The 144,179-nt window shown below is 38.1% G+C and overlaps 8 protein-coding genes and 1 long non-coding RNA gene across 16 annotated transcripts in view; 1 reads left to right on the top strand and 8 right to left on the bottom strand.

The window, feature by feature from the left end:
- The window catches only part of atp8b2 (ATPase phospholipid transporting 8B2), a 54,774-nt gene extending 42,020 nt beyond the window's left edge, over positions 1-12,754 (bottom strand). The window contains exons 1-3 of one of the 4 annotated variants that reach the window (XR_008357910.1): positions 12,555-12,754; positions 9,453-9,520; positions 3,520-3,665 (exon numbers count right to left, since the gene is read on the bottom strand). Coding sequence is in view for 2 of the 4 variants with exons in the window: in XM_053494147.1 (XP_053350122.1) it covers positions 3,520-3,604 (85 nt within the window). In the remaining 2 variants the exon portion in view is untranslated. Of the gene's footprint in view, positions 1-3,519; positions 4,817-9,452; positions 9,521-12,554 lie in introns of those variants that run through there. The other 3 variants (XR_008357911.1, XM_053494147.1, XM_053494149.1) reach the window with 3 other exon arrangements.
- Positions 12,755-14,861: 2,107 nt separating this feature from the next.
- Positions 14,862-21,423, bottom strand: aqp10a (aquaporin 10a). Its single transcript, XM_053494156.1, has 6 exons — positions 21,227-21,423; positions 17,566-17,692; positions 17,268-17,405; positions 16,982-17,100; positions 15,821-16,038; positions 14,862-15,729 (listed from the first exon to the last, which is right to left on the bottom strand). The coding sequence occupies exons 1-6, from the start codon at positions 21,335-21,337 to the stop codon at positions 15,558-15,560; spliced, it is 885 nt and encodes a 294-aa protein (XP_053350131.1). The 5' UTR covers positions 21,338-21,423; the 3' UTR covers positions 14,862-15,557.
- A 2,275-nt stretch (positions 21,424-23,698) lies between these two features.
- si:dkey-92i15.4 (uncharacterized) lies at positions 23,699-38,471 on the bottom strand. Of its 5 annotated transcripts, none has more exons than XM_053494151.1 (8): positions 38,407-38,471; positions 38,153-38,232; positions 28,968-32,200; positions 28,638-28,842; positions 27,208-27,306; positions 26,771-27,005; positions 25,340-25,456; positions 23,699-24,700 (listed from the first exon to the last, which is right to left on the bottom strand). In XM_053494151.1, the coding sequence occupies exons 3-8, from the start codon at positions 31,577-31,579 to the stop codon at positions 24,555-24,557; spliced, it is 3,414 nt and encodes a 1,137-aa protein (XP_053350126.1). In that variant the 5' UTR covers positions 31,580-32,200; positions 38,153-38,232; positions 38,407-38,471; the 3' UTR covers positions 23,699-24,554. The 5 variants fall into 5 exon arrangements, with proteins under 5 accessions (XP_053350126.1, XP_053350127.1, XP_053350129.1 ...); XM_053494152.1 differs by adding an exon at positions 37,956-38,000 and having other exon boundaries at positions 38,153-38,415; XM_053494154.1 differs by lacking the exons at positions 38,153-38,232; positions 38,407-38,471 and adding exons at positions 33,261-33,313; positions 33,447-33,836.
- Positions 38,472-39,900: 1,429 nt separating this feature from the next.
- On the top strand, positions 39,901-47,447 carry c4h1orf43 (chromosome 4 C1orf43 homolog). Its single transcript, XM_053494157.1, has 7 exons — positions 39,901-40,136; positions 40,326-40,427; positions 40,518-40,626; positions 42,287-42,340; positions 43,618-43,784; positions 45,410-45,468; positions 46,568-47,447. The coding sequence occupies exons 1-7, from the start codon at positions 40,074-40,076 to the stop codon at positions 46,773-46,775; spliced, it is 762 nt and encodes a 253-aa protein (XP_053350132.1). The 5' UTR covers positions 39,901-40,073; the 3' UTR covers positions 46,776-47,447.
- Positions 47,448-51,886: 4,439 nt separating this feature from the next.
- Positions 51,887-64,532, bottom strand: tuft1a (tuftelin 1a). Its single transcript, XM_053494155.1, has 12 exons — positions 64,349-64,532; positions 58,665-58,730; positions 57,006-57,104; positions 56,734-56,820; positions 56,563-56,631; positions 56,389-56,469; positions 55,146-55,256; positions 54,441-54,664; positions 53,970-54,075; positions 53,487-53,570; positions 53,284-53,378; positions 51,887-53,197 (listed from the first exon to the last, which is right to left on the bottom strand). The coding sequence occupies exons 1-12, from the start codon at positions 64,403-64,405 to the stop codon at positions 53,125-53,127; spliced, it is 1,152 nt and encodes a 383-aa protein (XP_053350130.1). The 5' UTR covers positions 64,406-64,532; the 3' UTR covers positions 51,887-53,124.
- Positions 64,533-74,727: 10,195 nt separating this feature from the next.
- LOC128520107 (cingulin) lies at positions 74,728-112,791 on the bottom strand. The gene is made up of 21 exons (XM_053494146.1): positions 112,662-112,791; positions 98,997-99,245; positions 98,151-98,751; positions 96,594-96,697; positions 96,284-96,353; positions 94,112-94,227; positions 93,852-93,984; positions 92,966-93,178; positions 92,277-92,425; positions 91,293-91,413; positions 90,917-91,129; positions 90,610-90,831; positions 90,248-90,496; positions 89,770-89,940; positions 79,920-80,081; positions 79,493-79,582; positions 79,314-79,397; positions 79,076-79,194; positions 76,821-76,929; positions 76,519-76,682; positions 74,728-75,422 (listed from the first exon to the last, which is right to left on the bottom strand). The coding sequence occupies exons 2-21, from the start codon at positions 99,242-99,244 to the stop codon at positions 75,284-75,286; spliced, it is 3,477 nt and encodes a 1,158-aa protein (XP_053350121.1). The 5' UTR covers position 99,245; positions 112,662-112,791; the 3' UTR covers positions 74,728-75,283.
- A 10,058-nt stretch (positions 112,792-122,849) lies between these two features.
- On the bottom strand, positions 122,850-130,486 carry she (Src homology 2 domain containing E). The gene is made up of 6 exons (XM_053495457.1): positions 129,523-130,486; positions 127,907-128,033; positions 126,679-126,897; positions 125,408-125,597; positions 124,427-124,546; positions 122,850-124,129 (listed from the first exon to the last, which is right to left on the bottom strand). Exons 1-6 carry the CDS (start codon positions 130,027-130,029, stop codon positions 123,946-123,948), a joined length of 1,347 nt encoding a protein of 448 aa, XP_053351432.1. The 5' UTR covers positions 130,030-130,486; the 3' UTR covers positions 122,850-123,945.
- An 8,130-nt stretch (positions 130,487-138,616) lies between these two features.
- On the bottom strand, positions 138,617-139,964 carry LOC128520843 (cAMP-responsive element modulator-like). The gene is made up of 2 exons (XM_053495261.1): positions 139,814-139,964; positions 138,617-138,972 (listed from the first exon to the last, which is right to left on the bottom strand). The coding sequence occupies exons 1-2, from the start codon at positions 139,900-139,902 to the stop codon at positions 138,825-138,827; spliced, it is 237 nt and encodes a 78-aa protein (XP_053351236.1). The 5' UTR covers positions 139,903-139,964; the 3' UTR covers positions 138,617-138,824.
- A 1,077-nt stretch (positions 139,965-141,041) lies between these two features.
- LOC128520896 (uncharacterized) lies at positions 141,042-143,242 on the bottom strand. The gene is made up of 3 exons (XR_008357965.1): positions 143,138-143,242; positions 141,760-141,853; positions 141,042-141,113 (listed from the first exon to the last, which is right to left on the bottom strand). It is a non-coding gene; the product is annotated as an uncharacterized LOC128520896 (long non-coding RNA).
- Between the last annotated feature and the right edge of the window lie 937 nt (positions 143,243-144,179).

Genomic DNA, 144,179 nt, shown 5'->3' with positions numbered 1-144,179 from the left:
TAATAACAAAGTCATAAACTTAACATGTATAAAAAAGTTTGTACAAAAAAAGCACAGGATGACTAAAACTTTTGCACAGTGTGCAATTCTTATTTAATAACAAATTATCTGAAATAGTGTTGCCAAAGGATTTAAACACACAATAGTTCAACACAATAATTCATTTAACAACAATGAACAATCGTTTAATTTCAATGGGCTTATTTGGACTTTACAATAGTTTTCCAGCGAGCTCAACACAGGCTCAGTAATGGCTGGGTATCTCTGGACCGTTATTTCTGACACACATTGGCACACAGTGCCTGTCCAATTACCTTTGATATGCTGTTTGTATGAAAAATATACCCATGTATGAAACAACTGGAAATGTGTAAACAGGCTTGGTGATTATGTTTCTTTTAAACATAACAGAAATAAGGCACAGGTGGCCAAAAAAAAAAAAAAAAAAAACTCAACGTGTTTGGTGCATGCACCAGTGAGTGGGCGTGTAGTATGTCATGTCTTGAACTGAATCACCTACTAGACTTAAATCACTACTAACAGATGTCTTGTGGCTACGCATATACAGGACACATTTACAGTTACAGCTACTGATTCTGCTGAAATAGAAACTCCAGCTTTCCTCAATGGACCAGGTGCACTATGTGGTCAATTTTACATGTGGTTGGTTATACGTAACTGCTTTATGCACCATTGAACGGGAAATTGTTTAGAGTGGATTATAGAGGATGAATATTATTTAACAGTAGTATGGTAAAGTGACTTCTGTATAGAGAACAGAATCTGGCAGCTACACACCACCTGTTAATTTCACTTCTTTTAATGTGAGAACTTTCAGATTCTCTTTCCTGTTTTTTTTTTTTTTTTTTGCTAAATAAAAACTACCTCACTGTTATACAATCCACACTCATACAAACCTACTTGTGCAATATCTAGCCCTTACATATCCATTTTAGGATTCAAGTTTAAAATTCCAGTAGCGTTTTAACAGTGACACTATCAGGTTGATTTACATTTCCAAGTAGCATGTACAGTGCTTGTGCTCTGTGATGAGTTGGCAACCCATCCAGGGTCTACCCTGCCTTGTGCCCTACGATCGCTAAGATTGGCTTCAGGCACCCTTTTACCCTACAAAAGATATGCATTATAATAATTTAAAAAATAAATTTTAGTATACCAGGATCAACAGGTCAGCAAACAAACAAGATTAAACTTAAACCATGGCTTAAGGCCAAAAATAAACATGCTATTGTGTGGAGGTGTATTTAAACAACTGACCAAATGTTACACCAGATGAATGCATCAAAAAAGACCAAATGCATGCATGCACAAACGTTAGCTGCCTCCGCTTTCCTCACACATCGACTGGTCCTGCACTCTCTACATTACTCACACCCTTTGTGGTTTCCTGTTTAAAGGCCATTCTGTGCTGTGATCTCTGTTACGCTGACAAAACACTCACATAGTGCTACAGTCCGTCAGCGCTCTTTTTAATTTTCTTTGCATGCAACATTTGTTTGGCACAAAATAGTGACTAAAAAGAACTATAAATTAATTCTCACAAAAGAGAAAAAAAAGAATTTACCAGGTATCTATTGGCTGTAGATGACAAATGGCAGGATTCAAAGTTAAGCTCATTCAGTGAGGAATTTAAACCAAAATTATGCACATTGGCACTCAGACTACAGATTTACCATGATACATATATATATATAATAAGTGGTTACTGAAAACCTTGACCTTGACCTTGCATGATACTAGCTTGAGTAAAAAGCAGCATTATATTCAGTTTCATTGTTTCAGAGTTTGATGTAATTATGATATGTCATGCTAAAATGTATGTTTTGGGGTGTAAATTTTCTAATCCATTCACAACTAATATTAAATACACAAATATGACACCACCGCTTAATTAACTGAAAATCAGTCAAGACTAGAAAGTTGGTCTATCTATGTAGGAAAATAACATAAAGCCATGTACAGTATGATTGCATATTATAATAAACGTAGTTAAAATTCAGACAGACACAGTCCTGGGATAAGTGCTTGCTTTTGTCACATTTTGCATCTCGTTCTGCTGCTTATGTGTTCGTGGGTCATTGTCCAGACTTATCTCTTCCTGTTCATCCACTTGCAGTCGATGCCGGACTTGGTGTCCTCTTCCACAGGCATCCTTCTCTCCTTCTCCGATATTTAACTATCAGTTGCAATGACTTGTACAAATCACAAAAGGAATTTTGCTCAGGACTGCATTATGGGTCTTATTCAGGGCAATAACAGATAACAGAAGTAGTTATGCTATTCAATATGAAAGTAACTACATTAGTAAGCCTTGGGTTTTTTTATACTGTGGAACTGTCAATATGAATAGCTAGCACTAAAGCCTAGCTTATGTAAACTTACGAAGAGAAGCAGTTTTGAGGTGAACAGTACAGTATGTACATGTATGCCCTAATCTGTAATTTAAAATAAAAAGAATTTCTGATGCATGAACCCCATAAAAAAAAACTTACATGACACAAGTACTTTATATTTAAGGTAATGATAATTTGTGCAAACTTTTTTATGACTTCATTATATTAAGTCAGTTCAAAAACACTTCTGATTTCCACACATTATTATTGAAGCGGGGAAAATATATATCTTACGTTAACATATCTGTAGGCCAGCAAGAAAGCAGCATATTATGTAAAAGAAAAAAAAAAAACTAAATGAGTATTGCTTTTTATAGGTTTTTTTAATGTAGAAACCTTTTTTTTTTCTCTCTATAGCATATGTTATTGCACAGTACTGTATATCTAAACGAAAAAAATCCTTTTTTAGGAAGGTTTCAATTAAACTAATGCCTAAACTATAACATACTGTTTACATAGCCCTGCAATCCACACTGAATCACTTGTTAGTCATGCCAAAGAAATATGTGACTTTGGACATGACGTGGTCACTTTTACTAACCCAGTTACTTTTAATAGTCTCAGTTAATATGAAACAGACATACTGGTATTTGTATCTTACTGAGTCAGCAATGTTCATTTATCTGTGATTTATCCAGAGAGACACAAGCTTACAGCGGTCAGTGAACGCATGGATAATTCGTAAGAAAAAGTGAAGTAATCAAAGTGTTGGTGGTGTGACATTATGACTCCACAGTTAAAGAGACTGGTTAATACTGACAAAAATCAATGAACTGATGATGTAATGCTGTAAGAAGCGAGTCACATACTGTAATAGGCATCATGTACAAGGTCAGGGGTAACGCAAAACGCAAAAGTGAGATGGCGAGAGTGATGAAAAGTGAGTGCGAGAGAGACAGAGCGAGAGAGGAAGAGCGTGATTTTTTTTCTATAATGAAAATAATTATATAAAATATATATAAATATTATAATATAAATATATATAAAGCACAATCATTTTACAAACATTGTATAGAGACAGAAATAAAAAGATTTTAAAAACCAGACAAAATAATTAAAAAATGCATAAAGAATACAAACAACAACTTCATTAAGTTTATTTTACCTGTCTGTCTTATCTTTGCTGATGTCCATGTCAGTGGAGATATGTTCGGAAACAACTTTCCTGGGAAGTCTTTAGGAATAGTCATTTTGAGCTTCCTTTAAAGATTTCTCCACGGTTTTATTACATTATTGTCATAAATCAGTCACCTGATGAGATGATGTTGAGAGGTTGATATATGCAGAATAAACCAGAGTAAGCACTCAAAAGCAGAGCAGGAACAGCAACCCTGTCTGAGTGACAGTATCAAGGTCTTCACTGCTGTTTTTGCCGCATTAGCGAAGGTCACTCGGCTTGACGATACTGTCTCGGTTAACAGCAAATAAGGTTAATGCAGTCGATTTAACATTAACTGTGACTTTCCCAAATCAAATGATCTGTCTTAGGAACCATTTGATCTCCCATATAAAAAAGGTACTAACTCTCCCTTTACAAAGCACTTATTGATTTATACAGAAGAAAAACAACCTGATTTTAAGTCGACTGGCGGCTCAAATGACACTCACGCTTGCCTTTCTCAAGTAACAGAACAGCACCCCCGGACTGTTTATAATGCACCATACTGTTTATATATGACATAATCAGTTCACGTTCTGATTCGCTGTGGGACAAACCAATAGGAAATAGCTGATGAGGTTGCCAGGGCAACTAGCAGTGTAAACGTGGGAAGGCTTTACTTGTTTCAGAGGCAGTGCAGTATGCACACGAAGCTTTTGGATTCACAGCTATGATAGAGGATGCAGGATATTTACCTTGTTGTGTAGAAAAACGCGCTTGTGTGTGTGTTTGTGTGTGTGTGTGCTTGCTAAATACAATAAACTGATTCAACTCCCTCACACAGACGAACATGGTAGGCATGTTTTTCATCTTTCACCTATACAAGAAGCAACTTAAGGTCAAGTTTCACCTCATGCACATGCATTTAAGGTAGGATTGTGCAAAAGTAAAAAGAACAATAAATAGAGTGACTGCATGTCAATTCAAACAGTGGCATGGTTTTTTTTCACTACTCTGTCTCAGACTTTGCTTTTTTTCTATTATAGCCCTTCTTGGAACCACTTCATTGCACCACCATTTCATAACAGCTCACAAAGTATACAGGGTATGAAGTTAAAACTTATAAATAAATGTATATTTAGTTCAGAATTTTGGACTTGTCAATGAAAGCAGACATACACACATGTATTAATTTCAATGGTAAACAGTTTTAATAAAGCCTAAACTTGCTTAGACCTCTACTTTTGTACACCTGTATTAAGCTAAAAGATTATGACATTAGCTTCATTTCACACATAAGTGAAAACTGGGCATGTGTTATGACCCATCACAAGACAATAGCCCAAACTATAATAATAATAATCATAATAATAATAATAATAATAATAATAAAAATAATAATAATAATAATAATAATAACAACAATGATAATAAAAGTGATTTAAAAAATCAACTCAAAAATTTATGATTAGACAGCTTGGTGGCTTAGTGATTAGCACTGCCACCTTGCACTTACAGAGGTTCAAATCCCGCACAGTCCAAAGGCGTGGTGTAGCAGGGATTCAGACAAACATGCATATTAAAGAGCCAAAATGTAACCCTTTTCATAACATAACCAGGTGAACTCATATAGCCACGCTGATTTAAACTGTAGCTATGAGTACACAAAAACTTAGGTGTGTTTGCTAGCATTATCTGCTAATGATGACAGACTACTGACTGGGTCCTGTAATGACTGGGAGATGATTGTACTTAAAAAATTTCACTGGTCGACTTAGACTTTTTATTGATTACATCTAAAGTAGAGGATGCAGGGTTAGGACAGACAGGGAGTGGAAACAATGTTTAATCAGCTAAGCAATGTCATGCCCCTTCACTTGTTTTGTAATTCACATCACCAACTGCTTGTCAGCGCATGCATCTAACTACATTCACTGTGGCCAGAGCATAAGTGTACAGCAAAAGCGCATGTGAGAGTACAGAAGGACTGCGTTCAATAACAAGAGCCTTCTGCAAAATGTATATGTATATATAAATCAATATAATATATATAATATAACATATAAATCAACAAATGCTTTTTGTACCTTTTGCCAAATGACGGTGTACAAAGTACAGTTAATAGGTTAAAAGGAACGGATAATACATGATAATACATGAACTGACAGTTCACTTTCCAGATATGGTACAACCAGTAATAGGAGTAAAACATTACAAAAGTTACTGTAATATATTACTTTTTTAGTAACTAGTAATATAACTTGTTAATTTTAAATAGAGTAACTCATTAATAATGATATTACTTTTTTAGTTAATAGTAGCACAAATGTGAAACTGGAGGCTAACTAATGGCTAAAATTTCTTGCTCCTAACAGAAAATTGTTGTAGAAAATTGAACTTTAGAATAAAGTTGTTGTTTTTTTTTAAAAAAAAAAGGTTCCTAACTCTCAGAATATAAAGCTGTTAAAGAGAAGGAAGGAGAGTCAAGTTAATCAAAATGGGACCAGAACTGTGCCAGAATAGAGACACTGTCCACTGTGCTAATATGTCGTTGAATCAAACTTTCAAGTATCTTAGATTTATAATCACCCATTTTTTTGCTTTATAAGACACTGTGTGTGGTTGTTATTAAAAGTCATTAGACTTACTTTGGTGTCTATGCTCAAGTAGGTTTAAGTGATTTAGTTATCATCTGTTAATATAAATATAGTTGTGTTCAATGGCAGCTCTAGTGTGTATGGCACAGTGGGTAAACTCTCCTTCAGCACGCTGCCTAAAAAAGGAAGAAGGAAAAGATTCTTCTGCTCCAACTTTTCTTTAAAAAGTTGAAAAAAATGCAACATGTCTGTGACATTATGCAATATATATTTACACTATTATGAATGAACTGTGGATTTTACTTATTGCAATGCTCTATAAAGCTGGAGGTGCACTTTTTCCTTGCTCAAACGCACAGTCAGCTATCCAGTGGGAAGATCTGAGGTGATATCCACATGACTACACCACTCCGCATCTCATACTCATCTCATTTTAAATGGGAAATCTTCCAAAGCATTAGGCTGTCTTGCTCACAAATTAAAATCAGGGCACCAACAATGTTAACTGACTCATATGCTGAAGTGAAAAATGTGATGTGTGAACTACTGCAAACCGATTGCTCAAATGTTATCATTCTATTTTTATCTGGAATTTATTTTCCGCCCTGGGTGGCTGCCCATGTTACCCATACCTAAATCTGTCTATGGTTGTGTTTTCTGGCTTAGTCAGGAAAACCTTATCATTGTATCTCAAAAGAGAAACTCTTTTGTTTTGGTAGCCTCCTATAACTGTTCCTGCATCACCATTTAAAATTTGTTATTTTTTGTAGTGCAACATAACACACAATTTTCATTAATGTGTAAGAAGCCAAGATCAAAAATTTTGGCATTTTAAGTTTCAATACTGCACAGTCAACTGCAAAAAGTGCAGGTTGTACCTAATAAGAAGATTATTCTCCAAAACTGAAGAAAGCTGCAGAAATACTGTGATCATCTTTCATATTCTTCATATACAATATGTCTGGCCTAAGGGGTAGGATGGCTAACGTAAGCCCTTGCTCACAAAAAAAATAAAGCTGACCAAGTACCATGTAGCAAATATCATGTAATAAAATGTGTTATGTTTACAGTTGACCAAAGTGAAACTGTTTACAGTTCTACACAGTATACACAGAAGTAAAAATGTAACCTTTCAGACCTCACAGTGAACAAAGAAAAGTCAGCATGATAAAATAGTAACCTTGCACTTGATGGCACAAAGAGGACAAGTACACCAATCAGTGCAGAACATTATGCTCAGTATTGTAAGTTCCCCTTGTGCCACCTGGGCAGCTCTGGTCTCTCAAGGAATGAGTCCACAAGACCTCTGGGGGGTAAGTGGTGTTTGGCACCAGGAACATGGTAGCGGATGCTATGGGGTCCTGTGGTTTGCAGGGTGGGGCTTCTTTGGATCAGACTTTTGTTTGGTGCATCCCTTGGGTGATCAATTGCAAATGGATCCGGGGAGTTTAAAGGCCTTAGTTTAGTGGCCTTGGGCTCTTTGCCTGCTTTACCTCGATGCATGGCAGCAGTGTACTGAGTGTCCTGGTGCCTTTCTATCATGGGCAGCACTTTAAAGCACTTTCTTTTTCAATTTGTGTTGCATTGGCTTTTCTGTTAAAATGGAGCGAATGGGCTGGACTTTGGTCCCCACGGGCATGGGTGAGCTTTGGGAGCCAGTTGGTATACAGTTCGCTAGCGTACGTACCATTGTTGACAAGATTTCAGAAATAGTTAAAAGGTTAACTAATTAGCTTTAATGTAATCAGTGATATTATTATTTTAGGTTAAGGCTCACGTCCATGCCTGACATACTGTATATACTGCCAGAACATTTTGAGCCTGGTTTCGGGTCTTCCAATGTATGAAATGTTAAGATATCACTGAAAGGGTGAGTTCTGACCAATGTAAAGACAGAACCTTTAGTTTATTTATATAGATAATCAGTGTTAATGTTTTGTGGTGTTTATGTTATTCGTCAATCAGAAAACAGATGATTAGGGTTAATGGGACAGTAAGTTCTACATAAAACAGGATTTGTTTAAGGCTTTACCATGGGGTCAGTATGGGCTTAGATTTAGCTCTGTGAAGATACACATGAATTTATTCGTTGATAACAGATAACACATTGTTAATTAGAGGGGTCTGAAGAAAATAGCCGGATTAATTTGAGCTGCCAGAAATTCAAATAATCACTTTTTTTTTTACAACAATTGTGCACAGAAAAGCATTGCAGCATTGTAATATTAAACAAGAAAATGTAAAAACGTATGTTCCTCATGAGAGCAAAGGCCGGAGTAAGATAAAAGGTGAGATTTGCTCAGATGCAGTGTCGCTTCTGGTACAAAATAGACTAAATCTGAGGTATAACCTGGCTGTGTGTCAACTATAAGGTGAGTGGCTAAACAGGGAAGTTTATCTACTAGTGTTCAGGTTGAGAAAACATTAATCGACCCAAAACAGAACCAGAGCAAAGCAAAACAGAGCTATTCGAGAATCATTTGGCAGAAGAATTATTATCACTTACACTACTTGTCTGCAACATAACAAACAAATCAAAAATTTAATGCTGCAGCAGCAATGGGAATACCTCCACCACCAGCTATGCCATCTTGCTACTAAGACAACTATTAAAATACACTTTAATCATAAAACTAAAACTAATTAAATAAAAACTATTTTAGATATGTGACATTTAGCCCTTTTTAAAATTAATTGAAAAAAATACTTTATCTACTTGTTACAAGGAGAATTCTATATAACTTAAAATACTTCCATCACTTGTTCTTGATATAGTACAAATAGAAATCTTGGAAAGATGCACAAACACACCGACGGATGGAAAGACAGATGAAACAATGGCAAAAGTGATCAATATCTGTCTTGGGTTCATAATGTTCAAAGTTACAGTAATATCTTTGTAAGACAAGTAGAAAATAAGCTATTAAGTAAACTATTTTAAACTGCTGGTTGGAATGATATTTCTGCTTAACATAAATTCCACAATTATTTACCCTTTTTTTTCTTGAAATAAAAAAGGAAAAATAAGGAAATCTTAAGTCTGATAACGCAATGCCTCCGCTATTCAACTGCAGAGGCATAAATAGTAATGTAAATTCTGAAAGAGGTATTTTTATTATATAAGTGTATAGAAAACAATGCAAGACTGCTACTATTACTGTTTCTTTTTTTGTCACAATTGATTTTTAAGTAAATAATGTTATCACAGCCAATATTTAACCAAGTGAACCACAAAGGATTCGCTCATTTTTTAATATATCTGTACCCTTCCCCCTATATCAATCACACTGCAGTGAAACATGAATATATTGCATTAAAGGATGCTATTATAGATATAATTACCTGGGGGAGGCCTCTTTCTGAACACTGCCATGCCTCTGATGTTCCGCCTCGCCGTCCCATGGGAAAATCTAAACACACACACATACACACACACACACACACAGAAAACAAAACACACTGTCAACAGGATCTCAAGGATAAAACAGCGGACAAATGGCTGCTCACTAAGGGAATATAGTGATATTTAATCCCCAGAACTACAGCAGAGTTCGGTCAGCGAAGTCTCAGTCTCAGCCACTGCTTATGGGCTGACTGCCATTTCTTCACACCCTAATGGTATATGAGAAAAAAAATGGCCTTATATGCAGTAAAAAGGGAAATTAGTTTTTAAAAAGTGTAACTTGACTTATTTGTCTCATATTGCATTCATTGTGGTGACAGTTTAATCATCAATTAAAGCTTTTCTTGTGCTTTTAAAATCATACCACAAAAATGTCTTGTGATCAGATTAATAAAAATAACGTGAATAAATTACATTGGGCCATGTTCACAATTTTACAGCAGACACTTCTGTTTTTAAAAGCAAACACAAAAAGTAAATTATATATCACTGCTGTCTTTTAGGTCAGTTGAGCATCGTGTTTCCACTTGTCTGTTGGTTGTCCTCTGAAGATGACCCTGGGAACCTGTATCCATTTTTATCAAAAGATTTACAAAAGGTGCTGAACTGCTTTCAGCCCACACTACAGCAAGAGAACATACTGTAATATAAAATAAAAAAATACTGTAAATAAAAAACAAATTTACCTTACCTGTTCTGGAAAAAAACAAAAACACTAAATCTACATCAGTCCATAATCCTTCTCTTAATATGCCTGACTCTTTCACTCACTCTCTCTTTTATTTGCTTTGTTTACACTCGTAAAAACTGTCTCTCTCTTTTGATTGGACTGGACTTCCTTTGCATCTGAACAATTTTTGAGCAATTACATGATGAATTAATGCAAATTTCTAAAAAATTCAATTCCAGCACCACTGCTAGAGCCCTGTCTGTAAATGACAATTTTGATTGGAAGGGAGGTGTAAGTGTTTAAGTAGGCCAATATAAAGGGCACAGAATTTAAACCCAAGTAGAACCCATTATGGCAGGCACCACTTAATGGTGGACCGCTGGCTGCATCTGGACCAAGTGACAGTACTATCCAGACCATGATGCTTTCGTAATAAATAAGAATAATTAATATACAATAATAAATTATAATAAATACAGAATAAAGCGGTATAGATGATGAGTAAGTTAATTCAAATACGAGACAATTTAAGACCCAAAAAAAAACAGGGTCAATATTTTGGAACAGCCCAATAGAGGATAGGCCCAATAGAACAGATCCAGTGGAACACTGAAAAATCTGCTACAGGAAAGTTTATATACCGTATAAAAAAAGCAATAAACAGCATCAACTTTGTAGTCTATCACAGTAAAAAAAAAATCCCATACACTATAAAAGAAATTGTATTCAGCTTTTAACTGTATTTTTCCAACCGCTTGCATCAGTACAAGGGTGCAAGGAAAACTGAAATGTGATCACATCACAGACAAGGACGAACTCGTGTTTTTTAAGGCAATGCGCAAATGGCTATGTGATCAGCATTTCAAAAAGCTCATCTCTAACAGAGGCATTACTGGCTTTACTGAAATCAACATGATGGTCAGGAAATTCCTAACTAGCAAACATCTGACAGTTGCAGCACATCATAAAAATCAGAGAGATTATATGAGACCTAACAGCACATAAACATTAACTGAATTTAAAAAGTAGACTATAATGTATAAAGCTAAATATAGATTAGTGGTAAATTTGAGGTGTTTAGGCCCACGCTACTTGCAATGTTTTATTTTAGACAGTAACAGTGGTTTAGTTGTGTCATAGACTGTATGTATGTTTCTCTTTCTCAATGATGGACATTGACATCATGGTCAATGTGATTACCGTAAATATTAGGGAAATATTTTTGTTTAAACGATGCTGTAGGTAGTTACTTGCATCACTTGTTGCCTACAGTATCTGTCTATTTATCTATCATTCTAGCCGGTTAATCTCTCTCTCTCTCTTTCTCTATCTCTCTCTCTTAAAAAAGGTCAAAACCAGCTGCCATCAACAGACCAGAAGCCTTATAATGACATTTGCTACAGGAAATTAACCGAAGCTCTTCTCTCCCCTTGTCTTTTTTTTTCCTGCTTATCGTTTCATATGGCCAATTGTTTCCTGCATTACAGACTTGCTTGTTCTCTAAGCAACGCTTAACAAAGCACATTTTCTTGGCTGAAAATCAAATTTCTTTCACTCTTAAAGTAATGTCAAAGCTAAAGCTAAAGTCAAACGTTTAATTACCTTGACAAACGACTTTTAAATACTTAAAAACTGCTGCAGTTTTAAGGACACCTACACAAACTGGCCACTTTAATAGGAACACATGTGCATCCATTTGTTCATGCAGTCAGAGATTTTGACTGTTGTGTGGTTGCTGGTGCCCGATATGAGTGATGATTTCATGAAGGCCTGATCTCTTATCTTTTCTTTTTTTTAATGGGAACGGTCTGAGAGAACTGGTTTAGGCTGATGTCATCACCTGATTTTTTATACGAAGATGTTTAATCTTTTCAAGATGCTATAATACACTGAGCGGATGAGGCTGTTTGGATGACTGAGCAGGGGTGCAGGTGTTCCTCATAAAGTGGTCTTACAAAGATTTCAGCAGGGGTGTAAAACTATAATTCTGCAGATTTCAGCAGATTCATCACTCACTTGAATTAAACCCTAAAACCTTCATGGTGTGCTGGGGCATAAAATATTGACTCCCACATTTCTCCTGCTGTTCAGGCGTCTTGGGTGCGCATTAGAGAAACCCTAGCAAGTTGAATAAGCATTTGAGCCGCTTAATAAGATTAGTAAAGCAGCGCGAAGGAGTAAACAAACCAACTATAATGACTTCATTTTAACTAATAAATACTAACTCATATTACCGCAGATATTCAGTAACTAACTGACTATCTATCACTTTGAACCATTCTTGGCACAACACCGCAGGATGCTCTGTCAGCTTCTCAAATGTTTAACACTATTATTTATTGTTTGGAAAAGTATTGGACGAATTATTTACCTGGTCAGGTCCTCTCTCTCTCTCTCTCTCTCTCTCTCTGTCTGTCTCTCTCTTCTTCTCTTTCTCTCTCTGTTTTCGTTTTCTACTCCCTTCGGTCAGAGCTTTATTCCGTTATTTTTAACGGCTTTTCCGGGGTTTTGAGGCGCCCTGCATCGCGCGCGCCGCAGGTGAGAGACAGTCCACGGTGACGTTTAACCTGAAGCAGACACGCGCACAGTGAATGGAGGCTGCGACGAAGGGCGTGGCTTTGGCATCTAAGGCCCCGCCTCCCAAGTGGCACACGCGCCATAATGTCTATAAATAAATAAAATAAAAAAAAATATTACAACTTTCTGCGGTAAGTTACATGAAACTAAGGTTTGCATCCTGATTACAGCAACCTTTTACACATTTTATTTAAAATATAGAAACTTTTCAGAAGTACAGTAAGCATATTATCAATTTGTTGTTGTTGGTTGTCTTTTGGCTTTTCCATGAATGTATGTGTGTGTGTGATCTGCAATGGATTGGCACTACACCTAGAGTGAACCCGATAGGCTCCAGGCCTCCGTGACCCTGTATACAGGATTAAGTGATACTGTATAGAAGATGAGTTAGTGATTTAGTAAATCCTGTATTATTTGGTGACTAGTTTATGTTCGCCCTCTATTGGACAAAATCTGACATACACCAACTAAGCCTACTTTTGTGCATGCTTATTAAGTTAACCCTCATGTTGTGTTCGTTTTGTGGCTCACACTTATAATGTACCCGGTCACTTTTGACCGAATCATATTATTTCATTATCAATCCACAATAATACATATATCATCACCTAATGTTGTATTAGATCTTTTTATCAATTGCAGCTCTTGTAAACATTACAAGTTTTACCTAAGCTCATACCACTATTTTTTATTAACAAATAAATTATTAATAAAAAAATTTACATATACATTATATATTATTTTGACTATAATAAATAGTAAGATGAAATCTATTGTACCAAAGTATTTATCACAGAGAACTTCAATGAAATGTTTATCAAACTTACTTTTTTGAAACAAGTAAAAAAAAAAAAAATTAAAACTGTGGCACAAAATAACAACTTTTGTGTTCCCCGTCAAAACCGACCAGTATGATATATGGAAAACAAAAGCCCAAATGTACACAGGGAAAAACTATATTATAAATATAATGTTTGACCAATACACTGGATGACCATATTTACAATTTTAAAGTAGCCCTACTGTCATTTTTAAGACCCCACTTGAACTCTGTTTTTTTACACTAATTGTAGTCTTACCCATTCATTTCCAATGGCCGATCATTTTTGACCGGGAACACTGAGTGTATAAAAGTTCCATTAAACACACATTTTTATACAAATATTTCTAATTCATTTTGTGTGTTTAAATGCCATGTGTAAACAAAGTCAATGAACCTCTCAAGAAATAAATCAAATTTACTGGACTTTTTTTAGAGAGGAAACATGTAAATCAGTCAGATTCGACCGGAACAGAGCATGAGGGTTATGTAAAAAAAATTCTGATTTAAAAAAAAAAGAAGTTAAATCATAAAAGTTTATTCCCATCAAACTTTCGAAGAGCATAAACTTATCTTTAAGAAGGGCCGGGTTATCCAGGGCATGACTCTATCGATATTTTATCCTGTTTTTTAAATTAAACTATCTTTCTGTTAATAAAGGGTATTTCAAGATTCCTTTGTTGCTGGGGCCTTCCAGCCTCAGAATGAACAAAAGTTCGCCTCTTTGAAAATATGATATATATATTTTTTTTCACATGTAGCCATGCTTAAATACGGAAAGAAGTAAACAAGATCATAATAAAGTCATAATAAATAATGGCAACAAACATTTGTGCATACATTTTATCATGAAACAAATTCTTTAATATTAATTAATTTATTCATAATACAACTCAACTCTTACTCCATCCCTCATGTTTTAAGCAATGTTTTTTTTAGTTTGTGTTTATTTGAAAACATCTTGTGCAGCCATCATAAGCAATTGTATCCCAATCAGCTATTTTAACCGGTAACCAAATTTTTATATATTATAACAAACAGCACAAACACAAAAATATCTCTAACCTTAATGAGCAAAAAGAGAATGACACAGAGAAGCAGAGGTGCAGTAGCATAGCAGGTTGCATTTCTAGCTTCTTCCTATCTCCCAAAGACATGCTGGTAGTTGTATTATCCCTGTGTGTTGTGTGCCCCTAAGTGTGCATGTTAATGTTTTTATGCAGCTTTTCTGCAGTAGACAGGTATCGCCACCTCATGTCCAGGATTAGCAAAATATTTACCTTAAATCAATTATTAAAATTTTATAAAAATGAATGAAGCATACCTCTTCAGTAATAAAAATGCAAAGTTCAGTTGGCTCTGTAGTGAATCTCTTTAATAAAGCATAGGTTGAAGGAAAAGTTAGTTTCTTATTCTGCTTCTACAAAGTGCTGCATTTATTAGCTTAGAAGACATGATAAAATATATTTCAAAAAGATAAATAAAGGTATAATTTACAGTAGGTTGTGTAGAAAAGCAAAGTTGAGACTAAAAAGGGACAAAGGGGGTTTCAATAAAATTGTGGAACTTCAGTAACTTAAGTTGCTTCCAGTATACTAACCGCAGCTAAAGTTGTATTGTGGCCAAACAGTTCCACATATTACATATAAAATATCATACAACATCTTATTCAGTGCAGCTTGAAATAGCTTCACTCATTACATGTCCTGTAATTTATCACCTAATCAATGTAATAATTTTGATAAATATGCAGATGTTTATGGATCCAATTCCATAAACCAATTCCATATTCCAATTTAGTGCTATACTGTATATGAATAAATGTTGCCATGCTTGTGAATAAATGTGGGTGTTTGTGCATGTGGGATGCCCTGCATTGGACCACTCCATAAACATCTGTTTCATAATCCTGAAAGATAACCAAAAACTGGAAGCTAAATGGAAAAAAAATATGTTATGATTTGTTTTGTTTTTTAATTACAAGGCAACCGCTTTTAAATTAATTTCTGTGTTCTGAGATTGGCAGTCAGCTGTTTCTGTATCAGGGTCAGGGAGATGCCACTGAATGAAGACTTGGTAGAAAAAGCAGCCCAGCAAAGCCCCCAACAGAGGAGCCAGCAGCGGCACCCAGAAGAAGTAATCATAGCACCTAAGTGAGTTACAGAGACAAAAATGTTTATCAGTAATGGGGTACTATCAAATCGAGATCAGAATCTAAGGTACAACAATCTCGGACTTACGTGAAGACTTCAGTGCCCCAGCCTGCCGTGAGAGTGAAGAGCCGTGGCCCAAGATCCCTTGCGGGATTTATGGCTCCACCACAGTTAGACGACATGGACATGGCTATTCCCAAAACAACAGCTGCTACAATGGGTGGGAGCAAAGCATCAGGTGCAGGTCTGTTCCTTTTATCACTTAGAGGCAGGATACACAACAGAAGTGTAGCAGTACCAACCACCTGCCCATAACATCATAAAAACAGACGAAAATTTTTGTTATTTTTGGACAATATCAAGGCTTTTGTCATATCCTGCAGCCAAAAGTACTGCAGCCTTTAGCCTTTAGCATCGAGCATTTACAGTAGGTAACTGATCAACAAGATAGAGATGTTTAAATCAAAAGTAAAAGATGATGTAAAGGACAAGCAGGGTAAAAAATAATGCAGATTATTTAACTGACAACTACTGTAATTATCTAGCAGTTCATGAAGAGTGTAAAAGAATATGTTTCTGAGATATACAATAAAATGAGCTTAGCAAGGCAAAAATACAAGAGGCGTTCAAATCAAACCGGGACTTTTGATTGCGCAGAATAACAGAACACAGTTTCAAGAGTAAATCTATCCCGCGCTGCACTAATGCACTTATCCCAGTATTTCACTAGTGCTTGGATGCCATTAAATTAAAAAGTTTATCAATATACTTAAGTCATCAGACTGCCTGTTATATGTCTGAAAAACTGGCCTCCCAGGAACTCCTTTAACAGCCCAAACATTTAAAAATGGTGTGGGTTGAGTTTAGGAGTGTATGGGAATGTGGCATTAACTCCCAGACGAGTTTCTGTAATGTGCAAGCAATATTTTAGTGAAAGATTATGTGTTAAAGACCCACAGGAAGATGTGTCTCGCCACATGTTATTCACTTTTCAATAAAGTCTTCTATAAATTTTAGTCAATTTTATGCCTTCATTCACAAATTTCCAGTTTGACTTGAATATCTTCTCTATTTTGGGTGGCCTCCCAAAATAAATTTTATTATTAACTTATGTGATGTAATCACTTTCATTATACAGTATGTGACTATATTGTTGACTTTATATGTGAACAATTCTGCTATTTTGTTTCATAGTATTTGATTGCCTCCCAGAATATAACTTAACATAATTCAGGCTTTTGCACTTACCTGGTCAAAGATGTTTGTCGTCAGGGAAGTCCCCGGTGTGGGGTAGGTGGCAAAGATTGATGCAGTTTCATTCGGACCGTAAGCAGTCAGAACTCCACCACTGTATTTCATTATAGCATCTAGAGCAAAGAATACAATATAAATTCCTAACTCTCTAAAAATTTTTATGAAGAAACAAAAGTGTTACCTATATCGTATTTGCCAATCAAGAATTTGGAGAGTAATTTTTTTAATGACAATTTGATTAAAAAAGCCATGGTTGCTTTCGAGGTGAATGTGACCTCACCATAGTACATGATGTAAACAACTGCAGAGGCAAGATAGGCACCAAACACCTGACACAGGGAGTAGGGCAGAAGGCAGTGCCAGGGAAGATCACCCAACACACAAAAGCTCAGAGATACTGCAGGGTTCAAGTGAGCACCTAAATGAGGAAGGATGGGGAAAGAGGAGAGGGTATAAAGATAAGGTGATAACCAGTATTCTAGAACTTTTAGAAGTTTCATAACCGGGAAATAATAATAATAATTATTATTATTATTATTATTATTATCATTATTATTATTATTATTATTATGTCTCACCTGACACCCCCATGGAGAGGTACATGGCAGACATTACCCCCACAGCAAAGCTCAGGTTAGCCGACAGATACTGCCCCTTCATCTCATTGCCGGTCTTCACCTGAGCTGCTCCAGAACAGCCGAACAGCTTGAGAGAATATCAAAATATTGAAGAATAAAGAGAAGCTACCGCATTTAAACCACTAAAGGTTAATGAGTGTGTTGTAATTAAACAGCAACATACTGTAAGTATGCTCATATAACTTATAATAAATGCATATTTGTTTTAAAAAGAAAGAAGAACAAAACATTATGTCATATTGATCATTTAAACGCTTGGCATATTTGCTTGGCAAACTGTAAAGACACACTACTGTGCTTGTCTGTGTGACACAGACATCAAAAAATGAGCTTGTAAGAGTTATTAGAAACAGAATTGTTAATAAACATGTAAATGTAATAAATATGTTGTTTTGGAGATGCACATATAGTGTTGAAATAAAACAATAAAAACATATAAAAACTTCAGAAAATGAATTTATTTATTTATTTATTTATTTATTTATTTATTATATCTACAAGGGCCACTAATGTCTTTGTCTTTAATAAATGTAACTCGTGTGATTTCTTTAGGGTTTTTTATTTACTTTTTTATTATTTTCATAGTTTTCCATAACAGGTTCTATTTTGTTTTATACCACAGGACTGTTCAATTTTAAAATTGAATTGATTTGAATGTTTTTGGAGTAATAGATCAGAATTGTTTCAATTTATTTCAATTCAATTCATTATTGTCACAATGCAGCTTTAAAGAAGAAAAAAAGGAAAATTCATATAAAATGTTTGCGGAAATGTATATAAATCAAAATGATCAGATTGTCTTTGCAAAATGATAGCATATACTGTATACTGTATAATCAACATTTTGTATCAGTGAGAATTGAAGCTGTAGTATTCAAGATTTAGGAGCAAGCCATACTTTCTTTTCTTATTTACTTTGTGAGAAAATGTCACTAGTGTCAATAACTATTGTAAAAAATAATTGATAATAATTGTTCCAAAAATTGTTCCAAAACATTTAAAGCAACTATATAGTTGTTTTCAGTAAATGAAAACACTATGAATGTTGACAAATTGCTGTAGAATATGATATATAATTTCAGGTGGAAATGGCCTTTGTAATTTATTTTTTTCTCCCAATATCTCAAAAATATTTTACATCCAGTACCAAATTATAAAATGTAAATCCCAACAGAAATAGGTTAGGTAGGTTTATTTGTTGTGCAGCTGTTTTTTTGTTTGTTTGTTTGTTTGTTTGTTTGTTTGTTTAAACTACAGTACACACAATTTATTTACTTACTACTTACCCCCACAAATAAAATATGCAAATTAACAATACAGTACATTGATTAACATAGAGATGCAAGCCGTGCAGTTAGACTTTCAATTGGCTTTTAACCAAAGATGAATTTACTTTCTATTTAAACATAGTTCGGCCTAACCTTAAAATAACCAACTGTCAAAGCCTGACTCGAAAAACTTTAGAGTTAATATGTATGTAAAGTCTTGAAAGCTATTACACATTTAGGGAAAAAAAATACCTAAATCCAGGAACCTTAATAATAACTTGCTTGTAACTCTATGAGAAGATCTAATGGCATAACTGTCAACATGATATGAATGCAGATCTTTATCTTTCACCAGTATGCAATCACTTGCACAGTGTGCACAAATTACATGCTATGGTTAAACTTCATGAGATTACAGCATTGTGGATAACAGCTTTTGCATAAGTGAGCAGGGGGGGGGGGGGGGGGGTGTTCACGGTGCCTGGCAACAGGAATAAAGGTTGTTGAAGTTGTTCTTTAACACTGAGCTGCTCAACAATGTGGATTTATATGCACATGCAGCAAAGGTTAACTAGGACAACTTATCAGTGAAATAAACAAACCCAGGCTCATAGACTGCATTGAAATGTTAAACAGAATATGTACAGTATAGCATATACAGTATACAGTAATATACTACAGTATATTTTAACAATATCGCACAAGAGGGAGTGCTGTGTAGGGTGTAAGTTAGCGTCTCTTGTTCCACACACTAAGTAGTGTGAGTAGTAGTAAGTATTTACTGATTTGGAATTTAGCTTTGTGTTAGAAGCTAGTTCACGTTGTACTTTACATTAACTGAAGGCTTTTAGGACTCATTTTAAATATGGAATTTTTCAGGCAGCCGCAGGTATCTTTTTCCTTACTGCAGACCTTACTTACTTACTTTTACACATGCTGGCAACCAACATTTAATTAACGATTGTTATATTAAGTGATACATATAGTTAAATGTCCCAGTGCTGTTATGCTCTATTATCGCCACTCGTGAGATGCCTCTTTTTTAATCTGACTCCTCTGTCAGAACCAACTATATATTTACTCACACACACACTCACTCATCATTTACAGTATACCGCTTTATCCTGTATTCAGGGTCATGCGGGGGCCTTGTGCCTATCCTAGAAGGATTAAGGCACAAGGCAGGGTACACCCTCTACAGGGTGCCAATCTATCGCAGGGCACACACATACACAATCATTCACACACTATGGGCAATTAGGGAACACAAATTAGCCTAATCTGCAGGCCCTTGGACTGTGGGAGGAAACTGGAGTACCCGGAGGAAACCCACCAAGCACGGGGAGGAACATGCAAACTCAGAGAGATGGGAATCAAGCCTGGCCGGGAATCGAACACGAACCCTGGAGGTGCAAGGCGACAGTGCTGACCAGTACACCACAATGCCGCCTACTGTATATTTATACACTTTTTATTTATGGAAAGCTTTACTCATTACTACTACACTACTAAATGTTTTACTGTTTACAGCTCATATTATGTGCATTTATTTTACTTTGAATTTATTGGTCTGGCCTGTGTATTCTTATATCTTACATAGTCGGGGCCTTACAGTTAATATTCTTGACTGGATCTGACTACCTGAAGTTTTTATTATATATTTCTGTAGTTATAGATTTTGAATATTCTGATATGGAGAAGGTAATATCTAACCAGCATGGTATCTTACACACACTGGCGCACAACTGTTATAATTTTTTTGAAGCAAAAGGTATGTTTTAATTGAAATTGGCTTCTTCATGGAGGGCTCCTCTGTCCTTTTCTTTGGTGATATACGGTCTTAATATGAGGAGACCTTGGCATGTTGCCCTCTTTATCTATTGGAAAAACTGTTACGTTTTTATAATGATCCATAATGGGAGGTTAATGATTTTATGTACTCAGTGATTATTATACCTGCCATATCTTAATATGTGGGTAATCAATAACAAGAATGCATTACTGCCACAAATCAACTAATTGTGGAAACATAAGCTGCAGAAATATTTGGTATTCTAAAAAAGGTGTCATTATTTTAGTATGAATTGATAAAGCTAACATTGCTAGAAAGTAGTTTTGGGGGTTATTTTAGTGTAATTTTGTTGCTGCATTACTAAAAGCATTAACAAGTTTTAAATTTTAAAAGTTTGTACACTGCACATTTTTTGGACATTTATTCTCTGCCCTTAAGGTTAGAAATAATTTTTTTCAAATCAACAACAAAATCTGTGCAATTTTACATATTGTGTTGCATGATTCAAAATAGGATTGTTTGAAGTGGAGCTCAAACTCACCAATAGAACAAAGGTGCCAATGATCTCTCCCAGACACTGTCTGACTAAGGTGTTGTGTATCTTCATCCTCATCATCATTTTCTTCACACGGCTCACTGGGCTCATCTGCATGTCTCCAGCTGTCCCTGATGCCTCTCTGCTGTTCTCAGATGTTGTAAGGTGAACAGATTTTTTTTGACTTGCTCTTCTTCATGTGATCCAGTACACTTTGTCCTCCATTGCTTTGATAAATGTAACGTCATTAATAACTTGGCATACTGAGTTCAGAAGATAAGATAATGTGTGCTTCCCCTGAATTTCATCGAGGTAAAGTAGAGAGGGATCATTCAGTCATATGGGGATATATATATATATATATATATATATATATATATATATACATATATATATACATATATATATATATATATATATATATATATTTAATCTATATGCTATGATAAACTTTTTACAACAGTTTTTAAAATTCCAAATAAGAGAACTAAACCATACACACATTAATTTATAATACACTACTGTACTGTATATGGCCACCTGATTGTCTGTCACCTGATCATCGCACCTGAATTTACTTGTTTATAATCACATTTCAGATTTAAAGTCTTTTTGAAAGACCTACTTTAATAGCAAACCATACTTTACACTATTTCAAATTGGTTGTTTATGTAACAACCTCAGCAGCAACCTCATTTCCCCTCTCGTCTCTTCCAGCCACTCAGCGTTCAGCATCACCAGCAGTATACTAATCACTGGCCTGATTATCTGTCATCATCTGCACCTGTTTCTCACTGGTTCATGCCTTAAGTAAGATGATATTTAATGCTATAATGATAAAGATGCCTCTGTGTGGTGCTTAACAAACAAAAAACATTCCTCTGAAACTGGTCAGACTGGTCTGGACTAGACTGGAAATGAGAGCCAAAAACGTACCAAAAAAAAGAGCCTGGAGAGCTATTTCCTAAGACTACATGAAAAAAATACAAGAACACCATTTTTTTGGAAGCAAAATATTAAGAAATGAGAGGTGACTATACTTCATAAAGTAGTAGTCTTAAAACAACATTTAACATTTAATTAAACAGCATATATATATATATATATATATATATATATATATATATATATATATATATATATATATATAAATTAGAGAAAACATAGGCCTTGTATATAATTGTACTTTTATGACTTTTAAATTCAAAACATAAGTGACTGTGTAGTGTATAAGTAAAAATCTCTTTGTCCACACACCAAGAAGTGCCATTAATCAGGGATTTGAGGTTCAGCCTAGTATCAGAATATAGTTAGTATATATATATATAAACTAGTCTTGCGTTAGCCATAAATAAAACAACACGGACGGTTCAGGGGCAATTCACAATCACTTTACTGAGCAGTAACTGGGAGAAATAGTGTTGTTTAAGATAATATAATGTTATCAGATGTGTTTCCTTGCTGAAAGCGCTTCCATGACTGGTTTTGAATGTGGGATTTGACAGCCACCTGCTCTCCCATCTTTTTCCGTAGACTGTACTGACTTACATTCACCCAAGCTGGCAACTGACAGTTAATCATCAATTGTTAGATTAAGTGATATGCTCTATTGTCACTACTTGTGGAATGCATCTCATCTAATCTTATTACTCTGTCGGAACTAACTGTATATTTAAACACTTTCTGTTTATGGAAAGCTATACTGGTTACACTAGTACTGCATAAAATATTCAGATCCATCAATTAAACCGATTCATTATACATTGAATTCATACCTGTGGTAGTCTAACAAACCTGGGCTTATCAGTTTATAGTCTGTGATACTATGGATACAAACATAATTTATTACTGAAATATTTTCAAGTAATTGGAAACTAACCGCAGTGGAATCATGGTAAGATTTATAGATCTATGATGGTCGCTTTACAATTTGAAGTCTACAGAACTGATATATGAACTTTACACAAACACACTACATGCATTGTATTTGACAGTAGAGAAATAAATATTTGGCTAATGAGAGAGATCAGATAGAATGTCCAAACTGGTTTGAGCTGAAAGGAAGTTTACCGTAACTCTAATGAAGCACATAATAGCTTCAGACTTCTATTCTTAGCAGATAGGAGTGGAATCTGATTTGTTCTCTTGCTGTTGTATCTCATCCACCTCAAGGTTCAATGCTTTGTTCATGCTTTGGTTCCCTTGGGGATAATGTGGAGACAAATTATTCTTGACTCTAATATGATTATTGCACACTTTACAACACTGCTGATAGCTAATGAGTTACAGTACATATAATAAACATTATTAACAATTAGCTGTGGGAATGTGCTTGAAGGAACATTGCAGTGCAATAAAGTTATTTATTCATTCACTACCTGAAGGCAAAATGATCTGTCATAAAATACGCACACACACACACACACACACACACACACACACACAAATATATATATATATGATAGTAATTACATAAATAACCATTTTATTTTAATGTTTAATAAGAACAGTATAAATATAGGCATTGCATAAACATGACATAAGTCATAGGCCACATTGTAAACTGTAGAACTTATCTATTTATATTTTATACATCCTGTATATATTTCTTAGTGACATGTAAACATGTTTAGACAAAATGTATTAACAAATATTTGATAAAACAAATGATCTCTTAATTGTTTTATAGACTTCAATCGCTGGTGTAATCTTCTGGAAAATTGTATTATATACAGAAATATAGTTATGATTTAATTTATTTCATGACTACATACTCTTAGGAGTAGTGATACATAAAACATATAAGAGCGAATAATCTGCCAGAAACCAATGTATAATTGTGTAACAAGATTATTACAAATTTGGTATAAAGGTAACATATGTTCTTCTCTTGGGACTTTATGGAGAGACAGAACCTCAAAAGCAACGTGGATATTTACATGGAAAGTATATTCACATGACTGTTATGCACGTGTTTAATTTTTTAAGCTGACCCTTCTGACTGTTGAAACTGCCTGCAGTTCAGCATCTTTTTCTGTACATTTACATACTGTAAGCTCAAAATCATTGTCAGAAATATAGCAGTTGTAACAGACGTCAGACTATGGTGCAGGTCAACACAGAAATCTCTACTATATATCTTACACAAAAACAAAACAAAAAAATCACATAAGGTCAGGATCATTAACAACTCAGACATTACTTACCCGTTGCAGCTTAGGCTGAAGTCTGTGTGAATACTAGTGTGTGCAGTTTTGAGAATAACTCAAATCTAAATACAGCATTTAAGTCCATATTTTAAGTTGTTACAAAGGAGATGTTGCCATTAACACTACTAAGGACGTTGCAGTAAGACCTCCACAGGGCCAGGGGGCAATCTCTTGATCAGATTCCAGACCTCAAGTCGCCTCAAACCCTGCAAACTCTGACCTTCAACCTCCAACAGTTCATCTCCTGGGAAAACCTTCCCAACTGGTCCACCTGAGTAATAGCAGAAGATATTATATAGAAGTAATCGAAGAAGTAGTTCATTAATTTGTATAAATATTTTATCATAACATATTCTTACATCATGAAACCCTTCAAGACAATTTATTTATAAATATGAATGTCATGGTATAATGAAAATAATAATAAGCAGTGACGTTACATTAAGCAGATTTTTTATTAATCGATGAATAAAAAATATTTTTTTATCAGTCTCATTGGCGCACAGGCCTTAAAGGGATTAGAGTTCAGATTTTTGTGTTAAAGCAAAATTGAGGTGAATATAAGTACTTTATAATAAGTTTTGGTTATTATATATTTTCCTGCTCTGCACACAAACTGTAAATCTATCACCAGAAACACAAGTACAATAGACATGCAGCAATTTAAGGGAAATAAAAAATTTTTAATGGTATTAATACACCATAACATACAAAGATGCCAAGTAATTTAACGAAACAGTTTGATTTATAAATAATGTATACATTATAAGGCTGATATATAAATAATATTACCCTTTAAAGTGTTGTTGTGGGGAATAGTTGCTGTTTTTATTGAACTTAATTTAAGTGCAAAACATTCTGATCAGGACTTTTACAGTATGTTCTGAAAGTCATAAAAGTGGGGTCTTACCCTGAAAGAGCCGCTGTACAGTGAGGGGTTTGTCCCCTAAACTGGAGCCCACTCCTCCTTCCAGGCTGAATCCCAGGTCAGAGCTGGACTTATTCAAAGTCACTTGCATTATTCGACCTATTAAAAACACACACACACACACACACATATCTCTTATTCACACAAACACACACTCTTTATACAACTAGTTTTTTCTTTTATAACAGAGTAACTAACAATTCATTAAGTAATCTATTTAACAGCTACAGTATATCATTATCCATCCAATAGTTACTATATACACCCAGCTTTGTTAGAAAGCTTGGGGTCAGAGTGCAGGGTCGGACGTGAATCGGGAACCCAGCAGCAGAAAGGGTTATGGGCATTGCTTAAGCCTTAACCCCCTGAGCTACTACCGCCACACCTTATTTAACCTGCAACTTGCCAATATTTGCACCAATGTATATTCTGTACAGTACTATTTGCACTTCTGGTACTGTATATGCAAGATGAAATGCATTTCATTACCAGATAGAACTATCTATCTATCTTTCTATCTATCTATCTATCTATCTTGAGAAGCTCTATATATGAGCCACACAAGGTCACTTACTCACAGCTCAAAATCATTTTACATCGATCTTCAAATATGATTATATTCATCTGTGCTTTTACAAGGTTACAAGGTTTTATCTCTCCGTTTACAAGTGTACTGTAATAAGCGACTATGGTTTATCCAAATACAAAAATATAGGATATTTTGTTCTGTATACAGTATATTTTGGCAGCGAATAATTATATTTATCAATTTACTTTAGTGTATCAATTAACTGCCTAACAACTGCCATTACAAAAATGTGCTGCAGTTTTGGAGAGCAATGTACCTTTAATTAATTTTAATATAAAATGATAATAGTACTACTGTATGTTAATACTAATATTGCTATTAGTACATTGCCAACACTGCTAGGACAGTGTTGGCACAATCGGTTAAGGCTGTGGGTTACTGGTTTACTAATCGGAAGGTCGGGGGTTCAAACCACAGCACCAAATTCGCCACTGTGGGGCCCTTAACACTATCTGCTCCAGAGATGTTGTAAGCTGGCTGACCCTTACACACAAATATAATAAAACCAAATAAATAATTATATAATATTATTTTTTTATTAATTAATTAAAATTATTTGTAAAATAAAATTGAAAGCATAAGCGTAATCTTTTATTATCTAAAATATATTATCAGAGCTTGGTTAAACATTTGCAGTAATCTAACCAAAACTATTAATCCCAAATAAAAAAATAATTTATATAAATAATTTATGTGACATGAAGTGTTTATTTTTTCATTGCTGTCTGTTTACAAAGAGAAATTTCCTATGATAAATACATTACAGTATAAATAGCTAAATATATACAATAGATACAGTATATACTGTAAGTATTGCAACACACCTGGGGTCCCAGCTTCTTTCTGTGGACTGTCTTTTAAGCTGTAGCTTGTTTCAGTGACGTCACCTCGTCGGATAACCACCACTGCCATTGCCCGCCCCCTTGCTTTCTTCATAGTGTTGAACACTTCCTTGTGGGTGGAGTTCTGTAGAGCATTGCCATTAATGGAAAGCACCTGGTCACCTAAATGGATGGTGCCTTCCTGGGCTGCTATACCATTACGGAGGATCTTGTGAACCTTAGAGAGAAGAGGTAGTGCTTACTTGTTAACAGCCATAGAGCAAGAAAAAAAAGGGGTTTTTTTTGTGTTTTTTTTGGTCCAGTTTAACTATAAGAGGGATCTCTGGCAGGAGTATTTTGTTATTTTGTTCTGGCATTTTCTTTAAGTACAAAAATCATTTTGTGTGTATTTTGTGACTAATTTACTAATTAACACTTACCGTCACAGGTTTATTCTGATCCACTCCTCCAGCCACAGTGAAGCCCAGGCTATTTCCTGCTTCCTTATGCAGGACAACCACATGCACATCCTCATAATTCTACAACAAATAAGAAATATATAAATATATTATAAACGCATATTCCACATAGATATAGAGTACTGTGCATAACTCCTGAGCAACTCCTTATTTCCCCAAGTTTACCTACTTATTTACTTATTCATTCATCTTCTATACTGTGTTATTCTGGGTATAGGGTGGCAAGGGCCAGAAGCCTATCTCAGGAGATTTAGGGTATGAGGCAGGGTACACCCTGGATGGGTGTATATCTAAATCCAGCACTCAGCATTCAGCATCACCAATATACTGTACTAATCACCAGCCTGATCACCTGCAGCTGTTTTTCACTGGTTCATGCCTTATGTAAAAACATTGTTTCATGTTTTAATGATCCATAGGTTCCTGTGTATTTTAACAAACAGAAACATCCCTCTAAAACTGGTCAGGTACAAGGACTAGACAGAAAAAGAGCCTAAACTGGCCATAAATGAGTGCCAAAAAATCCTTCAGTAGAGAACTATTCCTTTAATTAAACCACATTAAAATGCAAGACGGGTTGGCTCTTTGGAATCAACTATGAAGAAACTAAGAAGAAATTATTGGAGGCTCAAGACTTCTGCACATTACTATACTATTTCCTGCAGCCATTTTACGTATAAGAAAAGCTTTATGCCTTTTACATTAGCTTTAACAACTCAGAACATATCACTCCCAATTATACAGCAAGTATACAGGAGCATATTCTTATTAAAGTTATACATAGCAAATACAAATACATGACAAATTAAACAATGGCTCTTATGTTTCAACTAATAGCTGTCTCTACAATAAATTTATAGATATAAAATAAATTTTCTATATTTATGAGTGTCGCTTCCAGGATATTCATGTCCTTATACACTGGGCATAAGGATCCACTAAATGGTATCATAAATAAGAAAATATTGTAAATCATATGAAAAAATAACATCAATCATGATTTTCAATGATTTTTCCAATCACCAGATCTCAGCACAATTAAACACATGTTGAGTAATGTATTAGACAGCTTATCTACCACCATAAAACTGCAAGTGAATGAATGTCTTTTGAAAAAATGGTGTTCATTCGTACATTAAAATTGTAAAATCCATTCCAAAGCCTTTTTCAATATGTTCTGGAAAGCCAACACCGTACTATTTTATCTATTTCATATCTTGTCCCCTAGCTATATGTTTTGTCAGGTAGGAGCAGGTTTAATCAGGATTCTGCAGCAGGATTATGATGGTACTGTACATTGCCGTTCCTACATACTTCCACTGCATACTTCTGCTAGACCCCATCTCCATTTACCATATTGGTCTTTTGGACTTTTAAAGAATTCCAAGTACCTCTAAGGTATCATCTTCCAAACCCTTGACATCATTTAATAAGCATTCCAGCTCGTCCATGCCCAGCAGCGTCACAGAGGACAAAGCAGAAACGTCTGAGCTCATGGAAACTGTACGCTTGGACATCCAGTTCTCATCATCCATTGACCCACTTCCATCCGAGGGTGGTATATCCAGCCCTCCAAGACTGCATAGTTCTACAAGACTGTTTAAGTGAGAAAACAGTAGAGTAGAGAAAAGCAGATGAAATTCATTATAACCACAATTTCACACAAAAATGTAGTAATTGATTATAAATAACAATTTGACGTCGAATTTTATTTGCCATACCTCATAGAAAAACTCCGACTGCTCACATTGCTTGTGATGGTTACTGATGACTCCCCTGAATCAGAGTCATATCCTTGCTCTGTTCCCTCATCCTCATCATCATCATAATCATTCTCATCATCAACCCCTTTGTCCATAATCCACCTAAGAACTTTTTCAGCTACTTTTTCATCTTTTATTGTGTTGTAGTTATTGATGAAATCACCTGAAGTTGAAGAAAAACCTTGGATGGAAGGGATTACCTCTGAGTCACTAAGGAGATTGGATGGTGACTTAGAATGAGTGCTGTTGCCTGTTAACAGTTTTGATTTTGTTGTGGTGGATGGATCTACATGTGGTGACCCATGAGTGCTTTCTTTTAGAGACGGTTTATCTTTTGTAGATGTTGCAAATTTTGTTTCTGATTTAAGAGAGAGGTCTGACTGAGATACATTAGTGATCCCACTGGATTTTTGAGACTTATCAAACATTGTTGGACTGAGATAATTTTTTACTTTTTCTTCGGTTAAATCTACATTATTAAGCTTTTGGTAAGATTTGGGATTACTACCTTTGGAGAAATCTGGCTCGTCTGCGTACTTATTCATCTTAGTAAATTTACCCTCAGTCTTCTGATCAGATGGAACTGCATCCAGACGTTTCCAAGTCTGCTCAACTTTTAGACTTATACTTCGTCTGATTTGGCTTTGCACTGGTGATGCTTCTATATCTTGTTTTGTGATCTTGCCAGGTCCAGTTTGATCATGTCCACTCCCTGCCTCATTGCTGACTTCGCTCTTACTAAAAGGATTCTCTCTATTCCACTCACCCAACCTTACACCCAATGACCTGTCTGAATATGTTTTATTCACACTAGCCATCGCTTTTGTCTGTTCTGGAACTGACATAGCTCTTCTGGGATGCTGAGTCCATGATGGACTTTGGCCTTTAAGAGCAAGAGCCTCAAATTTGTGAATTTTGTTTCGCACTGAATTTCCGGATGGTTTTGGGCCTTTCTCTAACAGGACCTCGGCCTTCTTGTTTAGATTTCCTAAAGAGCCAAATTCCAAACCAGATCCATGTTCTTGAAGATGTTTTACGCCATCTACTGCCATACTTTGTGGTGATTGGGGTTTGTTCTGAGGAATTACCACTTCCTGTAAGCTATGTGGTTGTTTTCCTGGAATATTCTCCATGTCCTTCGTCTGGTTTGAATTGCTAGTTGTTATTTCTACTTCCCTCTCTATTTCTTTTTTACAGATTTTTTGTAAACTATTACTGTTGCTCGGACCATGGGCTGAATATGAAACCGGAGCTGTAAAATGTCTGTTTCTTGTTCTACCTAGGGATTGAGTTCCTAGTCCTATAAAGTTCCCATTCAGTCTTTTTTCATCATGTGTACTACTGTTAGTCACCACAGATGTCGAGTCTTGGCTAATAGGCTTCTCAGTAGACCTTTTAGAGATTGTGGTCAAGTTATCATTTCCGTCAGGTAAAACAGAGGAAGTATCTGCCAAGGCAGTAAAATTCATTTCTTCTTTTTTAAATTGTGCTTTTGGGAAGGCACTGAACTTTTCTGGTTTATATGAAACTGGCTTTACTTTGCTTAAAGATGAAAAAGATGAGCCTCCCTCCAATAAGCTGTTTGTGGGCTTATGGCAGTTGGAATTTAAATCAGCGCCATGGGAACTGATAAAAGGGGCGGGACTGATGATTCCAAGCGAGGCTCCAGAATTTGGTTCAGTGTTATTTTTGAACACATTATGACTACTACTGCTTGTTACAGTGTGGTTACCAGTGATCTCACTGCCCTTTGTGGGATGGTGCTCTGCCTGATCTGGCTTAGTACCACTATTTCCAGAATGCCAGGGATTTTTTATTTCCCCTGTCTTCTCCTGGGGTTTATATGATTTTATTCTGGATGGGACAAATGGGGCAAGAGCTACCGTTCTCACAGGTGAAGATACAGATAATGCTGTGGATCCTTTAAATGGTTGGATTTGTAATGATACTTTTTTCAATGGGCGAATCAGTTCGTTGGAGTTGGCTGTATCCTTTCTTTCCAAACTCTCAGAACGCCGTGTTGATCTCTCCTCAGGCTCCTTAGAATTCCTAAAAACATCCGTCTGGACATTAGATCCTCTCCAGTCCAAGCTCTTACTTCTGTTGGACAGATATGATTGTTTAGAATCTGTTCTTCCCCTCGCTTTGGTAGTGGGACTCTCTACACTGTCTGGCTTCTTTTGAGTGCTACTGCTCGCCTCAGAGCTGATGGATAATCCTGACTTCTTTGTCACGCTGAGCTGACTCAGAGCTCTTGGTTTTGGTTTGTCGATAACATTAGTATCTGGTGATGGAGGTGAAATCTTTTGGTCTCCGGGAATCTCTTTATTGTTCTCTCTGATGCCTCTGGTGTTTTTTTCAAACGCCTCAAACTTGAAACTACTGGCTTTGGTGAGCGCCTGCTCTCTTTCTTTAGCAGAGCGGACTTTGAACCTAACAGCTGGCTGTGGATGCCGTTGGTTCTGTTCTTCAGGATATTGTGAAGATTCTCCATTTCCAGCTCTCAATACTGCTTCTGATTGACAGACAGAGTGTTCAGGCACATGTGTAGATCCAGCAGAGATATTCATTTCTAATGGCGTGGAACAGTGTGGGCATTACAGCATGATTGTGAGGAAACAATGTAAGTTCTTTTCAGTACTTCTTCACGTGCTCATATTCCAGAGTTTTGTCACATAAATAGTTTTGGATGTCCATACGGATTGTGGGTAGTTTGTCAGCTATGTAATTCAATCTGAACAATGTGGTCAAGGGTGTCCAAGTGTCGACGTGGCATTCTTTCTAAGTAATCCGTTAAATAAATAATGGGAAAAAAATGTCAAAAGAGTTCGTCACAGTGCAGGTGTTGCTTTTTTAGCAGGGCCAAAATGTTAAGGTAAAGTTAGTAAAATGTCCAGCAAGTAGAAAGGATACACAAATAATACAGACCACCAAAAAAATCCGCTCTCTTACAGTATGTCCTTAGTACCCAGAATTGTTTATATCTGCATGTGTTGGAAGTTGGCTATCTATTTCTCGGAACATTTGTTCTTGCTTATGTTTCTATTTTCCCAGGAAATTTGGTTAGCTTTAGCCTTTGCTTCTTTCACTTCAACAAAATGTTGTGCTGTGTTTGGCAGGTTTCCTTGTCTGATCCTGTGTCTCTCCGTCTCTTTCTGGCTTTGTCAGATAGTCCTACGTTGTTCAAAGCCCTACAAAAAAAGGAAAAAAATGATATAATTATCTTACATAAATGATTAAGTAAACAATTATTTATGATAACCTAAAAAAAATTAAGATTTGATAAAGAATGGCAGTTTTAAAGCAAATGTTATCTAGAATCTGTAGTGGTAAGTGGAGGTAAAGGACACAAGAAAAGGCAAAAGGTTCTTAACGTCAGCGAACAAATTGCGCAATTTGTGGAAGTGCCATAACAAATCACAAAACCTCACCATCTCCTAGAGCCAAACCAAATCTCCATGGTACCCTGAAGTTGATCACATGACTGTATCAGTTTATGTTTACACAACCAGCATGCTATTAGCTCTTCGTCACTCTCTTGAACTTAAACCAAACCTGATCAGCAAGCAGATAACAGGTCAAACACACCAGACCGCAATCCGGACAGATACTGTAGCAGGTTCAAAAATACACTACAGGACGTACAAATACAGTTGACGTAGATTGCAAATTAAAAATGGAGCTCTTTTTCTCCGTCTATTGAAACGGCAGAATTGTTGTACAAAGAATAATAATTATAACAAACCAAGAAACGTACCAAACAACGATGTCACACTTTTAATAGTTCACTGCAGATAAAACCTTTGAATGTGACAAAATCAGACAGCCTTGCAAAACACGGCAGCTAATTTACATACATACTGCCGGAAGCCAATCCATCCCTGAGTGAGGCAGATAAAGAACTCGCCCGATAAACACAACTTACATCACACATCCTAATTTCATCCTTTCAGAAACACTGTAATGTGGTCTCAAAGTAAATACCTACGAACAGCTGAGAAAACACAGGTCCAGAGAAGTACAGTACGTATTGTTGAAACAGAGACTTAGAAGGCGCAGACAGGAAGGGAAGCAAGAATATAAAGCAAGGTGTGTTTTAGTGCAACCATTCAAAAGAGCCAACACCCCAGCAGGTAAAGATGACATAAACATTGATTGGCTAAAAAATAAATCAAGCTGTGAAAAAAAAAGCAGGTGCTGATTAGGAAAGGGGTCGATGGGAAGAGTGAAGAAAAAGAGTGGTGAGATTACCTGTGTGACTTTAAGCAATGAGTGAAAAGGCACAGGGTGGATTACAGGATCAACTGGGGCATGGAAGCACACATACATACATACACACACACAACACACACATACCGTACATTGGACACATGAATGATACACCAAGCACCCAAGCACTTTAGTTAAACCTGAAATTAATTTTAACAGCAGACATACCTTTAAGGGCAATCACAGCAGGTGTTCAGTACACTTCCTTTCCTACTGTCTTGCACTCATTCTTTTTATATTTTACTATTATTCATCTGCAATGTCAACCCGCCTGACAGGTTTTTCCTTTTCACCCTCACCCACCCCCTCTCATTGTTACACCTTCTCTTCCTTACCTCATTCTCTCTCTCTCTCGCTGCCAGTTTCTCTCTGTCTATCTCACACTCTCACCGGTCTAGCTCTTAAAGTCTCTTTTTGTCTTTCTTTCTCTCTGTCTGTCTCTGTCTTTCTTTTTGTATGTCTGAATCTGTCTTCATGACTCTGCTTGTCTTTGTCTATTTATCCCTCTCATTCCCTCTGCCGCCTCTCTCCGTGTATGCCTGTCTCTCACTCTGTCACTCTCTGTGTCTCCACCCTTTCTCTGCCACTTTCCTCCCTTCTTCAGTTTATTTTCATACAGTATAAGAAAAGTAACCACTAGCACGCACACCCACAAAAAAAAAAGGTTGACAGAAAATAGTGCCTTTGATTTTTTCCTTGGCATAAAATTGCCTGTGTAGTCATCTGTTGCCCTTTTTTTAACCCACGTATCATATCATAGCAGCATTCTTGATTTGTTTTCTTAATGACTTCACTGAATCACTGTACTCACATCTTATAGTAACGAACAAAAATCTCAAGCATGTGAGCACCTTTACAGGCAGTCAAATACAAAGCATATTAATGAATGATACATTAAAGACCAATGAAAACAACACAAAATGCCTTAGCAAGGTGCTGGGTCAGTGCAGGGCACCAAACCAATTAATAGATGCACCCTGGCTCAGACTCTAAAAGCTTTTCTGGAAATGTAGTAAAGCAATAATCAATGCATGCAGTGAGCTCTTGTTCCCTAAAGGATGTCATCCTGGAAAAGGTCACTTACATCAGAATAGACATGCTCCCATGTTACACCAGAGGGACTAAGTTTTTATATTTGCATCCTATCTGTATTTTAAAGAAACCCCATCCAGGTATATCCCGCCTCGTGCCCTAGGATAGGCTCCAGGCTCTCTGTGACCCTGTAGACAGGATAAAGTGCTATAGATGATGTGTGATTAAGAGTCTTTATCATTGAATTTCAGTGTATGAGTGTTGGGAAGGTTTCTATGATTATTGCTCCATGGGATTGATCACAGGCTTTTGATATAATGAATTTGACAGGACTATGACAGGTCTATATAACAAACATCCAGAGACTGGATCGGCGTAATCAGGAAATGAAAATACATTTGCATTAACATTTAGGAATGAGGGAGGAAGTGCTAGTGCCGAGAACCGTTACGCACGGCAGTTACAAACAAAGCAATCAGTCACTATGAACAACAAACTTAAGACCCATGAAATCCTTAAAGATAACACAGAAAAGATTGTGTTAAAGAGCTGCTCAAACCTGACAATTTTTTTTTTGCACAAATACCAATCATAAATGAGAGACTTTATGATTCCATGGTCAATAAATAAATAAAAATCATGGCTGATTTTTATTTATTTCTACACTGTTGAACAAAATATGCATCTTTTTTGAACAGTTGATATTGAGATTGAGATGCTACTTATGCCGTCATAAAGGCTCTAATCTGAGCTGGTAACTATAAATGAACTTGCTCCTCTGCTGCAGAGGTAGGTTTTGGTCTTGCTTTCCTGTGCTGGTCTTCATGAGAACTAGTTTAAATCTTTTTTTTTTTTTGTGTGTGAATGCACTCGACAATACTGATCTTGCAAGAACTATTCCAGCATAGCTGATCTAGAATGTATAAAATAAGTCATTATCTAGACTGGGACATGTGCTTGGGATGTGTTTTAATCCCACGTCTTTGTTTGTTTATGCCTGATATTTTATAATTCAATTCAGTTTTATTTTATTTGTATAGCGCTTGTAATTGTCGCAAAGCCGCTTTACACAATCAAAAGAATAATTTATAGAATGTTTATGATCCAAAATAGCCAGATTGTCCCTGGTGAGCAAGCCGAGGGCGACAGTGGCAAGGAAAAACTCCCTGAGATGGTAATAGGAATAAACCTTGAGAATAACCGGACTTAACAGGGAACCTATCCTCATTTGTGTGAAACAGAAAGCAGGAATTGATCTGCATTCGTACTGTGTGTTAGGTGACAGGCAGTTCAGTATAACAGTTGATGTTAAGTGATGTTAATATGGAATCCAGGTCTTTAGTCTAATTCATTAATCATGAAAAAAAAAAATCTAAAAATTGACCTAACTTACAATGAACAGCCAGCTCACGCATGCAGGAATGTAAGAACATCTTGCTCCTGCAACATTTTTGGAATCTCAGTCCTGATACACATCTTTAGTTTCACCCCATTAGACTGTAAACTATCTTTGGCATGATGTAAAAAACACACACACACATAGTGCACCAACTATTCATTGACACTCTATGGCCAAAGGTTTCTGGATACCATCATACCATATGTGCTTGTCAAACAACCTATCCCAGTTTCAGTCTTCCCTTATTGTTATAATAACGATTACCTTTCTAGGAATGTTTTCCACTAGATTTGTGAATTAGTGCTCATTCAGCCACAAGATCATGAGGATGTGGGTGACCAGTGAGGGTAGGGGAGCAGAACTGGGGTGCAGCCGGCGTTCTAGTTAATCTCTAAGGTGTGTTTGAGGTCAGGGATCTGTGGAGACCAGCCAAGTTCTTTCACACACTTTTTGGTAAAATCAGGTGTGTTGGGAGCTTGGAAAACACTGAAATGTCCAGGGCAGAGTCCTCTAAGGACAGGTACTGTATGGGAACCCGTGTTCCTAAGTCCAGGTCCACAGGTTAGTGATCTAGATATCTAGTAGACATCACTAAGCAGAGACACTTTGTTTCAGAGAGTTTCAACCAAAAAAAAAAAAAGCAAACGGAGATGCAAAAATCATCCAACCAAAAACAGAAGAATACTTGGTACAAAAAGGGAAGTTGAAGCAAAGCACACATGGGGAAAAAAATACAGAGGTCCCTGTGGGGTCACATGGTTAAAAAAAAAAAAAGTATGTGTATAATAATCAATTAAATAATTAAATAAATGAATAAATAAAAAAGGATTCCAAAAGCGGGCTGCAAAAGGCAAGACACGTCAGAGCAAAGGGCAAAGCCGGTTTCTATGTACTCCAGTGTGAAACAAGAGGATTAAGCAAGGAACAAAGAAAAGGGAAGATATAAATAGCCTGGTAAATCAGGTACACATGAAAACAACAACAAAGCTTAAATTGAGAAGTGGGGGAAAAAACACAAAGGCAGAATGTTTCTATCTAGTGTCCAAAGTCCTAACAGTCACTGCTGTGTTGAGAAAAGAGGAGAACCCCTGGGTCAGTTTTATCATCCCAGATGCCGCTTTCCACTGAACAATGGGGTAGAGGGAAGCTGATGAACTATGCATATAGGCATATGACTCAAGGTCAGTATTTGTGTCCCCATAAAGTACAGAATATGTATTTAGAAATAAATATGCCAAGAAGATAGGTGAACCTAATAAAGTCATAGTTTGGTATAACGTAGATCAGGACAAAAGGCAACAACAGTAGAACACACCCAAACAGAGACACATGGACCACTGCCTAGTGCAGGTTTCATTCTGCCATTCAGCTATTAGGTGTTATTTGTATTCATGAATCCCATCACGAGTGCATGAAGAGTCTTTGGCACCTTTGGCAGTGCATCTGAGTGATGATTATGCATTCTTTTAGTACATTTACTCACACCACATTTAAAACAATTTGTACATGGTGTCCAGGATTGCTAAATTGTTGGTCAGTAATTTGGGTTTAAAATATTCCCACTTATTATAAACTGGACCTAAATTGATATCCAATCCAATTCAGGCCAGACCAAGATGGAATTATCATTAGCCCTTGATTAGGTTTTATTACTCATATTTGCGCAGGTGCAAAACACAGCACTTTCAAGGTGTTCGAACCGTATGCAACAGCAAAATTGGGCAAAAATATCAAAATTAAATTAAAGTTGTTGCAAATACTTAAATTAAGGAATAATGTAAATGTTTTAAATAATTTCGGTCATTAAACTCAAAGTTAATCATGCACCTTAATAAAGCTATTTTTTCTCGATTTATTTATTTTTTTGGATTATTGCTTATTATTTTTATTATTATATACTTTTTCGTGTTTTGTTTTGTTTTTGTTTTCTCCTGTTAACCATAAAAAAACATGCTCCAAAATCAGGGTAAATCTTTCTACTGATCTGGCCATTGAATCATCAGAAGATAGATTCCAGTTTAAATATAGTATTCTGACCCTTGACCATGTGCTCAATAAACCGCAGCTTTTCACCAAACAATCCAGAACAAGCCATCATACGGACTTGAGCTAGTCCAAGCAATCTATGTTTTCTAACTCACTGATACTTTAGCTAAATAGATAACAGCTAACTTGAATAGCAATCTAACATCAGATAAATAAACTAAAAATAACAATTTAAAAAGCGAGCGAATTTTGTTTCTCACCTCTCGATTTTTAACCATGGTGATAAAACACGAGGACCAACTGGCCTGCAATAAAATATCCTTAAAACTATTACTTAATTAACCTGTTTACAATGCTCTCATTGCCATTATAATCCATTTAAACAAAGACCATTCTATTGAGAAATAACAAAAAAGTAGCATATTAAATCATTGTATAATTAAAAAGGAAAGAATACCTTCATGGTTGTTTTTGTCTCGGTGAGTAACAGTCAGTCTGGAGCTTCCTGTAAAGGCTGCAAAGCGTGCTACCACAAACCTGACACAGTAAGCAAATTAAGAAACGTGAAAAGGAACAGTGAAGAAGAGAAATTTTGCTGCACATACTGTAGTATAGAATTATGCAAACTAAGAATAAATGGCATTGAATTATTCACTTTTAAGCTATTTTTATGCAATTAGCCCATGGAAGGCCAGCAGAGTAACCTGGTACCTGGCTTTGTGCTTGCATCATACTGCAGTTTGTTCAAGACCATCAGAAGCAACGGAAGCCTGTTGTGGTTTTAGAGAAAATGAAAGCTCTCGAACAGAAAGAAACTCTGAGCAGCTTATGGTGAAATGATACTTGTAGAATGTCACAAAAAAATATGACTAAAAGATTTTGTATATGAATGTATGTATATGTTGTAAGACAACTCTAAATACAGTACCAGTCAAAAGGTTGGACTCACCTTCTAACTCCATGGTCTTTCCAGATTTTTATTTCTTTCTACATTATAAAACTATGATGAAGGCACCCAAAATATGCAACAATCTCCTTTGAACTGTTGATATTGAGATGTGTTTGCTATCTTATGCTCTGTAAAGCCTTCGTAACAGCTTTAAACTGAGGTGCTCTGTGTTAATTGGTGATTTTTGAGGCTGGTAACTATAAATGACATTCTCCTCTAAAGCAGGGGTAAGTTTTGGTCTTGCTATTTTGGCATGGCCTTCATGAGAGACAGTTTCATAATGGTGGTTGATGGTTTTGCAAATGCACTTGAAAATACAGTCTCTGTAAGAACTACTGTATTCCAGAACAGCTGACCTTCATGTCTTCAAATAACAAAGAGTATAAAGTGGCATGTCAAGATGCAACGAGATGCAGATATTTGCATTGCCCTTTGTTAAACAAAATTTTGAACCAGTAAAATCAGCACAATTTAATTGCAAACGACCAGTATACCTGAATAAAAACAACACCACAGTCATAGCTTACTTGTTTCCAGTTTTACTAAATTATGGCTTTTGGTATTTAATAGTAAAATCAGTGGCAGATGCAATTTTAATTTTTTTATCAGTAGGTATTATATAATTGCCCGCCCCCCCATCCCTATCAGCAGCACTTTATCAGGTTCAATCTTATCCAGAAAGTGCCGGTGTGGGTGGTTGAAGGTTTTCATTTCAGCCAAGTAATTGCCACACCTGATAGTCTAATGAAAGCTAAGAATAACTAATTAAACAGGTTGAATAAGGTGTGGCTTCTGTATGGTTGGAATGGAAGACGGCACCCACATAGGCCCTTATATAATTGATAATGAGATCAAGGAGATGATAGTGGACTTTATTGTGGACCTGTCATGGTCCTGTCACATCGACACCATGGTGAAGTAGGACCAGCATAATTGACCACCTTAGACTCCTGAAAGATTTCCAAGGTGCTTAAGAACTTTCACTCCTGCACCATGTACCTGGTCTGCAGTATTACCAAAAGCAATCCAAGAAAGGAAAATCAGTGAACTGGCGACAGGGTCATGGGTGGCCAGGGCTTACTGATGCACATTGGGAGATCAAATTGATGAAATGGTTAATGCTGGTTGTTATAGAAAGTAACAGTAAAGTATCACACAAAGCCTAGATTCGATTTTCAACTCTCCAACACACTAGGGGGTGCTATGAACACATTTAGTTAGTTTAGCGTCCGCGGCGAAGAAGAAGGGGAGGAAAGTCACGTGACTGGGCCTTCGGTTGTTTGTCAACAGTGTAGTAGCGTCCGCTCGAGGAAACTGAGCGCAGTCAGTCGTTGTGAGGTTTCTGAACTCTCACCATGTTAAGCTAGAATTGATAGGTTTAAACGGCTTAGTTTGTTAGGATTGAGGTCGGGGGTAAATAAATGCGAAAATGAAGAATGACTCGACCCTGTCGGGAGTAAACGTAGTGCTTGTTATGGCCTACGGAAGCCTGGTAAGGAACTAGCTAAGTGGCTAACAGGTCACGGGTGAATGCGCGCGATTTTTCTGTTACAGTGCACTTAAGAGAATATAGATGAGGAGTATTAAAGTTTGAGGTTTCTGTGGAAAAAAATAAAACAGCGCGGCTAAGATAATCAAGCACTCAGGTGATATCCTGTCCTGTGTGTTGTGTGTCTTTTAGGTGTTTGTGTTGTTGTTTATCTTCGTGAAGAGGCAGATCATGCGGTTCGCTGTGAAGTCGCGCAGAGGCCCGCACGCGCCGGTGGGACACAACGCCCCAAGGGTAACGCTCTTATACGTTACTTTCCTGTCTGAGGTATCGGTGTTAATAACGATAGTAACTAAATACCTGCATTTATTATCCTGTTTCCAGGATCTCAAAGAAGAGATCGAGTCTCGGCTCTCTAAAGTGAATAACATCCGCTATGAGCCACGGCTGCTGTCGGAGGACGACGACAGGCTGAAGCATCGCGGGCAGAACGGTGAGCATGATGATGGGCTGGGTTTACTCATCTGAAGGTCACGGGTTCAAGCCCCATACCAATATGCTGCCAGAGTTGTGCCTTTGATCAAGATCCTCCTTAACCCTATCTGCAATTTGGCCCTTGTCAAAGTTACTTAAATCCATATGTTTGCTAATTTTTTCTGCTTTCAACACATCTACTACAGAAAAAAAGGTGTAATATATCCCACTCACTTCCAGCCACCACTATAACAAGATATTGTAGCTACAGTACCGTGACAGGGGCCAAATTGTAATGGCTAGACATCTGAGTCAGTGCAAATCCCGCAAATCTCTTGTGGCATGTTGCCAGGCTGCAGTGATCAGGACATCCCAAAAGTGATCCAAGGAAGGAAAACCCGTGAAATGGCAACAGGGTCATGGGTGGCCAAGACTGATGCACATAAACGCTGGCCTGTGTAGTCTGATCTAATAGAAGCACTACTGTAGATCAAATTAAGGAAAAGGTTAATGCTGGTTCCAGTAGAAAGGTGTCAGAACACACAGGTCATTATTGTTTTGGTAGCAAGGGGCTACTAAATATTAGGCAAGTATACTGCTCAGCCATAACAATATATGTGTGTGTGTGTGTGTGTGTGTGTGTGTGTGTGTGACCCATAACTACTACTACTTCTATAATCCCAGTGAGGAGTTAGTGGCTGATCGCATGGAAACATTAAAAGTGCTATTACAAATGTTCTTAATAGGACAAAAGATTGTGATACGGCTTAAATGTTAGTGTTTGTTTATGACTCGATTGTCTAGTTCACCAAAAGTAATGTGCAGTTCACACAAGGCATAAAACATTATGATAATAGCTTCCAGGTCCCAGTAAAGATTCCTGTTTCACTTTTTCCCCCTTAGGCCTCTTTCCCACAATCCCAAATATGATTCCAAACTGATTCATGTCTAAAAGCATAAAAAAAATCTTGGTGGAGATTACAATCAGTTTTACCATGCTTAAAAATTACAAATGTAGTCACTGACTTAAAACGTGCATTGAAATATTTTAAAGGTGGATTGTAGTTGATTTAAACTCTTCATAGCTGGTTTATGTGTCTATAAAATGACTCAGAAATATGCTGAATTCTTTGTCTAGTCATGATGTGAAAAGCTTTGAGATGTCACTCTTGGGGAGCTTGCACACATTCTCTCCTATGGGGTAGTGCAAACCTGCTGAAATTGCTAAATTCAATCTTGCGGCGCAACAAACTACTAAGTAGTATACTCTAATAGATACTACACTGCGTATGATAGTGTTGTGTATTGTGAAGACTCAGTTTCTGTAGTCACAGAGATCAAAAACGCATAAATCCAGGTCGCTGTTAACATGTCAAGTTGTAGCAATTTTGGACAAGCCTTAATGATACATAGAAAATCATGAGATATATAAAGTACATTGTAGGCTAGTTGTGTATGTTTGTGACAGATCAGAGTAGTCGGAATTGTACAAACATTGTAAATACGTAGCAACATGCATATCCATTGTGCAGCTGAATGAGGCCTGGAGTCAAGCGACCAAGGACCGTCAAGAATTTAAATTTGGCACACTTTTTTGGAAAAAAAATATACAAAACTATAGTGATATTAAAAAATAAAAAATTTGTTATACCATTTTGTGTGTGTCTGTGTGCTTGCAGGCTGTTATAACTATCTGTACAGAATGCAAGCTTTGGATGCCATCAGAGACACTGGTAAGATCCCCCGCATCAGAGCAGATGATCATGGTTTTACCCCACTCAGGTTCTGCTATAAATATTCACACCTCTTTGCTTGAATTGTGAACATGAACAGCTGTGGGAAAGTTTCTGAAAGCATTTAGAACTAGCATTAGAAACTTGATAGTGTGTGTGTATAGTGTCCAGTACAATTTTTGGTGTTCGTACATGCACACGTTTAAAACCAATTGGTGGGAGGGAACTGAGTACATGTTTTGTAGGCTTTGTTTTATCGCAGTCAGCCCATGGAAAGGAAAGATATTTTGATTTAAAATATAAATGGAAAATGCCCTTATCATATAAACTCAACCTAAAAAAAAAAATTAGTTTATCTTAAAATACAACAGATGGGCATGCGCTTTTTTTTTTTAAATACACGCTTATGAGTGTGCATTTGAAAACGACTTAATAAATGCAATCTCACACCTTCAGTCCATGCACTTTATGATAACACCAAAATTCAACGGGTGGGTTTGTACGTTTTTTAAAACACGTTTATGAGGGTGCAATTAAATTATATGTGTGTGTGAAGAGAGAATATTTTTTTATTTTTATTTTTTTATGAAAAAGGCTGTTGTGAGCTAAAACAAGCCCTGTACTTTTGATATTTGAAGATGAGTACATATGTACTTTTACTCAAATAGACAAGTAAATGTAGGACTTTGAGTCGCTTTTAAGTAGTATGTGCATTGGGGAATCTACTTTCCTCAAGTGCAGGATTTGTGTAATTCACCCAGCTCTGCTAAAACCTAATTCTAATATTAAGTTGAACCAATTAGTTCAGCTAAACCAGTGGTTAAGTCGTTTAAAATCTACATGTTCTGTAGGGAGTGGTGTCTTAACATCTAATGTATGTGGAATGTTTTTTAAATTGTATGACCTTTCTGTTTTTATATAAGCAACATAATGAGTAAAAACATTTTGGATCCATTTATATACAAATGGGTTTTAAAGAATTTATCATTACTCTTTGGGACCATAAAACTTCCAGTTCGAACTGAAAAAGCTTGTTAGGTTTTCTACCGTTCTCGCATCATTAGATAACTCCCTGTTTAAGAGAAACATTAGATGTAGTTTTAAAAGCCTGTTGGGTAATAATAGTGTCAGACATATGCAGTATTACACATTCAGAACATTAGACACTTTCAGTAGTTACTGAGTGCATGTTTAAAACTGGTATTTGTGAAGTTATGTGTGCAGCCTTGTTTCTGTTGTCTGATTTGCTTTGTCATCTTCATCCCTTACATATGCAGGCATTGTTTGTCCTGATCTGGCCCGCTGCCCCAGCGCTCTGACCGGCCCCCGATACAGGAAATGGCTGCTGGACCTGCGCAACTCTCACTCACTAATCAAAACCAGCCACAGCAGCCTCATCGATCGCCTTTTGGAGGGCTACGACAATGCTCGTCACGGCACCTCGGTGTGTCTGTGTGTGTCTGTGTGTGTCTGTGTGTGTCTGTGTGTGTCTGTGTGTGTCTGTGTGTGTCTGTGTGTGTGATATATGCTAGTAAGTGTAGACCGATCAAAATATAATTTCTTTTTCAATACATATATACTCAGCTAAAAAAAGAAACGTCCTCTGACTTTCAACAGTTTTTACTTTCAGTAAAATTAATGTGTAAATATTTGTATGAACACTAAGAGTCAACACCATAAGACATAAACTAAAAATGTTTCACAATGTGTCCCTGAATGAAGGGAGGCTCAAAATCAAAAGTACCAGTCAGTATCTGGTGTGGCCACCAGCTGCTTGAAGTACTGCAGTGCATCTTCTCCTCATGGACTGCCTATTGCGGACAGCCTGAGCACTGATGGAGGAATTGTGTGTTCCTGGTGTGACTCGGGCAGTTGTTGTGGCCATCCTGTACCTGTCACGCAGGTGTGATATTCGGATGTACCGATCCTGTGCAGGTGTTGTTACACGTGGTCTTCCACTGCGAGGATGATCAGCTGTCCTTCCTGTCTCCCTGTAGCGCCGTCTTAGGCGTCTCACAGTGTGGACATGGCAATTTATCGCCCTAGCCACATCAGCAGTCCTCATGCCTCCCTGCAGCATGCCTAATGCACGTTCACGAAGATGAGCAGGGACCCTGGGCATCTTTCTTTGGGTGTTTTTTACAGTCGGTAGACAAGTCTCTTTAGTGTCCTGCGTTTTTAGAACTGTGACCTTAAATGCTTACTTTCTGTAAGCTGTTAAGGTCTTAACGACCATTCCACAGGTGCATGTTAATTAATTGATTATGGTTAATTGAACATGCATGGAAAACATTGTTTAAACCCTTTACAATGAAGATCTATAAAGTTATTTGGATTTTTACAACATTATTGTTGAAATACACAGACCTGAAAAAGGGACGTTTCTTTTTTAGCTGAGTATATATATTAGTTATATTCCATCAGACCATTTTGTGTTAAGCAGTCTGACAGAGTTATTTTGTAAGCATTTCTAAACAAGTAAGATATATATTTTTTTACAATTCAGTATACTGTACTTGCATACATGCACTCGCACAGGCCACATAATTGGCATTGTTTAAATACTTGCTTGTCTACCTCATGTACTGTATAGCTGAAGGATTAAACACAGAGTCCAGTAGATGGAATGTCGGAGACAAAACACCTCTGTCCATCTTTTTCCCAAGTTGAACAATAACGTCAGTGTGCATAAGGTTTTATGCACACTAACGTTTAAGGGGTTCATTGTCGAGCCTGGCCTGTGTTTAAAATTTCCTGTAGTGGGTGTAATTGTTCTCATCGAGCTGCATGTTAAAATCAAATCTCTGGCCTTACCTTTAAAACCATTGGTTAATCTTCAAAATTCAGAAAACGGACCTTTTGGTCGGTTTAAGAGGCTTTTTTTTATTTAGTATTAGTTTGTATCATCGGGGACAGTGTCATGTTATATTCTGAGGACAGGTGCAAGTGACACACAAAAGTATTGTATTATGTATGCAATGGCCATATTATGTATACCCAGATAACAGCAAGTACTGGGTATGTATAGCATTAAAGTCTAAAAAACATTTTTTTTTTTTTTCTTGGCAGGTGTTTGGTGAAGCGGAGTTCCTCAAATACAAAGAAGACTTGACCGAGTTGGCTGCCCTGTGAGTGCACTGCTCTCTCTCTTTCCATTTCTTTTTGTTTCTCAGTTACACACAGTATAGAGCTGCATTTAGTTTTCATCACTATAATAACATTTTAATAATAAAGAAAGTGGTGTTTTTTCTCTGGGTCCTGCAGTTTCCTCCCACAGTCCAAAGACATGCAGAGAGAGTGTGTGTGTGAGTGAGTGTGTGACTGTGCAAGCTTGTGCCCTGTGGGTTGTATTGGCACCCTGTAGTTAAGGTAGTTCGAACAGAAGAGATCTTTCTTAAATAATACAAATATGAATTTACTAAATTACATTTTCAACCTTAATGCATTCGAGTTAGAAAGTGGAAAACCTATGACACACTCAGGTTCATTTTTAGCAACAAACTAGCCAGGTGAATGCAATAAGTAACTTGCTTTTAACTTCAAAGAGCACTGCGTCAGTCATCTCTATTTAACAAGCTAATGGGTTTGACGTTGATTGATCTAAGGCAAATATTTGAACTCCTTTAAAGGTAAGAATTGCAACTTTGTTTAATAGTTCATGTTTTTAGCAGCCATGTTGATATGATGTCAATTCCTTAAACTAACTAACTAAATTAATTAGGCCGCTAATAGCCACGCCCACCTCGAGTCCAAAAAACTGCTCTTAACTTACCTTTTACTCAACATTTATAGCGCAGGTTTAACTACAGGCAAATATTAGTTTAATTCAATTCTGTTCAGCCAGTTTTGCGTCAGATGGTGTGACAATGTCTGGCTGGACAGACGTACAGACATGCTGGCAGATTTTTTTTTGAGACTGGCTTTGGGTCCTCCAAGGTATGAAACTTGAAAATATTATTAAAAGGATGAGTTCTGACCAGAGAAAGCCTCTGTCTGTCCACTATATTTTCTTATATTTAAATAAATGGATATTGTCACAAAGCAGCCTTCCATGCAGGTGTAGATTTAAATTTACTTGCAACAGTTGCGAAGATAACGCCCTCCACATAATAAAGGCAGCTCCGATAGAGGGATTCTAAATTATTACCAAATGTTTTTTTTTGAGAATAATACAAGTCTTTAAGCCTCAGTTCTAACACATGTCTTCTCATCACTGTTTGCACTCAGTGTAAAGGTGCACTCCAGTTCCAGCAGCCTGAACCAGCAGCATCAGTCTGCGGCTAAAGACTTGACGAGCTCACCTGGCCCGTCGTCAGCCTCAACCATCCAGGTGACGTACCTGCCTTCCTCAGGCCAGCGCAGCAAGAGACCAAAACACTTCCTAGAACTCAAAAATTTCAAGGACAACTATAATACACTGGAAAGCACATTATAGAAATGTGTGCTTATCCTGTCAAATGCATGTTAACGACAGACTGGCCTGTAGTGAAGAGGACTCGGCTAACCTTGTTCTGCAATGTGTGATCATTTAAACTTTAATGCACAAGGTACAGAAGACACAGCAAACAGGTCCTGGTCTTTGCGTTGTGCAGCATCGACAAGCCGAAAGCCTTTTTTTGGGAGACACAGTTTAAAAGATAATGGGATTGAACAGGATTAAGGTACGACTGGTTAAAACACTTTCAGTGTCTGCCTCTGTTTTTCAGAGTTCTCTCATTTAAAGCTGCCTTTATGAACTATGGAAAACACTGATTGTAAAATCTAAAAAAAAAAATACTGTGACCTCTGCTGTATAGCACTTGGTAAGCTTTCAAATACAAAGAATGGGATTTAAAAAGAGCTCAGTAGCCATTTTGATGACTAACTTTATGTAATTCTCCCACACAGTCAGTACCTTACTGTAGCAACTGATAATAAGTTATAATAATACAATAAAGGGAAAGCTAGGAGATGGCACAAATGCTTGTACATATGTGAGGTCATATAACTGCACTTTATTTGCTGTGTAAGTACAGGAGGAATGTAAGATATGTGATGGATTTGGAACAGTGCGTTTGGGGGATGTGCATATGTGACTTGAATTAAAAGAAAACCTTGTGTCTTTGTACTTCACTGGTTAAAGCAATGGTTTGGTTGCACCAAATACACAATGTTTCTGTTACCCCAAATTTAATTTGTTTTTGGTAGTCCCTCTTTTGGGGTTATGCTATAAAGTAAAGCTAATAAGTTTAACTGTTCTTACACACACACCTGAAACAAACCCCGTAGATACATACAGTGGTGTTCAAAATAATAGCAGGGTGTTGAAAAAAGTGAGTAAAGCTCCATATCCATATAATAACTTTTAATTTAAATCATACTAATGCATTGGACACCCTGCACATTCTATTCTTAATCACAACAGGAAGAAAATGTGCTTAATGGATTATTAGTTTACAGAAAGTAAAGAAAGCCAAATAGTAGTCTGTAAAAAAAAAAAGAAAAGCAGTGTAATCACTCATCCTTACAAAGTAATGAATTTACGGTTTAAACAAAAATGCTTAAAGGTAAATTTTTCTTGTGCATCTCTGAACTAATATTTAGTTGTATAACCATGGTTTCTGAGAACTGCTTCACATCTGTGACAACTGTACTACATGCCACAATTCCTCTACATTTCTTGGTTTTGCCTCAGAAACAGCATGTTTATTGTCAGGCCATTTATTGTCAGTTTTCTATTGGATTAGGGTCTTAGGGTCTTGGGATTGGGCTGGCCACTCCATAACGCCATAATGTCCATCTTGTTGGTCTGGAACCAAGATGCTGCTTACTTACTGGTGTGTCTGGGGTTGTTGTCCTGTTGAAACACCTATTTCAAGGGCATTTCCACTTCGGCATACGGCAACGTGACCTCTAAGTATTCTGATGTACTTAAATTGATCCATGATCCCTGAAATGTAGTAAATAGGCCCAACTCCATAGTACAAGAAGCATCATGTGATGATGCGTGTGCCTCCATGCTTCACAATGTACTGTGGTTTGAATTCAGTGTTTGGGGGTCGCCTGACAAACTGTCTGCGGCCTTTAGACCCAAAAAGGACAATCTTGCTTTCATCAGTCCACAAAATATTGCACCATTTCTCTTCAGGCCAGTCAATGTGTTTTTTGACAAACTCTAACCTCTTCAGCGCATGTCTTTTTTTTTAACCATGGGACTTCTTGCTGATAGCTTGGCTTCACAAAGCCGTCTTCTAATAGTAACAGTACTCACAGGTAACTTTAGGTGTTCTTTGACCATGCTGGAACTGATCATTGGCATCATTGAGAGTCTTTGCCAATTTTGTTATTCTTCGATCCATTCTAATGTTAGTTTTTCGTTTTCTTCTAAAGCATTTGATAGCATTTTAGCAGAGCAGCCTATCATTTTCTGCACTTCTTTGTATGTTTTTTCAATTCAATTCATTTCAATTAATGATTAAATTACACAGAATCAGGTGCATCCAATTATGACTGTTGGGTCTGTTGGTTTTCTGTTACTCCACAAAACCTACAAGTAAAATATTTACCATGAAGAAATATAATTTCTCCCCAAAACAGTTATTGATCTGGTTACTGATGTTGGACGGCTATTATTTTGAACACAACTGTACATTACATGTTGCATATATTTGATGGTTTTGGACATTGTACTGCAAAATGACTTTTTTTAAAAAAAAGAACTGAAAGATGATCAAATACCTTAAAGTAGTAAGCTTAAAGATAGGAACATTATCTTGGTACAAATGTCTGGTGTAACTATCAGCCTCAGGTAGGTGTTGCTTATCAGAGTTCAAACAGTTAAAGTTAAAACTGTACAATATATTAGAACAATTTGAATCAATAATATGATTAGTGTACCTATATTTTAAATACAAACTCAACTCATTCTGCTTGTTAATGAAACTGGTACTGATCTAATCAATTAATGATTTTTGTTCAGCTACATAATCTTTGAGGCTGTAGTGTAAATCTATTGAACCAACCGTGAGCTGTTAAAACTTCTTGATTGGTTTTTGAGATAGGAAGAAAACTGTGTACACAATGTTTGGACAAAAAAAATATATCATACAATATACAAACATATAGACGCTAGACTTTAAGCAATCACCAAATGTAAGTGAGAATTTAGAATGTTAATTTTGGCAAGGTTCACATGACAGGCCAATAAGTACAGTTCAGATTTTTTTTTTTTTTGTCAGATCGAATTCACATTCATAATTACAAGTAACTTTAATCTTATTCTACACTAACATGGATGTGTCTGCCAACTGAAAAGGCACACATGCACACATCTATATTGCTTTGCTCACACCATCTGGGTTAAACACACATTTGTGTGACAAGTCATTCATTTTAAACCAATGATGTGATTTTAAAACAATATGCTTGGGATTTTGCCCTGGAGGATGACAAGCGGACAATCGGCTTTATTTGTTGAGGTCCAGAAGAAAGAAGAAAGCCAGACACCATGCTTAAGCTCTTTTAGCAACTATTGTTAACTCTGCAATGAAATCCCCACACTGCCAGTGGTGACTGATGATGTCAGCACCTGACACATGCACAACAAAAAGTCTCATGAATTCTGATACGACCATTCTTCTTTAACTTGCATAACTACATATCAGATATACTGTATATCTGATCTAGGATCACATATGAAAATGATACAAAAATCATATCTGTGTCACATTAAGGTGAAAAAAATTCTGATTTGAATCACTGCAGGCTGGTAATTTGATTTACTGGTGGTAACTCCTCATGCATTTTATTGAAAACACACACATACACCTTTAAATTCATGCAGTTATCCAATTAGCCGATCATGTGGCATCAGTGCAGTGTATAAACTAATGAGCTGCAAGAGCTTTGGTTGATCCTTACAATTACAGAGATGAATGAGGACAAAATGAGGTATGGTGTTGATGGCAAGGTTTGTTGATGCCAGTAAGCCTAATCTGCGTCTCTTTGGATTGTGAGAGAAAACCAGTCCAGCACGGGGAGAACATGCAAACTCCACGGATGCAGATCTGAGCCGAGAATTATACCTCGATCTTTGAGGTGCAAGAGCCATATTTGACTGTTCCAGACTGTGTGAATGTTTTTCTTAGGCTTCGTAATATTAGTTGAGAATTTGAGTTGAGAGTGCCCCAGCCTATGCGAATATTATGGAGGTCACTGTATTGCAGTGGTCACCCCTCAGAATGTAGTAGGATTGGAGATTTACAGCATGCATAACCATCTGACAGATTTGTGGAAAATAGTATGTGATGCAGTCATATCCACTTGGACCAACAGAAACATATATATTGTTTAGATTGTGGAATACATAACACAAGGAAATACTTCATATTTAAAGTTAATATGATGTTATTATGTCCCTAATAAACTGGCTTTGTGTGTGTGTGTGTTTCTATATTGAGCAGCTGTATCTAATGTCAGATTTAATAGTGCAACACATCCCTTTTCAGCAAGGAATTTTCTTAACCACTAGATGGCAGTGTTTTGTGAGTCTCTGTGATTGCCATTCAAGTCTAATTGAAGAATTATTTATGATATACTTTCTAATATAATGTTCACTATCTCACTGTGAGTGTGAATATATAGAGGTTCCCGCGAATCACGTGACTAATGACAAACGAGGCATCCCGGTTTGCCGAAATCACGTGATTCAACTGTTTCAAAGTAAAGGCTCTTTCACATGTACTGTACAGTTCTGTATGTCAAACTTATCCAATCAGCATGCTGTGCGCCCCTAGTGGCAGGACACGTATAGTACAGCCATTATATTTGAATGGAGCCACCAAGAAAGAGACGGACCTCTATCATTTCCAAACATTTTTAAATAATTTCGCCCAGGTAACTGCTGTAGTATTTTATTTTTGGTCTTTGGTGTTGTTCTTTACTTAATTTTCAAAGATTCAGAGATAGTAGATAAAAGCAAAAACATTTTATTTGCGCAGTGGATTTTTTTTTTTTTTCCAGTGGATAGGGTCTACTTGCTAAACTAAATATGACCACTAGATGTCAGTACAATGAGCTCTAAAATAAATAAAGCTAAAATAAAGCTTGAAAAGAGTGGATTTAAATGAGGGACTACACCAGCAATCAGTCTTCATTATTCAGTTATTAATAAACTATTATTTAGTTATTAGATAATACCAAGGGTAAATAAAGTAATTTCTTTCTTTATATGTCATTTATTTGTTACATATACTGCATGCCAGTTTTAGAAAGCTGGGGTGAGAATGCAGGACCGCCATGATCCCCTGAAACAAACTGTGTTAAAGGGCTTTAACTGATCAACAACCAAGAGCCTTAACTCCCGGGGTTACCACATTTTTTGCTAGTTTATTATTGTGGTGAACAAAATATCTTATTATTAATATTTATATTTCTGTGGCTCGTCAGGCTGATTGCACGGACCTGCTATTTCATAAACCATTTACAAAAACATGATGACACCATGAATCTTAACTAAACCAGAGGCCTAAAGCTCACATGCACTGTGTGGCAAAAATATAAAAACAATACTTTTAGAACACTTTATTAAAACTTTCATAAATACATATGGTATTTAATACAGCCATTCTAAAATAACTTGTGTTTCACTACAAAAATAGTTTTTATATTAAATAAACAGCAGAGTGTAAGTACAGTAAGTGCAAAGCTGAAGGCCAGTTACAGAAACAATATATACAAGAAGCAGGACTCAAGAAGTACAAAACCCGGCGATAAATAAAAAATAAAATAAAAAAAACAGTGAAATGCATTTTCAACTATTAATTTGTTCTTAATACACATATTACATGATTCTTCTTAACTTATCCACGTAATCAGGATTGTTACTTCATATATATTCAACTGTTATGACAGCAGTCATGAGTCACTAGAGATCCTCTGCAAGGTGTTTTAGTCTCTCTAAAAATATAATATTTTACGACAATGGAGATCCTGACAAGCTCCAAGTTGGTTAAGAATTTAGTAGACTTCTAAATGACCTACTGCAATACCATGAGTGATTTAGATTTAGTTCCCAGTAAAAATCTCAAAAAAAAAAAAAAAAAAAAAGGCTGAAACTCAATACGAGTGCTGCTCACTCGGCTCATTTTCTCGTCTTTGATTTTTTAAAATCCCATTCTCGCCATTAAAAAGATTGCGGACACAATGAAATATGTTAGCACCAAGCTTCCTGCTTGCTCCCCATATTTATACAAAGGTTTGTTAGCCTTGCTTGTCGGATTACGTGTGAAAAACGTGTGATTTGAGTCAAATATGAGAAAGAAAGTGAAAGGGCCACGATGTTTTCCTCCTGTTTGTCTGTTGACAAAAGGACCGTATTGTATTCAGAGGGCCAGCCTCAAAGGAATACCTTCCCACACACTCCCCACTGTTTTCTCAGTTGTGCTTTGGTGTCCTATTCTTCATTCCGGTTAAAAGTTACTCTACAGACAATTAACACTTCTAAACTCATACATCAGCTGAGTTCGAGTCAATATACACTTGCTCACAGACACATAAACACCTACACCTAGATTATTTACATAAATATATAACTGAAATTCATTATTTGAGAATCTGACAATGCATATCATGTCGAGCTGCAGTCGTGAACATCTGTAGTCAGTGAGTTAGTTAAAAATGGCACCATTGCCGCTGTGGTTCTTAGCACGACACACTGTGTAGCATTACAGACTGATGTGCTTCTTAAGTGTGTAGATAGTCTCCGTCGCTTTGGATACGGATTACGATATCGTCTTTACTGATGTTCATGACTTGATCTCTATGACTTTAATGAATGGCAGATTCTTCTTGCTTTGTGTGGATGGCTTCAGAGGTCGACTGTGGAAGAGAGCAAGATGTTGCCGTTAGCATGCGATGTATTCGTACTGAGCATGTTTGTGCATCGGTGTATATCTATATGTTACCTGTAGACGATCTGAGCATTGGAATTTGACAAAAGCCCAGAGTCTGTGCTTTGACCATCCAGGAAATAATCCAACTGATCACGCAGCTCTCGGTTCTGTATAAACAAGTGATTGATCCATGTGATGAATACAAGAAACATTATAGAATAATGTATTGTGGTGAAAAAAACCGTCTGTGCATGTGTGTGCTTGCGTGTCCTGACCTCTGCTTCAAGGAAGGCGACTTTTTCTTCCAGTTCTTTGATGGTGCGATCCCTCTCCTGAATCACCATTCGTGAGTTCTGCAACTGTATAAGGGAAAACTGTAAGTGTGACTGTCTTCTTAAAACAAAAAAAAGATTAAATAAACTGCAGGCGGCAGTTAGTGTAGTGGATAGCACTGTCGCACTTCAGGGTTCGGGTTCGATTCCCGTCTCTGTGTGCATGTTCTGCCCGTGCTTGGTGGGTTTCCTCCCACAGTTTAAAGATATGCAGGTTAGGCTAATTGGTGTTCCCAAATTGTCCGTAGTGTGTGAATAAGAGTGTGAGTGTGTGTATGTGTGTGTGCCCTGCAATGGATTGGCACCCTGTCCAGAGTGTACCCTGCCTCGTGCCCTAAGTCTCCTGGGATAGGCTCCAGGTCCCTGAATACAGGAAAGCGGTATAGAAGATGACTGAGTGAGTAAACTGCAGTTGTGATTTTGTACCTGTTCGATCATCTGTCTGAGTTTCCTCTGCTGGCTCTTCAGCATATCATCAAGGTGATGTATCTTCTCCTTAACGATGGCATTCTCCTTCTCCAACTCCTCCAATCTACACAAGGCACAGTCACCTTTAGTTCATTATATACCATGAAAACATGTGGTGGTCTTATAGAATGTTCACTGAGAACATGTACTTGTGAACCAAAAACAAAACAATCTCAAAAAGATTTTCTTGTTACCTAGCTTGTCAGTAGCTGGCCTATTTACATTTATTATTATTTATAAAATCCAGTCAAACACTGTTCGGACTCATTCTTGTTATTTAGGCTTGCAACCTTAAAATCACTACCCACTGCTTAACCAACATTGACGCTGAGGTTTGTGCCAGTGACTTGTGAACTAGATCTAACAATGGACATTTGTTTCCCAGCACCACCTGCTTAAACAAACCTCCTGACGTTCACTTCTACTCACCTTTCCTTGTCAGCTTGCCCTTCCTCTTTCAGCTCTCTCAACTGCATTAGCTCTGCCTCTCTGGTCATTAACTGATCCCTGAGGGACGAGCTCTCCTGTTCCATGCCTCCCATTAACCTCTGGAGGTCTCTGATGCGCTGGTCCTGCTGCTGTGCACTGATCTGAGCTTCCTTCAGCTGATCGCTCTGCTCAGACAGCTGCCTTTTGTACAGACCTGCTTCAGCCTGAGGAAGAACAGAGGAATTGTACGCTTTGACGAGGGACAAGATTGAAGAGACAGAGAGAATGTGGCATTTCCATAAAGGGTGTTTTTTCATGTGCATGGCAGAACAAAACGAATGGTTTTTACATAAGTGTAAGTGGGGAGATAGGTTAAAAACTAATATAAAGAGGACATGATTAAGGCTGATAGACACACATGGTGATAAACACAAACACACGGTGGTGCTCTTGTTTCTGGAATATCACCACACCCTCTTGAGAATACCTGCCTAGCATTCGTTTATGGATACACAACTCCATAAACAAGTCACACCTTGACAACCTCCACCTTTTATGCCATGGAATGTAGTAAGTCCAATTTCTGTTCCCTCAGGTTTCTCAGGAATGCGATACGTGCTTATGGCTGTACCGATCCATACAATAACAAAATCGTCTCGCGGCATGTAAAGAAAAGAAAAGGCGTGGACCAGACGAGGGACTCACTTGTAATTTCTCCTTCTCCTCTTGGTGTCTTTTCTCTGCCTCCTGAAGCTGACTGTACAGTCTCTTGCTGACTTCCCTCATCCTCTCTCGCTCCTGCTCATCCACAAACTCCTAACAGAGAGAAAGTTCAAGAGACAAGTAGAGAGTTAGCAATTCAGGGGTGTCTGATTTGATTTATAGAGATGCATTGTTTTCATGTCACATATGGGTTATGCAACACTTCTGTTTATAAAGTTTAAGTCAGTTCAGCTCATTACGCTGAAACCATAATTTATTCGTACTTCTTCTGGAAGATGTAAAACTTTCCCCGGGAATATTTATAGAATTAAAATAAGGAGGAAGAACCCAGAAGAGGAAGGAACAGTCTGTACAGTCTGATGTGTGTGTGTGTGTGTGTGTGTGTGTGTGTGTATACACGTCATCGGGGCGTGAGCTCTGACTGGGAAGTTCTGTATAGTGAAGGCAGCACTTAACTTTTTCCATTCATTTTCCAGTCAGCACTGAGCTCCCCCCCTACACACACACACACACACACACACACACACACACACACACAAAGGGCACTGTGGAGGAACCTAATCCTGCCTATTCAAAAATTTCCCTAAATTTAAAAGCGGCTTTGTGAAGCACAATATGTGCTGGATGTGCTCTCACTGCAAATGGTTTTTGGACAATTAGAGACACTGAGAAATGTGGAATGCATTGGGAACTGTTCTTCTAAAGAGCACTGGCATTAAAGAAAGAGCTGCAGGATGGCGTGAATGTGTTTTTTTCTCTTTTTTTCTGCGCTTTGAATAGATCCTAACTGTGTGTATATTCAGGTGGCAGGCTGTGTACGGCAGTGTGTGTGTACAAGGATTACAGTAAAACCCCTTCCTGGTTTAGAGTTTGGAACGAGTGTTTTCGATGTTTTAAAGAGAGCAAAATGTTAAAATAATGTAAATATATATTTTATAGCTCCGATCTGTTGGAGTTTTAGACTATAAAAAAGTGCTTTGTTTATGAAAAAAGTTTAAGTGTGACATTATTAAATATCTTACAGAAAAAACAAAAACTGTTGACCCAACATACCTACAACTCTTATGAAAAACTTTGAAACTCGAATTGTTTTACAGTGTAGAGCTGCTTATTGTGCTCTCTGCTTCTGTCCCCTTAATACATCCCCATGTGGGGGGGTATATGTATGTACTGTGTATTGAGGTGTGTATGCGCAATACCAAAAGGCCAAATGAAAACCACTTACTTGTTTTTCTTCACTGTCCTGTTTTGATAGTGATGTCAGAGCACAATTCCCTCTGTTCATACCTGTTTGAGCTAACTGCACCTGAAAGAGCGAGAGACAGAAACTAGTTCATGTCTTGCCCTGTTGTCCATACTCATCCCTCTATTATTTATACAGTATACACACTTCTCTTGCCTTGTGCTCTGTTCTGTGGTGCTTTTTGGCTGCCATCTGCTCTCTTAGGCTCTTCAGACAGTATCGCACCTGGTAAAGACAGTAATTGTGACTCACACTTGTATGCACACTACATACAGTACATGTCAATGCGCTGCAGAGCTTATGATTACATAAGGCGGACTGACGGACCTCTTGTATTTGTGAAACCTCATCCGAGAGCATCTTCAGGTTCTGCTGATTGCTGTTCTCTTCCTTTTTCTGCGCTTGCAGATACACCTGAAACACAAACACACGCTTACCATCACCACGCCTTGGCACACACGCTTGAGCAATGCATTTATGCAGAAGAGTTTGTTGTGAAAGCACTGGAGTGGCGAGCCTGCAGGAATTTAAGCGGACTCGCCCTCTTTTGCATCACGACCGTTGTTTCTACATGCAACATCCTGGTCCATTCGCCTTACCTTTATGACTTCGATATTCTCTTCGACTTTGATGGGCTCGTTATTTAGCGGCTGCCTCTCGCTAGTGGGCTGCACCAAAGCAAATGCTCTGCCGATCGGCTGGAAAGAGTTAAAGAGGACGGGTTGATCGATTAGGCTGGTATCATGTTCTATTAAAAAATATAATATTAATTATAATAATAATAATCTGTTCCAGATTTTTTTCGGAAGTGATTAAGAAATTCCCCAAAGGCAATCACATAACATTCAACTGACATCAGGTAACACGTCATGTTCCGTACTTGAAGGTTTGATACCCCTCAGGGTGAATGTTTTTTCTGCTGTTAATACTGTGCTTTATTGATGCGTCATCGAAATTTGACTTGTGAGAGCTTGTGAAAACAATGTAATGTTCTACTATTATACGAGGGATGTTCAAGTCAAACTGAGCACTGTGATGAAGGTATAAAACCGATTAACATTTACATTTAAAAGACTTCAAGTACAGTACAGTGATGAGACTCTTTGCTGCAGTAAAACATCTGAAAGCTGCAAACGCTTTAAAGGCTGAACGTCCATCCTACGTCCTGTAAGTCCTAACCTCACTCCAGGCCATTTATACACGTTTGGTCCTTTAAAGGAGTTCTTGGGAAGCTAGCATTTCAGACATGAACAGGGCAGTTCGATCTTGGCTCCAGCTTTCCACATTGATGGTATCCGAGCACTAGTGAAACACTGAGATGAGTGCATCAGTGTAGCAGTGGATTGTATAGAGAAGTAAAAGGAGTTTTTACTCTCACAGCTGTTTTCTGGTATTCTGCACATCAAAAGTCCCGGTTTGACTTAAACATCCTTATATATAATAATAAAATGTAAAAAATTAAATAATCTTTAGGTAAATACTTTAAATACTTTAAATACTTTTAAATCCAGACATGTGCATGTATTTAGTTTAAGAAAAAAAACTCTGGCCCTTAGTGAGGAACATAAAAATCTGTAAACACTAACAGAGGAGCAGAAGGAGAAGGAGGAAAAAGGCAGACAGATGGAGAGAAGAGGCTACCCGGGGAGGGAGGGGTGGTTATGTAATTTTGGCTTAAAAAGACTGCGGGCTTCAGAGAGAGTGTTGCATAAAAGACCCCATGTCCTGGACTACAGCCACGCAGACCTGTTAGTTGTTTCATTTTCATTTTTACTGCAGTTTGAGCTTTTCCAGGAAACACAGAGAACTGAAGAGTGCTAGCTAGTTTAGGAAGAACGGCAGAAGGAAGACGTGCCAACTTTCACAAGAAGTTACACAGAATTTTCCCTTTTACCCGAAAACCCCCGCTGTTGACTTAAGACTTTCAGTCTTCATTAGAGTCCAACTGGACTGGACCTAATACAACACCAACTTTAAAATGTTACCTCAAAATTAGCATTTTGCTGTGTAGTCATGACTACATAAATAAGGCAGTATAAACTCTAAATCCATGCTAGAAGATTGGAAAATCGTAATAAACCCTGCATTCATACTAGAACTCATACGAGAATGTACATCCAGATTTTCACTCATTCATTTTACTTTCATTAACAACGTACATGTACAATCTAAATTAAGGAATTCTTTCTCTCCAGTGTTGTTACAAGCTCATGAGTTTGTGGTTATAAGTGTGTAGGCTGGCGGTCCCAGTGTCTTACCTTTCCTACGGTGGGCTGGTGCTGGATTTGGTCGTGCAGGGTCAGTCGGAGTCTCTGACGACCATCCTGAAGGACGAGAAGAGACAAAGTGTGAGTGGGGAAAGCCCCCAACAAAAGGACTGTTAGAAATAAGGGAAGAGACTGAAGAAATAGAGGGAAAGTGTGGGGAGGAGAAACTGAGTAATAGTCCCATGAGTGAGTGTGTGCGTGAGTGTGAGAGTGAGAGAGAGAGGCTAGTGGTCTATAAATGTCGAGCAAAAATGCCAGTGCTTACTTTTTGGCAATAGAAAGAGAGAAAATAAAATACATCTTTCTGTCAGATACAGCGCGTTCTGTTCGACTTCTGGACTCAGCTACTGGAAAATGCCAGAACTCCCGCGGCATGCCTTCGCTCTCGATTTGAATGTGCATTTGAATTGCGGCGAAGACTCCAAACAGGGCAATGCACTCTACAGGGATGTGGAATATCCCCATGACGACAGGGTCACAGTGAAATAACAAATACAGGAAGAGGGAACACAGAGGCCACACGAATACATTCTGTACATTCCACAGCATTAAACTATCATAAACTGTGGATAATCAAACCATACACACATTGTATTATTGCATTAACGTAAAGACATGCTAAAACAATACAACGATGCGATCTAACGTTCATCAGAAACTTAAACGTCTATCAACTTAACACAGCTGCAAATACTACGGTTATGGAATCATATATCTATGAATAAACACACACACACACACACACACACACACATACACAAGTGCTGAGTTGGCAGGTTATTGAAGAAGGAATGGTTTACAGAAACCAAAATACTGTGGTGACGAATAGGGTATTCCACCGGAACATGTACAAGACAGGAAAAAGTAATCACACCCCCGCACACACACACAAACAGAGGTCCTACACAGTAAAAGATATAGAAATATTTCGCAATAAAAACATAGTTTCTCTGTGTACAATTTCAGAAATACCATATGCATTCTCTAATGGTTACACCAGTGTGTGTCTGGTCTAACAGATCTTCCAGTGATGCTCCATCATTACGTCTAGATTCGTAAATGCTCATCTCTCTCTTATTGGGCTGTTGTGTGACTCTTTTACACACTCTCTGCATCAGTGCATTTTGTTTCTGCGTCACGCTCAAACAAGCTTATCAGTGATTGATGTGCCACTGGGCTCGATGTCACAAAGGCTTGCTTGGTAAACACATATTTGAGGAAGAAAAGTTCTCTCTAAAAAAGTACATTATATAGACACATTAATAATACTGTTCTGACACCAAACACAGGGGCGCTACGAAAACCACACTTTAAATACGTCCTAAGTCTAAGTATGCACAAGTCGTATTAAAACATCTCTGTTTTAAATGGGATTGCTGTTGAAATAAGCCCTGTTTCATCATCTTACTAATACCCTTAACACCCCAGCAAATCTTTAAGATAACATGAAACCAGAATCTCTACCTACCCAGTCAAAACAATAAGATTATTACCATCCTCGACCAAGTCAAAACAAGGACTCAGACAGGGCATAACTGTGCCATAAATCATGGGCAACGCCTTTGGAGTTATGTCCTAAAACTTTAAAAGACCAGAAGGTCAAATAAGCCAAAATGTTTATTTTTACCTGAGTAACTTGACTGCGTCCGGCCAGCTCTCCGTTCTGTTAAAACTGGGACACTTGCCTCCTGATAGCCTGCGTGCTGTACGTTTGCCTTCCATAGAAGGCAAAGTAGCATTTAAACGAGGGCTCTGCCAAATTCAATACCACACCTTAGCCCAGGCACGATAGCAAGCACAGTGTGCACGTGCGCACACATACGTTATCTTGCAGGGATTAAGAAGACCATTCAGAGGCCACTGATGATACATCATTTCAAAGATGGCTTGGCATTTAATAAACACCCAAAAGCCTTATTCAAACACTGATGTTTTCACATTGACCTTTATTTTAGGCCAGGGTATGAAAACTGCTCATGTCTTAACGCTATATTGGTCAAGCTATACAGAGTTCATGCTATGAGATCATTCGTTTATACCATTCTGAGGGTGAAGACCAGGATAGGAAGCCATGAAATCAGACAGACATGACCATATGAGAAAAAAAAGAGGACTATGATCACGTGTCATGTCTGCTATCCATAATCAGATACGTATTCAAATCAGGTACGAACAAAAGCTCTCTTTTCCTTCCTCGTGGGTTTCATTCTTTGCACTTCCTGCTCCTTTTCTCATGCATCCAGTTTCTTGCGTCTTCTCACATCTTGTCATGTTATAAGACGATATCTGTAACCAGTAACTAATTTGCAGGAAAAGGTCAGAGTAAATGAGAGTGTGAAAGGAATGAAGACGGACAAGTGGGCAGGAAGGAGAGACGAGAGAAAACAACATGGGGACGAAAAATGAGAGGCGAGAAAGAGAGAAGTCCTGAGAACGGAACGTGTAACCTCATACTAGATCAGACTAAAAGGCTTGATACACACACACACACACACACACACCGGAGATTCATTGATTCTTCTCAGTTGGAGGTCAGAAAAGAAGCCTAGGCGTAACCGGAGATTTAGAGGTGCATAAAGCATTTAGTGTGTTTCAGATCAGCACACACAAACACTCGGGGTGGATGTCAGGAACAAAATGTCCTAATTGCATTAACCCTAAAGAGACCCAACATCTACCTGCCAAAACCAGTGTGTATTATTTTATAACTATTAAAACACAATAAGAATAATGATGATAATAATAAATATAATCATATTTTTGATAAAGCAAAGTTAAAAAAAACTAAGTAGGAAAGAATGGAGAAAAAGTCAAACAACAAAGGAAAAGGAGTCTGTTTCTTGAGCACTGACGTATTCCTTCAATTCCTAACTTCATCACTGATCTGATCTTCAGCACCTGAGGCAAGGCAAACTGCTCGACATTCCTTACACTCCATGTTTTACAATCGTATTACATTAAACCACAGGCTTCAAGCCACATGACATAAAGGAATGTTTTTGTATTTCATCAATACAAGCAACAATAATGTGTTTTATAGAAAGTGTATCAGTCATACAATTCTGTTAAACGTTTCTTGACCTTGAGCCACTGTAATTAAAGAGGAAGCTTTCTGACGAAAAAACAAGCGAGGTAGACTGAGAGGGATAGTGGATAAATAGGCGAAAGAAGAGGGTAAACAGTAATGACGCAGCAGTAGCCATCCATTTTACATAACCAAACAAGTCAGTGAGAAACCTGCTATACACAACTAGAAGTACATAATGACCTGCTATTCATTTTCAACAGATTTTCTTCACAAATGGATACTGTAATAGATCCAGACAAACTCTTTATCCTCCTCCCTCTTGGACTTGGAGTTATAGTGATAAGCTGGAGTGAGAGCCGGGTCTGTGTGTGGCCTGAAGAATTCCTGGAGCATGATTTCACCAGAAAGTCATTCGTTAACTCACTGCCTCGTGATCTAATCTTCTAAACCGTACCTTTCGGACCCAATTAGACTACTGACTAAGAAACTGGCTGCAAATGAGACCCAGGCATCAGTCTGTGCTAATGATGACTAATATTCTTGAGCTTACTGTATATTTATAAGTCTGTTAAGTTAAATCACAAGTACTGGTCAAAGCCTTACAATTTAGAAGTGCATTTAAGCAAGATCTTTCCGGATGTCACTCATGGCAACCTAGGCTTTTATTATTGTACACACCTGTATTATCCTGTGTGTATCTGACCCAGCCCATTAGATGGAGCACCATAATGATGGCCTGGAAAAAATGTGGATTCACCATGCTCTGTATTATCAGCCATTTTAGGCTTATCTAGGATAAGTCATGACTAAGCTAATGTTGTTGTGACTTCATTCCAGATGGCTTCGTCTGGACATATACGGGCATGTGATTGTCATCCACAATAACAACAACAAAAAAAATCTATAAAGGGGAAAACAGACGACACACTGTACACACATACTGTAGGTTCTGTTATAACATCTGTTAAACAGTTTCATAACAACATTTAACTAAACAAGGTGTTAAGAAACTATCCTGGAGTTAGGATCTAAATTTTCCATTGATTCCTTTTTTAGTGCTATTTAGATGTGTGCCCTCATTTAAAAATCATACTAAACAAAAAAATAATTTAAACTGAGTAGTCCAAGCGTCAAATAATAAAAAAAAAGCAACACATCAGTAGCATTACTAAGCAATAAACCTGCAATAAATGTGTCATACATTGCTCTTTGTCCTAGTTTGCATGCGTACACAGGTCAAACACTCCCTTTCTGCAACTTTTAAAAACTCTCCTGAAATCAATCTTCCCTCTTGTTGTCCTTCTTTTACAAGGCGTGATAAATCTAAAGAAGGCTGAATATCGCCTTTTGACACAGGTATGTGAGGACAGAACAAATGTACAGGTTACTTATTAGCAATGAGGCACTTTCTCCTGATCTGAGCGACAAGATAAAATTGACTCAAGTCATGGGTTATGTAGAAAAAAAAGTTTGACTTGTAATTGAAAGTTTTGCGCCATGGCTTTTTTTCCCACAATGTGCAGATAGTATCGTTCTCTTTGCGCTGCAGAATAATGTGCAATGAAATCACTTTTGAGTAATTAAAAAACTGTGTACTGGTGAGGTTAATAAAATGAAATAATTGGTTGACAAAATATAATGTTTAGAGTCACAATTTTTCTGTTCATTTAAATATTGTGATGAGTAACTGTAAATGATATAAATATGGATCTGAATAATCATGATTATCATTTTAAATAGTATTGTGCGACTTTGGTTTTAGTTACCGTGTTATTTGCGACTGTGCTTAATTCAGTTGATTTACAAACTAATGTAATCAAAACTTAAAGTACCTGTGCGCTTAAATTCGTCAAGATGCACACATATATATTTAAGCATCTTTGTTTTTTGTTGTATTTGCTGTGCAAACAAACATTGAATGTTTTAAAAGGATGAAACCAACAACTAACATGGTGATCACATTTAATCAAATTAGAAATCAAACTAAATCCTAAACTCTAAACCTGATGGAACCAATACACCAGTAATTCTTTAAAATAAAGCGGTAGATCATCCTTGAAATAACAATTAAGAAGCAAAAAAGAAGAGGAAAGAGTTGATAAAGATATCTGAAGTCTCGAGAACCAGATCCGAAAGGTTTAGAAATATCAAAGAACATATTTCACTAAGTAGCTCTTCCCCTGTACATCTGATGGACATCCTGTTTCTTAACATACTGCCTTAAATTTCACACCCTTTGTATTTTATGACTCGGATGTCTAGTGAGGGAAAAGTTCTGCACACAATGGCACAGTGATTCCCAATGCACATTTCTATTTCATCAGAGTGTATTTTAATAAATAGACTACATTTAATTTTATGAAAAGTATATAACGCAAAAAAATATGTATAAATAGTACCAAGTCTATTAAAAAATATATCAGACAGCTAATATTGTTTAAATGTTTGGTTTTGAATGAATGAGCGCCTCCAGATAATCCCATATCAGCGATGTATAAACAGTATTTATAGAAGTTATATAGTATAGTATAGTTATACACCCCAATACACGTGTAAGACTTATAATGTAGAAATATAACTGAAAGTAATAAGTGAGTGTTTGCACTTCCGCTATGTGACCTAGTGAACTTCATTCCGAGCGACTCACCTCTCTGTGTCCCGCTCTGATATCCGAGAACACACACATGCTCCGAGTGCTGGTCATGTTTCACCGAGGAAATAAAGTTTTCTTTTGAACCAGGATAAATAAATAAATAAATACACAAACAAACAAACAGACCACCGCAGCTCAGGTCACTACAAACGCTGGTATATACACTAATGAGCTCGCGTAGCGGCGTCCTGATAAAAGCTGGAGCGAAACACCGTTTCCACGCCCCCTTCCCCACATTTACACGCCCATTCCACGCCCTCTTTCCCCGACACGGTTTCGATCCCTCGGTTACCGTCCACACCTGTGCACTGAGGCTCCGCCCACATTCCAACCTCGTCATCACAGATCCGTATATATAAGCTCAGTTCAAAATCTGCAACGTGCCGAACTTGCAAAAGTATTGGCACCGTCATGTAGCACATTTAACCCTCGTGTAAGTTGCCCACTTACAAAGAAATGAAGGGTCTATAATTGTTATCATACGGTTATTGTAAAGGATAGAGACAGAATATCAGTTAAAAAATCTATATATATATATATATATATATATATATATAAAAAAAAAAACATTTTATAAATTGAGTTGCATTTCAGTGAGTAAAATAAATGTTTCATCCCCTACCAATAATTCTGGCTCTTACAGACTGATTATGTGCTCATGTGGTACTCAAATTAATTTCACAATGTGCTCATAACAAAAACTCATTATGTGTATAACACCTGTCCACATAAAGCAAGTCAAATCGCCAAGTCAAAAAGCCATTTCAACCATATACAGTTCAGTACACTGTGAAACTAATCAGTGTTCCTAACTAGCTAATTAAGACATTTTATTAGATGACTGGCTTAGACAAACCAAATTGACACCATGATTTAACAAAACTATCCAAGTACTATACAAAAGACAACAGAAAGTGCACATGCAAATGTGCAAACGAGCATCGACATGACAACATGACACAATGCAGTATACTGTGATTCTGTGATACAAGTTGAGGTAGTGCAAGTAAATGACATGATAGATAACTAACAGTAAACATTTCTTGTAATAGTAGCAGCAGAGACAGGAAAGAGTACTTGTGCAAATAGCAGCTAATATAAATATTGTGCAAAAAAAAATAAAAAATCAGGTCGGTGTGCAATTTCGAGATGGTAGATAAGTGTGTTTATCAGTCCCATCCCGTTGTGTTGAGGTGATTGTTTATCTGATTGTGTGTGTGTGTGTGTGTGTGTGTGTGTGTGTGTGTGTGTGTGTGTGTGTGTGTGTGTGTGTGTGTGTGTGTATGCGTGCGTGCATGTGTCAGTTCAAACCTCACCATCATGGGCAATACCAAAAATCTGTCAAAGAACGTAAGGGACAGGATTGTAGACTTGCACAAGGCTGTAATGGACTAGAAGACCATCAGCAAGAAGCTTGATGAGAAGGAGACAACACATTCACAAATGGAAGAAATACAAAGTGACCATCGATCGTCCTCAATCTGGAGCTCCAGGCAAGATTTCGCCTCTTGGAGTCAGGGTAATCATGGGAAAAGTGAGGGATCAGTTTAGAACTCCACTGGAGGAGCTCTTAAAAACGAACCATTGGTACCACAATACACCACAGATGAATTCCTACAGCGCTGCATTGAGGGGCCAACAGACGGGGCCATGTACCTTATGGCAAGAAACCTTAAAGATTTAATGAAGATCCGTAAAGAACATTGAACCAAAAGCCCTTCCTAGATGTGTGCAAAACTGGTAGCCAACTACAAGAAATGTCTTATCTCTGTACTTGCCAACAAAAGATTTTAAATAATGTTTTGCTTACTCATTGACATGCAACTCAATTAATAACCTTTGTATCATGTGCTTTTCCTGATTTCTGGTTGATTTTTCGGTCTCTATCCTTTACATAAACCCATGATGAAAATAATAGACCCTTAATTTCTTTGTAAGTTTGCAAACTTACATAATTTGCAGAGGATCAAAAAATGTTTTCCTCCACTGTAATAAAAATATAGATAATTTATGTATGTTAATTCATTGCATTAAGCTATATTCACATTTTTAGGAGAAATATACATACGAAAGGTACATAAGATAATGGTATCTACAAGGAGCTTGCTATTATTTTTCTGCGTGTATCGTGAAACCATGTACAGTCTAGTTTTAATTATGAAACAGTGTTTTATTGCAAAACATAACAGCTTCCAAAAGTGCCATTTCCAGAGAAGTCAATGTTTTTAAAAATATTGGCAGCCCTGAAATTATTATATGGTGAAGCCTAATAAAGAGAATGAGCCTGAAATCAAGCCAACTACTCTGATGTTAAGATAAAGAGAACAACACTGGGCCTGTTACTGCTAACCTTTAGACAAGGTGTCTTCAAATTCACTTGTTTAAACATCTATCAAATAGTCTTCCAATGTGGCAGGACCGAAAAACCTTAAGCAACACCGACCTCTTGTAGATAAGCCTGCTTTTAGAGGGATTTAACATTTTAAGCTTATTTATGGCTGCATTATTGCTTAGTGGTTAGCACCGTCACCTTGCACCTCCAGGGTCCGGGTTCAATTCCCGCCTGGGGGTCTGTGTGCATGGTGGGTTTCCTCACACAGCCCAAAGACATGCAGATTAGACTAATTGGCATTCCCAAATTACGCATAGTGTATGAATGAGTGATCTTACCACTGTCGTAAAAAGGGGGGTAAATACAATTGTAATCAATATTGGCCTCCACGGCCCCTAGCTGAACTACAGATGTTCCTGGATGGATGGATGGATGGATTGAGGCTTATTTGTATGCTACTATGACACAGCCTACTATTTAAGTAGTATTTTTAACATTAAGTTCTACTTAATATGACATATTCATTTAGGCTTATCCTCGTCTTCTGTACACACAATGTGTGGTAAGGCAAAAATAGGAGTGCCTGCATGAACACACACACACACATACACACACATAAACTACATACAACCTTGTATGCTGCTGTTTAACACATCTATTCATCAAATTATTCCAACTTATGTTTTTACTGCGTTTTCACAGATAGTTCTTTTTATAGAATCCATCCATCAGTTCTTTACCAAAGCAAGTCAAACCATGAGTCTTTTTTTTTTTTTTTTTTTTTTTTTTCTGTTCTGGGTAATGATTTGTGAGATTTCATACCATCTGATAACACCAGTTCCAAAGAATCAACCTAAAACATTGCAGTTCGTGATGTTATCATTTGACCTTCCATTGTAGATGAAAAGATAAAGCAAAAACTAAATTAAAGTGGAAATTAAATAGAAGAAGCGTCCGGGAAAAAGAACAAACATATTGTAGTATTAGACCCTGTAATGAATGCAGACAGTAGTAATATGCAGTACAATTATCACTCCTTAATGACCCATCCTAATGCTATATTACTACTCAATAGGGATTGCTACAGTAGTGATGCAATGCCTTACATTATCCTGCCATTTATTCTCGAAATCCTGAAATCACTCCAACGTAAAAACCCTCTTTATTATTATATATTTTTTGTTATTGCATCTGCAGGACAACCACATGTTTTCCTGTGTTTCAGCTGAAAGCCACGCCTGAGCTAAACAATGAAAGCCTCAGCAGCCTACATACTGGATCTGGAAATACAGGTGTGGAAATCATCGCCTCAAGTATGTGCGCTCCTTTCGAAACTCCACATTGTACAGCCATCATTTGGGAATGTGGTCCTGCTTTAAATACTGACGTCCCTACATACTGTAATACCAACCTTCTCCCAGTATCTCCTAGGTATTACCTCACTCGCTCACGACAACTCACACGGCTCAGAGTACCTGAATGTACCTTTGCTGGTCTTTCAGAGAATAAGATGTGAGATGGTCAGTGGTTGATAGACAAGTGCAAGTTCAAACCCTGAATAAATTCTCGAATCTTTCCCCTCTGAAGCCTGCATTATACAGTATTACAGACTCTCTCCACTAGTTAACACAAGCTTAACTGTAACACGCAAAACCCGTCCCACGTGTGTATCTTGCCCTGTTGTTTTTAAAAAAGACATGCTAACAACATCGATGACAGTAAACACAGTGTTCTGACTTATACAATTGAAATCGAGTGAAAATGGCACAAGTAAATGTTAACAAAACAAAAATCCCACACACACACACACAACAGCTTTTTTTGGCACGCAATGCCACTCCTTCACACACCTCCTCACATCATTACACTTGACACTCACCAACCTTTTAATCAAAAGGCATTGGAATGAAAGTTATTTTGATTTTGGCATTCACTCAAAGCCAATAACAAAGTCATACCTGATCATCAACATTTTCTGTTTTTCATTTGCTGTCAAGCGACATGTTTTGTCAGTTCTCTAGAAAATCTTACTTTGTGATGTTCCATAACAAGCCATAAAAGTTTTTCTCAGGAAATGGTTCAGAGTACACTGAAATTTACAAGGGGCATTCAGGTCAAAGCAGGATTTGTGATGAAATGTCTTGTGAGTGAAGATGTAAAACTGTCAGACAGAAGACTTCAAGCACAGTGCTGTGATGAGACGCAGCAAACGGTTTGAATGGTGTGACAGTAAAGTCACGACCGGGGTGGTTCGGAGCCAACAACAGTCAGAGCATTTAGTGATGGGGAACGCATGATCCTTGAAAATTGATAGCTCTGTCGCAGACTTTCAGGAGAGACACATCTGTACTGTATATGGGACCTGTATACGCAATCATTCCCAAACACCACTTGTGCAGTACAGGAACTTGGCTGGGAGTTATTGCCGCATCCCCCGCAACAGTCCTGACCTCGCACCAAGCCATTTCCACATGTTTGGCCCATTAAATCAGTTCCTGTCAGGCTAGATTTTCAGACATTAACACGCCGTCGGCTGATTCGGCTCCGGGGGAATGAAAAAACATCTTAACTTGATGGTATACAAGCACTAATGAAATGCTGGGTTAAGTGCATTAGTGTTTCCAAAGTCCCAGTTTGACTTGAACATGTATTTGAAGAAGGAACAACATGAAAACATTGATGTTACACAATGAAATATAACTGCTTTTGCACTAAACAAAGCATATACACTTATATGCTGACTCATACCTTATTTGGTCTTTGTAACTGTTGTAAGGTTTAACTAAAAAACGTAAGAGACAGGCTCGAAACCACAGGCAGATTTTTAGCAAACATTAGTAAGACTGAGAACATCTGTTTAAGCAATGTTGTGTTTTCGTTATGACTGGTTGTAATCACTTTGTTCCTTAAAACCTTTAATCTTCAAAACATGAAAAGATTTTAAACGTCTGACAGGCTGTGTTTTAAAAATAACATAAAAAATAGGGGAAAAAAATCCCCTGCAAAAATCTTTAATCTCACTACATGAATCAATTTTGACAATACAGTAATACACTCACTCACTCACTGACTCATCGTCTGTCACGCTTAATCCTGTATACAGGGTCATGGAGGGCCTACAGCCCATCCCAGAAGACTTCTATTGCAGGTCACACACCCACACACATTCACACACTTAGGAGAATTTGGAAATGCCAGTTAGTCTAATCTGCATGTTTTTGGACTGTGAGAGGAAACCGGAATACCCTAAGGAAACCCACCAAGCACGGGGAGGACATGCAAACTTCATACACACAGTTGAACCCTTGACGATCCTCAAGAGGGAAAACCATGCAGGCATAACAATACAATATATAGTAATTATTTATCTGGCTTATTAAAAAGACAGGGTGGCTCAAATATACATGAGATTAAATGCTCAAATTGTTGGCCTTGCAGGACTTGTATGTAAGCTGAATACAGGAACCGCAAACATTTTTAAATGAATCCTACCATACCATGACGTATTGTACCATGCAGAGATGATTTCCTGTTGTGGAACGATTCTCATACAGTACACTAATACTTCATATGACCCCAGTGAAAAAAGGCAAGTGGTGTTGGGTCTAATTTTTTTTATCTTCTATTGAGAGGTTGGATGTCTTGGGTCTGAAATAGAGCAGAAAGAATTTGAAGTTAAGGGAAAATGTCTATGAATCCAGACTCTTGGGTCACCCTGCGTATTTTAAATGGTCTATTGTATCTCATTTTGACATGGCAGTAGAAAAATACTTCTTAAACCTAAAAATGAACAAATGTCAAATAAAAAATGTCTGAAAACTGGTAAATTGTGGTGTAGTGGTTAGCACCGTGGCCTCGCATTTCTAGGATCAATTGTTCGTGTCCCTTCTTCAGATCTACATGCATGTTCTCCCCGTGCTTGGTTGGTTTCTCCTAGGCCATGCAGATTGGACCAATTGGTGTTTCCAATATTAAATATAAAATATATATAAAATATATTTTCCATGGTGTGTGAAAAAGTGTCTGTGGTGTGGCCTGTCACTCCATCCAGGGTCTTCAGGACTCCCTTGTCGTGGTACGGTATAAGCGATATAGAGAATGAGTGAGAATGACTACGTGTAAAAAAAAGGTGTGAACAATCTAAATAACTAAGAAACACATTTCATATGGTAATCATGTGATTATTCACATGCAGGGTTAAGGCGATTCCTGTAAGGGTGTTACTTTATCAGTGCAAATATTTTAGCACTTTTGTAATTTCCTTTCTCCCTTTATTTTCTTTTCCACATTACGCTAACATATACAGACAATATTGACACATATGGCGCGAGTTTCCAAGCTAAAGTCACACCTGCTGTTTAATATAGTACTCACTTATATTTCAGCTCCCTTGAAAAACCATAAGAACCTCACGACAGCCAAAATGTCACTGCAACCCATGTTGGATTCATATTAAGAAGGCTTCTTCAGAAACAAAGAATCCAAAAGCATCCAAATAATGCTTGAACACCACTTCTTTCTTTATTATGAGCACTAGCAATATGAGGTATTATTATGAGAGGGTGAGAAAGAAAACCATATCCATAAACCATAACCATAAATATCATAAATTTCATAAAACTCTGATTAAACCATTACCTTATGTTCAGAACATTAAAAGAAATTAATATCTCAATAACAACATTTCTAACAACATTACATTTCAGCAAATCATCTGTTTTTTCTTTTATTTCTCCCCGGAAACAAGTTTTTTATCTCACTATACGCAAACAGCAGGAATTTCCGCTGATCTGGCCATATTTTTATTGTTTAGTTTTTTTCTTTCCCAGGTCGCCAGTGCTGTTGTGGCTTCGCTTCCCGAAAACACCCGTACTGCATCCCACTATGCAGACACACACAACTGATAACACCGCAGGCGTGTATGAACACGCAAATACTGTACAACTCATCCAGCGGATCATGAGTCTCAGACCTTTAACACCCGTCTCTGCTTCAGGTTATGGGGATATTAGTCGTATTAATCCAGGAGGAATTTCAAAGGGCAGCGAGAGTATGAGCACATCCACACACTGATGAAACTATGGTTCAAAATGACACAACATACAATGAAACATCACAGGGAAGGAGCATGAGGTAATCAGAGTAGATATGCACAAGTATACGGGATTAAAAAACACACAAATCTGAACACAGCGAGTGGTGACCATAATTAAAAACATAAAACATAATTGTGGGTATTTTGTTAGTATTTAAGCAAAGGAAGTAAAACTAAGTTTTGTATGCATGCTTTATCTGCATTTTATTATACGACAAAGTGTACAGATAAAAATCAGTAGATATGTTTGTTTAAGCAGAGCTCATGTTTGTCTTGGAAAACCCTGGAAAGTTGTGTATAGAAAGCTCCACACCATGTGCCACTTTGAACACGAGGCGTTGGCATGATGGAACAGGTTTGGGCTGGTTACTTTCAGCAGAAGGGAAATGTTCCAGCAAACAAAGACATTTTATACAATTGTGTGCTTCCAACTTCGACAACAGATCCGACCCGCATATGAGTGACAACCAGATGTCCACATACTTTTGACCATATGGTTTAGATAAAAATAATACTCGAGTAGTGTCCCATGGGCCAGAATGCAAAACAAAACCACCGTCATTTCACAATCATTCCATACTCTGGTCATCTTCTCACTATTAATTATTGACATGCATGTTGTGTTAAATTCCTCTCTCTTTAGCTGTGGATTGTGTGTCAGTTTTCTGTAAATCCAGCACACTGGTGCACTGAGCGAACTTTTGCAATTGAAGATGACAGATAAACCAATGTCAATGAGAAACTAATGCTCCAATTAAAATAGACCTCAGATTTTAATTTTTATAGCTCCAACTCCCTCTTCCGAACACACTGTTTGTGTTTTTACAAATAAGCTACTGTTACAATGTTGACCATCCGATCCTCACAAACCCTCCCATTTTATCCAAACTTGGGACCAGCACTGCATTTACATTTAGGCATTTGGCAGACGCTCTTATCCAGAGCGACTTAAATTTTTTTTCCTTCTCATTACACATCTGAGCAGTTGAGGGTTAAGGGCCTTGCTCAAGGGCCCAACAGTGGCAACTTGGTGGTTATGGGGTTTGAACCTGAGATCTTCCGAACCGTAGTCCAATGCCTTAACCACTGAGCCTTTAACCGCCTTAACCACTGAGCCACCCCTGCATCAAGTGGCTGAGATTTGGCCATAGGCTTAAAAAGAGAAAAAAAAAGAACAATATTTTGTATTCCGGATTCTCATAAGATCACTTAAACGATAATCACAGCAAACCACAATGTCTAAGCTCATTGTTGTGACCATACACAGGCTCATGCACTTTAACTCATGACCATGACATAACCACTGTGTTTCTTCTCACTTATGCTCTTTATTGCTCAAAATGATCTCAGATATCCAAGTGCTGACACATCTGAGCATGTATCCACCCAAAAAAAATAAATGTAATGGAGCACTTGAGCATAATTGGCGGTAATCAGTGGTCAGTAGAGATGACATGATGGGAAAATTGATTCAGTACTGGTATTGCAATTATTTTGTTTTATTTTATGCATCGCTGCATTGACTTCTAGAATTTTTTTTAATATATATATATATTTTATTATTTACATTTGTTTGCATTTAGGGTGGCAGAATGTCCACTGAGCCATATAATCCTACAGGGGCATGCTCCAGAGTACCGAGGGGAAACCCAGCAAGCATGGGGAAAACATGCAAACTCCATGCACAAAGAGACAGGAATAGAGCTTAGCCGGGAATCGAACCCGGACCCAGGAAGTGCAATGCGACAGCGCTAACCACACCACCATCATTGATATGATAACTTTTTACATAAATAAATAAAGTCAAAGTAAGAAATGTGTGCTTATGTTTTATTTATTTTTCATAAAAATAGATGTAAAAATACAAAGTTACAGATTTATTGGACATTTAAAAGCATCAGGCTGTACCATTGTGTTTTAGCAACAAGACTGTACAGAGAAGGATCATGCTTCTTGTTCATTATAAAACATTCGTACTTGATTTCATCAGCGTTTGATCAAGTGCAATAGGACATACATTCAACCAAAATACACAGTGATCTTGATCAGTGGTGCTTCATTATTTAATGGTCTAAATAGATCTAAAATATAAAGAAAGTAATTTAGCTTTAAAAAATTAAAAAATAAAAACAATAGTGTATGCTGGAATGCTTAGGTTAAGTTTTGGACAGTGATGTGTGTAATACAGTCGTACCACTACACACAGATATGTTCATAAACAGATTCACACAATAGAGGGTGCCAATACTAAACCACTTCTTATGGTATCAAAAATAGCTGTGTTGCTCATGCATATTTTCACGAGCGAGTCAGATAAGATGCGACTGTGTGTTCAAGTCAGTATTTATAGCTGTGTATAGTGTTCTAGTTAGCAACACACACAGTGTATTATTTGTTGGGGTTTTCTCTTTTACACATTATTATTCCAGTACCATGTGCTTTAGTATCCTTGGTATTAACCAGTTATTCTTCTCCTTTAGTAAGTTGGAGTGATCTAAGCATTAATAGATGAGATTTTATATCATTACTTCTTGATTTTTTACAATTATTATTATCATCATCATCATCAAGCTCATAGTGTGCTGCACTTCTTTCCATCCTTTTAGCTCTGCATTGACTGTGGTGCCTTTTTAAAATATTCCCTTCATCTAAAAGTAATAATTAATCAGTGTTTAAGCTATGGAAAAGTCCAGCCCACTCGGGCGCTCTGTGTATTATTCTTATATTTAGGAGTCATGAACTCTTACTCTGCTCTACCTAAGGCGGTTCAAAATGCTGAATTTTGTCTTTGCACATTTTACTCTTACTAAGTGTATACATTCATAAATGCTGCACCAAGAATCATGGATGGTCCGGCAGATCTGTACAAGAGAGCTACAACTTGGCTTGGGTAATGGAAATTATTTTATACTACCATGAAATTCAGTGGGTGACTATACATAAAAAAGTAAAATAAAAAAAATCTAGTCTTGCTCATACAATAGTTTGATATTGATTTTAACCAAAAACATTAATTAATCTTAAACGACTGAACTTTCCAGGCGATTTTAAAATAGTTAAATGAATAAAATACTAGCATGCCCAAGAATCGGTAAAGTTAACGAAGAAGTAAGGTATCGAAAAAAAAATGTCGGCTGTGCGTTCACTGTGAACTTTAACACTTAACTAAAACTCAGTGATTAATTTCCAGAGTTAACACAGCTAGTCACATCACATCAATAACAGGTAAGTGCAAGCTACACAACACTGTGAACTAAATCAATTTGATAATCAGCTCTTTGTACAGTATTTGTATAATGTTTGTACAGCGCGTGTCCACGTCTTCATAAGGCTTGTTCATTTTGCATAACTTCCAGTATTTACAACATTTGTAAAAGCTACAGACCAAAAGGCATCAACCCTTCCCTAAAACCAACAGTGTGAAGTGTCTCTTAAATTTCTGATATCACTCTTCCTTACTCAAAATTCGCCAAAAAGTTCACCATTCTCCTCCAACCACCATCTAGCAGGAGCTGGTCTGTAGATTGCTCTCTGTGAGGATGGAGGCGATGGTGGACGAGTCAAACAGACCATCGTCGTCATCGTCTGAGCTGAGACCTGGGGAGGCTACTGATAAGAGCCGGGCTTGCTGGATCTTCCTTCTGAGGATTTAGCAAGAACACATCAGCTCAGAGACATATTTGTTTAAGTATCAGGAAATGGCAAAATTATTTTTGTTTGCTTAATGCTATGCTACAACCAAGTTATAGGATTAGAAATTCAGTGCGAAGAACATGAACAAACCACTGACTTAGGGTCAGTGAATACGGCATATACAGTAACATACCAAACCTCAGGGCTACAGTGCCCTCTCCAGGCCTGAGTATGTACTAGCCAAGGAGTAGTATCATTGCATCATTTCTCATTAAAAAAATACAAATAAATAAATATATATAGGAGTTGTGACTACAAAAATATTCACCCCCAATGGGATGGAAACTCTATCCATTAGTTATTCATGAAAGAAACAAGGTAAACACATAGTAATGAAGGATTACATAACTGTAGCATTTTGGCCATACTTAAGCTTATTGCTTTATTTTGTCCCCTAGGGGGCAGAAAAGAGACTTATAGGGCACAAGCAAAACTTCATTTACTCTGAATTAACTCAGATTGAGGAATTCATTTACATCCTTTATCAGGACATATATAAGACAACCCACAAATTTGGTTAGTGCATTTCCCTTCATAGTGGCTGTTTAAAATTATGTGCAGTATGATACTGCCTATGAAAGGGACCTGGACCAAACAGGCCTGAAAAACAAGAAGTGTGGTCTTGTGGGAATGTGGGAGGGAAAGGGGATGGAAACGTAGGCTCACTTTAGAAATATGCTGAGCGCTCAAACCTGTTCCAACAAATAAACAGGCCTCGATATAAAATGTATTACTTCATGTATGAAGTAATCTACAGATTCTTAAATTATACATATTGTAACTGTTGACCTATACAAATCTGTTTCCATAGATAATCGACATTTGTATTATGGGTGCTTTGCAGTATCTTTCAAAGTTCATTTTTAGGAGCAGCCTTCCCTTAAAAAAGGTCTTTAGATGGTAAATAAAAAATTAATTAGAACTAAATTTCTTCTTAGTTGTTTTTACTTTGATGTAAAATTATATTTTTTTTCTTTTAGGACATGACTATTAATAAATAAATCCCAGAAGATGAAGTTATGACACTTGTAAAATGACACTTACTTGAGTTCACTCTCCAGTGCTGTGACTCGGGTCTGCAGCGCCTCTTTTTGTTCGATTTGCTCCTCCATGTCTCTTACTGCTTTCCTCCGCAACCCCTCCAATCGCTCTAACTCTTCTTCTCCTTCATCCACCTGCCTCTTTAACGCCTTCACACGCAGAGCCAACTACAGAGAAGATTTTCATTAGAATGGCTAAATGATATGACCATGGAAAATGTGTACTACTTAAAATATTCATCATCTTATTTGCGTGTGTGTGTGTGTGTGTGTGTGTGTGTGAGAGAGAGAGAGAGAGAGAGAGACCTGGTCTCTTTGCTCAGTGATCTGCTGTCTATCCTCATCCACAGTCAAATTCAGCTCTTTCAGCTTCCTCTCCAGGCGACGCTGTGAGGACAGTGCTGCATTTTTATCTCTGCAAAATGCGAAAAAAGACAGAATTCAGACTTAAAAGATGAGTTTACGTGCTTAATAGCTCAAGAACTCAACATTAATAAGATGAGACCTTTCTGTCTATTAAAACTGTATTCTCCCGATGTCTTTGTTTGCATCAAAAGAATGTATTGTATAGTGTTTATTTATAAAACTGTACAGTCGTGGCCAAAATTTGAGAATTACATAAATATTGGAAATTGAAAAAGGTGTTGCTTAAGTTTTTATAATAGCAATACTCCAGAATGTTATGAAAAGTGATCAGATGAATTGCATAGTCCTTCTTTGCCATGAAAATTAACTTAATCCCAAAAAAAACCTTTCCACTGCAATTTATTGCTGTCATGAAAGGACCTGCTGAGATCATTTCAGTAATCGTCTTGTTAACTCAGGTAACAATGTTGACGAGCACAAGGCTGGAGATCATTATGTCAGGCTGATTGGGTTAGAATGGCAGACTTGACATGTTAAAAGGAGGGTGATGCTTAAAATCATTGTTCTTCCAGCTTGTTCAAGATGGTGACCTGCAAAGAAACGCGTGCAGCCATCATTGCATTGCATAAAAATGGCTTCACAAGCAAGGATATTGTGGCTACTAAGATTGCACCTAAATCAACAATTTATAGGATCATCAAGAACTTCAAGGAAAGAGGTTCAATTCTTGTTAAGAAGGCTTCAGGGCATCCAAGAAAGTCCAGCAAGCATCAGGATCGTCTCCTAAAGAGGATTCAGCTGTGGGATCAAAGTGCCACCAGTGCAAAGCTTGCTCAGGAATGGCAGCAGGCAGGTGTAAGCGCATCTGCACGCACAGTGAGGCGAAGACGTTTGGAAGATGGCCTGGTGTCAAGAAGGGCAGCAAAGAAGCCACTTCTCTCCAAAAAAAAAATATCAGGGACAGATTGATCTTCTGCAGAAAGTATGGTGAAAGGACTGCTGAGGACTGGGGCAATGTCATATTCTCAGATGAAGCCTCTTTCTGATTGTTTGGGGCATCTGGAAAAAGGCTTGTCCGAAGAAGAAAAGGTGAGCGCTACCATCAGTCCTGTGTCATTCCAACAGTAAAGCATCCTGAGACCATTCATGTGTGGGGTTGCTTCTCATCCAAGAGGGTGGGCTCACTCACAATTTTGCCCAAAAACACAGCCATGAATAAAGAATGGTACAAAAACACCCTCCAACAGCAACTTCTTCCAACAATCCAACAACAGTTTGGTGAAGAACAATGCATTTTCCAGCACAATGGAGCACCGTGCCATAAGGCAAAAGTGATAACTAAGTGGCTCGGGGACCAAAATGTTAAAAAATGTTTGGGTCCATGGCCTGGAAACTCCCCAGATCTTAATCCCATTGAGAAATTGTGGTCAATTTTTTAAGAGGCGGGTGGACAAACAAAAACTCACTAATTTTGACAAACTCCAAGAAGTGATTATGAAAGATTGGGTTGCTATCAGTCAGGATTTGACCCAGAAGTTGATTGAGAGCATTCCCAGTCGATTGCAGAGGTCCTGAAAAAGAAGGGCCAACACTGCAAATACTGACTCTTTGCAGTTACTTACTGTTTAATTGTCGATAAAAGCCTTTGAAACGTATGAAGTGCTTGTAATTATATTTCAGTACATCACAAACAACTGAAAGATCTAAAAGCAGTTTAGCAGCAAACTTTGTGAAAACTAATATTTGTGTCATTCTCAAAGCTTTTGGCCACGACTGTACATGATATGAATACCCCCCACCAAACCCTAATTTTCTCATTTACCACCAGTTGGCTCTCCCCTGGGAGGGCAAAGGGAACACATTTTCTCTCTTCAAAACATGTGATGCCAGCTAGTGCATCTTTCTGATCTGCTGCTCTTTCTCGGTCAACAGGCTGTGTAATACTCTCTAATGGAGGTTACTACCCTCTTTCACATACATGAACAACCAAAGACCATGGCTAACTGTGTTCTCCAGACTCCCAGCTATGAATGACTATCCCCACAAGGAGAACACCTTTCTACTGTCCATATTACATCACATAAAAAAACAAAAAAAACAGGGCGATACTTCCTGGGTCATAAGCTGTAAGGCTGTCCTACCCACCTACAGGTCTGACTGTGATCCTGTCACTTATACTGCAAGTATTTCTGTACCTTTCTTCATTAAGTAGGCGTTCCTCCAAGTCCTGCAGTTTAAGCTCTAGCTGAGAAACATTAGTGGAACTACGAGACTGTCCCTCCATTTCTTTTATTCTGGATTTGTACTCCTTGAGCTATGGAAACACAGAAAGGAAACGAAGGAAGTAAGGACGAAAAAAAGATAAGAATATTTATTCTTGATGGAGCAGCTGATATCAACGATATTAAAAATAAAAAAATAAAAATTGTGTACCTGTCTCTCCAAGGAATTTTTGTCAAGCTCTAGGTCTTGTTTGGATGATCTTTCCTGCATCAGCTCTGAACGCAGCTGCTCAATCTAGACACACCCATAAAAAAATTATTAATTAATTGTGGAAGGCACCATCATTGCACTTGCTCTTTGGGTAGGCAGATGTCAGCCGAAGTGCTCACCTGGTCTCGGCTTCTGGTTACTCTGTCTGTCAGAAGCTCCACGCTGTTCTTTTCTTCATCCAGCTCCAGCTCTAAACGTTTAACTTTATCCTACGGACACATTCAACGAAATGAAGCATGAACAAAATATCCAAATGCTCATAACACCAAACAATTGTTTAGGATGGATTTTCTCCTTCACTCTTCAAGCGTGTGTCATGTGGTAAAATGTCTATCATCACAGGTTTCAGCAGGACAAGAATAACAGCACCACACTGTTTTATATTCACATTTCATACAAACTTCAAAAATTAAAAAAACAATTGTTATATATTGCCCTATGTAAATTTTTTTTTTTACTGAATTACATTTTAATTATCAGGGTGCGAAGGCTGCTTTTGAACCCTATTACACATAGAAACAAATTGAGACTTAATTTAACACTTGCCTCCACACTGCGGATATCACGTGCACGGTCATTAAAAGTGCTGCGTTGACTCTCCAGCTCTCCCTCTAGGTGTTTGATGCGGTTAATTAACATCTCTTTGTCCAGAAGAGCATTATCTTTTTCTTCAGAGAACAACTGCAGGTCTTTCTTCTGACGGGCTAACTGAAAATCAATCAGAAAGATTCAAGTGAACTGTAAATGACCATTAAACCCCCAAGCACAGAAGTGGGACGTCATCTTTACCTCCAGGAATAGAGGGCAGTGTTGCCATAAATGACTTAAAAGTTTCACAAAGAAGGCCTTTTATTTAAGAACATTTATAAGAGAAACTCTTTAATGGTTGTGTTTTGTTTCTTACTTGACGTTAATTAAAATATGGAGACTTTATTCTTATTTGTTTTACATTTGTGTTTGCGTTTTATATCACAGACTTTTATTTTGACGTTCATAAAAGGAAGTGCAGTGGCGCTGTTTGTGAATGCGCACTTTATATGTACTTCACATGTGATAAGCGTCTGGCTGGTGTGCACAAAGGAGCATATATTACCTTGCTAGATTTAAGGCTTTCTCCTACCTCTCAGCACCTGGCTGATAAAGGGCACAAGGTACAGTTTTTGGCTGTTATATTGTTTACAGTAGTTCATAGTTAATTTCAACATTAGTATATTTTATGTTTCTTAATTGCACTCCTAAGCAGAGGTTGTCAATGTTTCAAATTTATAAATATGTACATTTTGTTACATGTTGCAAATGCTTTATATACATTTAAAAATAAATCATCAGTGTTAAAATAAGTCTAATTAAAATATTGTAAGGTAAGGATATAATTTAATATATATTAAAAAAGGGATGACATTTTCATTTAATTTATGGTAAATACGTATACATTATTGTACATGTTTATTGTTAACATTGGTGATGATTCATACCATTTACAAGCAATGTCTATTGTTTGTTTGTTTGTTGTTTGTCTTTGTTTTTATTTATTCAGCTCTTACGGTGTTTTGGATATTAAAATATCTTTTTAAACATCAGTCAAGAGAGTAAAGTGCTTATGTTCAGCCGGGAATGCTACAGTAAGAGCTTCACCTTACTCTGGAGAGTAAGCACTTTACATAGAAAACGAACAGCTTCACGTCATTAGTCCTGTCACACATCTGAAAGTTGTTTAATGAGCATCAAAGGTCTTGCAGTCATTATTTAAGTCTGTGGTACTCCTGTAAAGAAAATGGACGCTTCTGAACATAAAGATCCTGACCAGCAGTTGGAGGCCCCTCACAATGGAATGGAAGAGGAGGAGCTTTGTGTTTCTGGTCGGCAACGGAAACCTACGGAAAAGATGCGTGCATATAAAAAGGAGGAGGCCCTAAAAAAGGAGAGAAGATTGATTCAGTTGTATGAACAATGGAAGGACCTAGCTCGCAGCACAAGAGAGGAGCTAAAATCAGATGTAAGCGAGAGTCAACTGGTAACGCTTATTAATACACTGGAGAAGGGAAGGGATGATGTTATGCACATATACTTGGAAATCAGAGATTACATTGCTCCATCCAGTGACACTAGACGCAGAATTGATACTTGTGAAGCTGTAACTAAGGATATTTCAAGGATCATTTTTGACAGAATGACATGCCTTGAGGACTTTGAACGAGAAAATGTCAAACACAGCCTTCGTGAGCTACTCCATCATGATTACGCTCGCTCTGTGTATGGATCCACAGTATCGCGCCCCACATCATCAAGGTCTACAGATACGTCTATTGCAGCTAAGCGAGCAGATGCAGCAGCTAAATTAGCAGCCAAAGAAGCAGAATACTCAATGATACAAGAGATAGAAACTAGAAAATGTGAACTGAAAAAGCTAAAGGCAGAGAAGGATTTAAAGGCAGCTAGAGCCAGACTGCAGGCCTATAATCAAGAAATAGCTCAGGAAGCCAGCATTCATTCTTTAGACTCGAATACAGGGGAACAGCAGGATGTAAGGGGTATACTACAGCAGCATGTGGTTCCGAGTCCTATTCAACATCCTACTGACAACACAGCGACATCCTCATCTCTAAAATCTGATATATCTCATCTTGCTCAAGCTGTACAAGATAGTATATCTCTGAACAGGCTGCCTACAACAGAACCGCCTGTTTTCAGTGGTGACCCTATCCAGTTCATTAAGTTAAAGGCTGCTTTTGTATCACTTATTGATGGAAAGGCCATTTCTTCTGCTAACAAGCTGCACTATTTAAAAGGGTATGTTGGTGGGCCAGCTCGTAAGTCTCTTGATGGCATCTTCTACAGGAATGATGATGAGGCTTATAAAGATGCATGGGGCAAGCTGAACCAAAGATATGGGCATCCATTCGTCATATAGAAGGCATTTAGAGAAAAACTCTCCAAATGGCCCAAGATTCAACCTAAGGATTCCGAAGGTTTAAGAGAATTCTCTGACTTCTTAAATGCACGTCATCAAGCTATGCCACATGTTAAAGGGCTTAAAATCCCAAATGACTGCGATGAGAACCAAAAACTTGTACACAAGTTACCAGATTGGGCAGCGGCGCGGTGGAACCGCCAGGTCACGCAGACACTGATTGAAGCTTGTGACTTTCCTAAGTTTAAAGATTTTGTGGCCTTCATGTCTATGGAAGCAGAGATTGCATGTAATCCGGTCACATCTTTTAGCGCTCTTCATGCCTCTGACCCCACTTTAGAAAAACGGATCCTTAGGGACAGTAAAAGGAACAGAGCAAACGTCTTTCACATTCAAGCAGATATGGAAAATAAACAAAATCATGAGAATGAACAAAGATACACTAAAGCAAATTTTAAAATGTGTTTCTTCTGCAAAGATAGCAAACATAAGATTTACAACTGTCCTAAATTTGTGGTTAAATCTTTAGAAGAGAAACGAAAATATGTGAAGGAGAACAAACTCTGCTATGGGTGCATGAGACCAGGCCACAGTGCAAAGGACTGCCGGTACCGTCTCTCCTGTGACACGTGTAAGGGTAGACACCCAACATGTCTGCATGATGAAAATTACACAAGGAAAGTTAACTCTACACCAGTCCCAAACCAAAGTAACACAGAAACTGCTAGTTCTACATCTCTCAAAATTACAAATAATGAGCAGTCCACCAATACATCAATGATCGTACCAGTGTGGGTATCAACCGATAGGAATCCATGCTCCGAAACACTTGTTTATGCTCTGCTTGATACCCAAAGCGATACTGTATTTGTCGACCGAGAGCTGAGCAACAAGTTACAAGCTGACTCTTGTTCTGTAAAACTGAAGTTGACAACTATGACAGGAAAGGATGTCGTCATTCCAAGTGAAAGGGTAACAGGGCTCAAAATAAGAGGCTACAGTTCTCCCGTTGTTCTTAATCTGCCTCCTGCCTACACTAAGGACTCCATTCCTGTGAACCATACTCACATCCCTACCTGTGAAACAGCACGAAACTGGACGCATCTCTCTACAGTAGTGGACAAAATTCCACCTCTGCAAGAATGTGAGGTTGGTCTCCTGATAGGCTACAGCTGTCCAAGGGCTTTGGCACCAAAACAGGTGATTTTGGGAGGAGACGACGAACCTTATGCAGTCCATACAGATCTTGGATGGAGCATTGTTGGTCGCCAGTCTTCACACCATGAATCTCAATGCTTGAACACCATTTGTCATAGAGTTAGCATTAAAGAACTCCCCCCAGTGACTCCAGCAGATCTTATCAAAGTATTGGAATCTGACTTCAAAGATGCTGGTGAAGATAATAGAACCGTGTCACAAGATGACATCCTTTTCTTGACTAAACTGCAGCAGTGCATAAGGAAGAACAACCACGGGCATTACGAGATGCCTCTTCCCTTCAAAGCGAGACCTCACTTGCTTAACAATAAGCAGCTTGCCATTGTAAGGCTCGATCATCTAAAAAGGAAATTGCTGAAAGATAAAAGGTATAAGGAACACTATGTGGCATTTATGGAAGAGGTCATTAAGAGAGGTGATGCAGAAGAAGTGCATGATGAAGGAAAGGAGGGAGAAAGGTGGTACATACCTCATCATGGGGTGTATCATTCTAAGAAGCCGGACAAGCTCCGCATCGTCTTCGACTGCTCAGCTAAGTACCAGGGAACCAGTCTTAACGACCACTTGCTTCAAGGTCCAGATTTAATTAATAATCTGATTGGCGTCCTTGTAAGATTTAGAAAACATCCTGTGGCCCTCATGTGCGATGTTGAAAAGATGTTTCACCAATTTCATGTGGAAGAAGCAGATCGAAACTATCTACGTTTTCTCTGGTGGAAAAATGGAGACTTAGCTTCAAACCCACAAGAATATCGCATGAAGGTTCATCTTTTTGGTGCAACTTCATCACCAGGATGCGCCAACTATGGTCTGAAACATCTCGCTAAAGAGAATGAATGTATGTATCCTCTTGGCTCAAAATTCATCACAACAGATTTTTATGTAGATGATGGTGTCACCAGTGTAGTCAGCACAGAGGAAGCTGTTCAGTTAGCAAGGGAGGCTCGCCAATTGTGTGCCTCAGGTGGTCTTAGACTGCACAAATTTGTCTCAAATGACAGAGTTGTCCTGGATAGCATTCCTATGTCTAAACGAGCTATTGATGTCAAATCACTGGACCTCAACTTCGACGGCACACCTTTAGAGAGAGCTTTAGGCATCCACTGGCATGTTGATTCTGACAGATTCAGATTCTCTGTTGACCTCAAAACCCAACCCGCAACACGTCGTGGCATACTATCGACAGTTGCATCCCTGTATGATCCTTTGGGCTTTATTGCTCCTTTCTTGCTCATTGGAAAATTGGTGCTTCAGGAAATGTGCAGACATGGAACAGGCTGGGATGACCCCCTTCCGAGAGAATTGCAGCCAAGGTGGGAGCATTGGACAGTTGATCTTTTAAAGTTGGAAAGTATTAATATACCCCGCTGCTATGTACCTGCCAACTTTGGTAAGGTGAGCAAAAGAGAACTGCATCACTTCTCCGATGCCAGCAACAGGGGATATGGCCAGTGTTCCTATTTAAGACTTACAAACGAAGAAGGAAACATTCATTGTGCCTTGGTAATAGGTGAATCCAGAGTCGCTCCCATTAAGGTCCAGACTATTCCTAGGCTTGAACTGACAGCCGCTGTCGTCTCAGTTGCCATGAGCAATATGCTTAAACAGGAGCTGGAGTATGCAGACATACAAAATTACTTTTGGACTGATTCACAAGTGGTTTTAGGATACATCAACAATGAAGCACGTCGTTTTCACACATTTGTGGCGAACAGAGTGCAGAAGATACATCTCAGCACTTCTCCTCAACAGTGGAGATATGTTTCCACCAATGAAAATCCTGCTGACCATGCGTCAAGAGGTTTAAACGTTGATGAGATTCTTAAAACCAATTGGTTGACCGGGCCGAGTTTCTTATGGGAAAAGGATATACCTCCTGTTGCAGATATTGACACAGCACTAAAGGTTGGAGATCCTGAAGTGAGACAGGCTCAGGTTCTGAGTACAGAAACAACAGAAATCAGACTCTCAGACCGCTTGTCAAAGCTTTCTTCATGGTCTGGAGCTGTCCAAGCTGTGGCTCGCCTCATTCGCCGAGCTAAAGGAAATAAGTCCAGCAGTTACAGCACAGTAGCTGAACGAGAACATGCTACGTGTATCATCCTTAAGGATTTACAAGGTAACACCTATGCGAAGGATATCAAGTTGTTGAGCAAGGGTGCCCAACTGTCACCTAACAGCAAGCTGTATCACCTTGATGCCTTCCTAGATCTAGAAGGGTTACTCAAGGTGGGAGGAAGACTTTGCAATGCACCCCTACCCAGCTCAGTCAAACACCCAGTAATCATTCCCAAAGATCACCATATAACAAAGTTGATCATCTCTCAATGTCATGAGAATGTCAAGCATCAAGGGAAGGGACTCACAATGAATGAGATCCGATCACAAGGCTACTGGATTCCAGGAATCAGCAGAGCAGTGGCATCCTATGTACATCACTGTGTGACATGTCGAAAGCTCAGGAGACCCACAGAAGAGCAAAGAATGGCCGACCTACCTTCAGAGCGCACTAGTCCTTCCCCACCGTTCACATACTGTGGTATGGACTGCTTTGGTCCCTTTATCATTAAACAGGGACGAAAAGAGCACAAGAGGTATGGCCTCCTCTTCACATGTTTCAGCTCCAGAGCGATTCATATAGAAATGCTAGATAACATGTCTACAGATGCCTTCATCAATAGCCTGCGCTGTTTTATTGCATTACGGGGAGCAGTGCGCCAAATCAAATGCGATCAAGGCACCAACTTTGTAGGAGCCAAAAATGAGCTGACAAATGCTCTCAAGGAAATGGATGCAGATCGTTTGACAGTGTTCTTAGCTAAAAGGCAGTGCGACTTTGTCCTAAATGCACCCCATTCAAGTCATCCAGGAGGGGTATGGAAAAGGCAAATCAGGACAGTGAGAAATGTTCTTCGCTCAACTCTCTCACTCTCTTCTGACAGACTGGATGATGCTTCACTGCGAACACTGTTTTATGAAGCTATGGCAATTGTAAACAGTAGACCACTCTCAGTTGACAACCTAAACGACCCCAACAGTCTGGTACCTCTCACCCCTAATAACTTGCTCACTATGAAGTCGGTTCCAGCATTACCACCGCCAGGCAGATTTGTAGGAGAAGACATCTATGCAAGAAAAAGGTGGCGTCATGTTCAGTACCTAGCAGAGCAGTTTTGGAGTCGTTGCCGAAGGGAATATCTATCTAACATTGCCACCAGACAGCGCTGGCACACAGCAAAGCGAAACCTGAAAGTAGGAGATATCGTCATGGAAAGGGCTGATGATCTTCCCAGAAGTAAGTGGCGGCTGGCCAGAGTCACAGAGACTACAACAGATAAAGATGGGCTTGTGAGAAAGGTCAAGGTATGCTTTGGTGACCGGAATCTGGAAAGGGATGGTCGTCGTCTCAACAAGCTATCCGTCATGGAACGCCCAGTCCAGAAGCTGATCCTGTTGCTAGAGGCCATCTAGCTGATTTCGGAAGCAACCAAGTGTATCCTTATCATATTACTTAAATTCTAGTATTACAGTAGTATGGACACTTTTGTCCGTTTCAGAAATAAAGGTCATTTTTTCTTACTTTATTTAAAAATCATTTGTAATTTATATTCCTTAACGTCATACAAATTCCTCATGATTTGGTGGGAGTGTAAATGACCATTAAACCCCCCAAGCACAGAAGTGGGACGTCATCTTTACCTCCAGCAATAGAGGGCAGTGTTGCCATAAATGACTTAAAAGTTTCACAAAGAAGGCCTTTTATTTAAGAACATTTATAAGAGAAACTCTTTAATGGTTGTGTTTTGTTTCTTACTTGACGTTAATTAAAATATGGAAACTTTATTCTTATTTGTTTTACATTTGTGTTTGCGTTTTATATCACAGACTTTTATTTTGACGTTCATAAAAGGAAGTGCAGTGGCGCTGTTTGTGAATGCGCACTTTATATGTACTTCACATGTGATAAGCGTCTGGCTGGTGTGCACAAAGGAGCATATATTACCTTGCTAGATTTAAGGCTTTCTCCTACCTCTCAGCACCTGGCTGATAAAGGGCACAAGGTACAGTTTTTGGCTGTTATATTGTTTACAGTAGTTCATAGTTAATTTCAACATTAGTATATTTTATGTTTCTTAATTGCACTCCTAAGCAGAGGTTGTCAATGTTTCAAATTTATAAATATGTACATTTTGTTACATGTTGCAAATGCTTTATATACATTTAAAAATAAATCATCAGTGTTAAAATAAGTCTAATTAAAATATTGTAAGGTAAGGATATAATTTAATATATATTAAAAAGGGATGACATTTTCATTTAATTTATGGTAAATACGTATACATTATTGTACATGTTTATTGTTAACATTGGTGATGATTCATACCATTTACAAGCAATGTCTATTGTTTGTTTGTTTGTTGTTTGTCTTTGTTTTTATTTATTCAGCTCTTACGGTGTTTTGGATATTAAAATATCTTTTTAAACATCAGTCAAGAGAGTAAAGTGCTTATGTTCAGCCGGGAATGCTACATGAACCTTTATGTCTATGGATCATTAGATCATTCTTAGTCCAAATGAAAAAAAATGAAGAGGAAAATAAAAAAAATAAAAAAACCAACAAAACAGGAATCCCTAAATATGCCCCCCCAAAAAACAAAAGACAAAAACAGCGGCCTTCCAAAGAGATATGTGGCCTACACTGGACGAATCGTAGCAAAACTTCTCCTGAACAAACATGCAGCTGTAGTCTAACCTAACAAAAAGAAAGTGTCGCCTTGTGTTATTTGATATTAACATGTATCCAGATTACCAAACTTTTGTCCGTTACAGTATATTGGACGGCGTTAGTTAAAAAAAAAAAAAAAAAAAAAAAAAAAAAACTAAAAAACAGGTATTATTATATGAAATAGCTAGTATACCTCTATGCTTCCTGACAGAGGTTTGGTGTAGGATTTTTGTAGCAAATTTCGATGAATGGTTTAGGAATTGCGTATGGAAGATAAGACAATATGGCGCATAGTGATCATTATGTGTCGCTTACACTTTACAGTTAGGTGGCACAATAAAAAGGGAAATAGGCCTCCGAGTGGCGCAGTGGTAAAGTGATTGCCCTATCGCCAGATCGCTGGTTCGAACCCCGGGTGATGCTGTTTTCCTCTCACAGCTGGAGGCACAGAGAGAGCTGATTGGCCGAGCTCTCTCAGGAGGGGAGGGATGAGAGGTACTTGCGCTCCCACATTAATCACGGCTCTACAGGGGCGTCTGTGAGCTCGCGCACGCGGAAGGAGCGGCTAGCGCTTTCCTCCGAGTGTGTTACTCCGCCCCTAACGGTGCGTGAGCGAGCAGTTCGAAAAGATGCGGTCGGCTGACGTCACGCGGTTCGGAGGAAACACGTGATAGTCTTCGCCCTCCCGGCTGAATGGTAGTAGGAGCCTTAATGTGGGAGCCTCCTAGTGACGGGGAGGAATTGGAAAAAAAAAAAAAAAAAAAAAAAAGGGAAATGGCCATGTCCCAGTGATGCTGTGAAAGTATTAGAAGTGGATAACATTTAACCAGTTTAAAGGCCACATATTAAGCAAAACTAAGTGCAAATAAGCTACAGAGCAAAAAGTTACCCACAATGAAACGGTGCTCTTGGAACAAGTGGGATGCCAGAGGGCACAATTTGTGTGTCATTTTAACTACAAATTCGATAAATAATTTTGTAGGCCACTAAGAATTAAGGGAAATTGTTTAAAACTGGTATTATATGGAATCTTTAACCCTCATCTTTTGTTCAATAATTTTTATTCAAGCAGATGATATTTGTTGTGAGTTTATGCTATAAACAATATAACAGGAACACACCCAAAATATTTTCTTATGTTTATTATTAGCAATGGACACAAGACCCAATGATGGAAATCCTTTCTGAACAATTGATGTGTTTGCAGATGAGCTTTCCCTAATCCTTTTTGTTTTACTTTGTTAGTTTGTCATACAATTTATGTAACATAAATATGTAAAAAAAAAATAATAATAATAAACTGTATTTGTATATTAGTTACATCCTGAAAATAAATCTTGCTACATATATGGCACCTAATGTTGATGCTGACTTTAGCTTTAAAAGCGGTGAGCTAATAACAAAGAGTATCTTTGGGAACAGTATGTACTATGTACACAATATATACATTGTACATGGGGGAACCTGTAGTCAACAAAGCTGATTCCATGAAAGATTGACAGTTCAGAAATAAAAAACAATACCCGCTCGCCCCGCCTCACCTCCTCCTGGAGAGAACGCAGAGTGATCTGGGTTTTCTCCAGCTCGCTGATTTTCTCCTTGTTGACCTTTTGCAGGTCCTGCTGCTCCTTTTTCCATTTATCTTTTTGCTCATCAAGCTGAGACTGTACCAGGCGCACAGACACACTCGAATCAGCAGCCAACCGCTCAATCTGAAGGAAAAATAGAAATGAGCCTAAACATTTCTTATATAAAACACAAACCACACATACAATATCAGGGGGATGGTAATACAGCATGAGACAGTACTATATATACGTGTCTACCATACACTGCATTTCCTAGGTAACAATTAAAAAATATATATATATATAGCAAAATGGTTGATCAGGTGTAATATTTACGTCTGACCATGTAATTGAGTGACAAAATAGAAACGAGATGCGGCAGAGAGTCAATCAAAAGATTTTGTGAAAACTTGTATCTGGCTTGGCCTCAGTCTTCCTCATTCATATGTACCTCTTTGTTGAGTTTGTCCTTTGCCTTTTCAATCTGTTTCTTTTGTTCGTCAAGTTCTGTGTTGTCTTTGCGGAGAGCATCAATCTGCCTGGCTCGTTCCTCCAGCGCTCGGGACAACTCGTTCTTTTCCTGGCTCAGTTTAGTGCTGCTGCGTTTGGTCTCTTCCAGCTGTTGCCTCAGCTTCCTGTTCTCCAACTGCAGCTCCTGCTCTGCCTCTAGGTTCTGCGAAGCATGTTCCTGCATTGTGGACTGGATATGAAAAGACAAAGCTTTTGCTCATTTTTATTATCACACTGATCTTATCAAACAACTGCATTTCTCTCAAAACAATTCCTTAGCAGGCTTATGATTATTTAATTTACCTCTAGACGTGCAAGTTTATCTTTGAGGCGTGTGTTGGCCTCCTCCAGTGCCTCTTGTTCACTTGAGACTGTGTTCAGTTCAATTTGGGATGAGGCGAGACGCTCCTTTTCTTTCTGTAGATCCTCCTCTGCCAAAACCAACTGACTGCGCAGACGCTCTGCCTCTCCACGCACCGCACGCATTTCCCCACGCAGAGACTCCACTAATGCAGGATCTGCAAGCTGGCAGAGGAACAGGGCAACAGTAAGGGCATCATAGAGGCATAATAAACCATAGATCACCCTTATGTCAGGTTTAACCAAATACCTGCTTGGTTTTTTCATGAACTTTAGTCAGCTCGTCCTTATCTTTCCGGGATTGTTCCTTTAGCCTGTCAATCTCGTATTTCTGCTCAGCATCAAGTTCCTGATTGGTCCTTTTTAATGAAATAATTTCCATAGTCTTCTTGTCAAGGTCCTGCTTTAGTTTCTCTACCTCTGCTTCTGCTCGCTTTAGAGATGCACGGCACCGCTCCAGCTCCTGTAATGAATTCAAGATTGTGTGCGCATGTGAAATAAAGGTAAATGCTATTTTTCTATACTTTAACTGTTCATTCCTTTGACATGTCATAACACAAACTAGAGTTTAAAATATCATTAAGCTTTGTTTCTCTCAATCCAAATAAAAGCATAAATGTTAGTACCTGGTTGACTGCTTCACTTGGTTTGACATCAGGGATCTGATTTTTCATCATGGTAAGTCTCTCCTGCAGCTCTTTTAGCTCTTCTTCAAACTCTTCTTTGTCTAAGCGTGCTTGAAGAAGTCTGGCATATCATACATGCACAAAATATTAACATGAAGCAAAGAATATGAATACTTATCCATACCTTTTATAATTAAAAAGTGCATGCTGTTTGTTGGCACCATGTATAATGAAAACTACAGAAAGTGCAGTTTTTTTTTTTTTTTTTTTTTTAAACAACAAAAAAAAAAATCACAGTCATGGAATAGCTTTACAATTACTGTTTGAGAATTAGACACAGTCTTAATGTATAGGTTTAAGCAGAGAACTCTGGCCATTTGTAAATAGTTTTTACAAAAGGAGCTGATGGGGGCACTCAGGGGCACAGTGATTTATGATGAAATCATGTTTTTGTCTGCTGTCTTCCTCCACTCTTATGAGCTCACTCAGGCTTGTTTACTGTAAAGTGACTGGTTGCCTTACTTAGCAGGAAGACCCGATGACCATGTTTCCTTCTGGCTCTCACTTTTAGCTATACTATCATAGCTAGTCCTGCTAGACTTTCTAATTGCACTCCGCACAAAACATGCAATAATATAAAAGTTAACATACCTAACTGCAGTCCCTCTCCCTACCTCTTTCTTTGTCATTTACTCCCCCCCCGTCTTGCTTTATCTTTTTTATTTTTCTCTCTAGATACACAAATCACTTCTGAGATACCAGTGATCTGACTGATTCTGCTCTCCAGACCTGCATGATCCATCGTGATTACCCACTTCCGTTTAGAGTTCTCATTACTTGGAGACTTCCAAATTCTGCTGCAAAGTAGTTGCGGACAGTGTACAGAACCAGCCAGTGTAGACCTTTAGGTAATTCACGGATGCTTAGGACATGGGGATTTTGACATTCGTCACCAGCTAATCTCATAACCTTTCGGCCACTTACTCTTGTTTTGTGTTGCGGAGCTCATCTCTGGTGCTCTGGAACTGCTCTCTCCAGTGGACACCTTCCTCTTTGTTTTCCTCTAGCTGTTGCTGTAAGGAGCGGACTGTAGAGTTCACACGCTGGCGCTCTGCTTCTATGCTTACCTGAGACTGGAAAAATATGATTGTGCACATAAACATTAATTTAGTAAACACTGCCTTTTAAAGCTGCTCTAACACCATCTTGTAGAGCACATGTCCGATGTTTAATTTTTAAGGAGACTTATAAGACTGCCAGCTGCCTTATTTACTCATAATACTAAACAGGTTCTGGAATCTTGGCTTTATTACAGCAGGCCTGTAAAATGGTTTTCGAGATCACCAGAGTCTATTTGACTTTTACATAAAGGGACATGTATAGACCATGGTATATCATGATAAATTAAAGATTTCATCAGCACCAGGAGAGACAACACAGTATGAGTACTTGCATAGAAATGGCAAGTAGAGAATGTTTTTTTGGGAAAAAATAGCATCGGGCCAAAAAGTGTCTATGTATGAATTTTGCGACTCTGTGCATATTTACTGGATCAGCAAACAGAGATACAATAGGCTTTTAATTTATTGTTTGAGTTACAGCGGATTTAAGGTCCTCGGGTCTCAGCAGTTATCTTCATTTGGCTGCCCTCAAGTATGTATGAGTGTACAAACCTGCGACACCTGTGCCATGCTGGTTCTTAGCTTTTCCATGTCTTGGCTGTATTGTTGACGAAGAGTTTCCATCTCTTTGTCATGGGTAGACACCTCTTCCTTTAGGGCACCTTTCAGGGCAGTCAGCTCCCGCTCTTTCTGTCTCACAATGTCTTCCTGTCTCTGATACTGTGCTGCCATTCCAGCCAGTTCATTGCGCAGTGCCATCAACTCCTACATATAATTTACAGGAACGATTCATTCATTATTCATTCATTAAAATTGAAGTTTTATCTGTGTTCTAAATGTTAATTGTAAATGTAGTTTAAAGCATGTGAATTACATGTTCTGTATATATATGCACTTCAATTTTAATTAAAATAACGCCAAAAAAAAAAAAAAACGTTAAAAAGTAGTATTAGTAAGAATATGTTACAATATTGTGACTGAAAATTTTACCTTGTTCATGATTAAGTATTATATTATACTATTATATAATAAAATAGTATGGGCTATTATTAGTGGTAGTAGTAGTATTATTTTGTTTTTAGGTTTGATTGTTTTTTGCCCTCATAGTTCGCCGACATGGTTTGTACTGTAAATATGCTAGACTACTAAAACTGGGATTTTTTTTAATGAAAGTGCTCTCCTCCATGTTGCTACAATGTCACAGACTGGACAGGGTGGAGTCATGTGACCACACATATATTAGTTTGTGTTTAATGGGATAATACATGAACAATCAATGGAGCAAGTATTAACAGAATAAAAAATTATAATTGACAGGGGCAACACTATGTTTATTAGAGGTGCTGAGTGTTTTTTTAATTAATTGCCTAGCCCTACTTCCAGGTATATCAACTCCTTTTTTCTGTGCAGTTATTACAGACAATAAAAGCTTGTGTACCGTATGCATCTCGTCTGTCTCTGCTCTGTTGCCCGCCTCTCTCCTCAGCTCCTCCTGCAGCCCTGTCAGTTGGTCCTCCAGCTGTCTGACGAGAGACTCTGCATTCTCTCTTTCCATACGCAACTGAATCATCCTGTGACACACACAGACATCACAAACACATTGTTACTGATGTGTAACACAGACAGTATAATCACGGCATAGCACCCAAAAATGCTGTGAAAGACAGACTGTGAAACAATGTGTGAGGTGGATCTTACTCAGAGTGTGTCTGGTCTAACTCGGTCTTCTTCCTGCTTAGCTGTTCCTGCAGATTTATGTTTTCATCCAGACTTTGTTCCAGGTCTGCTTTAAGTGCAAGGTCTGATTTGTTCGTCTACAAACACAGTCAGATTTCAGCCATAGAACCATAGTCTCAGAAGTACTATAACTCATATATACACTGTATATTTAACAAATACATATTGCACTTGAAGGACATTAATATATTTTAAACAGGTGTTGTAATATTATATGGCCAGGAAATGGGGATTTAACAAGCCTAGTAATCAAATACACTTAATGCTCATGTGCTCTACAATGAGCGCGCGACCAACATAGTGGTTGGAGAATTCAGTCAGGCTCTAATCAGCTTATCAGAGGGCAACCTGACAGGTGATCACGCTTTACTTACAAACGAGTACCCCGGAAATCACCTAGATAAAGAGCAAAACATTAACTACAGTGCTGCTGTAGTTAGACATGTAGGGCCTCTCTATTCAACTATTTGTTTAAATGCCAGGGTAGACAGAATGCAGACTTAAAGACCGAAAAAAAAAAAATTATCCATCCATATTCCAACTTAACAGAGACACAAATATACCATATCAAAAGAAGTATGTGTTTTGAAGTGGATATGTTCCAAGCTGCACTAAACTAGACTTCGCTATTTGATCTGCAGCCAATTAATTCTAACACAAATCTAAATTTCAACACTGTTCATTTCTGAGTTGTGTATTGTGCCAACTTGGCCACAAAGAAGCTTGAGAGAACTTCGTCCAAGTCATAAATCAGCTCTTACCCCCCATGTCACTCAGGATGTGCACTGGTATTCAAATACCCACTTAACTGTTTGAAGCACTGGCAGTCAAATTATTCTCTAGCAGTGGCAGTTTTACTCTGTTTTACATTTTTCTTTTTGCATTAGGTGCTGCTCTTACATGGAGACTTTCATTTAATAAGTAAGGTTATTGTGTAAATCTTTGTATTGAGTTTATTAAGCTATTAGTTTTTCATTATCACATTACAACCATCCATCCATCTATCTATCCATCCATCCATCGCCTATACCGCTTGTCCTGTGAGTAGGGTCATATGGGGCCTAGGGCCTGTCCAACCAAACTTGGGGCATATGGAGCACACCAGCCCATTACATGGACACATACCCACCCACTACATGTGGCACACATTAAAGTTAAATTAGGCATAATTAAAATGCACCTACTGTATGATGCCACCAAAATATTTTGACCAAAAATAGTGTGTTAAATTTAATGTTAAACAAATTTTAATTGTGATTCCATTATAATTGAAAGACATATAAAAAGGTGTCTACTGTATAACCCTATAAGCACTTCAGATTGTACTATGTAACTCATTTTATTTTAATACGTTTTTACAACCCTACATATTTTGTGGATTCCATCACTCTTACTATATTTTTCCAATATTTCAGTTCAAGGTATTTACCTTTAAAAATAAAAAAACAAAACAAAACTGTACTCCACATAAAATTCTATTTAAAATATGCCTATCAGGGTTTTTCCATGGAGATGCTAAACTACAGTTCTCATCAGCCACAATTTCATCTGTGTGTCCCTATAGTCTCTCTAAAAAAGATCCTGTTTGTCTCGCTTTTGCTGTGTTTGTGGAAATATTCTGTGTTAACGAGTGTTCCTGCCTAGTACCATTTGGTGCGGTATTAGTCACTGTGATAGTGTGCTTGTACTTCATATGTTGAGTAAACATGTTGTACACTTGTCTACATTGCAAACTCTGATATAAAAATCATTTTAAAATGTCATAAGAAATTTTCAGTAAAATCGTGTCATGACATAAAATGTTAGTGAGGGCTTACTAAAAAACACCCATAGATATGGATTCACAACCCAAATGATAAATATAAATAAACTGTTGATCTACAGTGTAGGTATACAAGTGTGGCATGTATTATTATAAATTAGTCCGTTTTCTCTGCAACGATAATGAAAAAGAAAGAATTACATTTTAAAGTTCCTGTTACACAATGAAGAAACAATAAAAGCAGAAGTCGCCATTTTGCACTTTCACGCGTGGAGATTAAGTGCAGAAGCCAAGCGTACTCTAAGTAAATCCCCGCAACACGTGAAGCGAAGTGTAAAGTTACAGAGGGTAAGGTGAAACCTGGGCCATACCTTGAGTCCCTGGATCTTATTGCAAATGACGTGAACTCTGCGCTTGATTGCGGCATCGCTCTCGCTGCTCCTAAGGGCAAAAGAAAGGAAAGTTTACTTTAAAAGTTGCACTTGTACATTCTAAAAAAAACATATGAACATATTGCTGTTTTTCAATATAACGACCGGATGAAGGCTAAATTTTCTTTTTTTTCTTATAAATAATGCACATTTATTTTTGGCATGCATTTCTAGATAAGACATGAGATTTTGACATGCATGCAATTTTATTCATTTTCATTACACATTTTTATAAATGATATACGTTTACCCCTGTCGTAGAACACCATAGATTATCTGCTGGATCTGATCCTCCTCACTGCTGAACCCTGACCCTGAGCTCTGACTTTGATCCTTCAAAAGATCAGGAGTCACCTGAAAGCAGAAATAAGGGGCTACGAATGTTACATGAGATTCAGTAGCATAGAGAAACACAGAACAGAAAAGCACATTAATAATGACAACAATTGCGAATGCATCATGCGTTAGAAACAAACAAAGCATTTTGAAACACACGAATGCATACATTTATCTCCAAAAAACATGCAGTGCAAATCCTCCCTGAACTTATCTAAACCCTCACCATGCAATTTAAGTACAGGGTCTGTCAACAGACACCACACCAATGAGCCAAGGCACATTTACTTGAGCGCATGGGGCCAGTCTTCTGGATCAGCTTTCCGTAACCTGCTACAGCTACTTACAAATGAGAGTGAAATGTAATGGACCATTTCTATTGAATGTGAATGAAGAAGAATGCACCCTAAATAAACCAGGCACTGTGGTCAGATTGGGACCAGTACCTGAGCTGATTTAAATCCTGACCCCAGTAGCAAGTAGTTCAATTTAACATATTGTGTGCTGGATTACACATTTGAGGACTATTTCGGTAAACAAATAAGGCTTTTGTTATCATTGCAATAACGCTTAACTTTTTACTTAAATGGCTTTAAGAAAAAAGTTTACAGAATGGAATAATAGAAATATGAAAACTGCAATTTTGGAATTCTTAAGAAAAAAAAAAATCTACTTATGTTCAAACCATTAGGTTCACTCACAATTGAGTAACCGTTATTAATTCTGAACAAACAATGAAACTGTCATAGCAGACATATTGCACAATGTGTAACGTCTAAATCTAATTTATCTCCTTGGCTTGTCGTATATAAAGAGAAAGTTTTTCTTTCACATGCGAGTCTGTTTCCTTTCCTGTTAAAATACAGTCTGATAAACAGTTGGTCACTGTCAACACTGCTATCTGGCACTGAGAGAAACTTCAGAGCTCTGGAGGCCAGAGAAGGGAGCCGCACAGTGGGTCCTTTGTATTTGCACCTCTTGCTCAAAATGTCGACGTGAAAGATTGCAGTTTTACGTTCTTTATGTTTACGTTTGTAGAAATGGCAAATATCTGGCAAGAATCACAGTACTAGCACCAGCGCCTGGTGAACCTTTCATAAGTTCCACTGTTTATTTAATTAATTAATTGCATGTGTACTTGTAATTCGGCATCAAGTATGAGTGAGAATTACTTTTAATGTTCCCCAATAGTGTTGTAGATTAAGCTACAAGAAATAAAGCTGTACAATGCATATGGATTTTGCATTATATATGTAGTTCCAAATATTCCACCACCAAAAAAAAAGAAAAAAAAAAAAGAAAATTAAAAAAATCCGGGGTTGTTGGATACAGCTATAATAAACCTGGTTCAATTAAATTTTTTCTGTATAGCGCTGTTAACAATTGCCATTGTCGCGAATCAGCTTTACAGATAACTTATTTTTCCGTTTTTTTATTTATAAACAATGTGTTAGACACATATACCACTTACATGCGCATCTACGGTGGACCAATCATTATTTAGGCCAGACGAATGCACGGCTGCGATCTTAGCCACAGATCCCGAGGTCCGGCTCGGTCTGCTGTAACCTGAAACAGGTAAGGATGATGGAGGAGAAGCATAATCATTTGAAGGCAGCAGCTGAGCAGAAGAAAGGACGGTGGTTGCAGGCCCGTTTCCTACATGGACACCAGGAGTGCGCCCCCTGGAGGAGCCTCCGGCAACACTGGCTTGTCCTGTAAAATTCCTGTCTCCATTTTTGGCACGCCTGTCTTGTGAAGGTTTAACAGCGTCTGAAGGAGATTCATAGTAGTTGTTTATTCTTCTCAAATTTTCCTTGTCTAAAGAGCCGTTCAGCCCTGCTTGGTAGGATCCTCCCCACTGGTTCCTTTCCATCCCCATGCCGATTCCGCTGTCCAGGTTGGCGTAGCTACCGGAGCGTCTGTCTCCATTAGGGTGCTTAAACTCCTTTAAGGAGTTGTTGTAGTCACTCTCTCGGTCCAGCAGAGAGCCATGTGACTGAGCCCTTCGCAACACGCTGGCATCCGCGGAGGAAAGATGCTGACCATCGTCTATTCCATCTTCCCGGCTTCTAAGGGGCGAGATAAACATTACAGCACTATATGCTACGTCCAATAGTAAGAAAACTACATTACATTCCACAATGTTTTATTCAGCTTATAGGTACGGTTAAGGCTGTGAAGTTAGTTCATGTTATTGCGGTCATTAAAGTAGTGTTCATTACCATTTCTCTTTTCCTCATTCTTTAGTTAAATGCAAATAGGCAGGTAGGCTGAAGCATGGATGTGTTTGTTCACCTCTGTAAACCGGTATTACCTGGGTAAGCTGTTGTAGCTTGGGGTTCGGAGTTGCACTCCATAGGAATCACCTTTCTTTCCATCTTTAAGCATTACATACGGTTGGCCCGCGATGCCCTGCACCCTGACGGCCACGCCATACCGGGATGAGGATTTCCCGGTGCTGTCTCGATGCCCTCCACCTGCGGGATCATGCAGGTCATTTATGAAGCGAATCTGAACCCCATAATCCACTGGGGTTTTTCTACCCGATGCTGATGCAGACATGCTGAAACAGACAAGGGAAACGACATCATAAATCAGACAATTCATTCATTAACTGGCATTTTGGTAGGAACCCAGAGAACTTAATAAAAATCACAAAGCAGAAAGGAGAAACTCAACATAGCAGCAATCTAAGCTCAAGACTGAACATGAGTTCAGTTTTTTTTTTTTTTTTTTTAAGCACAATAGTTGTGTAGCATTTTTGCATTGAGTACAAGGCAACTAACTTACAATCCAAATCTAAACCAACAAATACACAACTGGTGCTGTCAGATTTGGCAAGCCAGGCACCATACTGCATGACATCAGTGGAAGAATTTGGGACCAGGTTTTTTGGGACCAAAAAAATTTTTTTGTTTGTTTTTGTTAGAGCTTGAACAAAAACAAACAAATAAGATGGTAGTGAGTTTATTGGACAGAAATAAGTTTTACTGATTTCTGACAGCTTATTTGAATGGGAAACAAACAAACCTAAATACTACAGTATCTCTCTAAAACACTGATTTCAACCACACGTCTCGAAATCAAAAAATGCAATATTTAAATCTTCAAGAGGACTGATAGACAAATGCAAAAATGTGCACAGGTGCTTTATTTTTCCTCCTGTGCACATTTTTGCAAGCCTGGCCCCCACTCGTTTCCTCATTCCCTACAAAATAAGTGTGCCAAGTTCACACTCCGCAGCGTTAGCAGTGTAAAAAACACCGGAAACCATTGTGTAGATTTTGGTCCACATTGACATGATCACATGCTGCAGATTTTTCATCTGGGAATATAAGGGGGAATATCCCAAGATGCATCCATGATGTGAATCTTTCATGGTCTTGTCTATCCCCAACAACCATTCTGGCCAGTGAATGATTTGGTACCAGGCCAAATAAAGGAATTAAAAATATTACTTTTTAAATGTAATTTCCATTTTATTGACCACAGAGTCTGTTTTATTTAAAAAATAAATAAATAAATAAAAAATGATGAGATCATCTCCCATTTGCAACTTAAAGCTTCAGTTAATGTGCTACTCACACCCCATGTAGCAAAAACCACAAAACCATGAACGTGTAAAGGCCATTTTGAGACTCATGCCAAACAGAAAGTCATCTGATTTAATCTCATATTTGTTATAGTTTACATTTTTATATCTCACAGGCAAATTTTCTTCAAGGACCTTTCTTTCTGGAGTAGGCCAGAAGTGGCATCCACAAAGAAAGTGTGTTTAGTGTTCAGGTCAGTTGTTAAAAACAAAACAAACAAACAACAAAAAAAAAAAAAAACGGTTTTAAAAATGCCCCCAGGTCAGCTTCTATTTAGGGTTCCTCTTTTACACACTTCTCTCTGTATTGGATTTGATGCCCAGTAAAAGTAAGCTAATATTACAAGCTAACTCTAGGTAAAATGAGTTAAAAAAAAAAAAAAAAAAATGAGAAAAGAGAAAATAACAAATGATGAGACAGCAGATGAGACTCTAAGACTGACAACAAAATGAAAGCTACTACCTAAATGATGGGTTTATTGCAGCAGATGATTCACATGCTCTAAGCCTGTATTATACATGCAGTTTAATAGATGTGAAAAAGCATGTTTGAGACAACTTCAAGTCTGCTGTTGTTCTGGATTATAATAAAGATGGAATATCCTGAAATGCTCTTCAGTGTACCTCAGTTGTATATTTGGCTTAGTGTTGCCTTTCCCCTTTTCTATCAGCTCGAACCAGTCTGGCCATTCTCCTCCGACCTCTGGCATCAACAAGGCATTTTTGTCCAGAGAACTGCTGCTCAATGGATATATTTTCTCTTAGGGATGACTGTGTGTGAAAATCCCAGTAGCATCAACAGATTCGAGAATACTCAGACCAGTCTGTCTGGCACCAACCAACCATGTCATGTTCAAAGTCACTTAAGTCACCTTTCATTCGCATTCTGACGCTCGGTTTGAACTTCAGAAGACCGTCTTGACCATGTCTGCATGCCTTAGTGCATTGAGTTGCTGCCATGTGATCAGCTTATTAGATATTTACCCTTAACAAGCAGTTGAATAGATGTACCTAATGAACTTGCTGGTGAGTGTGTGTATGTACAGTATATGCAGTAGGGTTTGTAACATCTCTAACATCTGTACTTTCTCCTAAATCCTCTGCCATGTCATATCTTGGAAAAAACAGTAAACACTGTTGGCACAACTGACCTGGGAGACATTTTTTTTCTGGTTCTGAACACACTTTCTTTGTGCATGGCCTACTCAAGAAAAAAAGTTTGCCTGCGAGATATCAAAATTCATAAATTAAATATGCACAAATCTCAAAATGGTCTGTATAATTGTTTTGTGGTTCTTGCTAAATTGGTTGTGACATTCATTCTGACAGTCTCTCGTCAAAAAACGAAACGAGGAAGTGCTCCGAGCTGTGGTAATTAAGTCTATCTAAGCCATAGACTGAAAAGTCCTATAAATTAGTCATCCATGAATGACGTGTATATAAAGGACATCAGACATTAGACTTAAATTCTGTAACTCATTTCCTAAATATCACTGCATGTCCAAAGACACTTATTGCAGCTTTTTACAAAACATAATTCAGCTAAATATGCAAATATAGCACTCTGTGTAAGACTTATCCTTGCTAAAGGATAAAAATAACCCTACCTTCTGTGTAACTGGAGCTTTGATGTGTTTTCATGGATTATTGTGGTTTGGCACATTAACTCTGTGTTCCCAGAGTGCACACGTACTGTAGGTTAGCCACAGAGCACAACATTTTTTATTTATTTATTTATTTTACAACAAACTGAAATGAGACATAGTATGTATATACAAGCTATGGGACAAACCTATAACAGCTATAGAGTAACCAGAGTTCACAATAAGCACGGCTTAAAACACAACCTACACATTATACCTGAACTAAACTTTAAAATGGCTTTAAAGAGTACTTGTATACAGCCTGTATTTAGGCTTCATGTAGCAGACCATGTAACAGTTGTGCGAGCAGCAGGGGTTTAAACACCCTACACAAATTATATATTAGACATCACGGACAACAATGGTGTTTCTTGCCGCTAGGCTCCACCCTGAAATGATCATCATATCAAAAAGAATTCCAATGAGCAAGTATTGTTGTAAATAACAACAATTGTGATTGTCTGATTTGTAATTTTACAGGTTGTGTAGCAAATAAAATCCATCTGCTAAGTAAGAATGCAGCATCAGTCCAATACTGCATTTGTCCCGATACTTCTGCACCGAAACCACTTCATTCCAATGATGCATGACCCCTCATTCTCTCTCGTGTCAAAGCAAAATTATCTTTCTGGGCATAAGAATAAACTGCAGGAACTGCAATTGAATTAGATAAAGTTCCCAAGTGTAATGTTAGTAAATAACAGTCAGGTTAATTTAATGTGCTGGCTTGCAGTACATTCATGTCTAGACTGTCGGTCTCTCTTGCTCATCTAACTTAACAGTGCATCTCGTGGCCAGTCTTGTTTGTTTGCTTTCTAGCCACTTCCATTTCTGCTGTGTCCTGGTATAACAGCGACAAAATGCAACTAGTTATATGCATGTTTCCAACATGGGTAAGAAGGACGGTACTGGCACCATGATCCACAGTACTGGAAAGAGAGAAGATCAGCTGCCAAAATCCACATTTAAAACAAGTCAAAGAAGAACTTTCATCAAGAAAACATAACATAACATTATGTCCTCTTAACTGACAATTTGATTCCCTATTAATTGCTTCCAAGTTGTTACAAATGACCTCTAAACTGTCATTTTTGTTGACGGCCAACATGAGCTACAAAGCTACCTAGCTTCTAACACGAGACGAAATCCCAAATTTTACACCATATGCGTTCAACCCCGGACCTGGAGCCCATATCCCCAAGTGGAAGACAGTGGAGACAAACTTCAGCAATTTACAGGAACGTTTATCACCTCAATGGTTTATTCTGTTCACCTTTTGGCTACATAGGAGAAGAATTTAAAACCCTTTTCACATGTCCTAGTTAAAATGTCTTTCACCATGTCTTAGTCACCGGTTCTGCTAGTCATGTTTGGTTAGTTCCAGCAGTTGTGGAAGGATACGTGTTGGCGGAGCAAAATGATTAGTTAAATAAACACTCGTGCTGATATTTAGTACACCCTTACTCCCGCTCATGTGATATTGCTTAAGTACATTACAAATATAGCTGTTGTAGACGTCACTTGCGCGTCTCAGTGGAGGTGGCGAGATTAAAGTGCAAAGGGTGTGTCAGTCTCTGACATTATATTCCATCAACACGATGACTTTGTCGAGACTGCAGGGCGGGTGTGTGTCTATTGCGACTGGATACGGCAGTTTTGACATGCTTTGGCAGCCTGTGAACAGGTTACAATTGTGTGACTGGTCACATTCCAGCACAACAGCAGCGATGACGTTTTAGAAAGAAAAAAAAAGATTCGTACCTAGGAAAAAGAAATGTGGACGGCAAAACGTTGTGAAAACACTATTATTGATTTAAATATTATAAACACAGTGTTTAAAAACAAAATGATAAAACAAATTATAATGATAACAATAATAGTAATAATGATAAAAAAAGTGAGTAAAGTCAACAAATCCAAAGAAAATGCCAAGGAATTAAAAGAGCCAGCTCTGTGGTCTTATCAAAATTCACTTTGGTGATAAAAAGAAGCAACCACCTGTTCAATCTAAAGACACACCTCCCCTTGTTCCTCTCTTTTCCACAGACACACACACATTCAGATGACTTCCTCTTTAATATATAAAAAAAAAGCAACAAATCACAGTGTTCTGTAAGGCCCTGTATAACCATACAAACAAAACTCTTTCCCCTTATCTGTTAGAGTGACTCAAAGTATGCGCATGTACAGATTGTGTGTGGGTGTTTGTGCGCACACACACACACACACACACACACACACACACACACACACACACACACACACACACACACACACACACACACACACACACACACACACACACACACACACACACACACACACACACACACACACACACACACACACACACACACACACACACACACACACACACACACACACACACACACACTAAGCCGAATCTAGTAAAAGAAAGTGGAGCAGTGGAGTTGGCAGCCAGTGTAGTTAAAAGGTCTTAGGCTCATGTGACCATTCAGCAAAAAAAAAAAAACTTTCACTCTAGAACATCACAATGATTAAAATGAACTCAGACTATATATTTAGCTTACAGGTACTGTACTATATCTCACACACACAGACACTCACAAAAGTGTCTGTCCACAAAAGCGGAAGGGGGCGAAGCGCCAAGTGTCTAACATCCAGCAGCTTCATGATATCATTATAGAAGAGTGAAAGAGGATCCCAGTAACAACATGCGCAGCTCTGGTGAATTCAAAGCCCGTAGGTTTAAAGCAGTGCTAGATAACGATGGTGCTTACACAAAAGGTTGACATTCGGAAACAGTTTTGACATGTTCCCTGACATGGGTGTACTCATTTTTGTTGCCAGCTATTTAGACGATTAAGTCTGCGTGTTGTGTTATTGTTAGAGGACAGTTAATCTGTACTGATATACAAGCTGCACATTGACTACTCTAAAGTATATCCAATTTTCATTTCGATAATATTGTCTTTGACATATTAGTATCATACATTTATTAGCTAGTCCACCGGGTATAAAAAAGCTCCAGTGTGCGGCTCAGGACTAGGTTTTTGATGCCAATACATTGTAAAGTCATATTTTTTTAAGAACTGCAATAATAAAGAATAAGAAAAACAATATAACATCAGTGATGGTGTCCTATCCTCTCATTACATATGAAGGTTATTATTTACATTACATTTAGGCATTTGGCAGACGCTCTTATCCAGAGCAACTTACATTTTTATTTTTATAGTGTCTGTTCCTTATGTCTGACCGTTATGTGAGTATTATATATTGTATGCAGTGCATGAAAATGATCATATCTAGGGACCTTCTTAACTTCCCTACTACTGGATTCACGCAGCAGCATAATGAATCAGGTGACGAGATGATGGACGTACACAGGGATTTGTTTAATTTCACAGGAATTCTTGGATAGATTTTACACTCCGTCGCTTATGGTGTTCCTGCTGTGACTCCCTTTATATGTTAATGTCAGGGACACGATTTAAATTCAACTTTATTATTTTGTACTGAATAGCCCTTCATCTGTGAACCCAGCTTAGAAGGAACAGACGATATCAGGATCTGGTCTTGGGCATATCAGAACTCCCCAGCTTCTCTAGAGAAAGTTAAACCTGTGCCATGTAGTTAAAAACCCTTCTGCCACCTCTTCCAATGAAAACAACACACTAGGGTTATAGGATCGTGGTGCCATCATCAACAGTAAGGTATGTTTACATTTAAACATAGCTACATGCTAAATAAAAACTTGCTTGATGTGAATTAAAATAATACCATTGCCATCCAGATTTCATGTGTACCACCCCTGTTAAAAGAAAATAGTCCACCGCAGTGTATAATACAATTATCTCTGCTGAACTCATATCCAACATCAAAACACATGTGAAATCTGACCAAAATGAAATTAAGGAGCAGACTGGACATGAGGAATACACTTGGGTGTTCCCATCACTCCTAGATGGGAACATCCCATCATAGGGAAACAAGTTCAGGACTCATACTGATTCTGTGTTATGGTATGTTGTATATATTATGCACTTTATTATTCTTTGTTACGAGCGTATGATCGCCAGTCCGTGGAAAAACTGCTCACATTTCAAGTGAAACTGGTGCGTGGTGCAAAAAAGATTAGAGACCACTGGTCTAAAGCACACCACCTGCAGGATTACGAAGGGACGACAGAATTTTACCACCTCAAATGCAAACCAATATAAAATTTAAAAAGAAAAACAAGTTTGGAGTCAGTGTTGTTACATAAATAAGCACATGAAAGAATCATATGTAAACTCAACCGTCCTTCCCTTCTGGAGTACACAGAGAAAACCCAACAAGAACGAGGAGAGCATGCAAACTCTACGCACACAGACCCAAGGCAGGAATCAAACCCTTGACCCTAAAGGCAAGTCCCCATCTTTATTTCCTGTTAATGCCCCCAGTTGAAATACCCCTCAGATAATAAATTATTTAATACTTCACACTCCCTTTATTTCACTCCTCGTCAGAACGTGATATTTCAGTGTTTGAGCTACTGTACTTGTGAGAACAACAGGGCTCAGCAACAAGTTAGGGGAGGGGCTCTTCTTAAATGAGGTCATGTTAGAAGGAGAATCAGACTGGCTAAAAGAAAACAAAAAGCAGGATTTTTTTTCACCTTGTACATGCACACTGGACTGGAGGACCATCTGAATATCAAAACATGACAAAAGTAAATTTTGCATAATAAATTCCCTTGAGATAAGCATAATAATCTTATAAAAACAATAATACTATAGAACCATGTACAGTAAATGCTGTTACACCACATAGCGTTAATTGACTGCTGCCCGTTTTTATACACTAGTTGCCTGAGCAAACTGAACTTTAAACACTATTTAACTACACAAAGGATCATAAACACCTGACCGACGTTGCTAAACTGCCATCCATACTAAATCACAGATTCATGAAGTGGCAAGTTTGCTGTATGACTCAATTGCACAAAAGTTTGACTTTCTGTCTGTACCATGGCCACAGTGTGTCCTTGAGGACCTTGGTTTGTTGGGATATCTGATAAGTGTTTCTTTTTCCCCTTTTGTAATAATTGATTCAGCTACAACTTAGACTGAAGCATTTACGAGTTTTAAATACTGTTGTGCTCTTGAAAATATTTACTTTTTAAAGACAGAAAATGTTATGGGATTATAGGTTATGGCAGCTGCCAGTGAACTTTGCTACTGAAACAACTGATTGCAATTGTGCTGAACGATTCCCTGGTGTCACCCACATGTAATATCTAACAGCAATAACATTTATAACCAATAAGATTCATTTAGATTAGAAAACAGCAATGTATTCTTGTGGGGCTAAATCTTAACTTCTCGAAATCCAAATTTAATGCCCCGGACAAACAGTATGGATGCCAGAATAACACTTGATACTAGTTGAGCTGGGGATATAAGCCTTGTGTACAATAATAAGCACGATGTCTAGTGGGGACCAAAAGTGTGACAGGATTATTTTTTTCCTTTTTAAAACTTCAAATTATCATATTTTGATATAAACATAAAAATAAAAAGCATATTCAAAAAGAGCATCGCCAGAACTCATTCACGGTCTGTTTACTTTCTCGCTGTGTGTCAGTGCTTAAGCAAGAACAGTGACAGTATTCAGTGCTTGCAGAGAACAAGTGTGGGGTAAAGCAGAAGCACCACCTCATACTGTATCTTTATTACAGTGAAGTGGGGCAGAAAACCCACTGTAAAGCCGAACAACACAGACCGCACTGAACCCAGTCTTTTCTCTAGCATTTGTCTCGCATCTACATTTCAATCATGGGAATAAAAACTTCATGCTAAAAAAAAAAAAAAAAAAAAGAACTACCCTTTGTGACATAAAATACCTGTTTATACAAGAACAGAGTATAATACTACAATATAACAATTGTTTACTTACTGTAAATCAAAGCACTTACTGATATGGTAAGTGTTCGTTCTTCTGTGAGACATACAATATTAAGTTCTTTCAGCTTCATTTCTCTACACAAAAACATCCCCCTTTTTTAAAACTTTACACAGCTGTTTTACACTTACAACCTTTCCCCTCTTCCCCGACATACCTACATATCAGTTTTTAATCCTCCAAAAACAATAACGCATCTTGTCAAATAATACTGTACATCTTCCAATACTATAAGAATAAGCACCTTTTCAAAACATGGCCAAAGGCCCCTGTGCTAGCTTGCTTTCATAAGAAGCTAGACTGTGGTTTGCTCTAGTGTGATGAAATGCAAACGTGTAAGGGCGACAGCATGCAAAAATTAACCTTGGTATGGAAATCAAAGTTGTGAATGTAGTAGGGTGTATGATTAATCAGATATTAACCATTATCAATGTGAGTTTCGGTGATAAACAGACACGCACTTTTGTACTGTCTGCACATACTGTAGCTCTTCATGGACTCGCTCTCTTGCTCACGTCAAGCTTGACTGCACAAGCGACATCATTAGTGTGGGATCAGAGCACAAACACACCGACAGACACACACCCACACACTTAAACGAAGAATGATGATAATTTCATGTTGTTGTTGTTTTCCTGCTTGACCATTAGGGATGATGAAACCAAAAATGCTTTTATAATAATAGCTCTTAAGCATTTAACTATGTCATTTCAAAAACAAAAAACATTAAACCCGATAGCTATTGTTACTACTGATTTAGATAAGTCAGTTGAACCTTTAATAAATATAAATAAATGTTTTATTTAGGCACATAAAGTATTCAAGTCTCTTGCAGTCTAGAACAGGGTTCCTTTAGTGTGGCTCTGTATTTGGTTGCATCCCTTTTGCTCTCAACTCTGACTAGTTTCCCAGTTTGAATATTTAAAAAAAATCTCCACAACAATGCTACTACAACCATGTTTCACTGATGATAATTAGAAAGTTCATTTTTGGTCTTGGCCGTTTTTAAAATGACCTTAGGAAAACTTTTTGGTGGACAACCTCCTCTATGCCACATTCTGTCTATTATTTAATAATGAATAGGTTGCACATTCAAATAGTTAATGAACTGCATCCGGAGTTAAAGAATAAAGAACTCTACAAGCAACTGCATATTTACTTATTCTTTATATGAGAAAGAAATGGTTTGAAATTATCTTAACAATAATTACATTAGACCCTACAAGATTATAATTATATTCTGCTTCATATCATATAGACCACCAGAGCTTGAAGCTTATGAAAAATAACAAACTTTAACAACAAAAGCAAATTTGGTCGTACCAACTGACAATTCTGATAATTTGCAGCACAGATATTAGAAACAGGCTTGTTATTCTAAACCTAGGTTTCCTAGAAGTTTCTAAGTTTCTTATAATTATTGGTTACATTTATTAAATAATGTGTTGTCATCCTAGGGTTTAGGGACCACAAATCATGCCTGATTTTTTTATTTTATTTTGTAAAATATTCAAATCTCAGGCATGTGAAAGAGAGCCAATATAAATTTAAAAGCTAAACTTCTCTTAGATTCTTGACCTGTTAATCAAGATAGTTAATCTGCAGAAGTGCTGCAGCCATGTAATGTGGATTTTGGTGTTTTCTCTTTTAACACATTGAGCCCCTGAGTCTCTTAGTAATTAAATAAAGATGTACATATTGTGAAATGATGAGAATTGCTAAACTATTCCTGAAATCGGACCACAGTCTATATAGGCTTTAAATTCGAAATTATATGAAGAGAAAACATAATCAATGTAACGTGACATCTTTGCCAGCCATGAAGATGCTTTTTGGGGAAAAACCTGATGTTCAGATTAGTCAGACTACAAGATGTGACAACTTGGATCTGACTGATTAGGGCAGCAGTTATAATAATTATTCTGGTCAATATAAAGATTGAGATTATTTAAAAAGATTACTTATTTACTAGTGGCAGGACATTGATGCCTCACGGTTAGGCTCAGGTTTGATTTCTAGCCAATGTTCAAACCCAGGCACTTCAGACAGGTCAGCCTCGTGACTTGTTTGCCTTGTCCTGGATGGAATAGGAGGGTTGTGTCAAGAACGGTGTGCGGCATAAAACCTGTGCCAAGATGTATGCGGATTGGAGGGTCACTGTGGCGACGAAACAGAATCATCATAATTATCATCATCTTAGTGACTATGAAGGCATTGTGCATTAAAGCAAACAGATGTGCTTGAGCAAATAAAAACATCATTGCGTAATTGAATGCGATAATTTTGTAAGCTCACTTCTTAACTCACTAATCTCTGGAACCCAAAATCCTAAATGAAAACAAAATGTAATTGATTGGACAGCCTTACAGCTTCACATTTTTCTTTGTAGTAAATCATAAAAAACAAGCACCAAAAACAAACACAAAACACCACAAGCACCGATATATGCGCACTCGCGCACACACACCATCCAGAGTGCCGTTTAACTGAGATATTCCTGCCAAAAAAGAAGTTCAAACACTGTCTATAAATGCATTCTTATAAATACAACTAGTTTAGCTTATAGCTAAGGTTTTGACAGTTACGATAAGCAGGTGCGTGTTTATCACTTTAGCACACGTCCCTTAGGCTAGGGCTTAACTCTCTTGGCATTCTTTGTTTCTTTCCAAACTCCCTCTCAGTCACCTGAGCTTCTGTCCTCCTTTCTGCCTTGAACAAACCAGCATTTCTTCCTCTCGCTCTTTCTCCAGCTCTTAAAATGTGCCTCATTGGCATTACAAAGAAGGCTTTAGTGTTGCCAAACAGCATAACGTATAGTCTCATACCAACAATGATAACCATTCTTTCTGTAACCTGCATTCCTGTGTTGCTCACACAACACAGACCCACGCACACACACCCTGATATACTGGGGAAAACTGGCATCTTTGAGTTCTTTGAAAACAAATTATCCTCGGGTGAGGAAAGGTGTGCCTTCCTGACAAGATATACCCATTTAGCTGATCTTAAAACATCTACCTGCTCATCAACATCATTGTGCATTTACAGGTCAATAACCAGAAAGGCACGGCGGCTCCAAGAAGGTTGCGACACCAAACGTTTCACAAGCGAGCTTTCTGCCTTGCCGAAATCAGATCAGATCAGAGTTACCAGGTATGGGTTTCCACAGTGAATATAACTCACCACTCCAAGTATGGGAAAGTATGTCCTGTGGATTATAACTCGAGTTATCAGACCTGGAGTTCAGCCTGAGCACAAACTCCCAAATACCTGTGAAATGAGTCATTGGTTTCACTCTTGGTTTCTACACTTTTTAAAAAAGAAATGAAAATCTATGTGCATGGAGATTCATATACCTCTTAATGGTTTTTAGTGGCACAATTAATTGATCAATAGCTGTACAGCACACTTTTTAAACCTTTAGCACATAATAAAGAACCATATCCAATGTGGTTCTTTATTTTCGCAAATAACAAAACAGTATTTTGTATAGATGTTTCTGAATGTAATGTTTTTTTTTTCTTTTTCTCCATTTCATTGTATTTACAATCAAACCCTCTTTTATTTTCTTTTTCTTCACATTATTCCGACTTCTTGTTTTAACCGTGACCATTCATAAGGAATCACGAAACCCCTCAAAACTCTCTTTTTTCCCCTCATTTCAATTTCAAAACTTTAAATCCTATGTGTAATGCAGATTACTGCACAGTGCAATTCTTTATTCTTCACATATCCCAGCTGTTTTGTTAGTAGGCTGGGGTCAGAAAGCAGGGTCGGCTATTATACAATGCTCCCGGAGCAGACAGGGTTAAAGGCCATGCTCAAGGGCTCAACAGTGGGAACCTGGCGGAGCTGGGGCTCGAACCTTCTGACCTTCTGATCAATAACTCAGAGTCTTAACACACTGAGCTACACCGTTTTTATTTTAACACGGTAAGCGTCTGAATTTTAATATCAGAGATATTTGACCTGGATATCCAGGATAACTTTTATTTAACTGTCAAATGTTGTAGTGTTTAAAACATTTTGTTCAAAAGAAACCAAGAGGGTGTACAAACTTTTACACTTTTTTTTACATTTTGGTTGAAATTGTGCTTAAACGTGTTAATGGCATTATTACAAAGAAAATGCATCAATAAATAAATATCACACGTTTAATATTAAAACATTATAACTTTGATTTTAAATAATAGATTGCTTCCTACGCTCAAATCCTGAGTGAGTGCGCATCTAGGGACACTATACACGGTCTAAAATAATGGCTTCCCTACAGTATTTAGTGAACTTATCTATTCCATAACAGGTTGTTTGGGACGCGCGCAGCGTACAGAAACCTGTCAGCCACGTCAGGGTTCCTGAGAGAGAGAGAGAGTGGAGGAGGAGGAGGAGGCGAGGGGCGCAGGTGCACCTGTAACAAGCTAACTAGATAAACTCTCCAGACAGCGCTGTTTACCAGAGCAACAAAATAAAAATCAGTATTAAATAACCATCCCTGCTCCAGTGAGACATTAATCCTCTTGTCGGACGTTAATCCAACTTTCTCCGTAAATACCGCCGAACTGCTTTAAGGAGTAACAACAGTATAACTGAAGGATCTTAAAGTAACGTGAAACTTTGTATCCTGACTCTCTGTCCATCCGGGGCAGTGAGGGAGCTAACGTTACTCTCCTCGGTAAGATACACGGAAAATACAGCGAACTCAATATATTAGTTAACTAAAATACACAAAGTTACTTACTACACCAAAGTAGCCACAGAGCTAACAAGCTAACGGGTTAGCGAATAAATATCGAACCCCCCGAGCGCGTGAACCTACCTAAAGTCGTTATGACGCCTGCGAGCTGTTAGTGTCTGCGTTTTCTTATCCGCTTCTCTCCTTCTCCTTCATGAAATGTGTTTCAGTGACAGCTTCCATGACACATATCAACAACCCTGCCTGAGTAAACTGCTCACCAAATACGTACAACCTGTTACCTTTTACCGACCGACGCGCTTGACCACGCCCATCGACACAAGTGAGGGGGATATGATTGGTTAGAACATGCGCGGTGGGTGGAGCCACAAGAGAGCGCGTTTTCAATTAGTAAAATTAGTAAGTTGGAAATGTTTAGGCTGTAGCTTGTACAGAGTGGCCTCAGTGTACAGTAAGGTTTACAAGCTATTATTTATTCCTCAGTGCAGTCCTCTTATACATAGTGTCCATTAGGATTCAGGATTCATCATGTACTAATTTGATTTGCTTGACTAATAATTTCGTCAAGTAGGCTTTTAGTGTCACTTCAACCATATACAGTTTATAAAATAGTAAATAGATTTGAATAGTGCCAAGGATTTACTCACTCACTCATCATCTACAGTACATCACTTTATCCTGCGGTATATAGGCTACAGAGTATATCCCAGGAAACTCAGGGCACAAGGCGGGGCACACCCTGGACGGGGCTGCCAATCCATCACAGGGCACACACACACACACACACACACACACACACACTCATGCTTACTTACACACTACAGGCAAATTAGGAAGGCCAATTTACCTAATCTGCATATCTTTGAACTGTGAGAGGAAATCACCAAGCACAGGGAGAACATGCAAACACTAATTACACAGACCCAAGGCGGGAATCAAACCCAGAACCTAGAGATGCAAGGTAATAGAGATAACAATTAAGCCATCATGCCCCTACCAGGGAGTGGAATAAAATACATATATAAATTAATGAATAAGATTTTGCCCAAGTTGCTGATATCGCCCAATAGAGGGAGGCATTGTCCATCATTGGTTGTGTGAAAAGTGTGTTGGATTCACTAATCCCCCCATGAGTTGTAAAATTATAAGTGTAAATTCTTGTTTTTTGGGGTTTCCTTTTTAGTTGTTTAAAACAGATACTGTATATGTGGACCCTCGTGCCTAGTTACTGACTGATATGAAAATTTCAGGTGTGTTATAGTCAGGGGATACCACCTGTCTTCATTTAAACCTACTGCATGCCTCTGTTCCAAAAAAAAAGTGAAATAAAGGCATCCGCGTCACTGGCAAAGTGTAAATAAATAACATTTGAATTCCATTTTAAATGATCAATTTACCGAAACATTTACATGTAAAACATTACAGAAACTCAGCACATCCCCTGTACAGTCTTTACCTCGCCGCATGCAATTTTCACGTTTGGGTCATTAAAGGAGTTCCTGGGAGGCCAGCGTTTCAGACATGAAATAGGTAGTCTGAACATAGTTCTGGTGTACTAAGAAGTCTCGTTACTTTGATGGTATCCAGACACTGGTGAATTGCTTGGCGTTTGCATAATGCATTAGTGTAGCAGAGTATAATATACTGTATATATGAAAACAAAGGTAAAGTTTACTTTGTTCTGTTATTCTTCACAATCAAAAGTCCCAGTTTGACTTGAACGTCTCTTATACATGCACTATATGGCCAAAGTATGTAAAAAAAGTATGCCATCACACTCCTATGATAAATTTTTTCCAAACTGTTAATACATTAAAAGTGTCCAGATGGCTTGCACACATCATTGGCCTCAACCCTATCGAACAATTTTGAGATGTAAAAGAAAAAATTGACAAAAAAATGTGACAAAAGAATATTTAAGAAATGTATACGATAAAGCTGCTGCTTGTGGCATGGTACAATGAGTGGCAAGATGATATGATGCCCATCCAGAGGCTAACCATTGAATGACCTTCTCTGGAAAGATGGATCGTTAGAGACGAGCTGGTCCAACCCACCTCCTGTGATGAAAGAAGTTGTGTGCAGGATTTTATTCTTTGGCACAGCAGTATAGTAGGACCTTTCTTTTCCTGTGCACTTTTACTCTATGCACCGTGTGTTGGCTGGAGATCCAACATACCTAAATCAGGCATTATAAGAAGTACTGTGCCATGACGTGATTTGGCTGCACCACTCATGTAAAGGTCATGCTAACTAAGCCAACAAGGAAGAGGAGGTGAGACAGATGGCAGACATTATGATCATGATTGTTAATGCTAAAGAAAGCAAGGCTTGGGGAAAAAATCTTTTCAAAAGAAAGATTCCTGACCTGCCAAAAAAAAAAAAAATCCTCAAAGAGATTTTTTTACTGTGATTTTTTTATATTATGAGTCCTAGGAGTTTGGGAGAGTTTTTTTAAGAGTATGATTGGGTGGATAAGTGATTAAAATCTATGGATATGTGAAACCAGGGTCCTAGCAGCATGGGCAGGTGTTCTTATAGGGCGATAGGGGTTCTAGATTGGAAAGTTTGGAAAAATATGTTACATTAGGAGTGTGTAAAACCGTGGAATGTGTGGTTTTGGAAACAAATATTTCTTAGGGGGGCATTCGAGACTTTCGTAATTTTTTCCTCAACCAATGTCATCCATAATTTTAAAAATGCTACATTTCAAAAATGCTACATTACATGTCTAAAGCAGGACTCTTCTAACAGGTTGAGAGTTCATACTCTCTAAGTGTATTCTGGAGTTGGTGTTGGTCTACAGTATGTACAGTATGTCAGCATAAATTTTAATCTTAAGTCTTTTTTTCTGACTTGCACTCTAGATTTGTGTAAGCAGAAAGGATCAAGAAAGGGCAGCACTCATCCAGTTCTACTTTAGTAGCCAGTGTTAAGTCCCTATGCCAGATGCATAATCATCAACTTCTATGAAAGAGCAGTAGGAGATCAGTCAGCAGATAATGGGAAAATCCGTGTATTAGGCCTTTCAAGGTCATGTCTACGGTCCTGTTTCTCCACAAAGAAAATTGGTCTTGATTGATTAAATTCCACACATTTTCAACTCGAAGAGGGACAAACCAACTAAAAACTGCTACATTTAACTTTTAAATAACTTCAGAAATGCTCAGCTAGTATTTCAATCAGTGAAATTTCAAAGGGAACTTTGCCCTGGGAAGCTTAGATTAGTTCCTTCATAGCTGTATGATGAGGAAGTTGTTGCTCACAATTTATGAACTTTGTATGAACACTATCTCTCCACGCAGTTCATGCACTTCTGCTGCATTCAAAGTAAAAGGTTAAGTCTTCTGTACCAACTGAAACTCAAAAGTAGAGTGAAAAATCAATTTTCAAGTAGTAGCAAACAAAGAGAAATCACTATGCATTAAATTCCAACAAGGCTGAGGGGTAATCTAGGGTAATTCGGGTCAGAATAAACAAGTCGTTCTTGCAAAAGTGTTCATACCCCCTGAATGTTTCCACATTTTGCCACGTTACATCCACAAAGTACTGTAAATGGATTTTCTTGGGATTTTATGTTATAGACCACCACAAAGTGGCAAAAAAATTGTGAAGTAGAAAGAAAATGATAAATGGTTTTAATTTTGTTTTTTACAAAAAATATCTAAAAAGTGTGGCGTGCATTTGTATTTAGCCCCCTGAGTCCGTATTTTGTAAAACCACCTTTCGCTGCAATTATAACTCCAAGTCTTTTGGGGTATGAAAGTAAAATTTTGCACCCATTCTTCTTTGCAAAATACCTCAAACTCACTCAGATTGAATGGAGAGTGTCTGTGAACAGCAATTTTCAAGTCTTGCCACTGTAAGATCTTTTGCATGGGCGGCACCACAGACACGAGGACAAGAGGGTGAGATCTTGCGGCAAAAGGGTCATTTTATTAGGTAAAATCGGTAAAGGGAGGAAGGGAAAAAAAGGAAAAAGTCATAAAGGAGTGCATGTGTGAGTCAGGAGGCAGTGCCCAGCTGGCGTACGGGCACCAGTCTGGTATGTTTAGGGCTGTTTTCATGAACAGGGCTGTTTTCATTTAAACAGGTTTTCATCTAAAATTGCTTTCTTCTAAGATGGTTCCATCCACTATCCCTATAAAATTTGACCAGCTTCTTTCAACAATGGCTTTCATCTTGCCACCCTTCCATAAAGCCCAGATCTGTGGAGTGCACGAATAATAGTTGTCCTGTGGATCTCTGCAGCTTCTCTAGAGTTACCACAGGCCTCTTGGCTGCTTCTCTGATTAATGCTCTCCTTTCCCATCAGGTCAGTTTAGGTGGATGACCATGTCTTGGTAGGTTTGCAGTTGTCCTATACTCTTTCCATTTTAAGATTATGTGTTGAACAGTGCTCTATGAGATGTTATAAATTAAAAAAAAATGTATAACCTAACCCTGCTTTAAACATCTCCACAACTTTATCCCTGACCTGTCTAGTATGTTCCTTGGGCTTCATGATGCTGTTTGTTCACCAATGTTCTCAGAGGACTTCACGGAACAGCTGTATTTATCCTGAGATTAAATTACACACAGGTGGACTCTATTTACTAATTAGATGACTTCTGAAGGCAAGTGGTTCCATCTCTCTGGATTTTAGTTAGGGGCATTAGAGTAAAGTAGGCCAAATCCATAAGCATGCCACACTTTTCAGATTTTTATTTGTAAATGAAACTATTTATCATTTTCCTTCCACTTCACAACTATGTGCCACTTTGTGTTGGTCTATCACATAAAATGTGAATCAGGGTCCGATGTAGAGACAGATGTGCTGATGCTCTTCTGGATAACCAACACTGGTCACTGGAAAGACTTTAGTGTGACAGTGATTCTTGGGCAAGATAGTTGACTGGTGTGAACTGTTAATGGTAGATGTCCCTAAATATCTGAAATATGCATAGACAATGATGAGCTGGTGCCTTAGGTGCAGCAGAAAAGTGTTTGCTGGGAGACATTTACTGGATGGGAGAGTTTAAATCAGATGATGTCACAGCAATCCATGGTCAGGCTCCTTGGGTGGGAAGGAGAACATAGTCGCTCCCTTGTTAATTAATTGTGATTGTTCATGAGCTCATGTAGCCAAAAGAGGGCAGATAGTGGGTTATAGATAGTGGATTCTGTTATACTGCCTTTTACATAACATGTGCATATGTGGCATGTGTCAATGAAGCATTCCATTCTCATTAGTTTGTAGTTGTTCTGGAATTGGTCAATAAAATAATAATGTGGTAAATGAAAAGCCCAACATGATCTTCTTGAAAATGCCAGCTTACTGAAAATATTTTTATAACTTCGTATTACACGGCTACTTAAACCTTAAACTTAACCTGTTTCCTCCTGCACAGTTTCAGTGTCTATATGAAAGGCCTATTGCTAAACCCCACCTTGCACCCTGGAAACAGCTGGGTGAGCTAAGCAGCAAGCAGGGGGTGAGTATCATCTTATATAAAGGTCCCATGAAGGAAAAATCTAAATAGTATGGAAATGGGGAAATGGAAAAAGGTCAAAAACAGGTGTGCATCCATATTTTTGTATATACAGTTAAACCTTGGTTTGCTAGCATAATTCGTCCCAGAAGTGTGCTTGTATATCAAAACTCTTGTATATCAAAGCAATTTTCCAATCGTACTGATTGAGACCAGAGAGATGGGAGGAGAAGGAGGGAGCTACTGTGTAGGCCAGCTTTCATACACACATGCACACGTACGCACACACACACACACACACACACACACGCTAGTTTGCCATCAGAAACCCTTATTCACACAATCACGCATGCACGCACACACACACTAGTTTGCCAACAGGAACTCTTACTCACACAAGCATGCACACACACACACACACACACACACACACACACACACACACACACACACACATACAAACACAAAATAAAAAATGCTTTATGCCCACATAAACATAGTCACAGTGTTATAGTAAACAGTATATGCACACACTATATGAGTGACCCACACACACTGAGACTGAGCATGGGAGGCAATTACCCACAATACTACTCGTATTTAAGTTTAAAATAATAAAATTTTTTAGCTTGTCTTGCTAAGGTACCCGCAATCTAAAGTTTTACTGTATATCTATCTATCTATCTATCTATATATATATATATATATATATATATATATATATATATATATATATATATATCTATATATGGGCAGTGGTGGCTCAAACAGTTAAAGCTGTGGGTTACTGTTTTACAAATTTTGCATCTGCTCGTCCATCTGGCAGAGGGCACTCGGCTGGCGAGTGCTAAAATCAACAGAGTCAGCTACTTTATATATATTGTTACATCGTGAACTTGTGACGGGCCTCTTCGCACAGTCTGAAGGCTCCCACCAGAATCGGTGTCCCCTTCTACAGGTGTGTGAAGGGGTGGGGGTGCTAGATTCAGCACGGCAGGCAAGTAATGATGCAATGGACTCCATGGACTTTAAATGTGAATAAACCGAATGCAGTGGTTTGATCAATGCATGGGAAAGAGTGGCCAAAGGACTGCGTGCGCTGCCACACAAGGGCTCACGCCAAGGCTGCACCAATGGATGGCCAAGCAGGACCGGCTGGCCGAAACAGCGAGTGGAGAGTAAAGCTGCATTAAAAGCCCACAGGAACCATTGCCCAGGAGAAACCACTCTTTTGTTCTAATGCTACCCACATAAACCAACCTTTAAATGTGGGTGGGATGTGAGTGGGGTGACGCCCCGCACCCCAGGGACTTTAAAGGTGAGCATGCAATGCTGGCGTTGCACCAGCTTAAGCATGCTATGCTGTTATCACACCAGCCTCAGACTGAGACTGTAATACTTTAATACCTTTCTCTTGTTTAAACTCCGTCCATTTAAGTGCTGCCATTTCACTGTTTGAGCTCGTTGCATAAAGCTCACAGAAGTAGATGAACTGTTTAAGCATTAAAGCGGCATGCAAGAAAGCTGATGCCATGCATCCCCACTGGGACTTTGAAGGTCCACACTGAATGGCGTCGTTTGAGTGTTGGAAGAAGAAGAAAAAAGGCCTTAACGAGCTGCCACAGCACATTTAAGCCAAGTGTTAGTCTCCGCGATCCAGCCATGAGAAAGGTAAAGGCTGTTGTCATCACCACTAGGGCCCCCGTTTCCATGCCGGGAAAGCCGCCCAGTTGTGGGTTTTCAGACCCTTTGTTTGGGCACAACACTATTTTGGTCAGGTTTATCCTGTTTCTTCATACTTAAATTGAGTGCAGAAATAAAATCTAGTGCACAGTATTTACATTTACAAGGGGTTGTGGTAGTATATCCAATAAGTTATTCTATTTAAAGCCCCAAAGTCATGCAATAGCCTTCCAAATAGTGTTCGGGACTCAGACACAGTCTCAGTGTTTAAGTCCAGGCTAAAAACCTATTTATTTAATCAAGCATTTTTATAAATAGATTTGCCTTAATTAAAGGAGCAGATCTAGGGGATTCATGGACGTAGAGTATTACGGTAAACTGGTATGTTTAGATGCCGTCCTCCTCACTCTCATTGATCACTCAGGTTTGCTGACGGTGAGGTGATTGTTTGCTTTACATCTCAGGGAGCCCTCATGTTTGTGTTTCCTTCTGGCTTTCCCTTTTAGTTATGCTGTCATAGTTAGTCCTGCCAGAGTCTCTGCTTGCACTCTACAGTTAATATACATTCACATTATACATTACAGTATGTGACTGTGACCATACCTAACTGCCATCTCTCCTCTTCTGCTCTCTCTACCCTTCTCTCTTTCTCTCTCTCTCTGTCGAGCTACACATGTCGTTCCTGAGCTGCCAGTGATCCAGACTCCCTCTGCCCTCGGGACCTGTCTGACCCATCCTGGTGCCCCGCTTCTGGTTGGAGATCTCGTCACATGGATGCCCTGTGTGTCTCTTTGGGATGCGTCTGGTGTCTGGGGATGATTCTCTCTACCTAGAAGACGGTTCTGGCCTCGACTGGGGTTTAAAGTTGTTTCTCTGAGGACTTGACTTAGCTGCAGTCGCTCGATAGTTCAGAACTGGACTTCCTACAAGTCTACCTGGGTCTCCAATAACGACCTGGACTCCATATTAACACCAATTAACATCAACTGTTATAGCTGAACTGGCTGCCACCTAACACACTGTATAAATGCAGATCATTTACTGCTTTCTGTTTTACCCAAATGAGGATGGGTTCCCTGTTGAGTCTGGCTCCTCTCAAGGTTTCTTCCTATTACCATCTCAGGGAGTTTTTCCTTGCCACTAACGCCCTCGGCTTGCTCACCAGGGACTGTCTGATCATTTTGATTTATACACACTCACATTCCATACAAACTCTTAAATAATCTTTTTGATGGTGTAAAGCTGCTTTGCGACAATGACAATTGTTAAAAGTGCTATACAAATAAAATTGAATTGAAATTTAATTGAATATTTAGGATTATATTGAAATTTTGATAAATGGAAAAGCTACTATAATATATTTTTGTAATTTACATAATAATTTATGCTGGAGAAACACTTGATATTTGAACTTAAAAGCCAAAAGAAAAAAAGGAGCATATTAAAGTGGCACAGTGCCCCGTCTCCAAGCTCTCTCTCTCTCTCTCTCTCTCTATATATATATATATATATATATATATATATATATAGTATCTTACAAAAGTAAGTACACCCCTCACATTTTTGTAAATATTTTATTATATCTTTTCAAGGGACAACGCTAAAGATATGAAACTTTATAAGAAGATCCAGGCTATAAGAAGATTGCTAACACCCTAAAACTGAGCTGCAACACGGTGGCTAAGACCATACAGCGGTTTAAAAGGACAGGTTCCACTCAGAACAGGCCCCGCAATGGTAGACCAAAGAAGACATGCTCAGCGTCTTGTCCAGAGGTTGGCTTTTAAAAATAGACGTGTGAGTGCTGCCAGCATTGCTGCAGAGGTTGAAAGGATGGGGAGCCAGCCTGTCAGTGCTCAAACCATATGCCGCACACTGCATCTGTGTGGCGGCGACCAGGTGAGGAGTACAAAGACAGATGTGTCTTGCCTACAGTCAAGCATGATGGTGGGAATGTCATGGTTTGGGGCTGCATGAGTGCTGCCGGCACTGGGGAACTACAGTTCATTGAGGCAACCATGAATGCCAACATGTACTGTGCCATACTGGCATGATCCCCTGCCTTCAGAAACTGGGCCGTAGAGCAGTATTCCAACATGATAATGATCCCAAATACACTGCCAACCCTTCCCAACCATATTGAGCATCTGCGGGGCATCCTCAAGCGGGAGGTGGAGAAGGGCAAGGTGTCTAAGATCCACCAGCTTTGTGACGTGATCAAGGAGGAGTGGAAGAGGATTGCCGTGGCAACCTGTGAAGCTCTAGTGAACTCCATGCCCAAGAGAATTAGAGCAGTGCTGGAAAATAATGGTGGTCACACAAAATATTGACACAGTTTGAACATTTTCATTTAGGGGTGTATTTACTTTTGTTGCCAGCAGTTCAGACATTATTGGCTGTGTGTTGAGTTATTTTGAGGGGAATCAACTTTACACCATTATACAAGCTGTACACTGATTACTTTACATTCTATCAGAGTTTCATATCTTTAGCCTTGTCCCTTGAAAAGATATAATAAAATATTTACATATTTAAATATTTTTTCAGTATCTTCACCAATTTTTCAAACTAAAAATCTTGTGCAAAAATAATATATATTTTTTTCTTCTTACTATTTGCTCAACAAAATAGCCAGAGCTTTTGTTTTTGCTGTAATTTAAGGACATAAGTCTGGAATCAGAAGACCCAAATGAGATGGTCAATCAGAATTTCAGCTTTGAGGGGTGCACATTGATCATTTGAATTTACAATCCATTCTGTAGGTACCCTATATTGACAAAAAAAGTATTATGCCAAACCTGTTAATTATTGAATCAGCCTTCAGGCCCCTTATCCCCAATGTAGGCAATCTTAATGCTTCAGCATACCAAGATATCTTGGACAATGTTATGCTTCCAACTTTGTGCCAACAGTTTGTTTTCTATTCCAACATGACTTTACCCCAGTGCACAAAGCAAGCTCTATAAATACATAGTTTAATGAGTTCATGGTCAAAGAACTTGATCGTCCCGCACAGAGCCCTGACCTGAACCCCATCTAGCATCTTTGAGATGAAGTGGAACGGGGATTGTCAGACATGCACTTTTGTCCATATAGTGTATGTGCTATCATATATTTTACTAAGGTCAAATTGTTTAAAAGTAAAATTGCAACATCATTTACTGTATATGGGCACTTTTTATTTCCAAGTTTCAAAATAATGTTTAAAAATCAAGAGAAAACTGCACATCAATTGTATACTGTATGAAATCATTCAGAGCAGTGCACTCACCAGTAGCAGCCTCAGATCCTTTACCACTTATCAACCTCGAGTGCATACATCATAAAATGGAATTAATCCCAATCAACAGAAAGCTTTTTCAAGGGCATACAAAAAGTGGGCAAGTCACTGGAGACACATGATTCACTAATGAAACAGCTTACGTCAGCCAACTTGATTGTCTCGCAGCGGTCATCACGTAAAGATATTTTTTAATCGTGAGTCATAAAAAACAACAAAATATAACAAAAAAGCAACACAAATTAAATTTGGCTCTGATATATGCACAGAAATCAAATAAAAGCAAATAACAGACAAAGGGCAAACAGATCAATTGATGAATTCATTGACTGACTGATGTACCAACAGATCTGAAGACTTACTTTAAGAGCAGGTCATTAGAACAGAGCAGTTGCAATGTGTAATTACAGTCATTAGGGGGAGCTAATGAGCACCTCAGACGTGTCATTAGTGTCTTTTTATCCTCCAGAGTTTTATTAGAACAGAGGGACATTTATTAGAGCGATGATGATGATGATGATGATGATTAGAAGCCCAGCACATTAAAGACTCCAGAAGGGACAAGAGAAAGGGGACAAGCAAGGTGTGAAGGAAACATACTTACAAACAAATTAGAAACTAAATAAACTACCATGCTGTGTCAAAACTTTAAGACTTGTGAAGAATTATTTCCCCTTCGGGTCGCTAAAGGTTAGTACATGACTAATGGCTTTGGCTTAATTTGGGAAAATAAAATCAGGGAACTCTACCATATACTAAAACACGCTCATTAAAAAAAAAACAGTATACAGGGAGGAAGAATGAGTGTTTGGTAAGGATGTCGATAGTGGATTCCATGCAGTGGGCTGCTGGGGCATATTTATATGAGGTCATTATTAGTTATGTCTCCAGAATTGAAGTGTGTGTCTGCAGGAAGATGTAGACGGATGATGTGCTTGGCTGTCCGGAGATGTGTGTTTGTGTTGAGAGAGGATCAGTGTGTACGGGGAACAGGGTGCTGCAGCGTCATGTGCTCAGCTCCAGTGAAAGGCAGACGCTGGGTGCAGTAGTGATGCACCACCTCTGGGATGCTGGGAAACACACAGCTGCTCTGGTCCAGTGTGTAACCACACTCTTTGGTCTGGGCTACTATAATGTGCACACAACCCTGGCTGGTTCTGCAGATACAGATGCAGAAGGAGAAAGAGAGAAAAAGAAATAGAGAGTGAGAGACGAAGCAGGCAGATTTTATATCTCCTACATTAGCATGTAAGTCAGAAGCATTATTTCAAATCAATACAAATTTCCTTTGATTGATCATAATTATCTTATGATGAAAGTGTGATCTTATGTGTTTATCTCTCCACTATAGTTGTACTGACTTATAGGATCTATACCAAGATTTTATTTTGTTATGTTTTATGTTGATTATACTTATGCCAAAAGTGTGTGTGTGTGTGTGTATAAGTCCTTACTTGAGGGCAATGGAGTATTTGCTGTTGGCTGATTCACTGTCACGCACCAGAAAGCTGGCTTCTTTACAGTTCTGCAGCTGAGCCTCTGCCTCTTGACGACTTACGCCGCCATGATACCAGCTAGAGAGAGAAAGAGAGAGAGAGAGAATTACAAAACTAAACCCAAATTGATCTAACATACAGTACAGGAATAAAAAGAGGCAAGAAATGAAAATACATGAAGCAAACAACCTTACCGTATGAATATAGTATTTTTAAGGTTTAACTCTGATAGTTGCTTTACTTGCAAACCAGCCAGATTAATTATTTCTCTCAAACAATAGGCATGCTGAAGTTTGTGATGTTGACTGTAGTGGATTTGCCGCAAATAAACCTTTTAAAATCTTTATTGATTACCAGTATGATGATGGAGGAAAACTGGTCCATCATTGTATTTTTAGGTGAGTATACTTGAAGTTTCCACAAAATTCCATACATTTTAAATTCTTAAGGGAATGCCACACAATCTGCTACAGTATGATACAGAATGGTTTTGATTCAAATTGCTATCCAATAACTGATATGTAACCAATTTCGTTCAGAAGCTAAGGTAAGCCTGCTGCTAATAAATAAATCACAGTGATGTGGACAAAGACTATTTTAAGTATCAGAGCTACTACCAAATCATTTAAAAATGATTCATTTATTAGAGTGATGAAGCTTATAATAATAATAATATTAATAATAATTATTATAATAATAATAATAATAATAATAATAATAATTATTATTATTATTATTATTATTATTATTATTATTATTATTAGCTAGCTTATTTTTAATATTATTATTATTATTACACAAGTCAATTTAAAGTGTTTAAGTGCACTGGATCCTAAAACCATAAAAAAAAGGATAGAACATCATCTACTGTACATCAGTTAGTACATAATAAACTGTAAACGCCTGTTAGTTGCATGCTGCGCTGTCCCATACACGTACCTCTGTAACTCAAGGGGCACAGTTGGGTCCACTTTAGGGCCCTCCGAATCCGGGCTGGCTTTCGGGGAAGAGGGAGGGGATAGGCGCAGAGATTTGGGTGTCCAGCTCTTCACAGAGCGCAGAGTCTGCTGTTTAAAACCGGTGGGCGGAGCATCCTCTTTACACACCCTCTCCACACAGTCAAACTGAGCTGATAATGGGAGGTGTATTGGAGAAATGAGATAGTTCATTCCATGGCATGTTCCCAAAGGGCAAACAAGGTAGTCATGTAGATTTTATAATACCATTGACAGTGTTAACAGATTTAGTCTTATACAGTGATCTTAAACAATTGATGAAAAAAAATCTTTCATCATCTAAAAAGAATAAGAATTTAAATCCATAACATCTACATTCCGCGACCTGACTTTGGATAAGCGGTTGAAGATGGATGGATGGATGGAACATCTACATTAAAGTGCCTTATTGCTTGGCTGTTTACCTGATGACACTTTTGATTAGCAATGCAATTGTAAATGTGTTGTGAAGGATTTTTTTTTTTAATTAAAATTGGTTCTTTTAATTCAAATGAAACCTGCAGTTGTAAAATTGGTTCTAAATACTTATTTTTAAATAGATGTTTTACAGCTTCATCTCGTCTCCTCTCATCCCTATTCTGGCCACTATAACTCTGGATCAGAGTTTATCCCAGGAACACTGGGTAGAAGGCTGGAATACACTATAAACAGGACACCAGTCTAGCACACACAGATAACACTGAGAGCATGTAGCATTTCCAATACTACTTTAAGAAAACCCATGTAGACAAGGAAGCCATGGTGATATACTGGTTAGCACTATGGCCTTTCCAGGGTCGAGGGTTCGATTCCCATCTCAGGTCTGTATTTGGGGAGTTTGCATGTTCTTCTTGTACTTGGTGGGTTTTCATCGGGTACTCTGTTTTTCACCCACAGTGGTTACTTGGCACTCCCAGATTACCCATAGTGTGTGTGTGTGTGTGTGTGTGTGTGTCTGTGTGTGTGTGTGTGTGTGTGTGTGTGTGTGTCTGTGTGTGTGTGTGTGTGCCCTGCATTGGATTGGCACCCTGAGATAGGCCTCCCCCACAACCATATACCCAGGATGCACCCTAATGGAGGTCTTATGATAGAACAAAAATATATATATTTGTTTAATAATCATTTCTGAAACTTTTGTTCCTTTTTGTTTCATTTTTTTATTCATGTGGTTAACCATGTTTTTCAAAAGGAAAAGCACAGAACTGCTATACATACCTGACAGTGCTCGAACGATCTCCTCCTTCTTCCACTCCCAGGGGAGTTCGTACTCTGCAGGTGGTCGGGGGTCAGACTCGGGCCGGGTCAGGGGGATGCCCTCCAGAACCTCCTCATATGGCACATCGTAGATCTGTGTGGATCCAGACCCTTCTCCTTCTCCTCCATTCAACACCACACATACCTTCAGAAGGTCCTTGGACCCACGATGACGAATCTCTGTGGGAACAAACACTGACCTTTCACACACTTTAACTAAACAGGACACCTACTGTACAATTGTACAAACTCCAACCGAGAAATAGTAGAACCATGAGAATCAGATGGCAAAATATACAAATTAATTAATTTAATTCATGGGCCATTATGTTTTATTACATGTACTGTACATGTAAGTGATACTGTAGGGGAGAATGTTTAAATCCAGTCCTGGAGGGCCAGTTTGTAACTCATCAACACTTAAATACACCAACAGAACCTGGCTATTAGCAGATTAGCTGAACTGTGTTGAGCAAAAAAAAGAACCTGATTTGAACAACCCTGCTGTACATGGATTGAAATATAGCATACAGCCATATACTTATTTTTTAAGGTTAGCATAAACATCACCAAATCACTGAGCAACATCAAATTTTACAATAAGGAGATAAACGGATTAACGCTTAAAAGTCCAGTTGCCTGTAACACACAATGTACGTATTGTGGCTTTAATGGGGGAACAGTAACAAATACACAGTGCTCCATCTTTCAAGCTGTGTTAGTCTGCTGTCACTTTGTGTCTGGCCTATTGTGTGAGAAAACAATGGCAGTACCAGGGGAAGGACGGCCCTGGCTTATGATTGGCTCATTTAGCAGACCCACTTCCTGAGTTCTAGGAAGTCACTGTTGGGAGAAGAGGGGGGGCTTTCTCACACGGTCAAGCACACTGGAGGGACAGCAGGGGTCAACTTCCTGCCCAGAGAATGGGGCAAAGGAAACACGGACAGGAAACGGGAAGCAGAAAGAGGAAACTGCACCCATTGTCCCTGCACAACACCATCACTGTAGCAACCACCCGAGAGAGGAGATCGGCGATTAAAAGAGGGTGCTGTGATTTTAAAATCCCTAAAAGTCTGCCTGCAGTTTTTCAGTCATCAAGAAGCTAAAGAGGGGGATTCAAGTAGGATGGTTCGAATGCATAAATATAGCAAAAAAGAAGCAATGTAAATAAAAATAAAAGAGAAAGAACCTGTGATTATAAGTTGGGCATCATAGGGTTCCATATATCCATCATTCTCTCCTTCTCTTTCGGCATCCCTCTGCTCTTTTGTTTTCTCAGCATCAAAAGGGTCAGCATAGTCTTCCAAGATAATCAGCTATTTAGATAGAAAGAAAGATCCTTATATTAGTTAGTTGGGTTTGCAATGTCAGTTAACCATGTGTTCATGTTTTCACATTAATTTACGACTTTTAGTAAAAGTAGAACTATTGAAAAAATGTCTGAAATCTTTGGATTTATTTTTTTCTGTAAAAAACTGGCACTATAAATGTCTAGTTTACATTCTTAATTGAAAGAATAAAATTTTTTTCCCCTGCCTTTTAAATGAACTTGCATGTCATTTTAAAAGCCTTTCAATGAAGTTTATTTACTCAGTCAGAAATAGTGAAACCTTATTGACAGAAAAACTGCTGCTCTTCCTGTTGTGAAATACAGCAATTGCAGTAAGTGGACACCTAATAAAACACTTTTTAAACCATCTTTCAAATTAAAGACATTGTCTTTTCTTTTGTCTAATTCAGCACCACACCCCCTGTCCATAGATACGCACATCACCAACGCCCCGGGACTTTTTTATCCCGACTTTATGAGAGTCTCATTTCTGTGGTATTATGTTCAAAGAGTAGCCGGAGGGCCAGTTCATCTATGGGAGAGGTTAGAGCATGTGTGTCAAGTGACATAATTCTTCAAACGCTACCTTCACTGGGGATGGAAAGAAAAGACACTTTGTATTGTGTGAGCATTCTATTCTTTCTGTGTGTGTGTGTGTGTGTGTGTGTGTGTGTGTGGATAATGACTAAATAGAGACAGGAAGAGTGGTAAGAAAAGGTTTGTGCTCATTGTGCTTGCTCTCCTGCTACTCTGGTTGGGCTGATCATAATGGAAGCACACAGAATAGAGTATGGGAAAGAACGAGAGAGAGAGAGAGAGAGAGAGAGAGAGAGAGAGAGAAGTAATGGTGGGGGGAGAGGGTTGGTTAAAAACAAAGGGAGCTGGAAGAGAGATATCAATCTTGCCTTTCATAACAAAATAATTTTCTTTGGTTCCCACAGATGTTAGTAGAGAGGAACATGAGTCACAGCATGTCAATGACTTGAGACAGTAAAAAGGCAAACTACTGTATATACAGTTACATGTTCAGAACCTGTGCATGAGTTAGAAGACAACTGGGAGTTATTTACAAAAATAAACAGAAAAGGCTTTTTTTCCCCAAGATGTAGAAATAATAATGGAAATAATGTTGCTCCAAGGCTGCACAATAAAACACAAAAACCACAATTAGCACCTATACTTCTGAACACTAGGAGAGTTATTACAGATAAAAGTATACATTTCCTATAACTTTTATAGTGATGAATTATTTTCTGGGTTAACACACAGCACACAAACTCCCTTATTAAAGTATTTTATAAACAAATAGATTCATATCATGAGTTAATTCGCTCCTGGAGATTTATTAGTATACTGGTTAACACCTGGAGTGGTAATTATCTCTTTAGTGTCTTGTTACTGTGTGTTAATTTAGCATATATATATATATTAAATACAAAAGCCTATGCAGATCAATAAAAGGCCAGTTTGCCCACCGTTTCGGTTTTAACAGGTGTTTTCCCGCGGTCCGACTCGCTCCCGGTGACTTCAGCCGCAGTGCTGCTGCTGTTGCTGCTGCTGTATTTCTTCTCCTGCCACTTGTCCTGTTTCTCCACTTTGATCATGCGGCTCATGTACGCGTCCGCGATGGCGCTCGTCCTCAGTGTCCGGTGGTCCTCGAAGCCCTCCATCTTGACGTTCTTCTTGTTTTTGCCAGGTATGAGGATCTCCCATATCTTGGCGTCCTTGCCCGAGCCCGGACTCGCGTGGTTTCGGCCCAGCTCGACGGCCGAGTTTTTGCGGTTCCTCCCGGAAAGCAGTGACCCCACGCCGCCTGCGCTCTCCGAGTTCTTCCGCGGACTCGCTTTGGCTCCGGTTCCTCCGCTCAGCGCGCCTCTGGGGCGAGTCTGCGCTCCGGATTCAGACGCCGACCGAAGTCGGTCCGAGCCCGTTTTCAGAGTTGGGAAATCTTTAAACCACTTAGCCATGATAAAAAGCTTCATACACAATGCCTCTCTCCATACACAAAGACGCACAGCAACTTTCAGGAATCTTTCCTTTCAACCTGCTTGTTTCTTTCTAACACTATGTGTTCTTGAAATTGCTTAAATTCTTTAATTATAATTGCGGTTTTTAAGGAAATATCTTAATAATTTGACCTTAGGGGAATTTTTCCAGATAAATAAATTTTACATAGTCCTGATTGAAGTTTTTATCCCATTCGTTTTCTTTTCTACAGCAATTTTTTTTTTTTTTTTTTTTACATTTCAGCACATCTCCTATCCCTCACTGTGCATCCGAGTAATTGAATGTCCTATCCGGAATTATTCCCGCAAAATAAAAAGAAGCCTCTGGAGGGCATAAACGCGGAAATATTGGAAGATTTTCCTCGCCAGAGATCCCATTACCGGTGTGTCCAACCTGAGCTCGAGCCAGCGCAGAGTGCGAATGAAGCGCGCGTGAGCGTGTGGTAGCGCGCGTGCGTGTGATGCGGGGTAGAGGGGCGGTGCTACTGAGCCCGTGTACGAGTGTACGTGTGTCACTGGCTTATATACAGAACATACATCTACATACTGTATAAGCTACACTATATGACCAACAGTAGTTTAAGGACACGTGATGGTCACAGCCATAGCCTTTGTGCTTGCTGGGGATTTCATTTGCTGTTATAATAACCTTCTTCTGGGAATGCTTTCCACTTCTGTGGGAATTTATCAATTCCAACACAAGAGCAATAATGAGGTCAGGCACTGATGTCAGGTGAACAGGTGTAGGGCGCAGTCACAGTTCAAATTTAGTAAATGTCCTTAAGGTCTAAAGTCACGGGTCTGAACAGGCCAGAGTTCCTCATGGCAAACCATGTCTTCATGAATGTAACCATGTCTTCATGATAGTAACCATGTCTTCATGATAGTAACCATGTCTTTATGAATGTAACCATGTCTTTATGAATGTATTAGCTTGTCCCTGAAACAATCTGAAAAACATTGCCTATTGGAAAAGGGTGACTTTTTTTCTCTTAGCAGTTTGCCTCTGAAAATAGGTCATCATGGTGCGCACACCTTCCTGATTTACACAAGTTATCCACTAGGTAATCCATATTCCCTCTCAGCCTTTTTTAGCTTGCTTTGTGTACTGAGGCATTGTCATGCTGAAACAGGGTTGGGCCCCTCAATTCCAGTTAAAAGAAATTGTAATGGTATATCATGCAAAAACATGCTGCACAATTGTGTACAACTTTTTGACAACAGTTTAACAAAGACCCACATGTGTGTAATGGTCAAGTGCTTGCATACGTTTTTTTTTTTTAATCAGAATTATTCTAACTTATTATAGTTGCTTTTTAATTATTTAACTTTCAACATAATCCTTAATAAAATAATTTACTGCGTAGGCTACAACAACCCCTTGTGACTGTAAATGCTGTGCATTAGATTTGTTTTCTGGATGCAACTCAATTGTGAAGAAACAGGATACACCTGACCAAAATAGTGTTGTGCCACACTAAAGAGTCTGAATGCCTTTGTAAACAAGAAATTTCAGTAGTACCTTTTTAATATATGTTTATAAATCTCCAAAACATTATTTATTTCATCATTATGGGCATTTAAGTGCTGATTTCTCTGTGAAATAGCAATCGTATCTATTGAATATCAACCCACGATATCATAAAATGTGCAAAAAAAGAGAGGTCTGAATACTTTCCCTATAGACTTTATATAATGACATAGCAGTAAATGTAATTAAATTGAAAAGTAATTACACTTGACTTTCATCCATCCATCTAAAAACCTTTGTAGTCCAACTAGGGACTGTGGAGGCCAATGGTGCCCATTAGAGGCCAGTGGTGCCTATTGTATTTAATCCCATTTTTACGACCATGGTATAACCCCCAGTCAACACGCCAATTAGCCTAATCTGCATATCCTTGGACTGTGGGAGGAAACCTGCGAGAAAGGGGGTGGATCCAATAGAGGCGGGGAAAATGGGCTTAACCTGGGTGGGGGGGGGTAGTTTTTCCTCCGCTGTGGGGTCCGGTGGGCCGCCCCGGGCTGCCATGGGCCCTGGTCCCTAGTATAGATGAGCCTGGGTCCCCCGCAGATTTGGGGAAACGGGTGCCTACGGGGTCAGCGGGGGAGCTGGCTCCAGAAGGGTTTTTTTATTTTTTTGGCCCCTCTGATGCTTTCCTCCCCATCCCTAAGGCTTCACTTCTCCCGCTTTATCACACCAACACACAGGTAGGGTTTTGAGGTGCAGGTGCGTCGCTGGGAGGCGGGGGAAGTGGTACTCCTCTGTCTCCTCGTGTCCACCTGCATCTCAATCACACATTACAACTTAGACACTCTCATTACTTACTGTCACATGACACATACATATAGGGCCTTGGGGGGTGGTCACATCGAATGGCATGTTCATTCACCCTTCTCTCTGGTGCCAGTACCCACTTCTCAATTTTAAGCTGCACATAGACATTTAGGGCTCTGGGGAGGGGAGCTGACACAAGCTTGTGGAGGGTGCCCCTCCTCTGTTTTAAAGCACCTTAAAACAACACACAACAACACTACATTTATGCGGGTGGGGTGAAGCATGGGGTCTTTCTTTTTTTTAATTTTTTTTTTTATTTCTTACGCCCCTATTCTCTGTTTTCTGTCAAGGGCTGGGGGCTGAGAGGATGAGCTGGCCGCCCGATCGGGGTTGGGACTGGTGGTCTTCTCTGCTGCTGCGGGGACCGGGTGGTCTTCCTGTCCCCACGCCGGAGCGAAGGGGGTTCAGCTCCCGGATCGGGCGCTGATTGCCCCTTTTGGGGCCTCCGGATGTTTGGGGCCCGGGTCTTTTCCATGTCTGCTTCATGCCTTGCGGGACGGAGCGGTTGTCCCCACACACACTATCAAATTTACATTCTAATTTCACACTATTTACATGGAGGAACCTTATGAACACAAGCGTGCTCATACACACAGGTGTACACACAAGCATTCACATTGGTGTAAAAACAGGGGTGCACAGACACACACTGTCTTGATCTGCTGTTGCTTCAAAACTTATTTTGTAATATTAGTTATGTGTGCTGCTTAATAACATTTAACATTTAGTATTTACCGTGATTCATACAGATGTTGATTGTTGCTCTGATGTTGTGTCCTCTGGTGTTTTCTCTTTTTGTCAGCAGGTATGGAAGCAAATTCTTTTTTTTTTTTTCCTGTTTTTGTTTTTCTTTCCATCTTTCTATATTATTATTGTGTGTATGTATGTATGTGTGTGTATGTGTACTTATGTGCTACATACTGTAAGTGGGCTCTTCATCCACCCTTTATCACTGGACTTCTAACATTTAAAACTGGCCCACCATCTCCTCCAAGAGAATGTCCTTTATCACTGTCACACTCAGTCACAAAGTATGCTGCAAATCAGATCACTTCTAAAGTCTTTTCAGTGACCAGTGTTGGTTATCCGAAAGAGTACCAGCAGGACCATTTACTGTACTCTGTCTACATTGGGCTCTGATCTAAGGCAGTGATGGAGACAAACATAAGTTTATTCGTCTTATTCTTTACAGTTCAGGTTTTACATGCATATGTTGTGTAATTGTGAAAACAGCACAGTAAATTTCCCCTAATTGCCAGCAGAGGCTGCACTCACCACTCATCTTCATTTTTTATACCGCTTTATCCTGTATTCAGGGTCGCGGGGACCTGGAGCCTATCCCAGGAGACTTAGGGCACGAGGCAGGGTACACCCTAGACAGGGTGCCAATCCATCGCAGGGCACACACATACACACCACACACACCCTTTACACACTACAGGCAATTTGGGAGTGGGAGGAAACCTGAGTACCCGGAGGAAACCCACCAAGCACGGGGAGAAAACTCCATGCACACAGAGACGGAAATCGAGCCTGGCCGGGAATCGGACCCGGACCCTGGAGGTGCAAGGCGACAGTGCTAACCACTACACCACTGTGCTGCACTTACCAGAGTACATTAAATCACTACAAAGGTTTGTCACTTAGTGTTTGCATTAGTTTAAAGCATTGTTCCTTCTGACTGCTTTATCTACCTAGAATTACTTACCGTAAATTACCCTCCAGCATGGACTGCATACAAAGGTAGTGTTCATACAAAGGCTATTTATTGTATATAGCTTATAGCTCATGCTCAACAACTTCACGTCACTACAGCTATCCAGCAGCTAATTTGAACTTCCCAGTGCAATGTTTAATTTGAAAGTCAGTGCCACTGATTGAAATTCTAACAGCAGCCAAAATCAACTCTGACGAGCCTTTTTAGCGCAAATAAAATTTTTGATGGATCCACAGGTAAATGCACATAATTTAATTTACTTACTATTAATTACTTATCCACCCAATCTCGTAATTTTCAATTTCATGAACTCTCTGAAGACAGTGTGTCAGAACGAGGGGTCCAATTCATGTCATATGTGTGAACAGCACTCAGCAAATAAAAAAAAAATCTCTTTGAGGATTTTTTAAACATTTTTTTTTTAATGCCAGGTCGGGAATCTCTCTTTGAAAAGATTTTTTCAAAGCCTTGCTTTCTTTAGCATTAACAAGTCAGCATAGTTCATGATCATGATGTCTGTCATCTGTCTCACCTCCTTTTCCTTGTTGGCTTAGTTAGCATGACCTTTACATGAGTGGTGCAGCCTAATCACGTCATGGCACAGTACTTCTTATAATGCCTGATTTAGGTATGTTGGATCTCCAGCCAAAACACGGTGCATAGAGTGAGAGTGCACAGGAAAAGAAAGGTCCTACTATACTGCTGTGCCAAAGAATAAAGTCCTGCACACAACTTCTTTCATCACAGGAGGTGGGTTGGACCAGCTCGTCTCTAACGATCCATCTTTCCAGAGAAGGTCATTTAATGGTTAGCCTCTGGATGGGCATCATATCATCTTGCCACTCCATGCAACAAGCTAGCTTTTTGCTAGCTCCAGTTTGGTTTACAACATCACAAGTATTATGCTATGTTCAGCTTATCCGCTGCTTTGTCAGTTTTTTCTCTTTCATCTCAAAATTGTTCAGTGAGATTGAGAACAAGGCTGTATACAAGCCACCTGGCCATTTTTACACCAATGTTTGCATACCATGTGTTTATAGACCTCGCCCTGTACACTGGGGCATACTGGAACATGTTGGGGCATCATAGTTTTAGCAAAGCATAGTTTTTTTAATGTTGCATCCTAAAATGATATTCTGGCCTATCAACAGTTTGGGAACATAGGAGTGTGATGGCAAGGTGCACACATACTGTGGCCATATAGTGCATGTATAAAGCTTTCATGGCGACTGTACAAAGATTTTGGCAATAATATCAAGTTCTGTAATGTGCGTTTAAGTTTGGTAAACTGGTCATTTTAAAAGGAATTTACAAATATGATTTATTTAAACTCTTTGCCAGTGACACATATGCATTTATTTATTTATTTAATAATTAAAACAAAGGCCTTAGTTTAAATGTAGACAGCTGGTGTCCCCTGACTATAACACACCTGATATTTCGATATCAGTTAGTTAGCTCAGCACAAGGGTCCTCGCATAGAGTTCCTGAGAAATGCTTAACGGGATACATTTTTGGAACAATATAAAAAGACATTTTGAACCCAAAATTTAAACTTGTTGGTTTCAAGTGGTAAATAATATCTAATCTTACAACCCAAATCCATAATAATTGAGATGTCACACAATCACAATGCCTCCCTCTATTGGTTGCTAACAGTAACATGGAACATGAACAGTAACATGACTTAATTATTATTATTATTATTATCATTATTATTTTACAATTATGGTTTTCTTGTTCCCCAAATTAATTGATTTGTATTGTCTACACAGCCTGTCTACTCTCTACACAGTACTGTCTTCCCACAGGCCCCCCACAATATTTTACTGCATTTAAATTACTGCATATTCTTTATGCCTTCAGCATTGTTTTACAAAAGTTTGCTAAAGGCATGAAAAATATGCAGTAATTTCCTTTGAACAGTTGATATTGTGGGAGGGATCTTTATGCAGGTCTATATGGGGGGCCTGTGGGAAGGTGTTACAGTGCTGATTAGTGCGAGACTGTGTAGACAGTACAAGTCAATTAATTGGATTTGCATATTTACAGTATGTTTACTGGTTTTGATGCTAATCTTTTAAAAATTATGGCTGACCAGTGTACAGTATATAACCTATATGCACCAGAGGAAGACCAGATGTATCTTCTAAAGGCTTGAACTGCTCGTAAGGTCCTGATAATAGTAAAAAAATAAAATAAAAAAAAAGTTTACATATGTTTTGCACTTTATTGTTTTACTTCACTCTTGTTCTTTCATTCAGTTAGCATTTAAATACACAGACAAGAAATATACTGGAAAATCCTGTCTGCAGTTGTAACTTGGCCTCACCCTGTGTGCGGTTTTTATTCCCTGGTCAATAACAGCACAGTAATGAGTTTATGATCTAATAAATGAGTACAGCTATAAACTTGCAAAGTAAATTTATTGTGTTATAATTTTGATTTAACAAATGTTAACATTTTTGTATTTTTCTATTTTTCACATTGATATGAATTCTATGGAATTTTTTGTTATACAGTATATAATCACAAACATTTATTTTTTCAGTTCTGGCCTCTCAGTCACACTTTGTGGACCGGTGTCTGAGTGTTTCAAATGCAGTTCCTTTCAAGGTTTTTAAAAAAACTATGTTATAACAATTTTATTTTCCAAAATTTTCAGGAAGGTTGATGGAGCCCCTGAAATATTCTTTGAGACTTTGTTAAAGATGCACATGCCAAAAGAAATTCAGGGGCTCCTGGGACTTTGTTAAAGGAAAATCAAAATATACAACATACACCTGTATATACTTTGCACTGGGAATGCTTGATGCCAATAACAGAAGGAATTATTCATTTTAAAAGGGTATTTATGGGTATTTATATGGATCTAAATTTTGTCCATTTTTCTTAGGTAAAATTCATCAAGTTTTGTAAAATGAAGTATGTTGAATGAAGTTTTGGAAAATGTTGAAACCAAGAAGGAATTTACACGATGTGTCTCATACATTGCAGTTACAACAGCAGTAATGGACTACAGGCATGTATCACAACTGTGATAGTTGGTCTGAAGTGGGACATTGTGCTTTGGATGCCATGCCAACACCATAGCATGGACTTTACAAAGCTCCAGTGTAAGCACTGGGGTAAAGTTGGTGTGCAACCTTTTGTTTAACTTTTCATTTAATGCGTCTCTTTTTTCATCCTGCTCCTGCTATCACTAGCACTGTTTTGGTTTGTGTGGGCCATGATAAAAATTGAGCTCTAAAAAGTGATGCACACGTTGAGGAGAGAAGACACGAGATCTGTCAAACTGTGAGCTTTATTTGTACAGTGTTTTTAATCAGTAGACATTGTCCCAAATTAGCTTTACAGGGATTTGGAGTTGGAATTAGATACCCATTTAACATACCAAAGGTAAGGGAATTTATGGGAAAACTTGAAGCAATCTATTAAAAAACTTCAATTATACGGTAAATGATAACAGTAGTTAATTTTAATTCTAACATACACTAACATTACAGAATAATACTGTTAACACAAACCTTCTTATATAAAGTTCCTAAATGACTATAAAAGTAATTGATTTTAAAGTAAACAGAATATATAGTAAAATAATAGTAATAAGTTTTGATAACGTTCTGATTTGTGTTTAATAATGACATTCAAGATACTAAGAATAATTCATTTTATGCAATGCATCACAGTTCCTTGAGGGCACAGAGAGCAGGAAGGGCACTCTTTCAGTTAGCATTTAAATACACAGACAAGAAATATTCTGGAAAATCCTGTCTGCAGTTGTAACTTGGCCTCACCCTGTGTGCAGTTTTTAGTCCCTGGTCAATAACAGCACAGAAATTAGTTTATGATCTAATAAATAAGTATAGCTATAAACTTGCAAAGTAGAGTTATTGTTATAATTTTGATTATGTACACAGTATGCAAACAAACCACATGATCTGCAATCCATTACTCATCCTGTGAGATTCTGTATGTGATGACCTGAATTTATTTCTACTTGAAAAATATGAGTTTTTTTTTTTTCAATTTTAATATATTTTTTATTATCATTTATATCGACAGTTTTGTTATCAATATCATAAATGCCAAATTGCCAATGGCAATGTTTCTAGAGGACTTATACTCAATGACAAACGTCTTGGCAACTTGGGATTTAGGCAATTTTTAACCTCTGCCCGGCCCACCTGAGAAGTCAAAAACATCCCCTTTGTTATAAACAATGCCGTTTTCTTGGTGTCTAACCTTTATCCGTTTAAAGCATTTGGCAGATGCCCTTATGCAGAACAACTTACAGTAACAGTACATTTATATCATTATACATCTGAGCAGTTGAGTGCTAAGGACCTTGCTTAAGGTCGCAACAGCAGTAGTTTGGCAGTGCTGGTGTTTGGGCTCATGACCATCTGAGCCACAGCACAATGTTTTCACAATGTTTCAGAATTGCGTGTCTTGCCAAATGCTCACAGACCACGTTACTCACAATCCAAGGTTCCACTGTATATTTATTTACAGAACATCAAAACAATTGTTATGGCAGTACGTGCTAATTGGAATACTTTTTTTTATTATTCTATAATGTCACATAACTGTTACTACATCACTACATGTTTTCAATCACCACTTTCACAAGCTTTCTAAGACTTATCATGGCAGTTATTAGGAGACTTTAAAGCATCAAAGTTAAACAAAACTAAAACAGTTCATCCTCCTGCATTACACAGCACTTCTAATACACTTAGCTTTTTTCAAGGCTGTGATTTCTTCGAGTAGATTCTTGTTTTGATTTTCTAGCACAGCGACACGATTCTCCATCAATCTTATCCACTCTTTCTTCTTCCGCCTAAACGCCCGGGCAGCTTCCCTGAAAGAAATAACAAAGACACTTCAATGTGCATGATCACATTTAACTTCACTTTAAGAGCCACTTCAGAAAAAAAAAAAAAACTTCTTAATTTTAAGTTAGACTGAAGCAAACTGTCTGGTTTCTGACTGAACAGGCAATGTTCCTCCAAACCCACCAATCACATTAATCCTTATTAAATTAACAGAATAGTTTTATTCTCTGGGATAACAACATTATACCAATTATTTTTTACTAGATATAAAAAAAATCTTCATTTTAAGATTGCAACTAAAGTACAGTATTACATTCAAGCTACTTTCTTAAAAGTGATTCACTGAGGCAGGACAGAGTCCCCACAGGTTTCCAAGAAATTGCAAGTTCTGTTCACTTTAATAGGATCAGCTGATTATATGATAGCAGCAGAGTGCATAAACTTATGTATGTACAGATCAAGGCCTTCTGTTAACATTCCCAACAAACATTAAAAAGTTGTGATCGTAGTGAATCTGACAGTAGTCTAGTCGTTGGTATGTAATTGACTGTTCTGAAGTCAAGTGCAGTTTTTCCAGTTAACTGTCCAGTTTTGTTGAGCCTGTGCACATTAAAGCCTCAGATCCCAGATGTTGGCTGATAACTGATTGAACTAATGAGATCTTCTTCTGTTTTACTTCATCTGTCTCATTGGTCAGTGTGTAAACAATTAAAGGAAAGACAGTGTGTCACTATGGTTCTACACTATGACTACAGAAAAATGGGCCTCATAGTTTTTGTGCAATAGGGCAACATGCACTACTATAAAACTGGCAGCGATATGTACAGTAGTGTGTGGTGTGTTAAGTACAGAAGTAGAGTATGCTACCTGTTCTTTTTCATACGGAGCTCCCTCTTGCGTGCAGCCTCCTCAGGATGTTTCTGAGAGCTGTGCGGAGGGCTTGATGAGCTCTCCATCGCTACACCATGCTGCAGGCCGACAGTGGGAGACCAGCTCTGAAGTGCTGACACGTCTCCAGTAGCAGCTAGAGTTACCCACATACCAACAAACAAAACCACAGTCAAGTGCACATCCTATATTTGTTCAAACACTTTTTCACTTATTCTATACCTGAATATATCACCTAATGTGCCGATGATAAGACTAAATTATTTGAACCTTGTATTTTTATTTATAAACAGCAAAGTAATAAATATTGATGTAAAAATTCAACTGGAAAAAGAGAAGGTGTACAAAACAGCATAAATCATAAAAGTGAATTTAGAGCAATTTTTTTTTTAATAACTTGATTGTTTATAAAATAATTTACACAGGTGATTCCCAACCCTGGTCATGTTGTACCGGCTTTACCACATGCATGTTGCTTTAGGAAGGGAACATAAATTATGAATTAAACAGTATGTGACTGGTTTGATCAGCTGTGTTTGAGCAGGGACAACAACAACAAGAAAACAGAGGTACTCCCATTACAATAAACCTACAATGTTGTTTTTTTAATTGATTGAGTGAGATGAGTGAGATTTTTTCTTGCCATCCTATTAGGTAGACTAAATATCCTTTTTTTTAAAAAAAAAAAAAAGATGTACTAGTACATCCATTCACTCACTGTGATAGTCATTACATACTGTACACCTACCCATGTCAGTTTACTGCATATTCACTAATTAATTACAAATACATGACAATATATTAAATGCTGTCAATTTACCTTTCACATACTGCAAAATAATCCTTTAAATCATAGCATTGTACTGTAGCATTACTATTAATCAACTGATATTGTGAAAAAAAAATATTATAATAATAATTAATACTGAAACGTATCTAGCGCGAGCCCCCCAATTTTTTTCCTGGATTTTTTTTTTAAATATAGTCTTACATTCCTGGCCTCTGTTGGAGCTGTAGACGGCGGGTGCTTGAACACAATGCCGAGCAGTATTTTTAACTGACAACATTTCTGCAATCATTATAGACATTGGTGGAGATGGATAACGCAGGTTTTTCCTGGAACACACAAAAATTTGTTTGATATGTTTTTTGACAGTATAGTTAGGTTATAAATAAAACAAAAAGCAAACTGTTTTGTTTAAATCTGTTACCCGTTGGAGCTGCCTGGAACAAAGATATCTTCTGTATACATCTCATTTTTATAGGCCATTGATGCTTCCTAAAAGACAATCAATGTTTTATCATTTTTGAAAAAGCAGTCTTGTAATGGAATCACAATAGACACAATATTTACACAATATATATACCTGATAAGGCATCTATAAAATCTACCAGTACACAGAAATGAGAAGAGATTGCTCAAGGGGATTCCTATATAAATAATTGGTTTCATTTAGAAAATATGCGCGCTATGTCAGTAAAAATCCAAGACTAGTGCGAAACTATAGAAGAGCAGATCTGCCAAAATAATTTTTTTTTTAAACTTATTATTTATGCATAAAAATATAAGCCCCAAATATGTCTATATTCTTTATTGTTTTTTGTTTTTTATAAAACCACAGGGAAGTTTAACTATATGTATCATGCGGAATCCCAGGTGTTATAATAACCAATAATTACACTAACTGTTGGCCGCAGCATGAGTGAAAGTATGTCAGTATGGTCACTGTACCAGAGGAGAGAGCAGCTACCTGCCAAAACCCACATTCAAAACCAGTCGGATAACGTTATTCCATTTTTATTCAACACTTTGTCACACTTAATAAAAGTCATTCCAATGGCATGGTGCAGATTGCTGAAGCTTGTCAAATTGCCATGACTGTGTAACGCAATTCTGCACATGCTCACTGCAGGGCTTATAATACCTGATATGGTGGAAAATCTTGAGTGGTGATAGAATTCATTTCTGTGTAAACTAGAAGAGAAGGATCTTCTGTATCCATGAGGGTGTTTCTTTTACTGTAAAATAAACAAACATTTGATAAACGAATATTAAAACTGTATTTTTAGTAAACTATTAGAAAGAAATGACTGCATATACAGGTTTGTGTACAATATATATAAATGTTAACTGCATGATTAATACATCTGTACATTGAGAAATATATAGTTTGGCCCATAAATATTTGGACAGTGATGATTATTAATTAACTAATTATTTATTTAATAGTTGTACATCACCAACATCTGTGGCTGTTATTTACAGGGTTGGGTTGCCAGCACTTGGAGGGTTTAACCAAACAATAACATCTCAACAAACTAGCATAAGTGGAAGCGTAAGGAATACTTCTTAATAAATGGATCCAAGTCCTTTGTAGACTGCTTGAAGTTTGTAAACCATTTTATAAAACTTTCCGGTCCTTAAGCGTTACCAGTTGTTTGCATCTTCAGGTACACCCTCTGTATTTATTTTCATTAAAGTGTCTCTTGATTGTAGACATCAATACAGCTATCTCATCCAGAGTGTTCGTGACTGGGTCAGGTGATGTAAAGAGGGTTTTCATATCCAAGGAAAGAATTCTGTAATCATAATCATATTAGTGTTCCATGCATTTTTGAGCTGCTGTTGTTGAGATCACCGTTGCCTTCCTTCCTTTTTAAGAATGTAAAGCTACATGATCAGCTACCAAATGCAAATGTAGTGCTTGGAATCACTTTGAGACCTTTTATGTCCTTAATTCGTCATGAAATACTGAGGAAACAAGCTGCACCTGGTCATGGAACCTTATCGGTTACTATATGATGATGGGCCTTCGTACAAAATATCTAAGTTCTAAATGGTTAAAAAAAAATAAAAATAAATAAATAAATAAAGCTGAAGGTTTACACCTCTATCTGTTCCGCTTCATGAATTTACCTTTGGGGGTAATAATCAATCATTTAATCCATCAATCCATCAATGTCACTTATAGTTATATAATGTTAGCTCCTGTAACTGATCCTAGTCTTACGTGACATTAACAGAGAAAACAAGCTAACATAGTTAAAGACTCTGACTTCCACATGCTTTTTAAATTACATACAGTCCTCGATTTCTAAAGATGCAAATAAAGATGCCTCATTGGTACAAGTCTTTTTTTGTTCCACAAAAATAACCGAAAATATATGTATTTTTAAAAGGCCACAACACAATTATTTACAACACAGGTGGAAACAAGGAAATTACAGATTATGTCATTTTGTTTTGATTTGCTTCTCTCTCAACGCTGCACAATGACATGTCAGTGGAAGGTGAGCTCTTACCCTAACAGACTGCGGGAGTTCAGACCAGGAGTGATCGGTTCGCACTGAAGCTCATTAATACTTATTGAATGTTTAGCGTCACTTTGCTGTGACGTCACGTGCAGCGTGCCTTTACGTCACGATAAAGTCAAGAACCGTTTGCCGCGAGCTTTTCGTTTGTATCGGCGGTTGAATTATAAACTGATTAAAAAAAATGTTCAGTATATCAAGAAATCAACAGTTTTAATTGATTCAACAGTCATTTTACTGACCTTTCCACTTCAGCCCTTTTTCCGCAAAAAAAGCGAGTTCACACAGGTGAGGAAATTCAGTTTCCCCATGTTTTCCGGTTTCCCCGAGTCAAACCATGACGTCACCCGCGTCCTGACGCTGTAAACAAATATTTTGTCGGTTTTTCTCTCAATTTTATGTTTTATTGAACTTTTTGAATTAAAGTAATAATCTGTGCATAAATAATATATATATATATATATATATATATATATATATATATATATATAAATATATATATATATATATATATAATATCTATCCATACTACCTATGTATACTTCAAAACTTAACAATATAAAAATGTTAATACTTTATACATACTACATTAACGGTAGCACGCTCATTCAGCTCAACACATTTAAAATAACTATAACTATGGCCAGGAGATGGCGCCACAGGATAGGCAACATTCCTTATCCTACACTGCATTTTCCATCATCACTCAGATTGGGACTTCATACTGCTCCACATCGGCCTTTGCTTGGACAAAGTGGTTGGTACCCTACTATTAATAAAAGAAAAGCCCACAATGGTCTTTGAAATAATATAAAACTGGCAAAAGTAATAATAAATAATTTAATGGATACTAAATAATGACAACAAATTAGATAAAAAATAAAGGAAAGAAAGAAAGAAAGCAAAAAAGAAAGAAGGTTGTTTAGCCCAAAGTAATTATAATAAAACTAATGTGAGTTAATGTGCTTTGTAATGTATGTGAAATAATCAAATCATTAGCAGCGGGGTTTCTGGAAATTCAGATTGGCTATTT

This window comes from Clarias gariepinus, chromosome 4, assembly GCF_024256425.1.
Source record: "Clarias gariepinus isolate MV-2021 ecotype Netherlands chromosome 4, CGAR_prim_01v2, whole genome shotgun sequence".
Lineage (NCBI taxonomy): Eukaryota > Metazoa > Chordata > Actinopteri > Siluriformes > Clariidae > Clarias > Clarias gariepinus.
The sequence above is the reverse complement of the archived record's forward strand: the minus strand, read 5'-3'. Positions and strand labels throughout refer to the sequence as shown.

Bases quoted from the DNA above. Each gene is read 5' to 3' on its own strand.
- LOC128520843 (XM_053495261.1), bottom strand. From the start codon at position 139,902: ATGGAGAGCTCATCAAGCCCTCCGCACAGCTCTCAGAAACATCCTGAG. The intron at 138,973-139,813 runs GTAGCATACTCT...TATTTCTTTCAG, and splicing joins CTCCGTATGAAAAAGAACAG to GGAAGCTGCCCGGGCGTTTA.
- she (XM_053495457.1), bottom strand. From the start codon at position 130,029: ATGAAGCTTTTTATCATGGCTAAGTGGTTTAAAGATTTCCCAACTCTG. The intron at 128,034-129,522 runs GTGGGCAAACTG...CTATCTAAATAG, and splicing joins CACCTGTTAAAACCGAAACG to CTGATTATCTTGGAAGACTA. The intron at 124,547-125,407 runs GTACGTGTATGG...TTCTCTCTCTAG, and splicing joins GTGCCCCTTGAGTTACAGAG to CTGGTATCATGGCGGCGTAA.
- si:dkey-92i15.4 (XM_053494151.1), bottom strand. From the start codon at position 31,579: ATGAATATCTCTGCTGGATCTACACATGTGCCTGAACACTCTGTCTGT. The intron at 27,006-27,207 runs GTAAGTGTTAAT...CTTCTCTCTAAG, and splicing joins ATCAGAATAAACCTGTGACG to GTTCACAAGATCCTCCGTAA. The intron at 25,457-26,770 runs GTGTGTTGCAAT...TGTTTTTAATAG, and splicing joins GAAAGAAGCTGGGACCCCAG to GTCGAATAATGCAAGTGACT.
- LOC128520107 (XM_053494146.1), bottom strand. From the start codon at position 99,244: ATGTCTGCATCAGCATCGGGTAGAAAAACCCCAGTGGATTATGGGGTT. The intron at 79,195-79,313 runs GTACACAATTTT...GTGTTTCCATAG, and splicing joins AAAATTCCTTGGAGAGACAG to CTCAAGGAGTACAAATCCAG. The intron at 76,683-76,820 runs GTCTCTCTCTCT...TCTTCTCTGTAG, and splicing joins TCACTGAGCAAAGAGACCAG to TTGGCTCTGCGTGTGAAGGC.
- c4h1orf43 (XM_053494157.1), top strand. From the start codon at position 40,074: ATGAAGAATGACTCGACCCTGTCGGGAGTAAACGTAGTGCTTGTTATG. The intron at 40,137-40,325 runs GTAAGGAACTAG...TGTGTCTTTTAG, and splicing joins TTATGGCCTACGGAAGCCTG to GTGTTTGTGTTGTTGTTTAT. The intron at 45,469-46,567 runs GTGAGTGCACTG...GTTTGCACTCAG, and splicing joins TTGACCGAGTTGGCTGCCCT to TGTAAAGGTGCACTCCAGTT.
- aqp10a (XM_053494156.1), bottom strand. From the start codon at position 21,337: ATGCAGATGAGCCCAGTGAGCCGTGTGAAGAAAATGATGATGAGGATG. The intron at 17,406-17,565 runs GTGAGACATAAT...TTCCTCATTTAG, and splicing joins CCTCTCCATGGGGGTGTCAG to GTGCTCACTTGAACCCTGCA. The intron at 15,730-15,820 runs GTAAGTCCGAGA...TAACTCACTTAG, and splicing joins TGGGGCACTGAAGTCTTCAC to GTGCTATGATTACTTCTTCT.
- tuft1a (XM_053494155.1), bottom strand. From the start codon at position 64,405: ATGACCAGCACTCGGAGCATGTGTGTGTTCTCGGATATCAGAGCGGGA. The intron at 56,632-56,733 runs GTCCGTCAGTCC...TGTCTTTACCAG, and splicing joins AGGTTTCACAAATACAAGAG to GTGCGATACTGTCTGAAGAG. The intron at 54,665-55,145 runs GTGAGTCCCTCG...GTTCTTCCTCAG, and splicing joins AGGAGAAGGAGAAATTACAA to GCTGAAGCAGGTCTGTACAA.